General features: G+C 32.3%; 11 protein-coding genes, 1 non-coding gene and 1 pseudogene across 18 annotated transcripts in view; 5 read left to right on the forward strand and 8 right to left on the reverse strand.

Annotated features, from left to right (window-relative positions):
- Positions 1-1,052, reverse strand: part of LOC125834446 (low affinity inorganic phosphate transporter 4-like) — a 1,718-nt gene extending 666 nt beyond the window's left edge. The window contains 2 exon segments of the mRNA XM_049513602.1: positions 1-1,028; positions 1,030-1,052. The exon segment at positions 1-1,028 is cut by the window's left edge and continues 666 nt beyond it. Of these exon segments, the coding sequence (XP_049369559.1) occupies positions 1-1,028; positions 1,030-1,052 (1,051 nt within the window).
- Positions 1,053-2,850: 1,798 nt separating this feature from the next.
- LOC125834447 (low affinity inorganic phosphate transporter 5) lies at positions 2,851-4,440 on the reverse strand. The gene has a single exon (XM_049513603.1). It carries the CDS (start codon positions 4,438-4,440, stop codon positions 2,851-2,853), a length of 1,590 nt encoding a protein of 529 aa, XP_049369560.1.
- An 18,172-nt stretch (positions 4,441-22,612) lies between these two features.
- Positions 22,613-25,951, forward strand: LOC125834448 (cytochrome P450 CYP72A219-like). 2 transcript variants are annotated; one of them, XM_049513604.1, is made up of 5 exons: positions 22,613-22,932; positions 23,730-23,947; positions 24,611-24,855; positions 24,962-25,349; positions 25,417-25,951. In XM_049513604.1, the coding sequence occupies exons 1-5, from the start codon at positions 22,656-22,658 to the stop codon at positions 25,840-25,842; spliced, it is 1,554 nt and encodes a 517-aa protein (XP_049369561.1). In that variant the 5' UTR covers positions 22,613-22,655; the 3' UTR covers positions 25,843-25,951. The 2 variants fall into 2 exon arrangements, with proteins under 2 accessions (XP_049369561.1, XP_049369562.1); XM_049513605.1 differs by lacking the exon at positions 23,730-23,947 and having other exon boundaries at positions 22,819-22,932.
- Positions 25,952-27,710: 1,759 nt separating this feature from the next.
- Positions 27,711-33,659, forward strand: LOC125834359 (dihydrofolate synthetase). Of its 4 annotated transcripts, none has more exons than XM_049513513.1 (11): positions 27,711-28,039; positions 28,180-28,277; positions 28,398-28,548; positions 28,801-28,863; positions 29,082-29,243; positions 29,572-29,763; positions 29,875-29,974; positions 30,870-31,001; positions 31,163-31,294; positions 32,650-33,000; positions 33,595-33,659. In XM_049513513.1, exons 1-10 carry the CDS (start codon positions 27,764-27,766, stop codon positions 32,988-32,990), a joined length of 1,647 nt encoding a protein of 548 aa, XP_049369470.1. In that variant the 5' UTR covers positions 27,711-27,763; the 3' UTR covers positions 32,991-33,000; positions 33,595-33,659. The 4 variants fall into 4 exon arrangements, with proteins under 4 accessions (XP_049369470.1, XP_049369468.1, XP_049369469.1 ...); XM_049513511.1 differs by having other exon boundaries at positions 33,411-33,645; XM_049513512.1 differs by lacking the exon at positions 33,595-33,659 and adding an exon at positions 33,297-33,368.
- A 2,429-nt stretch (positions 33,660-36,088) lies between these two features.
- On the forward strand, positions 36,089-42,286 carry LOC125834328 (polypyrimidine tract-binding protein homolog 2-like). Of its 3 annotated transcripts, XM_049513479.1 has the most exons (11): positions 36,089-36,272; positions 37,044-37,291; positions 37,388-37,597; positions 39,147-39,209; positions 39,306-39,379; positions 39,997-40,089; positions 40,336-40,393; positions 40,896-41,000; positions 41,100-41,181; positions 41,533-41,645; positions 41,804-42,286. In XM_049513479.1, the coding sequence occupies exons 2-11, from the start codon at positions 37,106-37,108 to the stop codon at positions 42,176-42,178; spliced, it is 1,359 nt and encodes a 452-aa protein (XP_049369436.1). In that variant the 5' UTR covers positions 36,089-36,272; positions 37,044-37,105; the 3' UTR covers positions 42,179-42,286. The 3 variants fall into 3 exon arrangements, with proteins under 3 accessions (XP_049369436.1, XP_049369437.1, XP_049369438.1); XM_049513480.1 differs by lacking the exons at positions 36,089-36,272; positions 37,044-37,291 and adding an exon at positions 37,745-37,805 and having other exon boundaries at positions 37,452-37,597; XM_049513481.1 differs by lacking the exons at positions 36,089-36,272; positions 37,044-37,291 and adding an exon at positions 37,748-37,805 and having other exon boundaries at positions 37,454-37,597.
- A 2,213-nt stretch (positions 42,287-44,499) lies between these two features.
- On the forward strand, positions 44,500-49,174 carry LOC125834329 (cyclic nucleotide-gated ion channel 1-like). Its single transcript, XM_049513482.1, has 7 exons — positions 44,500-44,610; positions 45,021-45,573; positions 45,806-46,018; positions 46,336-46,619; positions 47,433-47,544; positions 47,850-48,086; positions 48,286-49,174. Exons 1-7 carry the CDS (start codon positions 44,582-44,584, stop codon positions 48,982-48,984), a joined length of 2,127 nt encoding a protein of 708 aa, XP_049369439.1. The 5' UTR covers positions 44,500-44,581; the 3' UTR covers positions 48,985-49,174.
- Positions 49,175-49,660: 486 nt separating this feature from the next.
- Positions 49,661-55,542, reverse strand: LOC125834324 (plastidial pyruvate kinase 4, chloroplastic). The gene is made up of 5 exons (XM_049513474.1): positions 55,312-55,542; positions 54,577-54,684; positions 53,917-54,344; positions 51,786-53,432; positions 49,661-50,049 (listed from the first exon to the last, which is right to left on the reverse strand). The coding sequence occupies exons 2-5, from the start codon at positions 54,634-54,636 to the stop codon at positions 49,914-49,916; spliced, it is 2,271 nt and encodes a 756-aa protein (XP_049369431.1). The 5' UTR covers positions 54,637-54,684; positions 55,312-55,542; the 3' UTR covers positions 49,661-49,913.
- A 486-nt stretch (positions 55,543-56,028) lies between these two features.
- Positions 56,029-58,010, reverse strand: LOC125834330 (protein phosphatase 2C 51-like). The gene is made up of 3 exons (XM_049513483.1): positions 57,091-58,010; positions 56,669-56,774; positions 56,029-56,519 (listed from the first exon to the last, which is right to left on the reverse strand). Exons 1-3 carry the CDS (start codon positions 57,952-57,954, stop codon positions 56,359-56,361), a joined length of 1,131 nt encoding a protein of 376 aa, XP_049369440.1. The 5' UTR covers positions 57,955-58,010; the 3' UTR covers positions 56,029-56,358.
- A 2,898-nt stretch (positions 58,011-60,908) lies between these two features.
- On the reverse strand, positions 60,909-66,198 carry LOC125834410 (protein BOBBER 1-like; annotated as a pseudogene).
- A 27,733-nt stretch (positions 66,199-93,931) lies between these two features.
- Positions 93,932-94,091, reverse strand: LOC125834458 (U1 spliceosomal RNA). The gene has a single exon (XR_007443356.1). It is a non-coding gene; the product is annotated as a U1 spliceosomal RNA (small nuclear RNA).
- A 9,883-nt stretch (positions 94,092-103,974) lies between these two features.
- On the forward strand, positions 103,975-108,221 carry LOC125834320 (probable pectinesterase/pectinesterase inhibitor 34). Its single transcript, XM_049513471.1, has 3 exons — positions 103,975-105,040; positions 105,342-105,478; positions 107,284-108,221. The coding sequence occupies exons 1-3, from the start codon at positions 104,088-104,090 to the stop codon at positions 107,979-107,981; spliced, it is 1,788 nt and encodes a 595-aa protein (XP_049369428.1). The 5' UTR covers positions 103,975-104,087; the 3' UTR covers positions 107,982-108,221.
- Positions 108,222-109,278: 1,057 nt separating this feature from the next.
- LOC125834323 (calcineurin B-like protein 4) lies at positions 109,279-111,624 on the reverse strand. Its single transcript, XM_049513473.1, has 8 exons — positions 111,536-111,624; positions 110,864-110,946; positions 110,658-110,717; positions 110,334-110,442; positions 110,136-110,188; positions 109,881-109,961; positions 109,670-109,782; positions 109,279-109,497 (listed from the first exon to the last, which is right to left on the reverse strand). The coding sequence occupies exons 1-8, from the start codon at positions 111,615-111,617 to the stop codon at positions 109,434-109,436; spliced, it is 645 nt and encodes a 214-aa protein (XP_049369430.1). The 5' UTR covers positions 111,618-111,624; the 3' UTR covers positions 109,279-109,433.
- A 3,477-nt stretch (positions 111,625-115,101) lies between these two features.
- Positions 115,102-120,474, reverse strand: LOC125834321 (E3 ubiquitin-protein ligase SINAT3-like). The gene is made up of 3 exons (XM_049513472.1): positions 120,035-120,474; positions 116,397-116,783; positions 115,102-115,586 (listed from the first exon to the last, which is right to left on the reverse strand). Exons 1-3 carry the CDS (start codon positions 120,239-120,241, stop codon positions 115,224-115,226), a joined length of 957 nt encoding a protein of 318 aa, XP_049369429.1. The 5' UTR covers positions 120,242-120,474; the 3' UTR covers positions 115,102-115,223.
- Positions 120,475-121,896: the final 1,422 nt, after the last annotated feature.

Raw genomic sequence — 121,896 nt, forward strand, 5'->3', positions numbered from 1 at the left:
CCCTCAAGGCGGATATCGTGTTAGGTTTCTTAGTGAGTCCCATGACTGGAAATATGTCCTTTTGTGTGAGGTTTTGGCTGTAGAAAGCTATGTCTAACAAGAACCAAGTACTCATTGTACCAATCAAATGAAGCCCGTGGCGTTGGAAGAACTCATTGGAGAGTAAAGAATACTCATTAGCTGCTTTAAATTGAGCCAATTTATCACCTTCTGCTTGAATTTCAATATCAAGTACCTTCCCCATGTTAATCGCGGCTTGTTTAGCATTTCCTTCAATAATCGCAGTGTAACGCCCTGTTTCAGGCATCTTCATTCGCCAATAATAGGTAAGAAGAGCCGGAAGAGCTCCAAGCATCAACACGATCCGCCAAACATAATCAGCCTCGGGCTCTGTGGACAAAATTTCATCCACATCAAATGGCTTCCCTTCATACTTCATCAAGAACAATTTTGAAATGATCATCGAAACGAGCCCTGCAAAAATGATCCCAACTCCTTGCATAGCAAAAACAGCAGCAATGAACGCCCCACGAGTTGCCTTGTTAGCGTATTCAGACATGATCGTAGCAGAAAGAGGATAATCACCTCCAATTCCAAATCCAAGCCAGAATCTGAAGAAACAGAGTGTCCCTATTACACCTTTCGCGCTATACCCAAAGGACAACCCCGAGCAAATTGCACAAAGGACCATGAGAATTAATGTAAGTCCATAGACTTTCTTTCGACCAAGTTTATCTCCGAGCCAACCAAAAACAAGCTGGCCTGATAGAGTACCAACTAGAGCAACTCCAATCACCCAATTGTTCGTGACATGAGGCAATTTGCCAGGGGCATGGGTAGTTGGGTCGTAGTAGTACAAACGGCCTAAAAGTTTCGAGATAGTAGTGATACAGAACAGATCATATGCATCAGTGAAAAATCCCATTCCAGCAATGATAACAGCGGTGACATGGTACCATTGGGTACGCGCTGTGTCAAGTGCATTGAGCACTACAAGATTGTCTGAGGCCATGTTATTTTATTTTCTCTGAGATTGGTTGATGTCTGATCATCTCTAAATTGCTCAATGTATATATACATATATAGAGAGAGATAGTTATGTGATTAGTTAATTGGTGTCTACGCCTAGTTTCTGTATCTAGAACAAGAAATTCCCTGATAACTATTGGAGAATATCCTTCTTCTTTCTTTGCTTAAATCAATAATATGCCTCCAACTCAAAGCCGTCACAAGAAATTGAAACAACAATGTGATTGTGATGCTTATGCTTTACAATAGATTATGCATCTTTGGCAATCACTTTGAGATACAGGATGTGCCAATAGTTGTTAAACGACCACTTTTAGGCAAAGTTGTCAACATGATAAGTCAGTATAGAATGTTGACAATGTAAAAGAGGCGGAAATGAGATCTCTTGCTCTCTTACAATTTGAATAGAAGAAAATAGTCTTTTCAGATCTCTTGTGTGTAAAACGGAAGTCTCTTATGTGTAAAAATAAAAAGGACATAATTTTTTTTAAATTCCTTTGTATTACTACTTGGGAAAGAAATCTAGACACCATCATTAAACCATTCATTGATCGCTGTCGGTATTGATCAAATGAATTTGTTAAGAGAAATTGCCTGCATGGTTTTAATCCAAACAAAAGTGGGAACAATTAATGGTAATTCCGATTTTCAGCATAGAAATTGCAACTTTGTTCTTGTAGGTATGAATTATGTATATTCCAAGCTATTATCTTTGGCTTAAGCTTTTGAAATATATTCTTCTTATAAAAGATGCTTCTCAAAAAATAACGATTTGTACGTAGAAAAAATTCAATACACAAGATGCTTAAGAATAGACAATTGATGGCAAAAATTTGAAACAGAAAACTCAGGACATGATAAAGTATTATGCAGATAAAAGCAGGACATGAGAAATGGAGTTTCAGGTTGGTGGTTGGATTTCATGAAGCTCCAATTTGTTTTCAAGTATAGTCCCATTATTTTTTGAGTAGATATTTCAACTTTATCATGCCCTAGTCCTTCTTCACTCACACGATATTACTGAATCGCGCTCTCGCCCATTGTCCAATGTTCCCCAATCTTTACTTAGATAGGGCTTTTATTGGTCTTATGCCTTTCTTATCAACTTATGTAAGTTAGAAGCATACAAAGGGATAATATCAAAATTGTCAGAAATCAAGCTGTATAAGTATTTTGCTTATCCTAGAGCATCGAGAAAATCCTCCTTATTCTCTCTCTATCACTTATCCTTTCTTCTCATTCATTCTTTTTCCTTCTCTTCTTTATTGCTGCAGATTTCTTCTTCGCGATCTGATTAGCCTGTGTAATTTGTTACCAGGAACTTGGGAACACCTTCTAAATATTGTTACCTATGCTTTTAGGCCCATGACTACCAAATCAAATTAGCCAATATCTAAAGGTTTTGTATTGTCTTTTAAATTTTTAAGTCGATCGAAGGTTAAACTCATTCATACACAAGAAATGTAGTCTTTTTAATATGTATAGGCCATTCTCGAACAAAAGACCAACAAGATCTACCTATAACCATCCATCCATCTTTTCACAAAATGTAAATACATTTTAACCCATATATCACTTTTCATTTCATAGGCAAAAGGAAATAAAACACTTTGGGAAGGAGTAGGACAGGAGATAAGACATTACAAAATTAATCCTCCACCAACTACTACGCGGAATGGTGAAGGGAAACTATTATACGAATTCCCTTGCTTCGTGAAGCCCTTATTCTGGAGGTGACATCTCGCTTATTAGCAATACTTTTCCTATATATGCATCTATGTATAGTACTGCTGGAACTTGCCAATATTATATGTCCTGATTTCAATCCCATCCATCGTCCTGGCGGCCAGAGTCAGTCTTATTTCTCTTCATCTGTGTCTCGTTCTGCTTCTCATCCTCCCCTGAAATTTCCTCTAGTGACCTGCCTTTTGTCTCCGTCACTAAGAAGGTACAGCAAAATCCAAGCATATTTGTGAATGCCAAAAACAACATGGCTTTCTTGATTTTATGAGTATTTCCGTCTTGTGTGTATTGCTGCACCCCAAATGCACTAACCATTGCCCCTGCCTTTCCAGACGCGGCACTCAGGGCATGGCAAGTGGATCTCACCCTTGTAGGGAATAGCTCCGCGGGGAGCACGAATGTGGTTGAATTGGGGCCAAAGTTGGCAAAGAAGAAAGTTAAACCATAAAGAGCTGCAAATGTCCATTTATGTTCTTTAGTCTTTAGGTAATCGTATTTGACTCCAATAATCGCCATGAAAATAGACATCATGAAGAACCCCATCAATTGTATCTTAAACCTGCCGATTTTCTCGATGAAGAATACTGTGAACCAGTAACCAGGGAATGTACCTAGCAAGGCAATCACAAACATAGCTCGCGATGTCTCAAACATTTCCCTCAAGGCGGATATCGTGTTAGCTTTGCTAGTGAGTCCCATGACTGGAAATATGTCCTTCTGTGTGAGATTTTGGCTGTAGAAAGCAATGTCCAACAAGAACCAAGTAGTCATTGTACCAAGTAAATGATGTCCATGGCGCATGAAGAACTCATTGGAGAGTAAAGAGTAGTCATTAGCTGCTTTAAATTTAGCCAATTTTTCTCCCTCCGCTTGAATTTCAATATCAAGTACCTTCCCCATATCAATCGCCGCCTGTTTAGCATTTCCTTCAATAATGGCAGTGTAACGCCCTGTTTCAGGCATCTTCATTCGCCAATAATAGGTAAGAAGAGCCGGAAGAGCTCCAAGCATCAACACGATCCGCCAAACATAATCTGCCTCAGGTTCCGTGGAGAAAACTTCATCAGTAGTAAACGCTTTACCCCCAAAATTCATAAGGAAAACTTTAGACACAATCATTGAAACAAGCCCGGCAAATATGATCCCAACTCCTTGCATAGCGAAAACAGCAGCAATAAACGCTCCACGTGTTCTCTTATTCGCGTACTCAGACATGATTGTAGCAGAAAGAGGATAATCTCCTCCAATTCCAAATCCAAGCCAGAACCTGAAGAAACAGAGTGTTCCTATTACAACTTTTCGACTATACCCAAAGGATAACCCCGAGCAAAGTGCACAAATGACCATGAGAATCAATGTAAGTCCATAAACTTTCTTTCGACCAAGTTTATCCCCGAGCCATCCAAACACAAGTTGACCAGTCAGAGTACCAACAAGTGCAACTCCGGTCACCCAATTGTTAACACTATGAGGCAATTTGCCCGGGGCATGGGTAGCCGGGTCGTAGTAGTACAAACGGCCTAAAAGTTTAGAGACTGTCGTGATGCAGAAGAGATCGTATGCATCAGTAAAAAATCCCATTCCGGCAATGACAACAGCTGTCACATGGTACCATTGGGTTCGTGCTGTGTCAAGTGCATTCAGTACTGTAAGACTATCTGAAGCCATGTTTAATTTTATTTTACTGCAATTTAATTAAGCTGTGATTTGATGGAATTATTTTGGTGTGTGTGTTACTTGATTATAGATATATGAAGAGAGTTTCCGTTGTTAACTAAATGACGTTTATACCTAAGTTTCTGTGGTTGGAACAAGAAATTGAAGTATAATTACCTGCAGAATATCCTTCTTCTTTGCTTAAATCAAGCATATGCTTTAATCAACCATAATATTGGGAGCTGAATTACTGTTTCACTTTCAATTTACTTAGACTAGTGTTTTGATAAAATGGACAAGTAAAAAAAGAAAATTCCATCTTTATTATAAGGGTCAAGTAAAAAATGACATGGAACGTGTACTAGTTTAAACATATTAAGCAAATTTTAATGACAAATATAAATTTTGGATCAAAACTACTAGTTTAGTTTTGTCGAACCAATAAAACATGACAAGTGGTCGAGAACAATTACTATGATAATGTTTGTTTTAATATAGGCATAATACATAAATATGTTTTTTTAACTTGGTCTTATTTCACATCTATGTCCACAAATTTCAAGTATGCACAATTTGACACTTAAACTTGCATAAAGTTGAACATATAGACACACACATTCTATATGGCATCCTACATGACAATTTATGTCCTACGTGGTGTTCTACATGTATTATGTCACATAAGACTCATGTCTACTTGTTCAACTTTATACAAGTGTCTACTTATGCACATCCCAAGTTGAAGGACATAAATATAAGAGATAAGTGTCAAAAACACACCTAAACTATCCCATTTTTTTTTAGTTTCATACCTAAACTATTGAAGTGTGAATTTCATATCTAAACTATCACTTTTTAGTTTGAGAAACACACCTCAGTATTGTGTGTAATACACTCTCTCTTTTATTTGAAAAAATCTTGACACATGACATTCCACATGGATAAAATATTACACCTTGACAAAAAATTAAATAATTAACTATTAATATTAATTAAAAATTAAAGGTTAAAGTATTATCATCCATAAAAAAAATATTTAAAAAATAAATAAATTATTTTTCTTACCCCACTCCACTCCACCACCTCCTCCACGTACCCCCCCCCCCACCCCCGACAATCCCCCATCCTTTTTTTAAAAATTTCTTATATAAAATACTTTTAAAATATTCATAGTTCACCCTCCCCCCACCCTCTCCCAAAAAAACCACCCACTCATCCCCCTCCCCCCTCCCCCCCAAAAAAATATTGATATTATTTTATTTTTAAAAAATAAAAATTCTACCCCATCCTATTTAACCCTCTACTCCTAATTTTTATATTTTTTTTACATTTTTTTCATTTTGTGTTAGCTAGATATGTACGTACACATATTTTTAGAAAAAAAATATTCTACTAGTGTATCGAATATAACATAAATAAGTAAAAAAATAAAAAATGTCTTGCGGCAGTAAGTAAAAAATATTTTCGATATGTATACATCTAACACAAAATGAAAAAAAAAAATTGAAGCGGAGGGTTAGGTGGGGTGGGTAGAATTGTTTTTTTAAAAAAAAGTAATATCTAAATTAGTATTTGGAGGGGAGGGGGGGGGGGGGGGGAGATGAAGTAAAAAAAAAAAAAAATCTTTTATAAAAGAAATTTAAACAAAAAAAAACTTTAAAAAATGGCTCAGCGGTGAGAGGAAGTGATGGAGTGGGGTAAGAAAAATATTTTACATTTTATTTTATAAAAGAAATATTATTTTTTTGGATAATAATTTTATTATTTTTTTATTTTAACTAATACTAATAATTTATTTAATTTTTGTCAAGGTTGAATGTTTTGTCCATGTGGAGTGTGATGTGACATTTTTAAAAAATAAAAGGGAGAGTGTATAACACACACTATGATGAGAGTGGTAAAAAAGAGAGGTGTGTTTCTCAAACTAAAAAGTGATAGTTTAGGTATGAAACTCACACTCTCAATAGTTTAGGTATGAAACTCAAAAAAATGGTATAATTTAGGTGTATTTTTGAAATTTATCTCTAAATATAAAATGAGACTAAGTTAAAAAATACATTATATATTATGCCTTTAATATATTGTGTTTTAGTGGTTAGTTCCTTTTTAAATATATAAAGAATTTCAGTACTCATTTTTTGTCCGATTATTGTTGCATATTAATGTATTTACTGAAAATCCACCAACTTAAAATTGTAAATCCATCCATACTTGAAGTATAACATAAACTTCAAACATATTTTTTTTTCTTTAATAACTTTTTTATCAAATCAAACATATTACAATATTTTCGGTGATCACTATGAGAGACAGCTAGAATGACTAACCTGCTTGATCCTGACTAATGATCACTATTAAAAAAAGCTGTCAACTTTCGTATGAATATTTGTTTTGGACAAGGTAGCACCACGTAATGGAGGACGCATTTTTCGTAATTATATACTCCTATTGGTCCAAGTGTATGTACTGTACTGCCTTTAAATCCTAGATCTATCATATTACATTAATAATGATTTAGGCAGTTCTAAAGGGAGTTAGTTTTTGTTGTTTATGCTCATCCCTCCGCAATTTGTCCTTATCTATAAGGACCTCATTAAAGTCTTCTCCAGAATAATTTTGGCAAATCCTACAGACTCTCTATTATTATAAATAATGTTAGCATAGATAGTAGAAAAAGGCATGAGTTGGGAAAAGTATTTACCTTGATCATGACATGAAGCTTCTGAGGTGTAACAAATTTCAGAGAGTCCTATTTCCAGATGATAACAATGCCACTTGAAAGCCCTTCTGCTGCAGAGTGAATTTGAGCGTCAAAACCCAAGTTTGTGCATCTTGACTAGGGCTTGGCATTGTCTTCTGAATAAGTTGTTGTTTGCCCCTCTAGTATTCCAGGTTATGAAGTTAATTGGACTCTCATGTATCATTAAATTCTCTGATTTTCCCTTTCATTTCTCCATCTGTGTTAGGTTCATTAAATCCTTTAAGGGGTTCAGAGCTATTCCTAGCAGTAGGCTGATTTCTCATATTCAGACTGATCCTGCTCACTACAGCTTCTCTAGATTTTCTCTTAGAATTCTTTTGTGACTAGCTTTTCCACTCTTCTAACTCTTTGTTGCTTTACCTTAATGTGTCTAGAACTAAAAGAGTTACCTCTCATAGGTTTCCTGCCTTATTAGTAACCATGGCATAAACTCGGGGGTAACAATTGTAGGCAATGGCAGAGTCAAGATTTTCAATAAGGAGTTTAAAATTTGAAAAAATAGACACACGAAGTAGTCGAAGGGAGTTCGACATCTACTATATATACCTAAAAAATTATTTTAACCCCCTAATTATAAGGTGGCTCCGCCACTTGTTGTAGGGTCTTGAAGAGGTTCCGATAAGAAAGATATATATCGATGGACCTACGACATGAGAGAGCTTAGCACTTGGCTGGACATTCGTGTCAAGTCGCCATATAGGTGAGCTTAGAGCAGTGTTCGCATCTAGAGTTGTTGGCTAAACCCCAAGGTGGGTAAGTTCATCCATTCTCTTATGAATTGTGCTAGGAAGTGTGGATTTTCAATTATGATCGACATTGGTTGTGTCCCTAAGTCAAAGTATTCTCCATGGAAGGCCAATTCTAGCCATGACTCTGGAATGTGGTCCTCCGAGAGAGGTGTTGTGACAAAGAACATTGGTGTTGGAAGTAGGGGATGCTGCTTTCCATTTATGTGAGTGTTTTCTTGGGGGTATTCTTAATTGGCAGTGTAGTTAATTGATGCAACGACCATTTTCACATCTTCCCAAGGTGGCTTAGTGATGATTATTCTCCGTATCGGAAAAAGGGGTTTTACAATTTTAGATGTGGCGGTTCGTTTCTCCACAAAGAGAGTTGTAGAGTCGTGGTTGAGTTCACCTAAAGGTGCTTTGACTCAAAAGACTCACTTCATTGAACGAGAATTGAAGTTCCTTTTGCTTTGGATTTTGGTGCAGTAATCTTCAGCGCGTGTTTCCAGAGTTTCGTCACTTTAATTTTGAGAAACCATGATGTGATATTCTTTTTCCCATGGTTTGATTATAACTGAGTTTTTTATGGGGAGATAAATTTTCTCTTCTCTTCCTCAGTGAGGTTGATTTCATTTTCTATTTCGTTATCCTTCTTTGTCTCTGTCTCTGTCTCTATTTCTTCCATTCGAAATGAGTAGATGTTTATTTCTAGTTGTTTATCCATTAGGAGTTCAATGAAGAAATGTTTGTATGGCAGATCCTCCTTCATTCTTGTTCTTTCATTAGGCCATTCTGATGTGGATGTAGGTGGTGATACTTGTGACGGGGTAAAGAGTCATGGTCAGATTTCTAAGATAAGTTTTTCCTAGAGAGAGAATTTCCCTATTTTTTATTTTTATTACATTTGGTATTTAGTGGATACGTTTTATTTTTATGAAAGAAGCTTTTAACAAGGGAAATTTCTGTTGTTGGTATATATATGCTAGGTGGTAATATTCCAGTGCTTGAAAATTAATATTATAGATGGTACGAGGATATATACCTACTGATGTTTTGGTTTTTATAAAGCTTAGTGTTTCTAATTTTCCAGATATTCCAAAGAATGATTGGTGCGAGCATAGATATTTTGTAAAGTTGTTAGAAAGTCTATTAGGCATAGTTAGTTAGTTTGCAGAGTTAGTTAGTTCTCTAACTATAAAATGTACTCTACAGTTCAGTTTGTGAATAAGATTGATTTTCCTCTCTTCTCTCTCAAGCCTACTCTTGCATGATTCTCAAGCTTATGAGTTCTTCCATGGCTGCTAACATGGTATCAGAGCATCCACTATCGATCTGAAGCAGTTTCTGTCTCAACTCAAAGTAGCAAGCTCGTGGGAAGTTATTTCATCTAAGTCAGATCTGAATCGTAAAACATGGCAATCGAGGAAGAGCAAATCAACACAAACGGAGTGAATGTTCAGCAGACAATTCACGCCATTCCTACACTAGATCACAATCACCCATTGTTTCTGCAGCCAACTGACACTCCAGGTAGTTATCTCATCTCACTTCAGTTAACTGGATCTGACAACTATGTTTTATGGAGTTAGTCTATGAGAATTGGTCTGCTAGGTAAAAGCAAGTTGGGGTTTGTAGATGGTAGATTTCCTAAGTGTCAATTTCCAGCAATGTATCACGATCAGTGGGAGAAAGTGAATGTTGTAGTCCTGTCCTGGATCATGAATTCAGTTAGACCTGGGCTTCTAAGTAGTATAGTATATGCATCAAATGCTAGCAAAGTATGGGAGGATCTAAAGGAAAGATTCAACAAAGTGAATGGATCTAGAGTCCTATTTCTGCATAGAGAGATTCATACTCTCACTCAAGGAACAGTGACAATTGCAGATTACTTCTCTAAATTGAGGGATCTCTGGGATGAGTTTGATGCCATCATGCCTTGCCCAGGTTGTCCTTGTCCAGAATCTCAAAGTTATTTGCAACATTTCGAATACCAGAGGTTACTCTAGTTCTTAATGGGACTGAATGAGTCATATTCTCAATCCAAGAGTCAAATTATGATGATGAGCCCAACTCCAAGTGTTAATAAGGCCTACTCAATGTTAATTGATCAGGAGAGCCAGAGAACATTAGTCAATTTTACTCAAGGGATGCACATTGGTGATACACATGATGGAACTGCTCTGTTAAGTCACACTAAACCTAGTCACAATGATGTTACTGCATTGTTTGGCAACAATAGGGTTACTAATCATATGAGTGGTATTGGCGGTTTACCTCATGGTGCTAGTAGTAGCAGCAACTATAGAGGAAAAAAGCCCCAGGTCTTATGTGAAGTTTGTGGTTTCAAAGGACACACAAAGGATACCTGTTACAGGATTGTTGGATATCCTGCAGATTGGAAAGGGAGAAAGAAGGAAGTACCAGCAAACTATCAGTCCAACCATGCAGGTAATATTCCCTTTGCCAATCATACTAGTGTTCTGCTTGCAAGCACAGGGGCAAGCAGTCAACATAACTACTGGCCTCAATAGATTGGTCATCAACTACCTCTGCAGCAATTTCCCACTGAAGGCTACTCACCAAATCTCCAAATGCAGTCTCACAACTCCAGAGTTCTTCCTCAGATGCAGCAGTTTGACCTTCAGCAAAGTAGAGGAGATTCTCAACTCATGCATCATATCAGGCCTTACTTCACTCTTGAGCAGTACCAACAGGTTATTCAAATGCTGATTAAGAGTCCTGCTGATGGCTCATCTACCAGTACTACCACAGCATGTAACCTGATATCCCTAATGTCCAATTACATGAGTCAAAATTGGATAATTGATACGGGTGCATCCAACCATATGACATCAGACATAACCACATTGAAAAACTATCAGGCTGTTTCAACCTCTACTAGTAGTCAAGTGCAGTTACCAACTGGAAATATTGTGTCAGTTTCTCATACAGGGAAAACCACTGTGTTTAAGGATCAGGATATTACAAATGTGTTGTTCATACCTGAATTTAAATACAACCTTCTATCAGTATCCCAACTCACAAAAGAATTACAGTGCTCAGCAACATTTTTTCCTTATTTTTGTATATTTCAGGACCTCTCCACTGGACAGGTGAAGGGGATTGGTAGAGAACACCAAGGTCTATATGTGCTACATGGAGGATCAGGTCTACAAACTTGTTCATCTCCCTCTTATCCAGCCAGTCACACAGTCACCTCAGTTTCTACTAATAATGCTCATCTTTGGCATCTTAGATTGGGTCATGCTCCCTTAGAAGTGTTAACCAAGCTTGGTGGTCTTCCTCACCTCCCTCAGTCTACTCAGTCCTCTCATTGCTCTGTGTGCCCAATAGCCAAACAAGCAAAATTACCTTTTCATGTTAGTACTAGTAGGTCTTAATTTGCTTTCCAATTACTTCATTGTGATGTATGGGGTCCCTATAGAGTTCCCACGTATGATGATAAGCGATACTTTGTTACCTTAGTCGATGACTATTCTAGATTTACTTGGTTGTACTTGTTGCATTCTAAATCTGATACTGTTATAGCCCTGAAAGCCTTTATTAATACAGTTAGAATGTTTTCTCTTCTACTATTAAGACTCTTCGAACTGATAATGGTTGTGAGTTTCTAAGTACTTGTTTTCAAGATATTTTAAAGGCCTTTGGCATCCAACATCAAACCACATGTGTCTACACTCCCCAGCAAAGTGGAGTGGTTGAAAGGAGGCACAGAACCATACTTGGTATGGCCAGATCTCTCAGATTCTAATCCGAAATGCCCTTGAAGTTTTGGGGAGAATGTGCTATGTCTGCAGTCTATCTCCTGAATAGGCTTCCCTCTAGAGTTATTGGCTATAATATGAATTGCTATATTTGCAACCTCCTACTGTGACTCATCTCAGGGTATTTGGTTGTCTGTGCTATGCCACATGTCCTAAGGAAAATGACAAGTTTGCATCTAGAGCCATACCAGCTGTTTTCATGGGGTATTCCCACTCACAGAAAGGCTACAAATTATATGCACTCACCAACAAGTCTTTCTTTGTGAGCAGGCATGTTGTGTTCAAGGAAGACCTCTTCCCTTTCAAACATATGAAGGGTTCTATATCTCCTATTTTTCCAGTACTTGACTTGTTGTCTCCTGACTCTCATTTGAGCTGTGACAGTGCTCCTGGAGGGACTGACTCCCATTTGAGTTGTGACAGTGCTCTCTGTCATGATAATCAGGTTGTGGTTGATCAAACACAACATGTTGCTCCATCTCCAGTTGTGGTTCCTGAACCTAGGAGGTCGGCTAGACATCACAATCCTCCAGGATGGTTGCAAGACTTTGTGTCTAGTTCTAAAGCCAAAGCCTCTTCTTGCCTCTATCCCATTCACTTATATGTCAATTATTCAACTGTGAACCCAACTCATGTACAAGTCCTGACGTCTATTGATACTCATCATAAACCTCAGTCATTCAAGGAGGCTTCTCTTGATCATAGGTGGGTGGATGCTATGAAATTAGAAATTGCTGCACTTGAGGATAATCATACTTGGAGTATAGTGGATCTACCTCCTAATAAGTCTCATATTAATTGTAAATGGATCTACAAAGTCAAATACCAAGCTAATGGTGAGGTGGAGCGGCTCAAGGCTAGATTAGTGGTAAAAGGGTTCAGCCAAAAAGAGGGCATAGACTACTCTGAAACTTTTGCTCCAGTTGCTAAAATGGTGTCTGTGAGGACTGTGATTGCTCTGGCTGCTTCCAAACAGTGGTTCATCTACCAGATGGATGTTCATAATCCTTTCCTCAACGGTGATCTTGTGAAAGAGGTGTACATGAAACTTTCTGATGGGTTTGCTAGACAGGGGGGCTCTCCTAAAGTCTGCAAACTCCACAAGTCACTCTATGGTCTTAAACAGGCCCCTAGAAAATGGAACAAAAAACTGACTGAGGCTCTAGAAGATTTGGGGTTCATACAAAGCCATTTTGACTACTCATTATTCACTAAGAAGGAAGGGGAACACATTACAGTAGTTCTAGTGTATGTTGTTGATCTGTTGGTCACAGGAAGTTGTCCAACACTGATAAATCATACAAGAGCTGAGTTGCAAACCAAGTTCAAGATGAAAGATCTTGGTGAACTAAAGTTCTTTCTAGGCATAGAATTTGCCAGATCAAAGTGTGGGATAGTAACGTCACAAAGAAAGTATGCTCTAGAGCTAGTTGCAGAATCTGGCCTGAGTGGCTCTAAACCAGCACGAACACCTTTAGAGTTGAATCTGAAGCTCACCTCTGAAGAATATGACAAATGAATAAAGAGGGAATACAATGACACTGTACTCAAGGATCCTGGTCCATATCAGAGGTTAGTAGGCAGGTTATTATATCTAACCATGACTAGACCTGACTTGGCCTTTGCAGTTCAGGTTCTAAGTCAGTATATGCATAGTCCAAAGGTCTCACATATGTCAGTTGCCCTGAGAGTTGTAAGGTACATAAAAGGGACACCTGGTCTAGGATTGTATATGCCAGTAGAATCCACAAACAATATGACTTGCTACTGTGACTCAGAGTTACCTTGTGAAGCTTGGAGGAGCATTGGTTTCATGGAAATCAAAAAAACAAGACACGGTATCTAGAAGTTCAGCTGAAGCCGAATTCAGAAGCATGGCATCTGCAACTGCTGAGATTATTTGGTTAACTGGTTTACTAAAGGAGCTGGGAGTTGAAGTACAAGTTTCTGTGCAACTAATGTGTGACAGTAAATCAGCCATTCAAATAGCTGTGAATCCTATTTTCCATGAAAGGACCAAGCACATAGACATAAATTGTCATTTTGTGAGGGAAAGAGTACTGCAGGGCCTGATCAGAACTTATCATGTATCTACCAATGATCAACTAGCTGATATACTAACTAAAGGCCTAGGAAGAGCTCAACATGAGTACTTACTTAGTTTACTTGGTGTAAAAGACTTGTTTGGCCCATCAGCTTGAGGAGGGATGTTGAATATGAGAACCATACCAAGCTGATGGGTAATTGTGTCTTTACTCAATTAAGATATTTTGTAAAGTTGTTAGAAAGTCTGTTAGGCATAGTTAGTTAGTTTGCAGAGTTAGCTAGTTTTCTAACAGTTCAGTTTGTGAATAAGATTGATTTTCCTCTCTTCTCTCTCAAGCCTACTCTTGCATGATTCTCAAGCTTATGAGTTCTTCCATGGCTGCTAACAGGCACCTTGTGGTGGTTGTTTAGGGTACTATATTTTGTGGAGGTACACAACTGGTGCATGTTCTCGTGAAAATCTGAGTTGTTGATTGATATGTTGAATTTTTTCCATATGAATTGTGCATTAGAACAAATTGAAAAAATATGTTTAGTGTCCAGCTCTTCGACATTTGGACAGGAGCGACAATTCTTAGAAGTGATAATATTCCTATAATATAATGCCGAGGAGGTCGGGATCTTATTTGAGAGAATATATAGTCCACAAGAAGAATTTTAGTTTGTTTACTCATTTAATCTTCTAAACCTAATTATGATTGAAGTTTGTGGTTGTGATGTTAGTATTAGTTAGGAATATTTCATAGGCGCTTCTCGTGCTAAAATTTCCATCACTATTTTGTTCCACTAGAAAGTATCATCGTTTGTGTTAGTTGATTGTTGAGTGTAAGTATTTATAATACGATTTCTTATATTTTCAGGGATTTCGAAAGAAATTTGTGAGAAATCCCATGTATTATTTTTTAGTAAATGATTTACTCGGAGATTTCAATCTTATTTATTTATAGGTCCTTGTATGGCTTGTCGAAGGGTGCAGGCTCCTTCGATCCATTTATCCTCCCAAATCGATATTTTATTCCCATTTCCTATATTCCAAGAAACTCCTTCCCGGAAAAGTTGAGACATTTTAGCAATGCTTTCTCAAATATAGGAGTCGTATGGATAGCAGTGAATTTTGGATGTTAGGTTATATTTTGTTGAAAGTACTTTATTCCATAGTTGACCCTTTTTTGTAAGAAACCTCCAATTTAAACTTGTCAAAAGGGCGAAATTTTTTCCGTTAGATTTTTGAAGTCCTAGCCCCCCTTTATCAGTAGGGGTAGTCACCAAAGTCTTCTTCTTTTCTAGCGATGAACCCCACAAGAAGTTTCTTTGAATATGATCTATATGATTAAGGGTTGATTGCGGAAGGAGATTACATTGCATTACGTACGTAGGAATGGTGGAAAGAACCGATTTAATTAAGGTAGTTCTACCTGCTATGTTTAAGAAAAAACGCTTAATTTATTATTCATATGGTCTATAATATATTGGTAGTCGGAACTTTTAGGGTGGCGGTTTGTGATCGGAAACCCTAATACTTTCCTATCTTATTTGTTTGGCGAATATTCACAAAGGGAGGATAGTTCATCTCTTTCCTTGACATTTACATTTGAGGAAAAGTATAAAGTAGATTTTTGAAAATTATTTTTTTCCCTGATTGTAAAGAGAGGATATTGAAGATGTGAATGATCGTGGAGGCGTTAGTAATATCCGCCTTTGCCATAAGGATAATGTCATCTGTGAATAAGATCTGCAAGATGGTTGGGCCTATTTTATCAATTTTTAGAGGTTGCCAAAGGCGCTCCTGAGTGGCGTAACTAATAAGTCTAGAAAGGAAAATATATGGTGATAAAGGGTCTCCCTGCCTAATACCCCTAGTCGGAAGGAAGTAGTTTGTAGGTCTCCCGTTTACTAGTATAAAGATGGAAGATGTGGATATGCAAGACATAATAATGTCAATAATGTTATTTGAAAAATTCAAGATCATTAAAGATTGCTTTATGAACGACCATTCTAGTCTATCAAATGCTTTTTCAAGGTCGATTTTTAAAAGCATTTTACCAAATTTGCCTTTAGTTTTTTTAGAAGAGTGAATGGCTTCTTGGACAATTATAGCGTTATCCACCGAACGTCTTCTAGGAATAAAGCTACACTGGTGGGGGCTTATGATATTATCTAGATTAGGTCAGATTCTATTAACTATGATTTTTGTGATAGTTTTGTATATAGTGTTGCAAAGACTAATAGGTCTATAGTGATTAATTTGTTCTGAATTTTTTATTTTTGGAATAAGGCATATAAAAGTTTTTTTAAGTTCACTGGGAACACAGTGTGTTCGAAAAATTTCCATGCACGTATTAACCACATATTCTTTCGTTTCCTCCCAATATTTTTGAAAGAATAGAGGGTGCAGTCCATTTGGACCAGGAGATTTAAGAGGTTTGAAAGAAAAGATAGTGTTTTTAATTTCGTCTTTTTCGAGGGGTCTCCCTATTAACCTTATTTTCTATAGATAGAGCGTTTCTGCATGTAGTAGGGGTAGACCAATAGCTCCTATCCAATTCTGTGGTGTAAATATTTTTGAAGTATTGGGTTATAGTATTGTTGATGATGTTTGGATCATACGTCCAATTTCCTACCACATCATTTAGTCCTAGGATATTATTTTTCCTTCTTCTATTAGTTGTCGAAACGTGGAAAAATTTAGTATTCACATCCCCTTCATTTAGTCATAAGACTTTAGATTTAATTTTCCATAAGTCTTCTTCTCTTTTTAGGATCTCATTGTAATCGTTTATCAGCATGTTTTCCAGCTCCATGTGGTGGTGATTTTTTTGTGTGCTATCCATATTTTGTAGCCCATTAATTCTATTTAGGATAGATTTATTTTGATGGAAGATATTACCAAAGATTTGTTTATTCCACACTTTTAAAGTTGTAGTGAATCTTTCTAGGGCATTGTTATAATTTTCATTATTTTTCCGGTTGCTACTAACTAAGCAGTGGCGGACCTAGGTTTTTCACGAAGTGGGTTCAAGTTATAAAAAATAAAACTAAAATGTGGCAACAGGGATTCAAACTCGGGTTGGCTGGGAAAATTGAACCCTTTTCACCACTCAGCCAAGGGTCACACTTGTGTTAGTGGGGTCAAAAATTAATATATATATATATATATATATATATATATATATATATATACGGTGTTATTTTTCAACGAAGTGGGTTGTATGAACCCACTTGACCCACTGTAGGTCCGCCCCTGTAATCCGGATGCCTGAGCCACATGGTATTAATTTACGTAAACATTTTATAAAAATAAGTATGTACCTTCTGGGCTAATATTGCAACGAGCTTTTGAGAAAACATAATGCGTAAACATCAGTATATTATATTTACTTCCTTTACTATAATCTCTATATTAAAATTTTAGTATAATTAAATCAAACAAAATAACTGAAGGCCATATGATAATAAGGATCGTTTGAGCATGATTTTAAGTTGGTCATATTTTTAGGTGATGTTATTTAGATTTCTTATTTTGTATACTTTCTTATAAATGTGTAAACTTAGTAATTTATAAAAAACTATCAATTTTTTTAAAAAAATATTATACAATTTTATCAAAAAAGAAAATTATAATTTGTCCATCTATTTTATTTGTCCATGTTTCCCTTCCCAGTTCGCACTAATAAAATGATAAATTTTCTATGTTACCCTTTTTGAATATGATATATTTAATATTCTAAAAAAAATTATAGTTAATAATAAGAATAAATTAAGAACCTAATGATAATTATTTACTGATTTTTCAAACTATACAAATAAAAATGAATGGAGAAAATAATACATAAACAAAGCATCTAAATATCTTTAAACTCCAAATTAATAAATCATATATCTGCTACTTTTAGAAAAAAATAAACTTTAAATTATTTTTTATACAAAAATTTTATAAATAAACATTAGTTTAAAATCAAATCTCGAATTTATATATTAATATAGTCCGGTCATGTCAAAATTAAGTAGGGCCCACAGCGGACAATGAAGTATAGACGTAGAAGAAAAAACAAAGCTGCAATATATATATATATATATATATATTATTTTTATTTATTTATTTATTACTGTGTAAGAAGAGCGAATAAGCACACTCTTCTCTGTCAACACGTGTGCTTACGTGAAAATACACTCAATTTAAGGGTTATTTTTGTCATTCTATGCTTTATTTTACATAAGTGTTGAGTACCTCAATACTACGAAATCAGTTAATAGCCTCCACGTGGGCCGGACGATGAAGGTACTTGCGTAAATAAATCAAAATAGAGGGTTGCTTTATGGTATTTCGTACTTTTCAAACTTGAAAAATGATTGTACTTGTCTGCTTCATAAATGTACTTCCTTTTTGTTGGACACAAAAACCATTTGCTTTTTTTCCTCTTTTACGGCTTTAATTGTGTGGGCCATATTATTACTTTTGTACTCCATTTCATTTTTCCTTGCATTGTTCTTATATTTTATTATTTCAAATTTCTATCCTCCAGGGATCTTCGAATATTATTTATTAATTAATTAAGAGTAGAATAAGATAGAAAATGACTTCAAATTTGAGAGAAAAAATTAAAAATAAAGGTTATAATTAAGAAAGGATCATAATTAACGTTAGGAAAAAAAGAAAAAGAAAGGCATTAAGAAGAAAAAAAAAGACTGCCGAAACTATGAATTGGATTGTATCATTTCCTATGTATTCTGTTTCTTTTTTTAGTTTATTTAATGTTTTTGAATAAAATTCATCTATAAAAAAACTATGATTAAATGCATACAAATATATTAATAACGACTAAATTTTCAAAAAGTATACTTCACAAACTTGTACTTTGTATATAGTATTACATAACAAAGTAAATAAAAGATCTGATTAAAATTTATAGATATTATATTTTACAAATTTATTAATATTATGTTTTAGTATATCATATAACAAAGAAATTATAAATAAAAATATTTTTATTTATTATTCTCACATAATTTTATGAATGAATTTATTTTTAATATCGTATAAATTTTATTTTGTAAATTCATTGATGTTTGTAATTTGTATAAAATTGCAAGGAATGATGTAGTAGTACCTTCTATAGGTAAAAGAAAAAAGGTTATTCTATTTTATTTTATTTTATTGGTAATTTTATCTTCGTTCTTTTTATTTTTGTAACTTATGTTTTTCTTATTTGATACCTACATTAAAGTTTGTAATATATTTTTTAAATAATTCACATTTATCGATTAACTCAAATATATACTGTCTAAAGGTTATTTTATTTTCATAAAAAGATAATATAATAAATTTAAATATTTTTTTACGACCGCGCGAAGCGCGGCCACTAGTTATATAATAAGACCAACGAAATCACTTCATGCATGTTGATGTGCTGACTGCTGCCTTCTTATAAGTTGATTAAACTCCTTTTTATAATACCGTGGACATTGAAATTTTACGGACTCTACGAGACGTGTTTAATTCGAATTGAGACTCTAGAAGATGTGTTCAGTTTCAATTAGAATTCTTGGAGGCTACTCAACCGTAAACCCTATATAAAGGGTACTAAATTCCCTTAAAAGGCATCTCAAAATATCCCATAAACTCTTGAGTATTTTTAAAGGGGAAAATTGTATATAATAACAAACTATTAATTCAAATTAAATGTTATAAATATACTTTGATTTAATTGTACCCTATAGCAAACTATTGCTATTTTTGCCACTCTCTTTGGTGGAATCTCGCTCGCCACTCTCGTTTGGTGGCAGTCTCGCTCGTCTCTCTCGCCTTTATACAAACACAAATGTATAAAATGTGTTTGTGTTTGTATAAAGCGAGAGAAAATTGTATATATACATATATTTTCGTTCCCCTCTCTCCCCTCCTCCAGATCTCGCTCGCCACTCTCCCAAATCTCGCTCGCCACCCTCGCTTCTCTCACTTATACAAACAGAAACGAAATGTATAAATTGTGATTCTGTTTGTATAAAGCGAGAGAAAATTGTATATACACATGCAAATACATATATCTTCGTCATATACACTTATAATTATACAATACCAATATTTCCCTGCCCAATTTTCTTTTGCCTTTCTCTCTTTCTCGTTTTATACATACACAAATTATACAATTGATCTTTTGTATACAACTGCTTTCTTTTGTATATGTATAACGAATTATACAACTGTTTTCTTTGTATATGTATAACGAATTATACAACTATTTTTTTGTATATGTATAGCGAATTATACATATATATGTTTGCTATGGAGCGCAATTATGCAAACTTTGCTATAACATACAAATATGAATTTTGTGTTTGCTATATGTGAAAGTTGCTCTTTTTAAAGATCAAGATCTCGAATATTCCACAAAAGTCATGGAATATTCATATAGAGGTTAAATCTAAATCATCCTAGTTCGAGAAATACGCCACTAACGGCCCTCGAATCATGGATAAATCTTAGAAGAGTAGAATCAAGGGAGGAACAGAATTGTACCCGCATATCTTGATTAATAAAATCATGTTTTTTTAGATTTTATTTGTGTGGTTTATTTATTTTCCATATGTTTAAAATTTGTTGCAAACAAATACAACACTTAATTTATTTCAAACTTTTTTAGTTTTTAAATTCATGTCAAGTTAAAATAGACTAAACAAATTGAAACAAAGAAAATAATCTTTATGATTGATCTTTTATTAGAAAACTAGATACAAGAGCATGTATCAACACGAATCCAAAATATATTACTATCTCAATTTATGTGGCTTAGATAGATTTAGATAACGAATCAAAGTTTTTATTTGACTTAAATTTTTATATGCCTTTTTAAAAAAAAATATTTTTAGTTGTTAATTATCACTCTCTCTGTCCATCTTTACTTGTTTATTATATTATTTTGAAATGTCCAAGTCCAACAATATTACTTGTCTAGTTTATAACACCATGAATAATTTATCATGTTGTTCTATTTTATCCTTGCTATTAAATATCACTCTCTCTGTCCAACAATAGTTGTCCACTATATTATTTTGAAATATTCAACAATACTTGTTTCCTTTATAAAATCAATGAATGATTTTACAGTAAGTTCCTAATTTATCCTTATCACTAATTATAATCATTTTTCTATTACATTTTCAAGACGTTGTATTAATTATATTCAAATGGTGATATAGTAAAATTACATTCTATTTATAGTTTCTTAAGAAATGTCAAAGTCAATAGTGGACAAGTATTATTGAATAGAAGAAAATATTCATTTTTAATGTTTATATGAGTAATACTTAATAAGGGTGATTTAGTAAAATACATTTATTATCTACTGTTTCTTGATCAATATACCAAGTCAATAGTGAACAACTATTATTGAATAAAAGGGTATGATTTATAATATTTTTCATGTAATTTCTTTACAATAATATTTTCAAGCAATCTCTTAATAGTTAAATTATTGAAATTTTCTTTTTAATAATTAAAATGACAAAGCTACCTTTTCAATGCAATTTTCTAATTCCAAAAAACACATGTATAATAAAATTAAGGGAAATATCGTTTTTAATTGTATGCTTCTAGACTCTACTAGTTGCTTCTACTTTTTTTTTTATATTTTTTATAATATAATAAAATATAATCACATCCACTCATGTATATTATTTTAAATTTTCCTGCTATAATTGGCCCACATGCGTAGTGCTTACTCAAACAGAAAACTTCAATAATTTTCCTTTGCTCCACGTTGATAATGATTTAGTGCCACATAATATTTATTACTTAGTTTTTAAAATATTTTATTACTACTTAGTTTTTAAAAAAAATGTGTCAAATTTAAGTAATTCATATTATGGGACGGAAGGAATATATGATTTTAAGTGTATATAAGAAGCTAGAGTAATATTTTTTACTCAGAAAATTGTCCACCATGAATAATTTATCATGTTGTATTTTATCCTTGCTATTAAATATCATTCTCTCTGTTCAATAATAGTTGTCCATTATACTATTTTGAAATATCCAACAATACTTGTTTCCTTTATAAAATCAATAAATGATTTTACAGTAAATTCCTAATTTATCCTTATCATTAATTATAATCATTTTTCTATTACATTTTCAAGACATTGTATTAATTATATTCAAATGGTGTTATAGTAAAATTACATTCTATTTATAGTTTCTTAAGAAATGTCAAAGTCAATAGTGGACAAGTATTATTAAATAGAAGAAAATATTCATTTTTTAATGTTTAGATGAGTTATACTTAATAAGGGCGATTTAGTAAAATACATTTATTATCTACTGTTTCTTGATCAATATACCAAGTCAATAGTGAACAACTATTATTGAATAAAAGGGTATGATTTATAATATTTTTCATGTAATTTCTTTACAATAATATTTTTAAGCAATCTCTTAATAGTTAAATTATTGAAATTTTCTTTTTTATAATTAAAATGACAAAGCTACCTTTTCAATGCAATTTTCTAATTCCAAAAAACACATGTATAATAAAATTAAGGGAAATATCGTTTTTAATTGTATGCTTCTAGACTCTACTAGTTGCTTCTACTTTTTTTTTTATATTTTTTATAATATAATAAAATATAATCACATCCACTCATGTATATTATTTTAAATTTTCCTGCTATAATTGTCCCACTTGCTTTAGTGCTTACTCAAACAGAAAACTTTAATAATTTTCCTTTGCTCCTCGTTGATAATGATTTAGAGCCACATAATATTTATTACTTAGTTTTTAAAATATTTTATTACTACTTAGTTTTTTTTTTTAAATGTGTCAAATTTAAGTAATTCATATTATGGGACGGAAGGAATATATGTTTTTAAGTGTATATAAGAAGCTAGAGTAATATGTTTTACTCAGAAAAATGGAGACAATTCAAATGATAGTAACAATATGTTGTTGTGCCATAGCAATTACTCTGTTATGGAAAGTACTGAATTGGGTTTGGTTCAATCCAAAGAAGTTGGAGAATTTGTTGAGGAAACAAGGGCTAAAAGGGAATTCATACAGACTATTATATGGGGACATGAAAGATGTTACTAGAATGATTAAGGAAGCTAATTCAAAGCCTATGAATATGTCTGATCATGATTTAGCACCAAGAATGATGCCTTTCTTTCTTGAAACCATCAACAAATATGGTATGTTTTCAACTAACTTGTTATAGTAGGTTTAAATTTACTAAATTTTGTATTGTGTGATAGTGTATATAACTTAAATTCATTAACACGATCAGAGTCAGAAATTGAAGTTTATGAGTTTTGAATATGACATGACATAAATTCATGGCTTTTTTATAAGTTATTGAGTAACTGGTAAAGTTGATGTCATGTGAGCAAAGTCGTGGAAACAACCTCTTGTAGAAATATAGTTTAAGGTTGTTTACAATATACCTTGATGATGTTGCACCAAGAATGGTGCTATTCTTTGTTGTAATCATAAAGAAAAAAAGAATTTTTGATCATTTATTCAATAAATACATGTAAATCTTCTGTCATACTTTTATTGATAATCTGGTGAAAATAATACTAACTAGTTTTTCATATAAGTAGTAGATTAAATTCACTAATTTGTTATCCATTCACAAATCTCTCATTCATTTCCACAGACGAAGATAGGATTTGAAGTTTATGTTTTTTGAACTTGAAATTGAACCCTTAGTTTTCTTTAGTTATGAGGTTTGCAATTAAAAATATTTGTACATATTTAATGAACTTGCTAATACAAATAAGCAGTTTAGCTAGAAGCTCCTTGGTGTATGTAGTTTGTTTCAACTTTCTTCGAATTCGATGAAATTGTAATGTGCCTGTTCTCGTGAATTGTTTTTTTTTAATCTAAAGATCACTCTGTTCATTTTGTTCTCTTCGATCGGTTTAAATGTTTTATTTTGAAATTAGTACTAGTAGTAATTAATCATGAGACATATTTATGGTTGCAGGGAAAAAATGTTTTACATGGATGGGTCCAAAACCACAAGTATTGATCATGGACCCTGAGCTTATAAAGGAAGTACTCTCGAAAATTTATTTGTATCAAAAGCCTCATGGAAATCCATTAGGCAGCTTATTTGTAAAAGGATTAGTAAGCTATGAGAAAGACAAATGGGCCAAAAATAGAAAAATCATCAATCCCGCGTTCCATCTAGAGAAGTTAAAGGTATGTCATTCAACTGGTCAACCAGAAACTATTACGTTGGGCAATTCTTACTCTATGGATGGATAAAATGTGTGCTCTTGCTTCTATCTCCTTTGATTTATCGTTTAATCTAAACTTTAATGTCATATGACTATTTCGAGTAATATATATGTGCTACCTGATTTGAAAGTAGACAAGCATAGTAGTGGTTCTATAGGGACGGCAATGTTGTAGATTTTTCTTCCACCAATTGATAATATGCTCGCTCTTGCTTATCTGGCTAATAATGTTCCGGTTAAACATCTCTTTCCGCTTTATGTTTTCAATTTGATCTTGCACATATGACTATTTTGAGTGATTTCTGCTGTTAAGACAATTGGAGAATCATTTTATGGTTCAAAAAAGTCGAATCTTGTCTGGATCACCATTTGTCAGGACTATATTTGCGTAAGTTCCTTGGCTTGTACTAAATGTTGCTCTTTATGCATTCAGAGAGGACTATGCTCGATGGGTGGAAGATTATTAGATGTATTTACGGTCAAATGGATCTGTTTATTCCTGACCTTATTTGTTATATGAACGATCGTTCTTTTGATTTAACCAGCAACTTGTACTAGATGGTGATGGCAATTCCTAATTCTGTTCAAATTGACATTAGTCGTCGTTCACCATTTTCTCAAACAGCATATGCTTCCAGCTTTTTACTTGAGCTGTAATGAGATGCTGAGCAAATGGGAAGACGTTGTTCCAGTTGAAGGCTCTCATGAGATAGATGTATGGCCTCACCTGCAACAATTGACTAGTGATGTGATCTCTCGGACAGCTTTTGGTAGTAGTTATGAAGAAGGTAGAAAGATTTTTGAACTTCAAAATGAACAAGTTCCGCATTTTATCGAAGCTATGCGCTCAGTTTATATCCCAGGATGGAGGTAGCTTAATTCCCCTAAGAATGTAGCTGTAGTCAGTCCTCTATTACAAACTACACTAATTGATTTTTGTGAATGTATTTTTGTTTTGTGTTGTGTTACATAAAAGATTTTTGCCAACAAAGAGGAACAGAAGAATGAAGGAAATAAAGAAGGATGTTCAGTCCTTAATTAGAGGTATTATTGATAAAAGATTGAAGGCAATGGAAGCTGGGGACGTCGATAATGTGGATCTATTAGGCATATTGCTGGAATCAAATTTTAAGGAAATTGAACAGCAGGACGGAAACAAGGACTTTGGAATGAGCATCGATGAAATCATTGAAGAATGCAAGCTGTTCTATTTTGCTGGTGCAGAAACTACATCAGTGTGGCTCCTATGGACTCTGGTGCTTTTAAGCAGGTATCAAGACTGGCAGGCACGGGCCAGAGAAGAAGTCTTGCAAGTGTTTGGGAGTCGAAAACCAGATTTTGATGGATTAAATCGTCTAAAAGTTGTAAGTATTCTAGTTTTTTGGTTCATTTTCTGTGTCATGCTTGATATAACGAGCATGCATGTTACAGGTAACGATGATCTTGTACGAATCATTAAGGCTATATTCCCCGGTAACAACACTTACCCGACTAGCTATTGAAGACATTACGCTAGGAGAAGTATCTCTACCAGCTGGTGTGCTAGTCTCATTGCCAATAAGCATATTGCATCATGATAAAGAGATATGGGGTGAAGATGCAAACAAGTTCAATCCAGAGAGATTTAGAGAAGGAATATCAAGTGCAACAAAGGGTCAAGTTGCATATTTTCCATTTAGTTGGGGTCCAAGAATATGCATTGGACAAAATTTTGCCATGTTGGAAGCAAAGATGGCTCTGTCTATGATCCTACAAACCTTTTCTTTCGAATTGTCGACATCTTACACACATGCTCCTCAATACTCAGTAACCGTTCAGCCTCAGTATGGTGCTCCTCTTATTTTCCACAAACTATAATTTGATAGACTTTGTTCACATTACGTTCACGGGTGAAGTTACAATATTAAATACAGGTTCTAAAACAATTTCTCTACCGCATAAAAATAGCGGCTAGTGTGTACTCCCCACACTCCCTTAACCCGTATATTGGGTATGTTGTTGTTGTTGTGCTCATATATAAATAAATATTTTAATTACAGACCAATAACTCAAATGAGATATGGATTCAATGACAAGTTCATAATTCATAAACTTTAAATCTTGAATCGTAAATATTTTAATTGCAGACTCAATAACTAAAATGAGCTATGAATTTAATGACAAGTTCAAAATTCATAAACTTCAAATCCTGAATTGAAAACTAGGATTTGAAAACTATTCTTTTATGCATTTTTATGCATCATTCAAATAAAACAAGGAACCTATAACGAATATGTCTAAATTGAAGAATGGCAAACAAACACCGTTTTCATTGAAAACTTTTTTTTTATGCATCGTCCAACATGGATACTCTTTAACCAAAAACAAATGTTTATAAAAAATTCTCAAATTCTTTTTAACTTTTTTTTTAAAAAAATAAAAAATCAACTTAACTCGTTTTTTTTTGTGCCGGTCACCTTTTTTTTGGTAATTCAAAATTCGATCAATTTTTTTTTTATAACAATTTATTTTTAAGCCAAATTTATTAGACGGAAAAGGCTTAAAATATCCTTGAAGTATTGGAAATGGTACAAAACTACCCCTCATCCACCCATTAGCTCAAAAATACCCTTGTCATCCACCTATTGGCTCCAAAATACCCTTGTCAAATTTGACCACTTTTTAACGAATATTCATTTAAATTATTTAATTGTTTTTTAAAATACATAGCGCTCAACCACTGATTATTTTAATTAATTAATAAGTATAATTTATAAACCCTCTCATTACTAATTAAACTTGTCCCAATTAATACACTCGCCCCAAATTATAATTGCCCACCAATTAAACATAGCCCTTTCACCCTTCATTCCCAATACCTGTATAGAAACATTGCTTAATTACTCAATTATGTGTCTCTTCTCTGTATATTTTTAGCTATATTAGATTTGACTTATATTTCTGTTCATTTCCCTCATCAAAGTAATGCTGACTAGGTTGTTAGAACAAAAAATTAAGTCAAATCTCTTGTCTTGTATTTCAAACTCTTAATCGATCATTTGTCACAAAACTGCAGACTCCATCAACATGTAATGTTGTAAAACAAGAAAAAATGCTGATTGTCATTTCCTACGTCCATTCAATACTAATTCAAAGTGCTACATTTTCGGCATACATGGAAACATTACTATAACTCAAATGTTACAATGCGATATAAGAAGGCAATTTCTTTATGCAGCATTGACCTCAATCAGTCCACAACAAAGAAATCAATAATTAACAGGTGTTGGGAACGAAGGGCAGAGAATTTTGTTTAATAGGTGGGCAATTATGATTTGGGGCGAGTGTATTAATTGGGACTAGTTTAATTAGTAATGAGGGGGTTTATAAATTATACTTATTAATTAATTAAAATAATTAGTGGTTGAGCGATACGTATTTTAAAAATATAATTAAATAATTTAAATTAATATTAGTTAAAAAAGTGGTCAAATTTGGACCCAAAGGTGGATGACAAGGGTATTTTGGAGCCAATAGGTGGATGACAAGGGTATTTTGGAGCCAATAGGTGGATAGTTTTGTACCATTTTTAATACTTCGAAGATATTTTAGGTCATTTTCCGTTTATTAGATGGGTGATATTTGAATGAGCAAAAATGCACATGTTCCAATATATAAAAGGGACAATTTTAGCTAAAAACTCAACCAAACACACCCTTGTTTTCTGAAAGTTGTGGCAAGAACAGAAATGGCCGATTGAGAAGCAATGGTTTCTGCTCTGTAGTGTGAGGAACAAAAAATGAAAAACCTTAGCATTCTCTGTCGATTCACTCGTTCAATTCAGAGAAATATGCTCTGCTCAGTTGCTGGACTTGTCCACAATACCCGTCATGCCTTCTCCACTTTACGAGAGGATCCAGAATTAGACGAAATGATGGAGTTTTTGGACAGTCTCAAGAACTTCGAGAAGTCAGGGGTTCCCAAAGGCGCAGGAACAGATTCCGAAGATGGTTTTGATTTAGGAAGAATGAGACGATTGATGGGACTAATGGGTAATCCCCAATCTAGGTTTAAGGTCAGATTTCCTTTCTCCATTTTACTATATTTAGTTCAATTTGTAGTTTCTTGCATCACATTGTATTAACTTATCTAGGATTTTAGTGGGATTGATTGAGTTGTAGTGTACTCTTTGGTTCTAAAGTGAAATTATTGTAGACTGTTCATATTGCTGGAACAAAAGGAAAAGGATCAACAGCTGCATTCCTCTCAAGTATACTGCGGGCAGAAGGCTATTCTGTTGGTTGCTACACAAGGTATTGTCAAAGATGTTTTATTAGTAACAGTGTTAACTATTAAGTACTTATTTATAGCTGGGCACTTTGTGTACAATAGATGTAGTTTGTATGACTAGTTGATTTGCTGCATATGAGCAGTCCACATATACAGACTATCAGGGAGCGCATAACCTTGGGAAAATGGGGTGAGCCAGTATCAGCCAAGGCATTGAATCATCATTTCAATACAAGGAGGGAGGTTATTGAAAGGGCAGTGAAACTTGAGAATGGATGTCTCAGTCATTTTGAGGTTCTTTTCCCTTTCTTTTAGCTAGCAATACATAACTGATTGAAAGATGGTTTGTGATTAGTCATCACTCATCAGTGAAAACTCCTTGATGCTTTCCTCCCCTGGAATTATCTTTAACAGTCTCCATTTCTGGCTTTGATTTCCATAGTTCCAAGAATGTGCTTTCTCCAAAGTACTCTTTAGTTCTCATTTTTGGTCTGCTTCTGTATATGGTCTTGTCTAATTTGCTTCTTCTTTTCCTTAAAATGTCAGGTTTTTACTGCTATTGCGTTCAGCCTATTTGCTGAAGAAAATACTGAAATTGCAGTTGTGGAGGTTAAACACATTAACTTGACTCTTTTCTCTACAATAGCTATACTTTTTTCCCCACTTCCTTTGTTCTTTCCACCATAGTTGGTGTTTAAATAATAATCTTTAGACTATATTAGATATTTGGTCTTCCTTCTTCTTTTTCTTTTCCTTTTCCTCCAAGATCAAAATTTTCTTTCCACTTGTGCTTACATTAACATTTTATATTTTCTCCTACCGTATAGGCTGGATTGGGTGGAGCACGAGATGCCACTAATGTTATTTCGGGTCCTGATCTTGCTATATCAATCATAACCACTGTTGGCGAGGAACATCTGGATGCACTTGGGGGCTCTTTGGAAAGTATAGCGGTGGCAAAATCAGGAATAGTTAAAAATGGGCGTCCAGTTAGGTGGTCTTTCCTTCACCTATCCATTGGATATATTCAAAGATGAATATTTCTTCTTGAAATTGTATTTGATCTGATGTTTTCTGTTTAGGGTTTTCTAGACATAAGTGATTTCACACATTGGGCAAACAGCTCATGCCCTACATTGGTTGTATTTATTTTTTACTAGTCTGCTGGTTCTAACCTCAAACTTTGATGAGATGGTAAAGATGATTAACGTCTTAATGTTGTCTGTGTAGTATGTTATGTTAAAAATTATTATTAATAATTTTATTTGCTGTTGGATCAACTATGCTTGACTTGCTTCAAATGATTCAATATTTCAGCTAGTTATAGGAGGTCCATTCGTTCCATCTATTGAGTACATTCTTCGTAGGAAAGCATCTTCTATGTCTTCACCAGTGGTATCAGCATCTGATCTGGGAAATAGAAGCGCTTTGAAAGGCTTCTGTGAAGTGACTGGCATACCACGCCAATTATGTGACATAGTGCTTCAGATTGAGAAGGACTATGATCTGGTATAAACTGATCTTCATTTGTGGTTCATAAATGACACATTGGACTTTTTGAAACTTGTTCAATTTCTAACAATATAACAAGCTATTAATTGCTTTTCATAAATAGTGCAGTCTATTGAACTTCTAGGTGTGAAATTACGCATGCTTGGAGCTCACCAACTTCAGAACGCTGTAACTGCTACATGTGCAGCATTATGCCTTAATAAGCAAGGTAAGGACTCAAATTTTTCCTTTGTTCTTACTTCAAAAATAGTTCTTGCAAGTTAATAAATCTTCGACTATGATGGGAATTGAAATCGTATAACCTTGTTTTCTGGTCATTAGAAACATTAACAGAGTTGGTTAGGTGCTCAGTTAATATATGCTATGGATTGGCTTTCTAAAGTCACTTCCTGAAACCTGTATCTGTGTGCCTACTCACAAGGAAAAGTAGATACAGCTTTGTTGTCAGTTTAGTTATGATGTTTCTCTAACAGTACGGATTAGCTGATGCATTATGGGGATTATATAGTCTTGTATTATTCTTTTTGATAGGTATTCAACCTTGTATTCTGATATGCGCTACAGATTTGACATACTTTTACGGGGTTCAGGACACTAAAACTGCATAAATCATTGGGCTTACAGCTTGCTCTGTGAAATGGAACCCTCATCTCAAAGCTTTTCCCTTTTTATATTGTTGATTTGAAGGATTTATCTTGGCAAATCTCGTGTACTCTGTTACATTAATGGCAGTCAGGTTAAGCTTTACCTTTAATCCCATAACATGCTAGAGTTATTCAAGGGGCATTTAGCTACCAGCACATGCTTGACCCCATTAATTTGGTATTTCCTCGTTTCAGTTGTGGGTTAACCTTTAATTGGGATGATATCTCCTGATTGACAATAGTAGTTTTGGAAAAGGATAGACATGGAGTTAATCTTAAAGCTTCATAAGAAGCAGATTGTAATGTCTTCTAATAATGGATATAAGTTATTTTAACTACAAAGTTTACATTGACAATGTGAGGTACTTGATTGAATTATTTTGATACTTTGCTTGTATAATATGATCAACTATCAGCTTTCTTTCTTAACTTCATTCTTGTAATGGGTCTAAATACCAGGATGGAGTTTGTCCAGTGGAGCTATTCGTACTGGTCTGGAGAGTGCATTTTTGCAAGGCAGAACCCAAATATTGTCTTCAGAAGAAGCTAATTTACTTGGAGTATCAGGAGCAACTATACTACTTGATGGAGGTTGAATCTTGATGTTCTTATTGTTAGTCATGCACTTGTGCATGCGTCTATATATGTGTTACATAGCCATGGATAATAAAGTGTTTTACATCTGTTTTCAAGAGTTGTAATTGTCAGTCTATTTGGAGGTGGATAGTATGATAACAAATAAACATTTTCAGCACATACGAAGGAATCTGCCAGGGCTTTGGAAAACACATTGCAGATGACATTTCCGAAGGCAAAAATGGTTCTTGTGGTTGCTATGGCGAATGACAAGGATCATCTAGGTTTTGCAAGAGAGTTAATTTCAGGTTTGACCAATTTTGGATTTCTTTGTCACGTATCCATATCCTTTTTTAGTTGACGAGTTCTTAGATCATTTACACATTTAATTTTTCAATTATTGCTTAGCTGTAACCTGAAGATTGTGGAATAGTTTTGTTGTCAATTTGACCCTCTTTGCGTGTTTGCTACTGTTACTTTGCAACTAAATACTTGTCCTAAAACTTTTACTCTTTGGAGGCTTAATCAAAACTTGAAACTATAGAGAAGTACACTAGAGAGCAATGTCTTAGGACAAATAGAAGTAAGACATTATACATTGCAAGTTTAAACCCTATAAGAAGAATGAAGGTGAAGTATGATTAGACAGAATTGTGATGCCTAATAAATACAATATGGACATCTGGACTTCGTCTTTAAGTAGAATGGCATGATAGATGAATGCAAAACATAGAGTTTAAAAATAATGACTTAAACAGAGGAGTCTTACGAGAATGATATGTGATAAACAGATACTTGAAACTATTATGAGACAACGATGTTATATGGCTATGAATGGTTGGGTCTCCAAACCTAATGTATCCACAAGATATATGTTTATGGAATGCAGATGTTAAAAGTTATATTTGCCTTCATTCAAGACGAGTCAAGACTGAAGAAGATTAGAAATGGTAACATCCGATATAGGGTTCAAATGGATCATGTAGAGGATTTTAAGAGTGGGTTACCTGAGATGGTTTTGTTATGTCCCACATAGACCTCATATGCAGTCTTCCTGTGTGACGATATGATAATTGGAGGTGCTAAAAAGGGATGGGGTCAGTTAAAATTTGGATGTATGAAATGAATGAGTCCCGTGACTGCGAGAATGTTTACAATGAATATCGGGCCGTTAAACCTAAATATCCATAAGATGAATGTCATTAAAATGTGGATATTAAAGATGAATGTGTGGTCATAAAGATTGAACAGTATTAGAAATGATGATGTATGATAAAGGGTTCAAGTGGCAGACACAAGAATATATGAGAGAAGTTTGTCTGAGATGATTTTGTTATGTCCTACATAGACTTCAGTACAATAGGTAACAACCACCCAGATGATTTTGTTATGTGCTACGTAGACTTACAAGTCCATATTGAGACATAGAGAGTACTAAAAGTAGCAAACTTTTCCAAATATGTAACGTTGTTCACTCTCTTCTGGCCATTTCCATGTTTTTAGCTACTTATACAAACAAGGTGAGTTCTAAATGAAATGTGAATCATCAGCTTTCTATCATTAGAGTGTTTGTCTCTAACATTATACTTGCATTTCACATGTTTTTTGGTATTTGATTGTTGTATTATAAATGACTCCACTAAGACAATCATTCTTTTGGCAGTTGGGGATTTGGATGCTGTATTTTCTACAGAAGTTGACATCGCTGGTGCTAAATCAAGAATGGCTTCAGCATCTTTGTTGAAATGTTCTTGGGTCAATGCTTCGAGAGAGATGAATATGAAGGTTCTTGACCTCAAAGTTGCAGAAAGTGAGGATCAATCACTTCAAGCTGCAGGGATAGTGAAATCTCAAAGTATTTTACTTGCGGAGGGATCATTATTGGCTTGTATAAGGGCTGGTGTTAAGATCCTTAATGAAAGAGCTGGAGAACAACCTGGAATTTTAGTAGTCACGGGTTCTTTGCATATTGTTTCCGCTGTTTTAGGCTACTTGCACAGCTGACTCCTATTTGGTAAGAGAACTTCCATTTTGGGTACTATTCTGAAAACATTTGATATATAATTACTTATTAAAGGGGAATGGATTTATCAACTAATTGTCAATTGTCAAATGAGCTAGGGTCGAGATTATATGCATTTTCTGTATCAATTCTACTCTATTAAGGTCTTTTTATTGTTGAATTACTTGTAAACAGAATGATCATTTCTCCTTCTGTCATTCACACGGATATCTTCCGGCCTTATGATTGCTATAGCATTGCTTGTTCTCTCTATACACAATACTAAAAGATGTATTTTGTTAGTGAAGAATTTTCCAGTTTACATGATTGCTACTATAAAATGGCATTATCTTGATATATTGTCAGCTAGTTCTACAGACTATTTATGCTAATATGGCACTATATGTTTAAGGTCTTGCCAGAGCCATTTGATGAGTTGAGTTCTAAAATGAACTTAGGAGGTTCAGAGTCCTGAAATTGTTGTGCAAAAGTTGAATAGCTGAACTGTGGATGACTGGATGATTCCTTGGCTCTCACTTTGGTCCTATGAATGTAAAATTTTTTACGATAATGACACGTGGTTTTTGAATATGTATCTCCTTGCAGCCCAGTTGTTGATGCCAATTTAACTCATTACATGGATCTCTCTGGCTTCTGGAGCAGGAAGGAAAACGTACTTCTCTTCCCACACTCTTACAAGGTATTAGCAAACTTTATGCAATTGAGGATCAGTGGAACAGGTTTTCCATACTGTTTTGGGGGACATGCATTTACCTTGGGACAAAATCGGAGCTAACCTGCAGAAGTCTAAAGCTAACGTCAATTTAGCCCTACCTAAATTTCATAGCTAATAAGCTCTCAGTTCAAATTCATCAGCTACATTAGCATGCATTCCTAGCAACTATTTACTACGGCCATTCCTACTAGTATCAAACAAAGTTTATTTAGTGCCAACGCTGTAAGTTGAAGAAAAGTTTGTTGTGTAAAGCTTCCCATATGGGTAGTCTTGCTTGGATGGTTGTTACCAGTTGTATGTAAAATGTTTGTTTTGATTGTAACTTAAATCTTATTGTATTGTTAAATTCATTATTATGTGATGACGAAAAGTTCATTATAATTGATTTGGTGTGATGGCTTCTTCTTTTTTAATCATTTTGTTTTGTTTTTTGGAGTATTATTTAATAATTCTATTTATTGTTTATTCTATTTTGTTTAAAAAAATTGTACCTTGTATCCTACTTTTTTTTTGTAATATCCCTTGATGTGTGACATTATTTAACAATGGAAAGTAATAAAATTTATTCAAATATATTGTATTAATCAAAACAATGTGGTATGTAGGGGTGTTCACGGGTCGGTTTGGATCGGTTATTGGTCAAAATCAAAATTAAATCAATTTAATCGGTTTTAAAATTATCAAAATCCAATCAAATCAAATATAATATACATTTATCGATTTCGGTTTGGTTTGGTTCGGTTATTCGGCTATTAACCATACACAAAAATAAAAGAAAAAGTTCTTTCAAAATGTGAAAAAAGTGACAACAATCCATTCAAAACAAAAAAAATAGTTAAAATGACTGAAATTATTGAACTTTCTATCACTGAATTTATTATGATTAAACCTTTAAAAGCTTAGAAGGAAGAGACATTGACATTTTCAATCCCACAGAGAATTGTCATTGACACTCTTATACATGAAATCAATAAAATAAATATTTTCACCTTGGACATTTTTGCTTTCAATAAGTAAATTATAAAGAAATTATAATGAAAACATATATGAGATCTTTAAAATTGTTTATAAAAATAATATATTAAGTATGTATATTAATAAAATATTTGTATATAATTCATCGGTTTGGTTCGGTTATTTTTTTGATTTTTTTTTAATAAAGCCATAACCAAACCAAATACTATCGATTTTCAAAAATCTAAAACCAAACCAAATCAAACCCAAATAAAATCAATTTTATTTTATCGGTTTGGTTCAATTTTTCAATTTGAATCGGTTTTTATCCAAACCATGAACACCCCTAGCAGTATGATAAAATATGATATGACATCAAGGCAACAACCATTTAAACAAGTTGTTAGGGATTGCAGTGCAAGTTAAAATAAAAAAGAGTACGGTTATACATTTTTTTATAATAATAGTTAAGATGTTAAATGGGGGATTAAATTGAAATTGGAGAAATTAAAATGAGCTGAATTAGAAATTGAGTTGGCCATGAACTGCTCAAATTTATTTTGGGCTAAAATCAGGATTTGGGAGCTTGATTTTTTAAATCAACCTTTGGTTATAAAATCTGCACAAATTTTTAGTTTCAACTTCAAATCATGATTTCAAACAAAAAATTTAGAAAATAGGATTTATAATTCTAAATTTGTTTTTAAGATATAAAACATAATCCATAGTTTATTTTATATATAAAAAAAAAACCATAATTTAAATTTTGAAAGAAAAAAAAAACTCATAATCGACGTGAAGAGATCGATTGTACCATGTGGAGGGATTTTATCATAAAATAGTTAGTTACTACTATTGTTAATTTATTGAACTAATAAATATTTGTAAAATTGTGTATTTGAAAGTTTGAAAAATATTTATTTATGAAACATGAAGATATGTGATTTATTAATTCGACGTCATAATGTATTTTAATACTTTGTATATGATTTTTAAAAAAAAATTACTTAAGAATTGGAAAAGTTTTAATAATTTCCACAAATTCTGAAGTTTTTATGTTTCTAAGAAAATACAACTTTAAAAATTCAAATTACATATTCAAACAAAATCTAAAATTTAAATCAATCTTATTCCAAATTACTCATGTCAGTACGCAATACTCCCTCTAGTCCTACTTAAGCGAATTGTTTGAATTTTTTCATAGTCCAAATTAAGTAAATTAAGATAATTATTGATATCTTTTAGGAAACTAGATTGAAAATAATAGTAAGTCATAATTTTCTTTCAAAAGGGTGTGATACCGAACAATTCACTAGCTTATTTTTTCAAAAAAAAAAGTAGTGGAGATTATTTTTTCAAAAGAAAAGTAGTGGCATTTTATGATAAATACATATGTTGCTCCAGGTATATATTTGTGTGTTTTCCAGCCTCGCCCCTTGGCTTTGTTTCTACCTCATCCGGTATGTTTTGATTCCTTAATTCCAGCGTTTTCAAGATCTATTGAACTTTGTTTACACCGCCCCGTTGCCCTTTCGTCTCCGTGATACCTGAACAAAATCCTCTGCTGTTCTCGTCTCGTCTCGTCTCCCCCTTGGTACGCCTAACTGAAATATCCCTCATTTTTTTTTGTTCCTTTGCCCTAAATTCATATTCTTTATCTGTTTCTGAACGACAGTGCTTTTGATTTATAACTATTTTTTCCCCTGCAACGATAATTCCTGACCCCTTTTTTTCATTTTCTTTCTTTGTTCTATCTGTTGGCTGGGTTTTGGCTTGAGGGGTTGTACGCTATTTAGTTTTTTACCGCTCTAAGACATTTACGTGCATCGACCAGCCCAACTTTGTGGACAGTTGATGATAAAGTTTGTGTCTTTTTCCTGACTCTGTTATTTTTGTATTGGTGAAATGCTGCTTAATCTGTATTGCTTTTTCTGTTTGCAATTCTCATCGGGGTATTTGTTTACTACTTTCTTGGGTGTGGAGAGGAACTGCCAAGTATGGTGCTATGATTATAACATTGAATGATTACTTTCTTACACTAGGAAGAGGATAAGAAGTGTATGTTTTGTTCCTTGTTCTTTTTAGTTGTTTTCCCTCTGTATACAGTTAGAAAAGAACACAAGGGATTAGTAATTTCTGGTGGCATGAGAAAAACTGAAGAAGGACAAGATAGTATATGGAAGTAGTTGAACTTACTCTAAATTTAGTTTGTTCGCTGTAGAATCACAGCGGGTTCATAAACATGCTTTATCTTTTGATTGATGTACTTATACCTTTTAGCTAGGTGCTGTTTTTGAGTGATGAGGTGTGAAATTGCATATTGTAAATATCTTGTTTATGTGCGAATATGGTCTTACTTTTGAAGGAGCGTTACTTGCTGGGCTTTATCTGTGTTGATTTTGTTGGAGCTTGGATTTGTGTTTTGGAATGTCATCTGTATCTAGCCAGCCTCAATTCAGATACACGCAGCCTCCCTCTAAGGTTCTTCATTTAAGAAACTTGCCATGGGAGTGCACAGAAGAGGAACTGATTGAATTGGGGAAGCCATTTGGTAAAGTTGTCAATACCAAGTGTAATGTTGGAGCAAATAGAAATCAAGCATTTATAGAGTTTGTAAGTGTAACTTCCTTCATTTTCAAATCTCTGTTTGTTTCTAGTGAAACTACACTTATTCTTGATGTTCTTATCCTCTATTATTAATTATCGTAGGCAGAATTGAATCAAGCTATTGCAATGATATCGTACTATGCGTCTTCCTCAGAACCGGCTCAGGTACGAGGGAAAACCGTCTACCTACAGTATTCTAACAGGCAAGAGATAGTGAACAACAAAACTACTGCTGATGTAGCTGGAAATGTATTATTGGTAACTATTGAGGGAAATGACGCACGCCTCGTCAGTATTGATGTCTTACACTTGGTAAGTAATTATACTTCCCCACATATTCATTTGGTGGAGTGCCCATGCCGCCCACCTTCGTAGAAAGGCTTCTGTGTAGTTTTAGTATTAGGTTATAGTATGTCTTGTTTTGTTGAGTGCTCTTTGACATGAATATGAATGGATCAGCAGGCCAATGTCAAGGATATATCTGCAATGGCAGCTTATTGCATCGGGAGAAAGAGCTCATGTGTGTTTGTTTCCTTTCTCCTTTGCTTAACACTGGCTCTTTCTCACCCCTTTTTCTTAATAATGTCTTGACTTCCCTTGAAGTGTCAGATGTTTCATTTTTTTTTTTTTTGAAAATTGACATCCTCTCATTGGAATGTGCATAATGGATGCTCCTCATCTTATTGTCCGAGGCAAAATTGTTATTTGTGCATATGACATTTGTTAATGGATGCAGCATTTCAGTCTTCTGTTGTAGTGTCATTTTCTCTCTTATTTTAAAACAACTCAACTTTTAGTGTGGAGCAACACTTTATAAGAGAACCTCAATGCTCTGTCCTTCGTCAATTAGTTGCATAAACCCTCTTTCTCTGTTACTTATTCGTGTTGATGTTTTCCTAATATTATAATTAATAGCTTATTAGGTACTTTAAATGTGTCTCGTCCCTTACTGTTGCTGAAGGCCCCACCAATGATGATCGTCAGTTGACTAGGTTGCATTTATTCTCACTAAGTCAAACCATAGGCTTTCTTAACTGGATACTATATCCGGTACCTGTGTTGGTTGGAGGTAGTAGGTACCATGTGGAATTAGTTGAGGTGGGTGCAACCTGCCCGGACACTGCAGTAACAAAGAAAAGATACTAAATCAACTTTGTTGCTAGTGAAATATTGATGAATGTTCTGTAAATTTGAATGGCTGATGTAAATATGTTTATTTGATCATACAATACTGCGGTGTTCTGGTAGCTTTAGGTTGCATCAGATGGAGTAAATGAGAGGAGCGATATTCTTTTCTAGCCTTTTCAAACAATAGTTTTTGTATTTAAGATTTTCTTTAGGTCAACTGATAGGCCTCATCCCTGGAAAGGAGATTCTTCGCTGTATATTTGTAAGAGAGAAGATAATATATATGATAATCATTCAAGCGGAGGCAAAAAGTACTAGGGGATTTCTTCCCATCTGCCTAAGTCTTGGTGGACCGAGTTACCCGATACTTTTGTTGGTGGGAGGTAGCAGGTACCCGATGGAATAGTCGGTGCGCGCAAGTTGATCCGAAAACCCTTATTAATATATATATATATATATATATATATAGACAACAACAACATGTCCAGTGTAATCCCACAAGTGGGGTTTGGGGAGGGTTGGTTGTACGCAAACCTTACCCCTACCGTTTGGGTGTATATATATAGTCGATAATCATTTGAAACTATGGTTTTCCTCTTATCTTGAAGACTTGAACTTCTTTATTCAAAAAAACAATGATTGAAATTGCATCATAACATTTAAGATGTTTTCAGATTTGTATCTTGATTTTACCTTCAATTGTTTTTTTCTACTTATAATCCAATTTTTTCAGGTGTTCTCAGCTTTTGGATTTGTCCATAAGATTACGACATTTGAGAAAACTGCTGGATTCCAGGTCAGTATGTTACTGAAGTTGGATTTGGTTTTGTTATGTTACTGACCATTGATTCAGCTGATAAGTCCCCACCACTCTCCCTTGGAACTTTTTCAGGCTCTAGTGCAATTTTCTGATGCAGAAACTGCCACTTCTGCAAAGGATGCCCTTGATGGAAGAAGCATTCCCAGGTGATTGTGGATTTATATTTCAGATTGGGGAGTAGCCCAACTGTTATGGATCATTAACTGTAGATGTGGTGCACATACATTGGGGCTCGACATCTTTGAAGAACTTTTTTAAGAATCTACCAAAGGGGTACACGCATGTTCCTTGAACATTCCATAGCTCATTATATATTCACATTTAATGCTCCTTAGGTTCGTTGTAATTCTAGCAATGTGGCCTGTTTACTGCTAAAATGTGCAGTTTAAATGTTGCTACTGAACTTATTCATAAGTTACAACCGGTGATCTTGCAACTTCTAGTTTAAGGAATATTTGCTGATCCCAGTTTAAAGGTGCTTGTCCGGAAAAGACTTTTTCTTAGACTTGCTATTAGATAGCTATTCCGATGCGCATATGCCCAAACACTTTTTTTTTTTGAGACAAGGGTAACGTTATATTCACACCAAATAATTCATTATCCAAAAAATGATGAATTGGAAACTTACATCCCACAAAGATGTGTTGTAAAGCTAAAAAAATACTGCTATGTCTTTATACCCATCATCAGTTGTTCAATTTAGTCCTACTTAGTGTGTGACAGAGTAGCCATTGACCTATATTATCATTCTCTTCTGTGTTAGGTATTTGATTCCAGAACTGGGACCTTGCTCCTTCAAAATAACATATTCTGCACATACTGATCTGAGTGTGAAGTTTCAGAGTCATCGTAGCAGGTAGAAATGATCTCTCTCTCTCCCTCACACACACACACACACAGAGAACATCCTCCCCTCTTCCCCCCTCTTTCTGCTAAACAGACATTCATGATGATGGCTTATTTCACTATTGGAAAACTGGTCGTACATTTGCATCTTTATATCCTTCATCACTCATACTCATTTTATTTCCTATTCTTTTAGGGTCTAATGACTACTTTTCTCATCTCTTTAATCATCATTTTACATATGGTTTTGATTTAGGGACTACACCAATCCTCTCCTTCCTGTTGCTCCCTCAGCCATTGATGCAAATGGTCAGGTAATCAATTAGACACAACTCTTTGCGTGTGGTCATTAGTTGCATGGAACTATGGAAGGATGTGTTAGGATTCTGTTTTCTGTCTTCCAATTTCCTTGTTTGTATATTCTTGATTTTTTTTTCTTTTTGACTAGTCAAAAAGCTTCATTAAGTAAGAAGGAATCAGTTATAAGCATGCGACTCAACCATCTTCATCTATCAACTTCACCTATCTCTATCTATCAAGCAATATATACTCTCTACACAAAAAATACAAGTGTTACAAAAGAGATAATGCCTTGCATATCGTATTTTGCATTTTGGGGGCTACATTATGATAATGCATCTTCATGGATATTATGATTTAACTGGTAGAGTATAGCAGTTTGTATGCTGATCTTTTGTATGATTGGTACACTTTAATGTTTCTGTGCTTAGGGTACATTTGTAGTTGATTGGTTGATATTGTGATGAAATGCTGGTTTCTTTCCTTTCTTTGAAATTTATTTCATTCATGTTTCAGATCAGTGTGGGTTTAGATGGGAAGAAGCTGGAGCCTGAGAGTAATGTTCTTCTAGCTTCCATTGAGAACATGCAATATGCTGTAACCTTGGATGTCCTACACACGGTACCCCGCTTCAGTTGCAAGATAAATTTCTGTACATTCTGTTGTGACCTTAATCCCGAGTTATTCATTGCTTTATCTGTTTTAATGCATGGGGTTCAGGTTTTTTCAGCTTTCGGCCCTGTGCTAAAGATTGCAATGTTTGATAAGAATGGTGGGGTTCAGGCTCTAATACAATATCCAGGTGAGATGAAAATTTCCTTCTTTTTTTCAAAAGTGTGTTTTTCCGCTGAAAAGTCATTAGTTGCTTGTTTTGTTGTTGGTTCAAAAGTATTTCTAGCAAAGAGGCCAAGGATGGTTCTCAGCTTTATTTCATATAGAATTCAGCAATGAAGTTTTGTCCTTTGTTTTAGGTATAGATATATTGACTGAAGAAGCTTTAGTGATTATTGTACTTGTATCTGACCTTAACTGTGGATTGTTACCTTCCTAACAATTAGTCCCCCTTGTACTGGTTTTGCATTACTGGAACTGATCCAGTTACTCAGTATTAGGAGTGCTTGTATGTTAAGCAATAAATGTGATGTGTTTGCAGATGTGCAGACAGCAGTTGTTGCAAAGGAAGCTTTAGAAGGACATTCCATATATGAAGGAGGATTTTGTAAGCTTCATATCTCCTACTCTCGCCACACTGATCTCAGTATAAAGGTAAAAAGGGTCATAGAGAGATTTATTTGCTAGAGATCGTAGGAGTAGTTTATAGGAGCCACTGCAGAGTTTAGCGTCATCCATCGCTTCACTTAATGTTTTTCCCCTATTTGGAAAGAGTAGTCCACTAAATTGCATGCTTCCTGGTCTAATATCAGGTGAATAATGATCGCAGCAGAGATTATACAATCCCGAATGTCCCTATGATGAATGCCCAACCCCCTATGATGAACTCTCAACCCTCAGTCATGGGGCAGCAACCACCTTCTGTAGGAGGTCCAGATGTTCATCCATACAATGGGCCTACACAATATGCCCCAGCCCCTCAAGGTTTTGGTGCACCTCAGCATTCAGCAGCAGGCTGGAACTCACCTGTTGGTTCTACACCTCCACAAATGCCGATGCAGATGCACAATCACCATTATTCTATGCCAGCAAGTGGACCTCCTCAAATGGGTCATGGGAGGATGCCAATGCATGGACAGAACGGCCTACCACATTCCGGTGGAATGCCTCCTTATCATCCACAATAGCACTAGTGGGAACCCCAAGTTTGTAGACCAGGATTACATTTTGTTGCAGCAAGATCTAAGCCAAGATGTGCACTAATATTTTGGTCCAGACTGCATATCTTAGTTCTTTGTTTTCTGTTTCATTTCTTATTCCCTTCTCTTTGGGTGTCTTCATTGACCTATAGGACCAATCATACTTCATTGCTTCTTGATTGGTGCCATATATGAATTATACTATATTGTCATAGCGTTTTATAGTGGCGTGCTTTGAGATATACATACTGCAGGCTTGACTGATTGAAAGAACTGTTACGTTTAATTTTCTGCTGGTGAATGTAAGACAACAAAGTATATTATATTTTCCCAGACACAACTGCTCATGTGGAAGTTGCAACCACAAAAATAGGGAAAATATTTAACAGATCAATAAAATCTTAAAAACTTTGAAAATAAACTATTTTATTGTTGTAGCCAGTTTGATGTTTAATTTTTTTCTTATGTTTGTACCGATTCTCTGATACTACTGTTTATGGTTTTGTGTTGTCTAATTCGATATTATATTTGGCATGAACAAGCATTAATTAACAGCTGTCCCTAAAGAAAGGGTCATCTTCGGGAAAATTGTGTCTTTAATCACAACTAATTAGTAGTATTAATTCTGCCTCAAAGTCCTAGTTAGTTGACAAAATAAATGGAGAATAGTGCATAAAACTAGATATTGTCAAACTGAGGAATCATGAGGATGAGGTGCATCAGACATGTTGTGAACAATAAAATAGTTTACCCAACTAACTACCTTGACTATGCTACAAATAGGATCAATACACAATTTAACTCAACCAATGTCTTTACAACAACTACATTTATTTATGATAATAATAATAAACACCCACACACGTCGGTGACGTTCTGGTTTGGCTCACGGGGGAGCAAAACAAACTTACTGTGGAAGTCAAACAGTCAGGTCAAACGCTTTGATTTTGTTAACTTGTACAAATTGCCTTTGCTTATTGAAAAGCAATTCTATTCGTTAAAATGAAACCCACTGCTGCTGTCTTTAACACCTTGTTTGGAGGGTTGTTATATATTTGTATTACTAGTTTAAATACTGATACAATTTATCATTTCAAATTTGGAGTTGAATAGAAAGAGAGAAGAAGATATTAGGAAGAATCGAAGCAAGCGCCGCCGTGCTGTATGATTTTGTGAGACAGCTGACAGTCACCGGCCGGTTTGAAAAAGCACCAAACAGTGGGTCCCGGTAAAGCTAATAAGTAGGACCCACAAAGACTCTGTTGTGGATCTTCCACTTCCCACAAAGGAAATCTGGGTGGGCACAAGTAATAAATGATCAAATCACAGTTGAAAAAACACCTTAAATCCTCTTCTTCTCTAAACTTAGTGGATTCATAATACCACTTTTTTTTTGCTTTCATGAGTTCCAACTCTGATCTCTTCATTCCCAATACACATATATATTGTCTTTTTGTCAGGTGAACTGAACATTACCATTCCATAAGCGATTTTTTCTGCTTTCGGATCGTTGTTCGACAAAATTAGTGATCTAAAGTCAAATCTTCCCGACTTGTTTTTTCGAAGCATAGTCCGGAGGTTAGGTAAGTTTATATTTGAACTTTCTAAATTTAACATATACAAAATGTTCATATAGTCGACTCTAATTGATTTCGGATTGTGGCATAGTTCCAACATTATATTCTAACAATGCATCAGTTCGAATAAATTCTCATTTTCATATTTATCTTCCTGCAAAAAATTTATGATTACAACTATTGTTTGATGTTACAACTTTGAGAATTCAATAATTAGCAAGTGCTTCATGTTTGATGTTTTAGAATTTTGTAGCTGATCAAGGTGTTGCATCGTTTACCTTCTTTTTTTTTTGTCGTTGAAGTAAGTACCCTGATGTGGAAATTTGCTGGTTGCCAAATTTTGTCTATGTCTCCAATACACTTTGTTGATTATTCTAGAGCATTCAATGCCTTTGACCTCAAATTCATTTTTAGGTTCCAACTATTTTTTCTATATATAAGTCATGTTTGTCGGTATATTTTTAATTACTTATCGACTCCTTTCATGAAAAGAACAAGTTGGTCTGTTATACTCTTGTGACAAGGTTTTACACATTTTAAGCATCTTTGACTTTGTTGAAAATATTCAACTCCTGTCTGTTAAGCTGTCTTAAAAGGAAATTTTTTGTGGCTGTTTGTTTGGTGTAACTGTAGTTATACTTGGAGAGAATCAAGATATCGAGTACTTATCTGATAAGCTATACTAAAATTTCAGGGAATGGTATTTGCTCTTGGCTGAGCTACTCAAGACAGTTTTCACCGAAAAACTTGTTGCCTAGAATGATTTTGGAAGTTGATCTTCTGTATTGAGCACATTGATGCATTGGCTCAAGTTATGAATCACCGACAAGAGGAGTTTTCGAGGTCAGTTTTCTGAGAACCTCGGGAAGTTCCATTTCTTTTTTCAATCTAGGTTACACCTTTAAGTAGTTTCTGTTTGAAATTGAGGTGTAAATAAAACAAACTAAGAGATTAAAGAGAATCATGAGTGGAAAGTAAACTAATTCTGGACCTGGGAAAGAATTGAAAGCCTGGATGGCTTTTTCTATTTGAAATTGGAAGAGAAGAGAAAATTAAAAGGAAAGTTCAAGCACATTCATGTTTGGTTACTTTATTGGGTAACTTTGATATTTATGAAAATGATTAACCAAGTAAATCTGAATATGGACTATTCACTTTTTCGAGTATAGGTGTAGATGTTGTATAACTGTGCACCAATTTGCTGACATAATGCCAACTTGTTTTTTCTAATACTTAAATTGGTCGCCTTGCAGATTTCAGGGTTGGAAATCAGAGAAAAATTCTGAAGGAAATTTTCATGCTAAGGATGGAGTGCACCGAAGTAAAGCTGTAATAGCTTCCAACGAATTACATAAAGGCTTGGAACCTGGTAAATGGAGGGCCAAAAGCATAATTCAAGCCGTAAAATCCAGTTTAAGTGGTTTTGTGGAAGAAAGCTTGGGATCCAACAAGAACATACTTGATCCTCAAGGACCTTTTCTTCAAAAGTGGAACAAAATATTTGTATTATCGTGTGTAATTGCAATCTCCTTGGATCCTTTGTTCCTTTACATTCCATTGATTGATAATGACAACAAATGCCTGGGGTTAGACAGAACATTGGAGGTTACAGCTAGTGTTTTGCGTTCTTTTACTGATATATTTTACTTTCTTCATATTGCCCTTCAATTTCGAACTGGTTTCATTGCTCCTTCTTCACGTGTATTTGGAAGAGGCGTTTTAGTTGAAGATGCTTGGGAGATAGCAAAGAGATACTTGTCCACGTACTTCTTGATTGATATTCTTGCAGTTCTACCACTACCACAGGTGCAACTTACTTCCCTCAAAATGTTTCTTTGGTTTGATTGAATAAAGTTTTATTCCATTGCAATAACACATGGTTGGTAGATCTTGTGAGAAGATTATTCTTGTTCAATCATGGATATTAGATTTACATGATATGGAGCATTCTTGCTTTGCATGTTGGTTTTTACCTACCTCCTATGTAAATAGAAGTGTATGTTCAGTGGTTTACTCTTATCCTTCTATGTATTTTCAGGTTGTAATTTTAATTATTATCCCTAAGTTGCGGGGTGCAACATCTTTGAATACCAAGAATTTGCTGAAGTCTGTTGTCTTTTTCCAATATATTCCGAGGGTCCTTCGAGTTTATCCTTTATATAAGGAAGTCACAAGAACATCTGGCATACTCACTGAAACAGCATGGGCTGGAGCTGCTTTCAATCTCTTCCTTTATATGCTTGCCAGCCATGTAAGTTTGCAACAAGCTTGAGTTACAATTCTGATGGATATGCTATATGATCTGTTGTTCACTTTTGTGCTACTCGAAGTTACCTATGGATGATGATTCTATTTGAAAGGCGTCATTTAAAAAAATTTCATGTGTGTACCAATTGGTATCCTAGAAATAAAATTTGTATATTTTCAGCCATATTAAAGTTTTTCCTGGCATACAAGCTTATGCTATACCAGCAGATTTCACTAGTATGTTGAAATAGTACATCATTCTCTATTCTATAATTTTGTGGACTCATTAGACTGAGAATTGACTGACTTCCTGCTCTTCAGGTACTTGGAGCCTTTTGGTATCTGTTTTCTATAGAACGTGAAACTACTTGCTGGAAACAAGCTTGTGCAAATTCCTCTGCCTGTCGTCATGCCTCGTTGTATTGTGATGATGATCATACAGGATTTAAAACATTGCTGAATATTTCCTGCCCTATAGAGACACCAAACACAACGCTCTTTGATTTTGGGATGTTCCTTGACGCTCTCCAATCAGATGTTGTGGGATCAATGAATTTTCCACAGAAGTTCTTTTATTGTTTCTGGTGGGGTTTACAAAACTTAAGGTATGCATGCACTCTGTGCTTGCTTTTTTTTTTTTTGCCATATTCAAAAGAATGTTTATTAGATCTTTATAAAAAGTGTCATTCTGTTTAACCACATTTGCATGTATATGTAGTGGTCATTAACCATCTTTTTAAAGATCAAGAAGGAATAGAAAGAAACTCAATTTTAGAATAGTCTGTGGCTTACATATGGTATGCGTAGCTTGATCATATTAGACTTACCGATGCTGGAACACTGGGTTTTTATTAGTTTATAATGTCTGAAATTTGTGACCATCTCATCTAATTGCTCAAACAGTTTGCAAGAGTATATTGTTATCTATCAATTTAGCTTTGCAATGCGTCATGTCAAGTGTAGCCTATAATTCATTGTGTTTTTTGGAGTTAGCACGTGAAAGAATTTAGGTTCACAATGTCCATTGATATTTTTGGTTCGGTTTTCCTGCTTGAATCTAATTTTTAAGCTTAGGAAACTGATGAATTCTTTCCTCGCAAAGAAATTGGGTTAAAAAAAGGAATTAGGCCAAATCAACAAATAATTTTATAGAAATGTTTACAACATTAAACAAATAAGAGCACCAAAAACTCTTATTCCAACATAGACAGACAAAAAATACTAGGTGATTTCTTCTCATCTAGCCCAGCATGTAATCTGTTTTGGTGGGAGGTAGCAAGTACCTTGTAGTCTGTAGATAGTCGAGGCATGCACCTGTGAACTCCTGTTAGAATTCTGAGTTGTGTCTTAAAAAGTTCAGTTTCATTTGAGTTTTCTGTCTAGTTTTTCTAATCTAACTTTGATCCTTTATGTTGCAGTTCCCTTGGTCAAAACCTCCAAACAAGTACCTACGTATGGGAAATTTGCTTTGCAGTTTTCATTTCCATCTCCGGCCTGGTGCTATTTGCCTTTCTCATTGGAAATATGCAGGTAGCATTGTGGCTTTCCTTTTTATGTTCACTGTTCTGGAAATTCTTAAATGGCATTTGACACACTTGACAATACACGAACGAGCCATGAAAATAAAAGCTTTCAAAGATTCTATCAAGAAAATAGAACTTGTATTGCAGAGTTCTCATTTTGGTGTATGACACCTTCTTTTTCTGTGATGTTGCAACCTCTTTAATTTAGTCTACTTGAAATATCAATTTATTTGCTGTAAAAAAAAAAATGGTATGTCTTATGTGAGTAAAACAATCCCAGGCTCTAATCAGCTGAATACTTGTTTGTGATAGACATGTTTGCAGTCCTCAACAATGAGACTAGAGGAGATGAGGGTGAAAAGGCGAGATGCAGAACAGTGGATGTCACATCGGCTACTCCCTGAGAACCTCAGAGAGCGAATTAGGCGCTATGAGCAATACAAGTGGCAGGAAACAAGGGGTGTTGAGGAAGAGAATCTGATTCACAACCTTCCTAAAGACCTCAGAAGAGATATAAAGCGCCATCTTTGTTTAGCTTTACTGATGAGAGTGAGTTTTTTCACTGTTGCTCTTTGACTGTGTTTCATCCTTATTTCGCGAATACAGATGTGTTTTATCCATCTCTAATGGTTGGCATCATAACTAAGATGAACCTTTTGCTTTATATACAAGTGAGATTTTCCGAGAGTAATATAGTAAAAGATCTCTTTATCAATTCCTGATATTGATTATGCATGAATATTTTCAGGTGCCAATGTTTGAAAAAATGGACGAACAACTCTTGGATGCACTATGTGACCGACTCAAGCCAGTGCTCTACACCGAGGACAGCTACATTGTTCGTGAAGGTGACCCAGTTAATGAGATGCTGTTTGTAATGAGGGGCAAACTACAGTCTGTAACCACTAATGGAGGGAGGACAGGTTTTTTCAACTCCGAGTATCTAAAAGCTGGTGATTTTTGTGGAGAGGAGCTTCTTACTTGGGCTCTTGACCCTCATTCATCAACTAACTTACCTATCTCAACCCGAACTGCACAAGCACTCTCAGAAGTTGAAGCATTTGCTTTAGTGGCTGATGATTTGAAGTTTGTGGCCTCTCAGTTTCGAAGACTTCACAGTAAGCAGCTCCGCCATACTTTCAGGTTTTACTCAGGTCATTGGAGAACTTGGGCAGCTTGCTTTTTACAAGCAGCATGGCGCAATTATTGCAGGAAGAAGGTAGAAGAATCTCTTCGTGTAGAAGAAAGCAGGTTGCAAGATGCATTAGCAAAGGAAGGTTCCAGTTCACCAAGTTTTGGTGCTACCATCTATGCATCAAGATTTGCTGCTAATGCACTTCGCGCTCTGCGACGCAATAAAGCAAATAAAGCAAGAGTGCCAGACAGGATAACACCCCTTCTGCTTCAGAAACCAACAGAGCCAGATTTTACTGCTGAAGATAAATAGCTGCCATTAGTCAATGTAATGTGTGATCAATGATTGAGTTGCATTTTTGGCCATGTTTGTTGTGTATAATACACTTATAGGAAATTTCTTCAAGCCTAAAGGCTTGTTGGAATAAAAGCAATGGTATTTGTACAAAAGAAATGATGCTTCTACCCTTTTACCAAATTATTATAGAATCCACAACAATGACTACACCGCAATATCAACCAATTGAGATCAAACCACACAACCTCAAGATTCATTTGGACCTATTTTATTCTGGTGCATGTCTCCATGTATTATTCACTGTTGTAAGATTTCCGTAACATTGATTAATTTCACGTTGATTGTTATCATCCACTTACTGCAATCCCCCTCCTTTATCATCCATTGTGACTGTGCTAGGTGCGGAGTTACACTTGATTTCAGCCCAATGATTCCCGTCCTCGGGCTTCAACTGGGTTACCAATGCTACGACTTGGAATAAGCCATTTAACTTAAGCCTCAGATCATCAGAGTGCACAAGATTTATAAACTCTTTATTGGACATTACTATGGATTTGTCTCTTCATAAATGAGCAACAGGTTGTGGTTGTTTGTCTTGGACAACGGCGATGTTAAGCCAGCTTTCATGCACCTAGACTATTTCACTAGGTATCAAGTAACTCATATGGTAGCCCATCAAAATTAAGGCTGATGGAAGAAATCACCTAGAGTTTTATTCTCTGCTAAAAAATGAGAACCATGGTCTAATATTGCTCTTCTACTGTTAAAACAATACAATTGTGAAATACTAATTGTTTGGTTTCACTGAATATTGATGTATGTACATAGCAGAAGAAACGGTCATGGTGAAGCAGAAGATGTACAAGAGTAAGGAGAACATATCACCATGAAGATGTACAAAAGTAGGGAGAACATATAAGCAGCTCCTCATACGGTCGAACCAACTAAAAGTCGTGGCTGGATAAAGCAAGAGGCTTAAATTCTGCATGTGACTTCGTGGAGTGATTGCTCAATATTCTGTGTAAGAAAGAGACAGCTTCCACAATGCATTTACCCTTGTTCAACATGATACAACTTGTCCTGCAATAAGAAAACAGATTAAACATAGTCGTGCTGTTGAAGAACATTCTCAGGTCAAAGGTCGAGTTTCTACTACAGTTCTAATACGAGTTTAAAACAGCAAGTTTTTGAGATGGTTTGGAAGGGTAGGCGGGAAAGAATAGTTTGAGGATAAATGGTTAGACAAGGGCTTTATTTCTTTGCCAACACTGGATGAAGTTCATCTTTTTAGAAGATAATTTAATGATTGGGAGGTGGATGAAATCAGTGAATTATTTAATTATTGAAGCCCATTAAACTGGATGATAACAACAAGAATAGGATGATTTGGTTAGCTGATAAAAGTGGTGTACTCTCTGAGAGAAGTTGTTACATGAGGTTACAGAAGCAAGCTGGAAACTGGGAGGTTGATTGGCCATGGAAAATAAAGCCCCTCCAAAGGTTTCTTGTTTTAGGTGGGTGACTGCCAAGAGTGCTTGTTTAACACAAGACACCATACAGAGGAGGGGTACTTCAATGTATAGCAGATGCTTTTTATGTGAGAAAGCAGGAAACACCACTAATCATCTACTGATGTATTGTGATTCAACCTGGCAGGGTTGGACATAATTTCTGTGTGTTTTTGGTGTGCAGTGGGTGATGCCAAAGGATGTTAAGAGCGTCATGCCAAGTCGGCAGGGAGAGAGAATTCAGAACCAGTTGAAGCAGATATGGAGGACTGTCCCTTAGTGCATCATGTGGAATATTTGGCTGGAAAGAAATAAGAGATGTTTTGAAGAGAAGAAACAACATCGGTACTGGAATCTAATTGCATCTGCCGTCTGTTTTGTGGTGCAGGAAACACAGTAGAGAGAATATGGAACATCTTTTTGAGCTTTGAATTCCATGATGCAATGCAGTCATTGTAATACTTTTTTTGTACTCTTCTGCAGTACCTTCTTGGTACTAGCTTTTAGTGAAACTATCTTTACCTTATAAAAAATACCACTCTTTGACTGATTTGAAGGAAAGATATCTTTCTTGATTGCATATGAGCTAGTAAGTCCTACTCAACACCAGTCCCATATCTCATGCCACAAACTAAAAGGGGCAGTCCTTCCAAGTACCAGTTTAAGAAACGAATACCAAGTTCAACAGAAATGGAAGAGTTACTCTTACAAAGTTGGGCATGATACCTCCATAATTATTTCCATCGTCCAATTAATTTGACTTTTAATTGTCAAATTATTCATGGTTCCTCAAATGAAGAAGGGGCACCTTGTTACATCATCTAGTTCTCTTTGTACTTGGTTTTCTTTAGAGCTTTATCCATTATTGACAAATGACAAGTATAATGATATATCCATGCATTAACAAGTTTCTACACCTCAAAACTAGTTAAACTTATGCATATGTGCTGAGAGAATTTCAGTTTTTTGAGAAATAACTGATCCAGAAAAAGAGTATTCAAGTGTTTGATTTGATAACTTATGTCACGTTTTAATGTTAGAAGTTGCAACACATTTTAATGTAAGTATATTTAGCATTTGGTTCAAACAAATTAATGAATAATATATTCCTCACTAATAGTTTTTAACCTTGTTCTTACTCAGGGAAGTGCAACAAAATATCACAAAAATAAAGAAGCAGCCAGACTATAACCTCCTCTACCCCCTACTCAATTCCTAAAACCTCAAAAGGAAAGATAGGAATCAAAATACCCCCACCCACCCACACAGATATAGACACAAACGCATACTGGCAACGAGATTACTGACCTCATTCCTTCTGCCACATCAGTAAGCTCAGCTCTAGTAGGCACTCCAGATCTGACGAGTGACTCCAGGACCTGTGTTGCCCAAATGACAGGAACATGAGCAGCTGTGCAGACAGAGATTATCTCCTTCTGTATATATGCCATGTTTTCCCATCCACACTCTACAGCAAGATCTCCTCTGGCAATCATAATGCCCAAAGGATTTGGCATTTTCATTGCCTCCAGTAGTAGGAGCGGCAATTTCTCAAATCCTTCTTTTGTCTCGATCTTTATAGAAATCCCCAAGTCCCTTCTTTTCCGCTTCTCAAGTTCTTGGCGCAACAGTAGAATGTCACGGACATCTCGGACAAATGATACACCCACAATGTCTGCATGGTTGGCCACAAAGTCAAGATCTATAAGGTCCTTTGAAGTGAGACCTTCATACCGAATATTGCTCCGCGGAATATTTATGGACTTCTCTGATCCAAGTTTACTACCCCTGGGACCTGCATGGGTGATTGACACAAGAATTTCCGAAGTGCTAGTTGCTTTAATAATACCCCATATCTTCCCATCATCAAAAGCAATAGGTTCCCCAGGCTTCACTGAATCAAAAACATATTCAGATGAGCAGGCTATCCTGTGCGCAACAGTGGAAGAAGTCAAATTGTTTTCTTCATTTTGACCATCTCGTGATATACTCAGCAAGTCATCAACCCTTAATTTGATAAATTGCTTGAGAGGAGGAATATTTACTACATGTCCAGCCGATAATTTCCTTCTCTTGTCCTTGATAAACAATTTTGCACCTGACTTGACATAAGCAGCCTTACTGCACTCAGCCATATATCCGACGCCTGAGAAAATAGGATACCTGCTTATGATCTTAAGTGTCCTTTGTTTTCCACGAGCATCAAATAATGTCACAACATCATCAACCTTGAGCTTACTAAGAAGTTCTTCACCGTCCACATGTAGAATAGCATCAGGGGATACATGGGCTGGTGGAGAACCAGCTCCTGGGCTTGAGAGCCAAACTAGGGCAGGAAATATCACTTTCCCATAAGCATTCTTCTTGGGAGATATTTTCAACACACATGGACCAGCCTGCAGTTTTCCAGTTCGAAGCTTGGGCCCAGCTAAGTCCATGAGAATTCGACAAGGCTTTTCAAGAATTTGAGAGGTTCTTTTCACCCTTCTGATTATCTCACTCCAAATTTCAGGGCTTCCATGAGCACAATTGATACGAACAATGGTAGTTCCAGCATTTAGAAGATCTTTCATTAATGTTTCACTTTCTATAGCTTCTTCACCCACTGTTACCATGATATGGGTGTTTCTCTTCTCTGGCAATCTGCCCAATAACAGGTCCGCAGTATGGGATGCCCTCCTCCTTAGTGTATTAATAGAAAATTCTCCCTTCATTTGTTTGTCCAGACTTTTTGTTGAAGAGATTCCTTCACTATAAGAGATAGTATGACTAGAAGAATCATATTTTACGTTATCTAACAGCCGGATGCCTGCAGAAAGACTTGCTAGAACATGTTGATTTATTGTGTCTAAATTCAGTAAACAAATGGAAGAAAGTTCTTCTTTAAGCTGCTCTATGTTGAGGCTTTTCAAGGCCAAATAATGAATCAGGTTTGTCGCACTGACCAAGTAATTTCTGTCATTCATGGAACCATAAGTTAGTTGCAGGAAAAATGATCAAGCAGGGAGAAAATAGCAATAGAGTTGCTGATGGAAAAGCTGAATATATAGTAGGTACTTTAATCACATTATGCATAATGCTTCAAGTTTATTTTAGAACACTCAAGATACAATAAATGAAAGTACCTAAAGAAACCAAACAACCTCAATGACAAAAAGGAAAAGACAAGATTGATTTTTCGTACTATACTGGTTAAATTTTCCATGCTGGCAATGTTCTCACAATAACCCTCCCATTAGTTCTTTTAAACACATCCGTTCTACATGTTCCAATTTAAATTGTTATTTCTTGTCTTAAACTTTATCTGCTGGTATTTCTCCTTTGGCAGTCTCAGAGATGAAAAAATAGTGAGGATAAACAGGACTTTATCATCTTGCAATATAAATGTACATACATTTTATCACCTTCACTGAAAAGGAAAATATTAAAGAAAACATACTTGTGAGACATTTTAAGTTTGGAAGCATTCCATTGTTCCATTGCCAGTACATGCAAATGAACTGCCATCAGCTTAGCAAGCAGGCCATCTTCTTTACCATTGATCTCATAACTTCTAAGAATACCTTCACCACATGGCAACAAGGAAAAAGCTGTTCCCATCTCTGGTGCACAAGAACTCCCATCTTCTTTCTGACCAACGATGACCGGATAATCAATATAGTAATCTGAGCCTTCTTTTTCAGCATCATCCTTTTCATTTGGAATAGCAAAGACAATGTTCTTTCTGGCAAGGTTTCCATTATTACTGGCTATAAATTGGACAATATGTTCCCTAAAGCCAGGAATTTTGAAAAAAGGTTGTGGAATTGAGTACTTCCTGGACAGGTTGGAAGATCTAACAACCAAGAATGAAGCAATTTGAAAGCCCTGCAGAAAGGAATGCTCAGCAATGTTACAAAAGAGTGAAACTAGGATATAGCAACAAAAAATTAGGGACTGTGAAAAGCATAGCCTCAAAGATGCCAAAGGAGAGTGATAACCTTTAGCTAGCAGAGGTTAGCACAAGGTACGTAAACTCCAACACGAGTTCATTTTCTGATACTTACTTGAACTAAACATTGTGCTATATGAGTATCCTTGTCAAAAGAGGATTACTTACATTATTTGACAGTGCAGATTGATTGGTGAATATGGCAACAGAAGCTACACCACCCAACATCTAGAGACAGACGTTGATAAAGTTCACAGGCAGAGGACAATTGAAAATCTGCAGAGTACAAGCAAAGCACTTTAGATTTGAAGTCTCGCAGACATGTTTAACAATTGTTTTTTCTATAGAGGAACCAGCAAATAATACAATATCTAAGCTTTAATTCTCCATATGAATACAAATGATTTGAAGCCATCTATTTATACACACAAATTGTACAAGTAAACACAAATAGAAACTCTCCTTGATAACACCAAATCATTTTTGTGACCATTTTCAATTAGAACTCCTTTTCTATTTAGGTGTTTTCATTTGAAATCTTCTATGCTTAGCCAATCAGCTGCTATAGATGCATTCTATATAAAGGATAACAACACCAACTTGAAACTCTATTTGATTCGATTGAAGTCTTAACACATAAGTCCGAGGAACCAAAACACTATACCCTAACTTGCTCTAGTTCAATAGAGCATGCTAGCATAATCTTGAGTCCATTTTTTCCAACAAAGTACAGAATTCTGAGAAATCACTACTGTTTCTACCTATTATAGTACCAATTTCGTACACAGATTAACACATGCTAAGAAGAAGAAGAAAAGAAAAAAAACATTTTGTGATTCAAATGAATTTTTTGTATAGAACTCGAAAAAGAGAAAATGGTATAGAAAGATGGAGAGAAATTACCTGGGAAGGGATTGGCTATTACTGGAAAAATGAATGGGAAAGTAAGGAGAGAAAAGGGTAATAAGGAGTGTGGAGGGCGCGTGCCAGATTCAGTGTAGGGGATGAAGATTCTTCAGCCCTATCATTTCCTATACGGCATCAACATGTGCCACAAATTGTTAGGTGGAATTAGATTGTAGCAATTGTAATTTAAGTAATTTGCAAACCTAATGTATCAAAAAAAAAAACTAATGGAAAAGCCTCAAATATATCACCAAATTTTGAAAAAAGAGTGAGCTCATTATTTCACAAAAGTGTTCATTTATGCCATTATATTTTAACAAAAAATATATCCAATTTTGACATACCACTTTGTATATGTGTCCAACTATGATAGGAGCATATCACTAATTAAATTAAGAAAAATACAAAATTCATCTAATTTTAATTATTATTTTTTAAAAAGACCCAAAATAAACCTACATCCCTTTTATCCCAAAACCAACCATTATCTTCTTCTCTAAGACCCACATTTGAGTGAGGGGTGGACATGCATCCATTAACTTCGAAAAAAATTATGTGTACAATTAAATAAGGATCATATAATTAATTGAGACACGAAAAAAACTGAGTTGGTGCATTGGTCCAACACTTTTCAATGTGCTTCTTTGCAAGCAAGTGTTTGCTTCTGTTCACGGACAAGAAATTAAAAGACGGAATATATATATAGAAGGAGAATTCAAGGGTAAGTACGACATGAAATTGATAGACTTTAGGACTTCAAGTCCAGGTACAATATTATACAAAGTACAAACAATCCATAATGGACACAAAGCAAGAAACTTATAAAGAGAAAAAAAAAATGAACTGTCAAAGTAGTGAACTATAAATACTATTTCCATCTCTGGTGCCTAAAGATTTCTTCAACTCAACTATAATTATGCTTATGTTATCTGTACTGCCCCGTGAAATCGCTAATTTTTCAAGTAAGGATGTTGCCTTTGCTGCAACATTTTCTTTCATGACCTTATTTTGAGAATGCTCACTTCCATTTTTGCACCTTCTAATCTAACCATTTAAGCATCTTTTTGTAAAATCACAAGCAACGTCATTGGGAATAACATCCCACAGACCATCACTGGCAAGTATTAAGAACTCATCTCCATCACTTTTTTTGCTCACTGTGACTTCTGGCTCTGGTATTACATACGGTTTTAGGTAGTTATCCCCTACATTAACTCTTTTGGCAAATTGAATATTCAAGAATACAGAAATTCTATATGTAAGCTTACGTCTTCGTTTTTGGTGTGTCCTAGACAAAAATCAGGATACATGATCATTCAATTTTGATTTGATACGAAACATAATCTGGATGTACCTATGGATCTTGAAGTAGCCAGTACTCCTAACACTCGATGTCCATTCCAATTGATGACCTTCCCGCCTGACTTCTCAATTTTCTCCAGTTCATCAGGTCTGTCCGGCTGTGTACAAGAACGTCAATTTACAAAATTAACAACCAAATAAAGAATTACTCCATTCATTTCATATAAATGCACCTATCAGGTTTTAGTTGCTCTCTTCAATTCAATTTGTTTATATTACTTTTATTTTTAATTCGCTAAAGAAGAATGTTTCTCAACACTTGTGTAGTAACTCTTTAATTCTAACTTTCCAGGTAATGTGTTGAAGTCCACAAAATCAAAGGACATTTTTGAAGTAAATTTCCAAATTACTCGTATTAGATACCTAAGTTGTTACAAGAGTTTTAAAAAGCAAGATTCCAAATTTTTGAAATACCTTATGATCATTAGACAAGGCTAATGCAACTCCATTTCGTGAAAGCACAACTCTAGAATCCCCACAATTGGCAACTATTACCTCTTCCTTCCCCACAACTGCCACGATTGTTGTTGATCCAATTGTCGCCACTTCCGCCCCATTAATCATGTTCACCTCTTCATCCATCTTATAAAAACTCGTCGTCATCACTTTCACCCAATTTATTTCTTCTAATTTCCTATCTTCTTCAAGAATTACTTCTGTCAGTAACTTGTGCAAAGAGTCACGACAGGCATGAGCTACACATGACCCTCCATGTCCATCATAAACACCGAAAAAATCATAATTCGTCAATAAATCCAGCTTCACTAACAGAGCATCCTCCATTTCTCTTCTTCCACTGATCAAAGAGATAGATCCATGTGAATATCTTGTAATGGATCGTAAATCCTTTGTTTCCTTGCTCACATCATCGACATTACTGGATGTTTTGGTCAAAACGACACTGTTTTCTGAATGTTGCTGATGATGATGAGAAGTTGTCGTACTCATGGTGAATAACTGAGACATTACAACCTCCTTTTTCTCTCTGTATTCTTCTCCATTTCTGGTTTCTTCATCATCATCATTCGTTACTCCAATATTCTGATTTCGTTTCTTTTTGTAGCATTTGTAGTTGGTTACGGCAACATTGGCGTTAGTGCTAGAGATGTCATGCATTAATGTCCTGCACAGTAGCTTCAATTGCTGACTACCATTAAGACGAGAGCACTTTTGCTGTTTCGCATTGAGATTAAAATCTTCCATTGCACCTGATTCCGACAATGTGGTTTGCCGGAAAACAGTTTCTGGCGAGGCACCATAAAATTTATCATTAGTCATTGTTTGAAGGCTAAGAATATGACAAACACATTGCAACCAGTAGGTGATTGATGGGAGAATATATAGCACCTTATTTGTAGGGTTGTTCTGTGTTAATTTAAATATTATATTTGTTTTTACTAAAGATGTATCTATTATGTTTAAATTCATTGATAGGTAATATCAAAAAGTCTCATTTTGTATAATAATCAATTGTGTGATCCTATTGTTTTATTTTTACTTATTATGTAATAATTCTATATTATTCTTTACTTGTAGTAGCTCTATTACATACTCAAATTTTTTTCGCAAATTTATCATTCAAATTATTAATATGTAACAATATGTAATACTTCTTCTGTCTCAATTTATATGACTTACTTTTCTTTTTAATCCGTCTAAAAAAGAATGACATATTTTTATATTAAATAACAATTTAACTTTAAAATGTGAAATAATTTATAGTCATACAAATTTCTACCATTCATTTTAGACCACAAATTTTATAAATCTTCCTTATTTTCTTAAAATTTGTGTCGAATCAAACTATCTCATATAAAATAGGACAAAAAAAGTAATGAAGAATAATATAATTCATTTAAGTATCTTATTTATTAAAATAACAGAAAAGGGTCAAAAATACCCTTGAACTATTTGAAAAGGTCTAAAAATACCCCTCATCCATCTATTGGGCTAAAAAATTTCTTATTGGATAAATTAAATCTCAACCCATTTAATTTTCTCATACCCACCCATTGTAGTGAACATGACCCAAACCCAATTAGAAGACCCATTAAAAAATAAAATACATTATATGAAACAAAATCAGTTGCTGAAGAGAGAACATTAAATAAAACTTGCCATTTTCCACATCAGGCGTAGACAGATATACTTGGGAACACTCGAGGCTACCATCAGCATCAAAGAAAACTAACAAATTGAGAAATAGTAACAGAGCAAATTCTACAAATTATGCAAACCCAAATTCTCATGAATTAACAAAAGCTGATAGATTTCATAGATGATTGATTAGCCATCCACATTACACAAGATTTGTACAAGTAAGGAAGCTAATAACTAAAAGGAAATATTTTTACACCTATCATCAATCCCCAATACAGTAAAATTAAACATAAACTCTAAAGTTGATCAAATTCTTCAAGAGCTAGTGAATTTGGTAACAACCTTTGTGCCTAAACTCTAAAGTTGATCTCTAGTGGAATGTTTTTCACTTGTTTCTTCTAAATATTTTGAACTGATTTTACTTTAAAATTTTCGACGCCATTTTATGCTCATGTAATATTTAATTAATATTTTGAAGTTCTAATGGAGCCAAATTCCCAAATAATCATTTTTAATCAATTGATTGAATATTATCTTGAAAATTTTGAATAAGAAAAGAGGGAAGAAGAAAGAAGCTTGGGGTTAGGGGAGAAAGATTCAATCAATTTATTTTTTAATGGGTCTTCTAATTGGGTTTGGGTCAGGTTCACTACAATGGGGGTGGGTAGGAGAAAATTAAATGGGTTGAGATTTAATTTATTCAATAAGAAAATGACATGTAATAAATAATAATAATTATTATTATTTTTTAAAAAGTGATTGTTAGTTTTAAGGGTAGAGATGGACCAAAAAGATGGATGGAGGGGTTTTTTTTAATCCAATAGATGAATGAGGGATATTTTTAAACCTTTTCAAATAAATTAAGGATATTTTTGACCATTTTCCGTTAAAATAATACAATACAAATAAGAATCAAATCGATGGTCCACAAATGGGAAGAAAGAATGAAAGAGCATGTGAAAGTTGAAAAAACAGGGGAATGGGGGTGGGTGGTGGGACAGACCTTAAACGAATTAATTTCATACACGTGTACGGTGGCGATGGAGTAGGAGATAAAAGGTGGCAAAAAGATGTTGGATTAATTGATACGATTTTTTGGAAAGTAAGAGGACCACTGTATACGTGTCGTTAAATTGAGTGGAGAGTATGCAACTTTCTTTTGTGGGAACCATACTATGGATTTGTCAGAATCAAAGGATGGAAATTTTATAAGACACGTGTTTGTTAGCAACTGATTTTCTTAAAATTGGACTTGTTTTTACGTGTCGATTTGCAATTAAATAATGTTATATGTTCCGTAAATCTCACTCTACTTTTTTATTTATTTATACTATAAATGTGATATGTTTGTCTTAACATATTTATTGAAGTAGAAATAACTTCATCTCGAAGGCCACTCTATCTAACGAACGTTTTTTACCATATAAATAAAATTTGTTGAAAAATAATTTGGAATTTCTTGTATATTTAATAAACTTCTCAACACAAATACATAGTCTAGGCCCCTATCACAGCAGCTCTGCCCATGAAGGAATAACATAAAGATGGGCTTGTTTCTGTCAAGTGTCACAAACATGCACTAAATAAGTGACTGGAAAGGTTTGACGATATGTGATAATGACCTTTCAAGACAAATATCAAATGAAAGAAAATACTACGTACTAATAAGTTAATGTTAAATCTCACATTGCCAAACCAAAAAAACAACCAACTGCAGCCACACTGCTTTGCTCTGTTAAGTGTGGACTGATCAACTGCTAAAATATGGACAGAACCACACAGAATTGTATGTATAGAAATATCTAACAGAAATTCAGATACAAGACACCACATTCCAATAACAACGTAGGGAAAACTCAACATGAACTACAAAAGAGAATAAAAGTTCAACAAGAACAGAGAAGAGGATGAGGATCATGGATTAGAATATGAACATGTTCAGATTACTAACTGTTTAGATTAATTACTCCAATAACAGTACATAAGTATCTTCCTTAGTCTACACAAAAGTCACTATACAATATAGGTTTCTTTTATGCACAAAAACATCTTGAATCCCAGCCGAAGTAAAGAAGAGATGCCAAAATATGGTCTAGCTAAAATATTTTCGCTTATAAAAAACACCACGTGAATCAAGATTTCTTCGCCCTAGAGAAGTCCATCCATGGATACTGCAAAAGATCATGAACAAGATCAGTTAATATGAATACTCTTCGAGGGAGGGGGCAGGAGAGAAAAACACATTATCATAAAGTACCTTTTCCATAATAAACTTTAGCATCTCCTGGTTTTGCATTTCGTCTAGTGTTGGAAGACCCATTGCTTCATGTCATTGATCAAACCGTAGAAGTATTATCCATCACACATTTAGAAGGCATCAATATCCATAAATACAACAAGAAATTCAGTTCTTGTGATCATGAATTTTCACCAAAAGAAGAACTAGTAAACAAGTAAATCAAACATCACTAGATTTGTCCCTTCTACAAAATGAAGATAACAACAATACCACTCCCAAGGTAAAAGCATGTTCAAGTCCAGTAATTAAGTATGGCTAATGGCCGCAGATGAAGCTGGTTGACACAACTTAGCATCATCAACAATAGCTATAGGAGAAGTAAACCTCCTATGCAAACAATCACCCATCATAACAACAAGGAGACAGTTCATTTATTTAAACACCATAGCATTCAGGGCTCCCAGATTATGCTATAATCCAATTGAGAGATAGGAAAAAATAGAACCTCTAAGACCTGAAGAACAAAATTCTACTAATTGTATGGAACTATTAATGTCGGTCAGCACTGTGGCCCTTTAGAGTTTAGTTTCTTTCTTGTGCCATACAAAAGATTCTACTAAAAAAATTGTATAACCAAGTATCTATGTTTTTCTATAAAGCACCTTCAATACTTACCTTTCATAACTAACCTCAAATCCAGATGTACATTTTGATTTCATAATTGTGAACCGAAATATACTAGAAGAATTTTAGGCTCAAAAGTAGCTTCCTAAACTCCAAATCTGAAGTTTTTTCTCATAAACACATTTCTATGCTAAGTTTCTACAAACTAAATCAGAAGTACTTTTTTGGGCATTTACCAAGCATGTCAAGTAAATGTGTCAAGAAGGGATCCATTTTCTCAAATGCAAAAGGAAATTTTGGGGGATACTACTAGAGCACAGAGTAATGGTAAATTTGTACTAATGTGGATAACAAATGACTCATAAGATATAGGATAAGCATAAATTATGCAGTACCTACCATGGCAGTGATGCTAGAAACTTCCATATGAATACCATAATTGAGGGTTTACTTGGCATAGATATGTAAAAATGAAGTGACAACAGAATTTCGACATAAAAAGGTGTTACCATAGCAGAACAATTCCAACTAACAATAAAACCATACCATAATAGTTTCAACACTAGATTGAATCTCCGGGTCCAATTCTGATAGCCTGGTAATTTCAGGTTCAACTTTCTCGATATCGAGTTCAGGTTCACCTTTAACTACCCATTTCCACCAGTTCATCTTGTCTATCTTAGTAAGGAGTACAGAGATGGATTTCTGATCCTCTGCAAAGATGTTGGCAATAGTTAGTTAGTGATCTTGTGTTCTCAAAGTAAAGCTGCATTATTCTCACACAGATTATAGTAAGATCAACTAGCAAACTATTGGATTAATAGGTACATGCCCATACTCTGAAACTATGTACCACAGTGAAAATCAACTGCGGGGTGCTAATAACAGCAGATGTAAATAGAAAAAAAAATTCAAACAACTATGCATCAATACATGACAGCAACTTACCTAAGGTCCAGAAACAAGCCTCAACTTTGACAGGTCGATAGAGTTCTCCCTGCCACAACAAAGAGGATGAATGTTAATATACAGGCTCAGAAGAAAATCATACAAATCTTACACATTTTGAAATGGAAAAACAGCAAATGATATCTCTGAATGACTAGAAACAGGAGAACACACTAACATCAATTATTGGAGGATGACCCTTTAGTCCGACTGTAAGATGGTTCATTTTTATATCATAAACAATAAACCGTGATTTTGTTCCCTGAGGTACAGGAATGTTGAGATTAAGCTCCTATAATAATTGACCCCAAGAGTAGTTGTCCAGATCAAGGCCATTCCCTATGTTGGGAGATGTGTACATATCAGCAGAAAGAGCAATAAGCTACTGGAGATGCAAAACAAACAAGGTTGTTGGGCAACACCAATTAACATATAAAGTTGGAATATGATAAGAACAAAGAATAACCAAGTGTAATATGGAGTTTGGAATTTCAAGAAAATACACAACGAATAATGCTATAGCAGAGAATTGGAGTTAAAGGACCTTCTGCAAAAAAATATAAACAGTATACCACAAGCGTACACACCTACACAGCTTAGAAAAAGGAATACTAGTTCAAACTAAATACAGTCAATCTTCTGATGACATAAAAGGTAAGAAGACCAAGTCCTGCGACAAATAAAGGAGACAACTAAAGAAACCCACAACATCGACCCTCCCTCAGCAGATTGGCACAATGCAAATGAAAACCACATAAGTCCTTTGCTATCAAATTCTTATTCCCAGAGAGCAAGAGTAGGGCTTCAATTATGTGCTAATGATCTGAAACCACTTAGCCATTAACTTTCACTAAAATGTTGTGCAAATATAACTCTAAAGATCAAGAATGAAGCTTCAACTGGGCTATTTGATACACTTATTTGTTTTCAGAACATTAGGCTCTAAACACACTTGATAAGTGCAAACATTTGAAACGACCTAGCCATCAACTATCATTGCTTTACAAATCGAACTCAAATAAACTTTACTTATGACTAATAACCATAAAAATATATATCAGATGATATTCAAGATCAAAATTCAAATCAATAATTATTATATCTTTTTCCCTAAGTGGTAATCTCGAAACCCATGGGTTCAAGTGAGTGGAATTGAAGCACAAGTTAGGACAATCAGTATGTAACCATTGTGTTAACTCATTTCCCAAAATTTCTACCTGAAAGCTACACGCTTCTAACTAAATACTCCTCTAAAACACCAGGGGGGGAAAAGTAAAACACATATGAGACATTTTGTTTTAAAAAAAATACCTAAAAGCCCCTTCTTGTTCTCTTCAATGGCCTCAGTAGTGTTAATGGCCTCCTTAACATCCTGTACGAATTGATCCCAAGATTAGTTATCCAGATCAAGGCCATTGCCTATGTTGGGAGTTGTGTACATATCAGCAGAAAAAGCAATAAGCTACTGGTGATGCAAAACAAACAAGGTTGTTGGGCAACACCAATTAACATTTAAAGTTGGAATATGATGAGAACAAAGAATAACCAAGTGTAATATGGAGTTTGGAATTTCAAGAAAATACACAACGAATAATGTTATAGCAGAGAATTGGAGTTAAATGACCTTCTGCAAAAAAAATATAAACAGTATACCACAAGCGTACACACCTACACAACTTAGAAAAAGGAATACTAGTTCAAACTGAATACAGTCAACCTTCTGATGACATAAGAGGTAAGAAGACCAAGTCCTGCGACAAATAAAGGAGACAACAAAAGAAACCCACAACATCGACCCTCCCTTAGCAGATTGGCACAATGCAAATGAAAACCACATAAGTCCTCTGCTATCAAATTCCTATTCCCAGAGAGCAAGAGTAGGGCTTCAATCATGGGCTAATGGATATTCTTTTTTTTTCTTTGATCAAACTATTGTATGTTCTTTTTAAAAGAAAATTAGAATCAAAACATACTTGATAAATGATAACATCTGAAAACACTTAACCATTAACTTTCACTAAAATGTTGTAAAAATATAACTCTAAAGATCAAGAATGAAGCTTCCAATGGGCTATTTGATACACTTATTTGTTTTCAGAATATTAGGCTCTAAACACACTTGAAAAGTGCAAACATTTGAAACCACTTAGCCATCAACTATAATTTCTTTACAAATCTAACTCAAATAAACTTTACTTATGGCTAATAACCATAAAAATATATATCAGATGATATTCAAGATCAAGATTCAAACCAATAATTATTATATCTTTTCCCTGAGTGATAATCTCAAAACCTAAGGGTTCAAGGAAATGGAATTGAAGCACAACTTAGGACAATCAGTATGTAACCATTGTGTTAACTCATTTCCCAGAATTCCAACAGGAAAGCTACACGCTTCTAACTAAATAATCCTCTAAACACCAGGGGGAAAAAGTAAAACACAGATGAGACACTTTGTTTAATAAAAGAATCCTAGAAGCCCCTTCTTATTCTCTTCAATGGCCTCAGTAGTGTTATTGGCCTCCTTAACCTCCTGTACGGATTGACCATAAGAGTAGTTGTCTAGATCAAGGCCATTGCGTATGTTGGGAGTTGTGTACATATCAGCAAAAAGAGCAATAAGCTACCGGTGATGCAAAATAAATAAGGTTGTTTGGTAACACCAATTAACATATAAAGTTGGAATATGATGAGCACAAAGAATAACCAAATGTAATATGGAGTTTGGAATTTTAAGAAATACACAACGAATAATGCTATAGCAGAGAATTGGTGTTAAAGGACCCCTTCTGCGAAAAATACAAACAGTATGCCACAAGCATACACACCTACACAGCTTAGAAAAAGGAATACTACTTCAAACTGAATACAGTCAACCTTATGATGACATAAAAGGTAAGAAGACTAAGTCCACCGACAAATAAAGGAGACAACAAAAGAAAGCCACAATTGTACGTTCTTTTTATCAGAAAATTAGAATCAAAACATACTTGATAAATGATAATATCTGAAAACACTTAGCCATTTACTTTCACTAAAATGTTGTAAAAATATAACTCTAAAGATCAAGAATGAAGCTTCAAATGGGCTATTTGATACACTTTTTTGTTTTCAGAACATTAGGCTCTAAACACACTTGAAAAGTGCAAACATTTGCAACCACTTAGCCATCAACTATCATTTCTTTACAAATCTAACTCAAATAAACTTTTCTTATGGCTAATAACCATAAAAATATATATCAGATGATATTCAAGATCAAGATTCAAACCAATAATTATTAGTATATCTTTTCCCTGAGTGGTAATCTCGAAACCCAAGGGTTCAAGGGAGTGGAATTGAAGCACAAGTTAGAACAATCAATATGTAACCATTGTGTCCATTCCTCTCAACTCATTTCCCAGAATTCCTACTGGGAAGAAAAGTAAAAATACGGATGAGTCATTTTGTTAAAGAAAAATACCCTTCTTGTCCTCATCAATGGCCTCAGTAGCGTTAATGGCCTCTTTAACCTCCTTTACCTTCGTCTCGTTAGAAGGCTTTGGTGATACATGTGACGATGACGGTAGTTTGTCATCTTGCTCATTGTATTCGGAAATGATCACCATTGATAAATTCAAGATTCAGTTCAGAGTTTTAGGGTTTTGGCGGTGAAATTTTGAATTATGTAGAATTGAGGCTGATTATTTATATGTATAGAAGGAAATGAAAAGTGGGGAGCCAAATGTAACAACAGGCAGCCTCTAGAATATTCCAGAAGATAGATCTTGTGGGATGAGTTCAAAATGCAATATAAAATGGGTAAAACACAAACCATAATGTTATTGGTGGAATACACTCGTCTCTCCTTCTCTGTATATGTATTTCACAATATATTTGAGTTTCACAATTTTATTTATATATGTGTATTCCGTATCAATTTCTTCTACAAATCACCTTGGTCAATTCATCTGGCAAATAAAAATAGACTAAAAGTTGATACATGGTGCAACCCCATTGCAACTGCTCCAAACCAAATGAATGACTTCTATAGTAGAGCGTATCTGCATAAATCCGAACTAATTCTTCAAAACAGACACACCTCTCTTCCATGATTTAGACTAACTTAGGCATCAATTTTGATTGTTGTAACGTCTCCCTTCCTTTCCCTCACTCTTCTCCTATGCTCCTATAGTTTGGAATATTGAACGAGTTTTCGCTATTAATGTCAACAAAAAGAGATAATGACAACGATAGACTAGGTTTTATTTATTAGCATGATTTATCAATTTAGGCAAATTAGAGCCACATACCTCCAAAAGAAAACAAAACCTAAAAATCCCCATATGGAGCAAACTCTAGCAATCGTGAATTGCGAGAATGAAAGAGCAAAAGAAAAAGTATATGGGGATAAAATTAGGGCAAGTTACATATTTGGCCGATTTGACAAATTAATTACATTGTCAACAAAAATATACACTATTTTGTATTAAGAGTTTATATTTTATTCATATCATACAATACTATATAAAAAAATATATACATTTATTGCCAATTATTTTGATGGCGGATATACAATGTTGTTGTCCCTTAAAATTAAGTAGTCGCGGCACTTTGGACCCTCTGCTTATATTGCCAAAAGTTAGGACTATACATCTAAACTTGAAGAAAAATTCCTTCATATCTTAACATTTATCATATTTATATGATACACTTTTAACATCACTTTTGAAAGGTCAATTGCATTACCACTTTTGAAATTCAAAATCCGAAAGGTGTTTAAATCAATTCGGTGTTTGTGTAATAGCGTGGAAACATCTTCGGGAAGCAAAAATAAAAATTTTGATATATGTTTTCTTGTATATCAATGTATATTGTCTCTGTATATCGGTGTATTTGATGTATATTTTTGTATACTCGTGATATATGTATTTTGTGTATGTAATATTCACACATGATATACCTGATTGTGTTGATGTTTTTCAATTCCATTTAAAATCTGAAATTCCAAATTAGCTCAAATCATATCTGATTTTCCTCATATTTACTAGTGTATAATTTTGTCTAGGTATTTTCCACGGATTCCAACCACATTCACTCAAAAAAAAAAAAAAAACCTGTTGAAAAAAGTAAATTAGAGTTTAGTTGTGATTTCAAATTTTGAGTTTTTATAAGGTTTTGTCAGTGATGAACTAAGCAAATTTTGTGATAGTTGTGGAGAAATAAATTATCGAAAAATGTGGCAAAAATCGAGCTTCCGGATGACCTGTTTTTTTTCCGATGAAAAAGGAAATTGAGGGATTGATGGAGAAAGAGATTTAGGGTGGAATTGAGGAAAAGTGTTGAGAAAGAGGAAGATGAAATCATAAGAGTTATTTGTTGTCAAATTATTTGGGTTATAGGTGCCAATACTAATTGTTGGCTTATTACTACTTATTAGAAGTGAGAGTTGAGGTGTATCAACACTGTACTATTAAATTGTACAAAAGGGATCATGAATTGTACTATATATGTTTGGCCTACTTTATTGTTGAATCAACATGTGGATTGCATGTGTTTCAATATTTTAGATACAAATAATTCCCTACAATTTTCAATGTCTTCACTATTCCAATTGTCTCTTTTTTTTATTTTACTCCTATTTAGAAATGAGAGTTTGGGAGGACCAACATTGCACTAAAGAGTTGGACTAAAAGCTATAGAAATTGTACATTGAGGCCCACCAAAAAGATGAACTATTCTTTTTTTCTACTTTCCATTCTCCCCTTTTACTCTCTTTAGTTTATCTTTCATCTTAAATTTTCCATACATCTTTAAAATATTTTGAATTATTAATTATTATGAATTATAATGTTTTGATTTTTACGTAGTTTACAAATATATAAATTTCATTTTTAAAAAATTGAAGATATCATACGCAAATTTATGGTCAAACTTAAACTATTTGATTCTTGAGAAATAAAAAGTGTCACATCAAATGGAACAGACGAAGGATAACTCTCAATTAAATTTATTTCACTTTTTAGTTTCCATTTTTAACATAATTTTTGAAGTTGGATTTGTAGGAATTCTATAGTAGACCCATTTAAATTTGACTTTTTTGTTTTAAATTAGAGAACTTGGCCGCACTTCGCACGATCATTAAAATTAAATATTTTTGATTAATTTTATATTTACTCTGTTGTTTAATCGTAATATTATTATTTGTTTTAATAATATGAAGATTGTGAAAAAAATAAAGCTTCACAAATTTTACATCTATTAAATGAGGAAGAATATATTTTTTATCAAATAAGTTAAAATATATTTGCTAATAACAAATTCTTCCATTGCATGAAGTTGATCCTTTAATATATAATATATATTCCGGTGTACCATTCTCCTTAAATGTCTAAGAAATATCTCATAATGTCAAATAACATTGTAATACTCCCTCTGTCCCTAATTACTTGTCCACTTTTAAATTGACACATTTATTAAGAAATCAATTAATGACAAAGTGAGTTTATCATTTTACCCTTATTAATTATGAAGTAGATGAAAAGTTCTGCAATTTTCAAAGTAATTAGTCATTTAATTGAGGGTATAATAGGTAAAAAAAATGTTCAATCTTGATTTGTCAAAATGGACAAGTAATTAGAGACAACTATAAAAGGAAAAGTGAACAAGTAATTAGGGACAGAGGGAGTACTAAACAAATGCATCAGCAAATGAAATTTATATTAAAAATATATTGAATGATGACGTAATGATACCTTAATAGAATTTCCTATCCATTTAAAAAAAAAAAATTCACCCTTTCAATTTCGTTATATCTTCTTATTTAGTAGAAGAATCATCATTTATTATATTCTACTCCACCTTAATTGTACCATCAGAGTTTTAAGAATAAACATTAAATTTTAAATCGAAATAAAAAATCATTGAAAAATGACAGAAAAAATAATAATAGTATATGAAAATTAAAATAAGGTGCAAGAAAAGCCTTTTCACGATAATTTTTTAAAATATATTGATAACAATTAAAATGAAGCTGTTATTTTATCTTTAAAATTAAGTTTGATTGAATTGAATTAGTACAATGAGAAAAAATATTAAACTAATAACTTTTTAATGTTATTAAATGCATTTTCTTTTTAATTGAGTAGTAGATTAAAAGTTCCGAATTAGGATATTAAAATAATATCTTACTCTCTCCTTAATTATTATGGTATTGCAAACATTTATTTTCCTTAAATGGTGATTCATTTTTCATTTACAGTTATATCCAATTAATTTCTAATGTATTGAATGTGGTTATGGGATATTGAAATAATATCTTTATCTTTCCTTAATCATAATAAAATTATAATTTAACATTTATTTTCTGAAATGATAAAAAAAATTTAATTCCTAGAACATATTGTTTACTATATTGAATGTAATTATAATAAAACATATTGTATTTAGTATGACAAAAGAACTCAAAAATTGGAGAAATTAGATAAATAGTAATCTTAGCTTCTAAGAAATGTCACATCATCATTTACATATCCAACTTTATATATATAAAAGAGTTAAAAAAGAAAAAATAAGTGATTTAAGAAAATTATTTAAATAACATTAGTGATTAGATGAAGATTAAGAAAAAACGTCAAATAAATTAGTAGTATTGATGATGATAAAAGTTAAATAAATCATTTTTTCTATTATTTAAATTTTTAACATAAAATTTCCAATCTTTTAAAATTAAAAATTAAAAAAAAAATCGAGGCAATAATTATTTTAAAGAAAAATATAACCAAAATTGTCAGAAAAAATTGATAAAAATAAATAAGTATCTATTACTAAGAATGGTGTCACTACATTTTCTATTTTAACTTTATTGTTACATATGGATAGAAACTTTTAGAAGAAGAAATGATTCAAAAATTTAAAAATAATGATTCCTTAAATGGTGATTCATGTTCCATTTACAGCTTTTCAATTAATTTTTAATGTATTATATATGGTTATGGATATTGGAATAATAATTTTAGCGTTCCTTAATCATAATAAATTATATTTTAACCGTTGTTTTTGTGAAATGATAATTTTCTTTTCATTCGTACAACATATTCATTAATATATTAAATGTAATTATAATAAAACATGCTGTATTTAGTATGACAAAAGAGTTCAAAATTTAAAAAAAAATAAAAATAATAATCCTAACTTCTAAGAAATGTCACAAATATATATATATATATATATATATATATATATATATATATATATATATCTAAGAAAATGATATAAATTACATTAATGATGAAATGAAGATTAAGAAAAGAAGTAAAATAAATTAATAATAATATTGATGATGATAGGAGTTAAATAAATCATTTTTTATTTTTTGTAAATTTTCAATATAAATTTTTCAGTCTTTTAAAATTAGAAAATGCTAAAAAAAAAAAACTAAAACTAAAAATCGAGGCAACAATTATTTTAAGGAAAAAATAACAAAAAATGTCAGAAACATTGATAAGAATAAATAAGTATCTATTGCTAAGAAGGTGTCATCCCACATTTTCTATTTTAGCTTTATTATTACATATAGATAGAAACTTTAAGATGAAGAATGATCAAAAAAATTTTAAAATAACAAATCAATTATGTAAAAATACATGTGTAATTCTTATAAAGTTATAATAACTAATTTCTTCAAATGAATAATTAAATGAAAGAAAAAAAAGTAATTAAGAAAATAATATAAATAACACTAATTATGAGATTAATAGCATTGATGAAGAAAGGAACTAAATATGATCATCTTTTTAAATTCTTTTTTAAGAAAATATATATAAACTTTAATTAAAGATAAATAAGAAAAAAAAACTTTAAAGATACAAAAAATCAAGACAAAATAAAAGAAGAAAGAAATTAGAAGAATAATGAGGTTGAAAGAAATAATATCTAATTTTCTCTCTTTTCAAATCACAAAATAAATTTTTGCTTGTTCTCCTCCTAATTTGATACGAATTCCATAAATAGAATGATTTTTTCTCCAAATAATTTTTCTTACCCTTTGAAACACTAATCAGCCTTCTTATAAATTTGTCAACCACAATGAATTTTCTCTCCTTGTAGGAGGAATAAACATTTTTTCAAAAAGTCTTTTATTTTGAAAAGAACTTTTTGTTACATAATCTCTTTCTTTACATCAATGTCTTCACAAGAATCATGAGATATTCTCTCTTTCTCTTTTGTTAAAAAAGTCACATGACCTAGAAATTTGATGGACATCTTAGCGATAGAAGTTGATACCATATATTGATCATCATCATCGTCAGAAGAAGAAGAGCCAAAGTGAAGAAATTTGTTCTTATTTGTTACAAATGGTCAACTATTTTTTTTTATTTTATAGGCTAAATAATTATAAACAGTTATGAAAAATGAATAGTTTTTATCTTTTCATCTTCCATTTTCATTTACTTAAATCTATATTAGTGTATTGGATGTTATAAAGGGCATAATTAATCGGGTATGATATAAATACTTTTTAAAAAAAAAATACAAATAAGAAATACAAAACAAAGATAAAATGTCAAAAAAGGAGAAAAAAGATGAATAGAAATACTGGTCATAGAGAGATGCCACATCAGATTGTCTATATTCAGCTTTATATATACATATATAGGTTCATGCCCTTAGATGTTATTTTATTACTTTAGCTGGCATCGACATTTTTGTAAATCTAATATCTACTTTGAAACATTTTATAATGTGGCATAGGCTGACAATTGGGATCATAAATTTAAAAATAATAAAATTTAATTTAATATAATACTAATATCAATATCATAAAGATATATATATATATATATCATTTAAAAAATATATAAAAAGTATTATAAATTGTAATAATTAACCGCTTTATTTTTTTTAAATCATATAACTAATTTGATTTACACTCCAAAATTCATAGGTGTCACATAATTTAGACATTAATTCTTCATTACTCAATATATGTAATTATATCAATGACATATAAATTGAAATAAAAAAATTACATATTTTATTTGAAAATCACATAATAGTACTATAAGGTATAATAATTAACAACTTAACATATTTTAAAATTTTAGTTGACTCTCCAAATTCCATATGTCTCATGTAATTGAGACTGAGAAAAACATATATTGGTTTAAAATTAATAAAAATATTATAAATTATAATAATTAACAACTTAAAATTTATAAAAAAAATCCTCTAAAAAAATTTAGTTGGCTCTCCAAATTCAATCGGTATTACAATAATTAAAACATAGAAATTAACATAGATTGGACTCCTGCTAACATTTATGTTTCCTTTTTTAAATTTTTTTCTTTTATACTTTATATAAATAAATTTTTTATGTAAAAAGTATTATAAATTATAATAATTAATAGCTTAAAATATTTGAAAACATATAAAAAGTTTTTGTTAACTTTCAAAATTTCATCTATACTACATAAATTGGGAGAAATATAAATATATGTATATTTATCTTGCTCACGTATCTGGTATCCTATATACACGTATCTAATGTTAGATACATGTATTTAGTGTGATTTACATGTATCTGGGATATATAGATAAATCTCGCTTGCCTCCCAACCATTTTTGCTCGCTTCTCTTCCTATTTCAGCTTATGAGGTTGCAAAGAACATGTATCTAGATGCATTTGACTTGAAATTTGAAATGAAATTATTAATTAGTCAGATAATATGCTAGTATTCCAAATCATAGGGAGAATTAATAAATATGACTGAAATGTTTGCGTAATTAGGTAGCTTTCATATCTTTTAAGTTATATAAGGTGTCAAATTCTCTTCACTGAATTAACACTATTGCTTGCAGTCACTAAGTGAAAGCCCACAAGGCCCATCCAATATATAGCTCATGCAAATCTCTAATGATGTTTGCATTTAGATGGAACAAATTCTTCTAGTTCTCAGTTTGCATGAATAATTAGATAATTAACCTAAATAATTGCTCACCCAGTCACTTAAATTAAAAATAGCCAATATATATCTGTGTAAAGATCCTTTCATGCAATAACTTAGGCAGGATATTTTTTTTATTTTTTTTTGCTAGAGATGTCACATTTTAAAATTAGAACAAATAAATGAAATACTACAAAACCATACTTAAAAAGAACACAATATAAACAAAACAAAAAAAAAACTCACGTATATAACTAAACTCTTCCCAATTAGTTTAATTTTTTTGAAAAAAATATTCAATAATCTCATTAAAAATAAATTAAACACTTCTTTTTTCGATATCAGACATCAAACGATTATTTAAAAACTTATCATTATTTTAATTCCGTAAATAAATCTTAATCAATTTCATTAGGGAGAAAATAAGATGAGAGGAAGAAAAATATAATTATTCAATTTCATTAGTGGTGTCATTTTATTCAATTTGACCATTTATTTCTTCCATACAATTATATATGCATATTTAATAAAAGTTTATTGATAAAATATTAATGTCAGATGACATCGCTTGATCTAAGGTAAATCCATATTTGCTTTCATTAAACAACGCAAGAGGGCGGGGCGGGGCGGGGCGGGGCGGGGCGGTGCACATGTAGGTGCGAGGCGGGTTAAAACAAAATTTTCTAAGCTCAAAGTGGGTGCGGAGCGAGGGTGGGTTGAACGAAACCCGGACCATTTATCATTATAGTTTCTCATTTCTATGTCTATCTCAAGTCTCGGCAAAATTAATGGCCTATTTGATTTGCATTGTTTCTAACAGATTTATAGTCAGTAGTAATAACAATGTTGTTCAAAAATTATTAATATTGAATAATCATTAATTATCACTAATTTCTATTTATCAATTATTTATAATACTAGGTAATGTTGCCCGTGCTATGCACGGGCACGGGCCCAATAATATAAATGGTATGTTTTGGGGATAATAACGGAGATTTTGAAGCGATTGTTTGCGTGGATAAAGGAATAAGTTTTTTTATCACAAACTTGTACTTTATTTGACGCTATTCAAGGCACAATAAGAATATCCACATACTAAATTTTTGAAATATTTTATGTTGTCAATTATCATGATTTATAGTATTTTTACGATAGATTCACTTAAAGAATAAGTGGAATTTTTTGTATTTTTTTTCAAAACATATTTTATGTTGTCAATTATCATGATTTATAATATTTTTACGCATTTTTTAAATATAAAAAACCAAAAAAAAAATAAGACAAATAAATTAAAATGGACCCAATATATGTTATTTTTGTTGTCTCAATTTATGTCACACAAATAAAATTTGGAGAGTCATCCAAATTTAAATTTTTTTTTAAAAAATGTTTTAAGTTATTAATTATTGTGATTTATAATATTTTGATGTAACTTTCAAATAACCAACATTACTGGTCACTTTGTCCTAATTTATGTGATATGGATAAAAATACAAAATTAACCCTTTTAAAATGTCTTTCAGATATTTTAAGTTGTTAATTATTATTATTTATAATACTTTTTTGGTAATTTTAAAATGATATGTGTTATTTTTTCTGTCCTAATATATGTGAGCCTGAAAGAATTCTGAGAGTGAACCTATTTTATTATATAGCTTTTAAATATTTTAAATTGGTAATTATTCTAATTTTTAATGCTTTTTAAGTCATTTGTAAATGATATACGTTGCTTCCTTTGTCCCATTTTATATAGTATAAATAAAATTCTCGAAACCAACTAAACTTTTAGTATATTTTTAAAAATATTTGAAATTATTAATTATTGCGATTTATAATATTAAAAAAATAGAAAATGTACAAAACTTATATCAGCTTAAAAAAATGACCACGATAATTCGAAGCCTACAGAAAGCAATATGGTTGTACGTAATTTTTAAATACTTAATATATATTACTCCGCTTGTCTCATTGTATGTAGCATAGATAAAATTTCAAGAGTCAATCAAATGTTGTTAATTGTTAAGATTTATAATACATTTTACGTAGTTTTCAATAATTTCACATTAAACAATACATATTACTACTTTTATCTCATTTTATGTGAAATTGCTAGATTAATTTTATGAATCAGTCAATTTATTTTTTTCTGGTTTTTTAATAAATATTTTAAGTTGTCAATTATCACGATTTATTGTATTTTATACATAATTTTTAACGATAGATTAATTTCAAGAATCAATCAAATTTTTTTCTATGTATTACTTTTGAAATATTTTATGTTGTCAATTATCATGATTTATAGTATTTTTACGATAGATAAACTTCAAGAATCAGTGGAATTTTTTGTATCTTTTTCAAAACATATTTTATGCTGTCAATTATCATGATTTATAGTATTTTTACGCAATTTGTAAATATAAAAAAAAAACTAAAAAAATAAGACAAATAAATTAAAATGGATCCAATATATGTTATTTTTGTTGTCTCAATTTATGTGACACAAATGAAATTTGGAGAGTCATTGAATTTTATATATTATACTTGGGCATAAACTCTCTTACGCACAGGCGCAATAACTATTATTTTTTGTCCTAATGTATGTGACACAAATAAAAGATAGATTTTTAAATATTTTAAGTTGTTAATAATGTAATTTATAATATTTTTACATAATTTGTAAATACTTAATATATATTACTCCGCTTGTCTCTAAGGGTGGCAAACGGACCGGCTTTTGTCCGGTCCGGTCCGGTAAGACCGGTACCGGTTGAACCGGTAAGGAACCGGTCTTATAGGTACCGGAACCGGTACCGAAACGGAACCCGGATTTTTATCCGGTTGATCCGGTTCAACAGTCAATTTGATTTTTTATTTTTTTTAAATGTGAACGTTAAGGAGCCGTTGGGCTGGGGCCCAAAACGGCTCCAAACAGCCCCCCCACCCCTCTCTACCCCTTAACACTATAAATATATCATATTTTTTCATTTAAATCACAAATTCACAAACTATTTCATTAATATCTTATAAAATCTCTTAATTTTCAATCTTTCATAAATTCATAATTATTATTTTGTGATATTGACTTGGAGTTCGAATTTCGGAGATTTATTTGAAGTAAATCGGAAGCTTCAATTGACATCTCTCAATTCCGGCTTTGGTTATACGTCTACTTTTACGTAGACGTTCGGTACATTCGTTCCAACTTTAATTTTTTATTTGTTTATTAATTAAGTTATTTTATTTTTTTGTTATATTATCTTTGCTTGTTTTTTATAATATTAATTATTTTAAACTTGAACATGAATTTTGAAAAATATAGTGGTAAAAGACCAATGTCGGAAAGAAAAAATAATAGGGGAGGAGGAAGTAGTTCTAATTCTAAAAATTTGCCACCTCCTAGATTTAGAATTAATACTAATGATTATACTCATGTTGATGAAACTTCTTTTACACGAGACTCACGACCTATTGAATTTAATTCCGAAAATGAAGTAGATCATGAAACTTTAAATAGATGTTTTACTAATTTTGAGGAAGAATTAGATGAGGAAGTAGAAATAAATGAGGAAGATGATGAGACCCCTACCCCTACTAGTCCGGCTACCGAATTATCGGAACAAGATGAAGTCCCCTCTTTACCTACTTTTTCAAAGACCGTTGTACGTGTTAAAAGATCTTTAGTATGGAAATTTTTGGTACAAAATGAGGAAAAAACTACTGTTACTTGCACGAAATGTAAATTGATCATGAAACATGTAACTACGGGTACACAAGGGGGAACGGGACGACTAAGAACACATTTGAGAAAATGTAATAAATAATTTGCTCGCCTAGATGATATAGAAAGGGCTAATAGAAATGGAATACCTCAACCTGAAAATTCTATGGGAGCTGGAGGTTCTAATATGGTTCAAAGTGTATTAAATATGACTAACCCGGCTAGCCGAAGCACACACCGCACATATAGTAAAGAAAAAGATCGTAGAGAATTAGCTAAAATGGTTGTTGTTTGTGGTTTACCTTTTTCATTTCCTTCACATCCTGGTTTTATTCAGTATATTCGGGAATTGTATAACCCAGATTATGAAGGTATTCCAAGAAGTACAATTAAAAGTGATCTTTTTAAATATCAAAAAGAATATTGTCATTTTCTTCGTTGTTTATTTGTTTATTATGATGGTAGATTATCTATTACTTCTGATATGGGACGTAGTCCTAATGGTAATGATTATTTTACAATTACTGTCCATTGGATTGACCATGAATGGAACATGCAAAAACGAATATTAGGATATAAATATGTTGAAGAAACTAAAACCGGTGCTTATATAGCAACAAAAATAGGACTTGTTTTACAATTTTATGAAATATGTGATAAAATAATGAGTGTCACTTTAGATAATGCTTCTAATAATTTGAAAGCAATTGATTATTTAATTTGTCCAATTGATAATGATTCTTTTCATATTAAGTGTGCCGCACATGTGTATAATTTGATAGTAAAAGATGGTATTTCTCAATTTGGAATTTCTTGTGAAAAAATTAGACTTGCTTGTAATTGGATTTTTAAAGCTAAAATAAAAGCTAGAATTACAGAATTTAAAAATTGTTGTAAAGAATGTGGACTTGAATATAGAAAAGTTTCAAAAGAAGTATGCACTAGATGGAATTCTTTATTTGAAATGCTTCAAGTTGCTTATATTTATCAAGAGCCGGTACAATTAGTTTTTAATGCTCATAATGCGGACCCGAATTTGAGAATTGGCTATGAAGATTGGAAAAATACAAAAGAACTTATTGAATTTTTAAGTGTTTTTTATAAAGCAACAAGTGCTGCTTCTGGTCAATATTATCCAACTATTTCTTCTGTTTTAGTAAATATTTGTGTTATTTCATCTGAATTTGCAAAATATAAAGGAAAAGATCTATTTGAAAATTCCCTTGCTTTTATGATTGAAAAATTCAAAAAATATTTTTTCCCTATTCCTCAAATCTATTTGACTGCTACTACTTTCAACCCAAATTACAAATTAAAAGGTGTTGAAAGAATGGTTGAAAAGATTTATGCAAATTTCGAAATTAGAGATGATGAAACTCCTAGTGTTGAAGATTGTAAAAGTAGTATATATATAAAAGCTAGAGAGTTATATAATACATATAAATCTATGGAAAAAAATATTCCAATAGTTGAACCTCCATCTTGTAAACCTAGAAGCGATGATACGGATGATTGGATGGATGATTATCTTGAGCTTGAATCATCTACTAATAATGATTTTGATTTATATTTCAATCAGGCACGGGAAAAGATTAGGCATGAAGAAGGACAACTTCAAGCTCCAATATTAGTATGGTGGAAGAATCGTGAAAATCAATTTTCCGACCCTTGCTAGGATTGTTCAAGATGTGCTAGCGATTCAAGCATCATCGGTCGCTTCGGAGCAAGCCTTTAGTGCGGCGAGATTTATGATTGGAGATCATCGATATTCATTAGCAAATGATAGTTTGGAAATATCGGTGTTGTTTCGAGATTGGGTCAATGCCGAAAGAAGAAATACCGAACTACCACAATTAAATAGCCAAATAGAAGACGAAATAGATGAAATATTTGGTGATAATAGTGATGATGGTATGGAAGCAATGGAAGAAGAATGACAAATATAAGTTCCAAAAAATGTTTCTTTTGAAATGATACAAAAGTTACGAAAAGATTTTAAAAAGAGTTTCAATTGTTAGTACAATAATTAATATTCAATACCTAGATTATATACTCTTTGTCTCTTTCTAATATTTGTATTGTACAATTTATTTATTTGAATAAATATACGGCTATTCGCCTTGATTTTCTTTTAAAATAGTCTCTTATATTTAATCCAAGTCATTTTAGAAATTTAATTTTCAACTATTTTAATATTAGTTTAAAGTTTAAACTTTAATATAAAATTGAATTTTAAGATTTAAACTTTAAATTCAATATAAACTTTAAACTTTAAACTTTAAATTCAATATAAAGTTATAAACTTTAAAATTTAAAGTCAATTTTAAACTTTAATGCTTAAAGTTTAAACTTAAATGCTTAAAGTTTAAACTTAAATTCAATTGAAACTTTAAAGTAACTTTAAAGTTTAAAGTTTTAAATTGAAGTTTTTTAATAATATAATTTTATTAATTAATAATATAATATTATATAATAATTAAAGTTAATAAAAAAAATAAAAAATTACCGGTACAAAATGATCCGGTAAGAACCGGTTCCGGTCCGGTCCAAACCGGTTCCAATCCGGTAACTAAGCGACCGGACGGAACCTTTGGAAAATTCCGGTAAAACCGGTTTCGGTAAGACCCGGTTCCGGTAACGAAATCCGGTAACGAGGACCGGTTCCGATACCGGTTCTGGTAAAACCGGTCCTGTTGATCCGGTCATGTCCGTTTGCCAGCCTTACTTGTCTCAATGTATGTAACATAGATAAAATTTCAAGAGTGAAGCAAATGTTGTTAATTGTTAAGATTTACAATACATTTTACGTAGTTTTCAATAATTTCACATTAAATAATACATATTACTACTTTTATCTCATTTTATGTGACATTGATAGATTAATTTTAAGAATCAGTCAATTTTTTTTTGTGTTTTTTTAATAAATATTTTAAGTTGTCAATTATCACGATTTATTGTATTTTATACATAAATTTTAACGATAGATTAATTTCAAGAATCAATCGAAATTTTTTATATGTATTTTTTTAAAAAATATTTTATGTTGTCAATTATCATGATTTATAGTATTTTTACGATAGATTAACTTCAAGAATCAGTGCAATTTTTTGTATCTTTTTCAAAACATATTTTATGTTGTCAATTATCATGATTTGTAGAATTTTTACGCAATTTTTAAATATAAAAAAAATTAAGACAAATAAATTAAAATGGACGCAATATATGTTATTTTTGTTGTCTCAATTTATGTGAGACAAATGAAATTTGAAGAGTCCTCCAAATTTGCATTTTAAAAAAAAATGTTTTAAGCTATTAATTATTGTGATTTATAATATTTTTATGTAACTTTCAAATAACCTACATTGCTGGTCACTTTGTCCTAATTTATGTGATATGGATAAAATTATAAAATTAACCCTTTTAAAATGTCTTTCAGATGTTTTAAGTTGTTAATTATTATTATTTATAATACATTTTTGGTAATTTTAAAATGATATATGTTATTTTTTATGTCCCAATATATGTGACCCGGATAGAATTTTGAGAGTCAACCTATTTTATTATATATCTTTTAAATATTAAATATTTTAAGTCATTTATAAATTATTTATTAGATTATATTATATATACATATATATTATTTATTTCTACTATATAATAAAAGGGAGTTTATGTATATATTATATTATATATTATATTATATAAACTCCATTTTATTATATAGTAGAAAAATAAATATATATTATATTATTATATAGAATGTCCCATCATTAACTCCCTCTTATATAATAGTAGAATAATGTGTGGATGATAGGTTGCCACGTAGGTAGAGCAAAATATCTAGAATGTCCCCATTAGTATAAGCTGATGGTTCTAGAGCTATAAACCTAGTGGTAAAATTACTTTTATACCCCTGGTCGTCCTGGTTGGCTTCACTCTTCTATATAATAATAATATAAGAAATACAATCCGACTTTAGGCAAGAAAACTGAAAAAATAACATTTTACTTAAATTTACAAAAATAGAAATGCAAAAAATACGTTTAAAATTTTTGCAAGTTAAGCTCAAGCTGTCGCACACCCGCTTGTCCAGCCCCATTACTATCCCTAGCTTTCAGGAGAAATGATTTTCATGAAATTGTGTTATTTAGAATAGTATATATTTTTTTGAAAAATAAGTGGTTTTTACTTATTTTATGTTGTTTAGTTCGTAATTAAGAAGAAAATATTATCTTAAAAACATTTAGATATAATTTGGACATTTAAAATTAAATCTTGTCCGAATGCTCTTTTTTATTCTTGTGCTTGAAGAGCACTTATTAGTTCTTCAATAAAGATGATGGTAGAGAGATCTTTAGACTATTTCAAAGATGAAATTTTAGACTTATATCTCTCTGGAATTGTCACACAAATTTCTACTATTCTGTCATTTTTTAAATCATCGTCAAACAATCTAATTTTGTTAACAATTAAAGAAATCTTGCCAGAACACTTAACAATAGTTTCATCACCTTGTATTCTAAAAGATTCAAAATTCCTTTTCAAATTCAAAATTCTTTTGTTGTCTTGCAAGCAATGATTTTAGATGAGATCGAAGCCGCGGCTGAATTTTGAATTACAGTTTTGGTTTTGAATTTTTTTTCATTCAAATGAGATTTAATCTGAGCAAGAATAGGATTTTCCTAAAAGAGGTTGTAAGGATATATCTTCCATCACAATTTCCCACATATCATGGGATCCAAGATATGTATTCATTTTTACAGACCAAATAATTAAAAAGAAAATATTATTTCAAGAGCATTATAATAGAACTTGAACAAATACTATAGCACTGGACCCAAATCTCCATCCTTTAAACGGATTAGTATGAGATTTTCATTGTTTAGAGATAAAATTTATCTGTCCCTAATTAGAAAACTAAAAAAAAGTTGTTGTCATTAGCATTAATAGGTCAAAAGAAATGTAATGCAGCATTATGTTTGGTCCCTTAAGTCTCAATCATCCCATGTATATTGCACATGGATTATGAATGGGATTATTATAAGACATAGACTAATTGATAGCAAAGTATATATAGTGGTACTAGCTAGCTACTATGTTGTTGTTGTAGACATGCACTTATCTTCGTGTCTATGATACCAACAGGAGCTAAAACTAAAACCCAATTTGAGAATGTCATTTTCTTTAATAATGATATAATTTAATTAATGTCACATGCAAGTGGCCTATTTCATACTTTATAAACAAAAAAAAGAGAAAAAATAATTCCAAATGATCTTTGTCTAGTCGGTCCCTTTTATGTTGAGGCTGTAAAATTAGGTGGCACATCTATATATTAGTATACTTAGATGTCATCAGTGTTAGCACGGATCTAATAATTTATGTTATAATAAATTTTCTTTGTTGTACTTTATGTGATTTATTTCTTTTAAAGTATTTAAAAAGAGATATTTCTTTTAAGATTTAGAAATTAGTAAGATAATTTTTGTGACGATTTATAGTTATATAAAGATTATAATATATTTAATTAAATTGACAATTTCAAAAGCTTGACCATCACACAAATATTATAACTTATTTAATATTAAGAATTTCGTGCTTAAATACATGAATTAACATCAATGAAGAATAGTCGCTAATTAGTCGGCAAAAATGGATGACAGCCCTAACCTATTTCTCAAGTGGATCTAATATAGCAAACGACTCGTATTTTCCTTTTATTTTGTCTAAACAAAGAATGCTCCCTTTTAAATACAAAAATAATTTTTTTTATAAGTATATAAACTATAAAAAAATCTTCTTAAATTGAGAAAGCACATTAAAGTAATTAATAATTATAATTACTTCAAAATAGGAATATTGTAGAGTAAATTTTAGGTTTAACAAACATAAAAATCATATTTGTATGCTATAGCTATAGTTTGTATGCTATAACTATTAATATGTATATTTCGGTATACATATATAAAAAAAAAAAATTGTATAATCTATTTCGGTATACATATACAAAAGAATCAATTGTATAATTTGTGTTTGTATAAAGCGAGGAAGAGAGAAAGACAAAAGAAAACTGGGCAGAGAAAGATCTGCATTTGTATAATTATAAGTGTATAGGACGAAAATATATGTATTTGTATATATAATTTTCTCTCGCTTTATACAAACACAAATGTATAAAATACATTTGTGTTTGTATAAAAGTGAGAGAGGCAAGAAAGCCAGCGAGAAACGAGAGTGGCGAGCGAGAATTTCAGGGAAAGAGGCGAATAGCAACAGTTTGCTACGAGTTACAATTAAATCAAATTGTGGTTATATCATTTAATTTGAATTAATAGTTTGATATTTTATACAATTTTTCTAATATTGTAATTGTATTATATTTTTTATCACCAAATGATTGGCTAAGTACAAAATTGCTGAATTGAGTGTACCAAAGCAAATAAAAGATTGCCAACTAAAGGAAGTGTAAAGTCGAGCCCACAGGTCAGAGAAAGATAATTTTACAATTTAAAACGTATATGAAGAATTATGAAAGTGGACCCACAAGTTCTCAAGCCTCTCTTTTATATATAATTTTTTTCACTCGATATTTGATATTTGAAGCATATATTGAAGTCCCAACTAAATTTGAATCTCGTATAGTAGGGGTCATTCGGGCATGGCGCTCCCAAATCCAACGTGATTTTTTCTATATTTAGAATTTGAATTCGAGACCTTTAATTAAGGATAAAACAGTCCACCACTACACCACAACTCATGTTACTCAGAGTCATTCACATTTAGTTGGGGTCATGAAATTTTTTTGTGGGTTCCATTTATATTTGTACCTTTTTCGTTTATTTTTATTAGATCACTTTGAATTTCACACATCTTTTAAATTAATGATTAATACGAGTATTTTATCATAATGTTCATACTAATTGATATATAATTTTAGATCTCAAAAAATAGTTTAGTGAATAAGTGATTAATGTTGAGGGTAAAACTTGAAGAAGAAAAAAAGATTTTCTATTGATATGCTAAAAATAAGTAAAAGTAAAAAAATAAATTATATAGTGAATACATAAAAATGAACAAAGAGAGTATTTGACATCTACTATTGCTTTTCCCCGTCCGAGAATCTCCATCTGCTCTAAGTGGGCGCGAGCTAGAATCCTTATGTCAGCTTGGTTGTTCAAAAGACTGTCTCTTTACCCTTTGCATGTTCATCTTTTCGAAAGCCCAGACCATTCTTCTGGATCTACATTAATCTTATTTCAGGTGCAAAACCTTTTCAATGATGACCTCTTTTTTTTATTTCTCCCCCGAAATTTTATCGAAAAAGTCAAAGGATAAAGAAAATTTGTTGTAGCAACTAGTGTTCTTTTTATTGACATGGAAAAGATAAAAATTAAAAAAATGAGCTTGTGTGGTTATTCATTTTTTTTCACCTCTAAGTTGTCGGTTTGACTATATAAAAATGCAATTCACCTTTTTCCTTGAATAAATTCATTTTAGGGATAAGGTATAAATATCCCTAAACTAAATTATGACTGAACTACCACTCACCCATTGTAAATTAACTAAGATCATATTATCCATCCCAACTCAATTTTTCTATATTTTAGCCTCCTTTTGTACTGACGTGACACTTTCAATCAAGTTAATCGATACTTATATAATAATGATTAAATTACAGTTTTACCCTTAGATATATCAAGTCGTAAGACCTTAGGATCTAAAAGATTGTGCTACATATATTTTCACTTGTGTAGTTAGGACATGTGATATGAAATAGTGGGATGAAATCACCGTTTGAATATGCGATTTCACTCTGATTTCATCTCATGATTTCATATCATGAGATGAAATTTCATATTCTCCAAAAATCATGATTTGAGATTTTTCAAATATAAAAATTGACACACAAGTCTATATTTTGTAAAACTAACCTCATATCTATATCTACTAACCATTTATTTCATATGTAAATAAAATTTATAATTCATATTATTACTTTTTAAATCATTTACATCTCATGTAATGATTATTTCTCACTAATATAGAATTTATTATTACTTCAAATCAATTTCTACTTTACCATTTATATTCACCAAATTCATTATTTTTATCAAATTTATTTACCAATCAAATTGCTCAAAGTAACAATGTTCGTCTTCTTAGTCATATGAATGAGAAATGAAGTTCAACGTGAGAAAATTGTCCGTACTATGTGGGAGGACTATATTAAAGATTAGTACACCACAACTTATATATGTTTAATTTTTTTTATTGAATTAAAACTTGATCAATTAATATTGTATATTTTTAAGAATATCTTTGTGATAGTGTATTATGGAATTTTATAAACTTTTGTTTATTTAGTAAGATTGTATAAAGAATTGGAACAATTTTAATAGTTTTACAACTTATGAAGTATTTATGTTGTTTTTTTTAGAAAACATACAACATAAAAAGTCCAAATTGCATGCATGTCCAAACAAAACTTCAACTTCATTTGATGATTTCATCTCATTATTTCAAATCGCATGATCAAACGAGTCATTATCTTATATTTAGCTTTGCATTCTCTGTTTCTATTCTTTTTAGCCTTTGAATGGACTGCATTTGGCATAAGTTTACTGCATGGACCGCTATTATAGAAATACAAGATGTGCGCATTTGTTTGAGCCTTGTGTGGACTGTGGAGCCAATACCAAATTGCAAAAGACATTTTTCTTCGATAACATATTTGATAAAAATGAATTTGAACTTTGTACCCACATAATGGTTAAATTGATAATCGAATCATTAACAATCTATAATTGATAATCGATATTTTAACGATTTTATAATAGTGCGATATATTTATAAATCGATGACCAACAAGTCAAAACGATAACATTCAAAATCGATTTGAACCACTCGATAAGCTGGAATGGCATTAATGATGGTATTTATTAATGAGCGTTTTGTGCACGGCAGCAAATCGTCGTTTGTGATTGACATGTTGCTCTTTCAAAGATTCTCAAATACGTACTATATATCATTCTCAGTTAACAAAAGGAAAGAGGAAATATTACTACTTATGATATGTTGGTCACCCAAATCGTCTACCCTTTTATTGTATGGGAGACTACCATTCTCATCACCAAAGAGTAGAGACCCAAATCGCGGGGCCACGACATAAAAATAACCTCACATTTATATTTACTGTCCATTTGATAGATATTTTAATTGAATCGCTGAGAAAAAATAGTTGTAATGTTTTTACATGAGAAAATTATGAAATCTTTCAGTATTTCATCAATGAAAAATTGTTTTTCAATATGCGTTTTCCTACATGAGCTGATTTGATGAAAAATTAAATGAGTGGCAAAATCATATTTTATAACATAAATTTTTCATTGATTCTTGGAGGGAAAATCACTTGTTTCTATTAGTGGATAACATCTATACATAATAGCATGAGTGGAGCTACAGTGTTTGTCAGAGTGTCCAACTGGACATTCTTCGTTGAAAAATTATACTATATAGGTCAAATTTTACTTGATATTAGTATATATAGTATTTTAAACACCCTTAAAATCAATGGAGACATGTAGCAAAGTGGTGATGGTATGCTCAAAACTTACATGGTGCCTAAGTTCAAATCCCTATAGATAGGAGAAATAGAAAGAAAATTTATGTTTTCTTACTTGTGTTGTTCTACGTGAGCTGATTTGATAAAAAATAAATGACAAAAATCATATTTTACTATATAAATTTTTCATTGATTTGAAATGGAGAAAACATTTTTTTTCTATTAATGGATAACGTCTTAACATAATAGAAGAAGTAGAAAGAAAAAAGGAAAATAAATACATAAACAAACACTTAAATTTAACCTCACACTTCAATTTTAAGAGTGCACATTTAAACATCTTAATCTAGTCTTATAAACTAACAATTAAACATTCCAGCTTGTCCCCAAAATGTCTGGTGGACACATGATACTAACTTTACACATAAATTTTGGAGGTATTTTGATGATCCTTTTGTAAGTTGGAGTGTTCAATTGACACACTGAAAACAAGTTGAGATACCTAGATATAATATATATCATGATGCTAATATTGAGTACCTATTATATATTAACGAGAAAAAAGTCTGAAATATATCCGAACTTTGACCGAAATTGCTGTAACAATATCAAACTTTGGAAATGACCTTTTACCCCTTGTATTATTTAATAGTGTATTTTAAAGGTTATAATGTGTCCACATGAACGTCATAAATATTGCATCATTATAAATAGTAATGTGTCAACGTAGACACATATATACTTTTAAAATACACTATTAAATAGTGCAAGGGGTAAAAGGTCCTCTATAAAGTTTGATATCGTAACAACAATTTCGGCCAAAGTTTAAATATTTTTCAGACCATTTTCCCTATATTAATTAGTAAAGTAATAGGAACCAAACCTACCCTTACCGTGTGGATAACTCTTATTAACACCATTATACTATAAAAAAAAACTTTAGCGAAGTCGTCCGAGTGCACTAGTCATGATCAATTTGTTGAATATTGGACTTTTTCCTGTATGGTTGTACTGAAGAACAAAACATAAGCAAAATAAATTAATGAAAATGATATGGCACATGCATTAACGATGCGACGTTTCCCAATTATAGGCCCAAGAGTGAGTTTCAAGAGACTTTTTTTTGTGCATCTGTTTTATATTGGAACAAAACATTCACTTTTATTTACTTTTTTAACTTTGGATATGTTGTATTTGTTAGCAAATCATTCAAGGAAGGAAAAGAATCTTCAATGGTAAAAACAGCATCAGTAGTTGCAAAATACATTGGATGAGCATGAAATAGAAAATGACAAAAAAAAAAAGTAGTCACAGACAAAGTAGAATAATAGACATAATAGCGCGTCGTTTTGTTACTTTTCAACTATGAATAGTCTCTCCTCCATAGCCTTTTCCTTCTTTTTTGATTTTTGACACTATCTTCTTTTTTTAGCTTTTGGGAGGCTGTCCTCTCTCTTTTGCTGTGTGTTTGGATGGATATAACTGACATAATATGTGTCCTAATTCCTACGTGGCATGACACAAATCAGTTCGAGTATATTTCATGCAAATACTGATTATATAAAATATGTGTATCTATTTGTTTAATTTTATATAAGTTTAAGTATTTATTTATGTATACTCAAAGTTGGAGAATATAATAACAATTGAATCTAAGCTTTTTTTAAAAAAAACACACACATTTACGTATGTATTATGTTTATATTTTATTTAAATTATGCGTTATGTACATACACAAAAACAATTAAATACATAAATAATAAAATCATATTGGTTCTGAATTCACCTACTTAAATCCTAATTTCGTCTATAGCAAATGATGTGCGTCAGAGGTGAACCACGTTATAACAAGCGCGTTCAATTAATTCCGCTTCGTCAAAAAAATTTAATAATACAAATATTGAATTACCATTGAATTTAAATAGTTTTTCAAATTTCTCATTTGATGTTTAACTTACATTAGACCCTAATTGATCGATCAAATTTGGGCCATGTAAAACTCTATTAGAAAGAAAAAATGTTTGATATTAAAAATATAATTATATACAAAACTCGAATCCAAAATCTCTAATTGGTGAATTTGAACCGATTCCGCTTGACGCGGTCAAAATGGGTTGATCTCATAAGTAAAATAGGCAATAGCTGAGTTGGATCAAGGACCGCTTCATTTATAGCGATTGCGACTCTATTTTTTGACTTTACACCATAACCACATAACGTTTGTTCATATAAAAGCTAGACAATTTAGGATAAATAAAATAATTATTTTTAATTATTAGATACGATATTACTGAATTCTGGTTTATTAAATACATAATTTTAAGGGAAAATGCATAAGTACCTATGCCCGAAATCTCAGAGACACACCTAACCTTTACTAAGGTCCTATTACCCCCCTGAACTTAATTTATATATAATATTCTACCCCTTTTCGGCCTACGTGTCACTATCTTTGAAAAAATTGTCAACATGCTCTGGCCCACAAGATAGTGCCACGTAGGCCAAAAAAGGATAGAATATTACATATAAAATAAGTTCGGGGGGGGGGGGGGTAATAGGACCTTAGTAAAGGTTAGATGTGTCTCTGAGATTTCGGGCATAGGCTGGAGGGGTACTTATGCATTTTACCTAATTTTAAATAAAAAGGTAGGAAGGCCGACGATTAGAGTAGATGGTTTGTCGATTTCATTCTTTTTGTATATATCTTACAATTTAGCTATCATATTTTTCTGCTTTAAATTTTTTTTTCTTTCGAATTAAGGGTCAGTCATTAATACTTTTCTAATTGCCCCACAAACTTTGAAGTAAATTATGTGTACATCATACCATATTTATAAGACTATATTGATTATGTTAATATTATTTTAAATTTAAAAATATGTTACATTATTTTTAAGAATGAATTAATAAAAAGTATTATTATTCCCTTTTGGAAGGGAGAAAAAGTAAAATTTTCCCAAAATACTGTTTTTTTGCTAATGATAACATATTTTAGATTAAGTAACAATTTCCTAGAGCAATATGCGACATTAGAGTAAGACGAGAAGCTTTTTGAATATCACATGCCTTTGTTTCATATTTTAGAAAAAGAAAGTTTAACATACTTTTTTTACTTTTTAAAATAGGTTAATTTTATTTTTCGCTATATTTTTTGTTTAAAAATATTCTAATGGTTACATTTTTTGCTCGAAAATGGCGCCCTCCAACTATCAAAACAACTCAAAAATAACGCTTTTACTAAATGGTTACTTTAAAAAAAATTGATTAATTTTGCCTTAAGCTATTCTTAGTAGGACAGTTTGTCCTTATTCTTTTAAACTGATCTATTTTGAAGAGTTCAAAGAATTATAATATAATAATACTTGATGCATGTATAAATAGCAAAATCACTTGCCATGAAGTACTTCTTCCGTTTACATTCACTTATACACTTTAGCATATTCATGAAAATAATATTTTTTTATACGTTGTTTTTAACATCAATTATTCATTCCTAATTATATAATGCATGTGAATATGATATTTGTATAATTATGGTAATTTGTGATATCATTAAGATTATAAATCAATTAATATAAATATTATAATAAAATATATATTCTATTTATTTTTTTATTTTTAAAATTATAATTTTTATTGTAGACACAAAGTGAACATAGATATCAAATAGTTACCTTCGTGCAAGGGTCCATTCGGGGTGGCGCTCCCAACATGATTTTTTTCATACTCAGGGCTCGAATTCGAAACCTTTGGTTAAGGGTGAAATAGTCTCACCACTGCACCATAACTCATGTTGGTCAGTATTCCCGATTATTAATTGTTATGGTTTGCATATATTGAAGATATATATATATATATATATATATATATATTCTTTATTATTATTTTGTTCTGATTTGCATATATTGAAGATATATATATTCTTTATTATTATAATAATATAGCACTAACATTGAGTTTGTGTCGATCAACGTTTAATTTTTATATATATTCCTTTATCCACATCATCCCAAAGGATCAATAATTAGTTCTTTACTTTTTGGGTGTGAGTTGAAGTTTGAACCACTAATACTTATAGAAAAGTAGAGATGTCTAACCAATTGGACCACTTCCTGTCCAATGTTTCCAACTCTTTTTTATTAGTACTTCTTTTTACGATTGCTTTTCAAATCGATCGATACCTACTGAGTGTGTGCGGGTGAGGCGCTAAATTTCTACACTATATATTCAAAAAAATAAATTGGAGTGTTATGTTTAGGATTTAAACTTCAAATAAATACTTTAGCAATTTTTAATCTTAATTATCATTCGAAATTCAACTATTCATATATACTCAAAATATTTACAATTTTTCGACGAAAAAGATTCTCTCTTTAGCTCTCCATCATTGCTCACCTAATTTGAATTAAATGTAAGTAGTTACACGAAAGAGTGTAAACTGTTTTCTATCAAAAAGTTTTTAGATTTTAAAGCTCGACTTGAAACTTCAATTTTAAAGTAGATTTAGCGTACATAAATAGTTTTTTCTTAGAAATATCTACATTAATTTGAAAAAGTAGATAAATAAATAAATAAAATTACTACAATAACAACCAATGTCATTTTTTTAAGAGCAACTTTCACATATAACAAACACAAAAATCATATTTGTATGATATAGCTATAGTTTGCATAATTGCGCTCCATAGCAAACATAAATATGTATATTTCGCTATTCATATACAAAAGAAAGCAGTTGTATGTAATCTATTTCTGTTTCGGTATACATATACAAAAGATCAATTGTTTAATTTGTGTTTGTATAAAGCAAGAAAGAGAGAAAAACAAAAGAAAACTGGGCAGATAAATATTTGTATTGTATAATTATAAGTGTATAGGACAAAAATATATGTATGTGCATGTGTATATGCAATTTTCTCGCGCTTTATACAAACAGAAACACAATTTATACATTTATGTTTGTATAAGCGAGAGAGGTGAGGGAGAGACTAGCGAGAGAGATCTGGGAGAGTGGCAAGCGAGATCTAGGAGAGGGGAGAGAGGGAATGAAAATATATGTGTATATATATAGTTTTCTCTCGCTTTATACAAACACACACGCATTTTATACATTTGCATTTGTATAAAAAGCGAGAGAGGCGAGGGAGAGAACAAGAGTGGCGAGAATCACCAGGAGAGAGGCGAAATAGCAACAGTTTGCTATGTGATACAATTAAATCAAACTATGTTTATAACATTTAATTTGAATTAATAGTTTGTTATTATATACCATTTTCCCTTTTTTTAATATATGAACTCAATATATTTGTTTTGCGCACTTATTATCTATATATATAGCTATCTATTAGTAAAAAAAAAATCGACGAAGCAATATCCCGTAATACTACTTAGAACAAGGTATATCCGTTTCGAGAAAAAAGTAGCAGAGTCCCAACTATTTTACACAAACTCTTGGTGGTTAGCTGTTCCTAACAACTAGTATGTAAATAGGTGGCTATCAGAATGCCCCACAGCCACAGGCCAAAGCAGACCCCATTTTCACCCCACCATTACACTTGGTGTTGGGTGATGCAAAATCATATAAAGGCAGTTCGTCACCTTCCAGACCCACTCAAATAATTACAGTTAAGGAAAAATGACATAAATATGTATTTTATTTTATCATAATTTAAAAAAAAATTTATTATTAAAATTTTTTTTTACAAAAATCTCCTCGCCATATATCCCTATTTGCTCTTGCAGGAACAGAGCTAGGTGAGGGTTAATGGGTTCGGTCAAATTCTAGTTTTTCTATAGATTCTGTATTTGTATACATATATATTTATTTAATTTTCTAGTACGTACTAGAAAATTAAATAGATATATATATGTATATTAACTTGCTCAATGGTAAGAAAGAAGTTGTGGAAATGCTTTCCAAACTAGTGTTGTGGGTTTGAATCGTACTTTCAACAAAAGGTTCTTTCTTTTTTAAAAAAAAATAATAATAATAAGGGAACATGCTTTGCAATATTTTCCTTTACTATCTTAAAATTTAAAACTCTCAAACTCCTAATATTGGATCCGTCTCTACGACCTCTCGTATATATCCCTCTCCTCTCGAATACTTCCCTCTCCTCTCGTATACATCCCTCCCATTAGATAATGTTTCATTCGCAATCCGTGAGCTATGTATCCTTGGGTTTTCTGATGTATCCGAGTTCCTATAAAGTTAAGAGATTTTTATAATTTGGGAAAGAATATGGATAAAATGTAATTAGCTCTTAACACTATGAGATTTATGTGTATATATATATATATATATATCAACAAGGATTGTGGTGGAGTGATAAGTAGTCATTCATATTTAACCAGAGGTCACGAGTTTGAGTCCCCCTGGTACAGAGTCATCTTTGTTAGGGAGTACTTTACCTCCAATGTAGGACTTCTTGGCATGAATCCAAATTTAATCGGGTTCCAATGTGGGTACCGAACACTGGTAGAAAACCAAAAAAAAAGAAGGAAAAGGTCCATATATATGCCAATTTAATTTCTATTTTTTATTTTTTATTAAATATAGAAGAAAATGAAATTTGCGTTAGAAACGTTACTTCACTAGTTGTTCCATCATGGGCATGCCAAGTCTTATTCCACTTTATGCCTTTTTATCTTCTTTTTTAACGTTCCATTTAAAAATAATTTCCAATATATAACGATGATGATGAAAATGATAATAATAACAAGAATGGTATTATTAATAATAAAATGATAATGACAAAGCATTTAAAGTTAAGACCTACCATTGGCTATCAAATTATACATATCCAGACATATATATCTTAGCTGTGTGCAAAAAATTCACTGCAAGAATATCATTTTCTCACTTGTCTGGACTCTGGACTATATGTCATGCTGACAATTAAGTGATACCTAATATAACTGTGCTAGATGATATATAGCTGCATTATAAAGAACACAAAAGGGAAATGTACATTAATTTAAAAAGAATATACTCAGTATAATTTCATAAGTGGGGTCTAGAGAGGACGATTTATCGTAAGTATACAATTTGATTACTATCTTATAAAGGTGGAGAGACTATTTTCGATAGATCATCGGCTCAAATAAACATATTAAAAATAAAACAAAATATATAAAGTAAATAATCACGAACACAGACTTTCACAACAACAAAGTATGACATAGGATCAACCACTTGGGCCGACCTTAGGCAGGCACTCCTCCAAAGTGCAGTGGAGGTCACCAACCTAGACCATGGGTCTTATTAATCGCACATTGACCCGTCCAAGTCTATCATACTCATCTCTCAATTATGTATAGAACAATTTTAAAGAATTAAAATGGAAAGAATTATTTCATATCATCAACATTACAATTAGAGCTTGAAATGTAGGGCACACACCATTTTCCAGTTAGTAACTAACGTAGACATGCACTTAATAGATCTATAATCAAATATCAATTAGCTAATAATTGAATATTATCCAAAATACTTGAAAAGTCAGCGATAATAAACTGATTGAGCAACTAACAACCAAAGCATGTGGTTAGCGTCCCCCACCACTGGTTTATCACTTGACCAATTTAGTTAATTGATTTATAATTTATTAGGCTCAACATTATTTATTGTTAACACCCTAGCTTATATTAGGGCTATATTCGTTCATTTAATCCCACGATTTGCTCTTTGAATGAACTAATATTAATTTTTTTGTTTTTAACGATTGAATTTATGCTTAGTGGGACATAAGTCGACGTGACGCTTGACATAATTTGTGAAAATGTATATAAACTTGCCCTGTGACAAAATTATTTATCTTGAGGGACAAAAATTAAAGACCCACACAAAATAGGAGAAAAGTGCAAATGACCCTAAGCCATGCCAAGGGTCTATCAATTTCAAAAAAAATTTTATAGTCGGACACATCAACTGTCACCTAAAATTGACATCATTTTTTACTTAGATTGACACTTTAATTAAGACTTGTATCATTTAATAAAGATTACTATACCATTTTGATTATTTTTTTTACAATCGACAAAACAAATTAGAGATGGGTAATAGAGAAGCTGCTGACGTGGTAATAGAGAAGCTGCTGACGTGGAAAAGCAACGAATTAACATATTAAATGTGGCATTTTGAGTTTTAGAAAAATGAAAAAATCCAAAATATATTTAATAAAAACTTATTTATGAAGAAACAGCATTGGAGTGGTATCAACTTGTTAGGAGGACCTAAACACAATTTTTCTTTTGGAAAAAACTTTTAAGTTTATTAACTATTATTTAATTTGATATTTATTCTTATACTTATTAGAATGCAAGGTAGTTAAATATACTCCATTATGATAATCACTCTATTTTGGTCAATTAAAAATATAGCCTTTTATTATTATTTTATTGGTGGGTTTTTTAAAAGTAAACCTTTTTTTTAAAAAATAAATCTATTTCTCACCATTTTACTCTCTAGATGACTAGAATCCACAATTTTAGAACTGAAACACAATTTGCGTTGATGAATATTCACCAAGTCTAGCTTTGTTTCTCCTTTTAGGCTTCAACGATTCACTTAATTAATAGAGCATTAATTATAAGTTTGAGAAAAGACACTTCGTTTATCAAATTTAAAACGTCATTAAAACAAATTCACTTTTGAAAAGGGACTACTAGACTAGAGCTAACACGTTTCTTTTTTTTTAACTCAATTTTCACTTTTTTACTGTTAAGCTATACCTAATTAAGAAATTGAAAAAGGTTCCGTCTTTAAAGTATTTGAAAATGAGCAAATTAAATTTATCCTTCATATAATTAATTAGCTCACATATATTTTTTTCGTTCAATAGTTGATTTAAATATAATCTTAATTTAACAAGATCCCCAATTTAACATAATTAGTTGATTAATAAGAGGAAAAAAGTCAAGTATATTCTTAAGGTATGCAAAATTAAGCAAATATGTTCTTCATTTCGTATGGAGATCGATGAGATACACAAGAATATTTCATAAGTTGAGAATATCTCATGAAATTAACTATTTCTTACTTTTTATATTAAATAATAATCCCTCTATTTTAATACATTTCATGAGATTATTATCTCTTATCCTACCAATCAAACATGAAATAAATATAAAATAATAAATAATTTTATCTTTTATTCTAAAATTATTACTATATTTTATCCCGCATACTAAATGAGCCCTACGGACATGTCTGGACCTCTTACGCTAAGAAATTAATATTGCTCCCCAACTGTTTAGCCTGTTCCGTTGAGAAAACTTAAAAGGATAACACAATATATATAAATTGTCTTTATCCAAGGAAAGAAATCTATGGAGTAGGGTGGGCATGGTATAATATTAATATTGAAATTGAAATATTTTATATCGCAATATGAGTATTATGATATTATAGGTATGGTATTTAATATTTTTTTTATATTTATAAACTAAATATTTAAATTATATAAATTTTCAATAATATTGTTTAAACTTTACATTTTTGATTATTCTATCGTGATTGAAATGTTCTTTTGTGAAATTATTTAACAAATTAAAGATAATTATTCGTCTAATATGATTGAATCGTTTTAGAAAAAAGTAAAGTTATAATTCTTTATTATATGAATATATATAAACTGAAGTCAAGCAAATTATGATTACTAAATAATCATATCATAAAATAACAAAATCACAATTTAAAGTATCAAACTATATATATCAAACTAATTAGATATGATAATAATATAATATTTTTAGATATTGAAAATCAAAGTTATCCTATCGAATTTTAAAATATTGTACAGTACCGAGTACATATGCACAACCCTATTACAAAGAGCTAATGGGTCATTTTGCGTTGGTCTTTCAAAGAAAAAAACTGTAGTAACAAGTATTTTTGTGGGATATGAATTTAAATTTTTGTATTATAATATTTGACAAATTATATCTTACCTTTTAATTCTTCTTTATGTCTGGCTAGATGTAAGATCAATTGATAAAAAATAAAATTATAAATCAACACTTTTCTGCATAGTTGCAGAGCTCCTTACCTACATAAGTATATGATTTACTTGGGTCACTTTGAAAACAATATTCATTCGGTTTAATTTATTTATTTCACTTTTTTTTTAATTTGTATTAAAAATAATTTTTAAAATTTTAACTTTCTATGTGCCATATTTAAGTCTAAAAATAAATATATCTTTAAATTAAAATCACAAACTTCAAAAATAATAATATATATCTCAGATATACATGTTCATAAGTCAACTATAATTGAGTGTAATGTTGGAGGAAAAAATACTCTTTGGAAAACATTTTCCTCGTGTCAAACCGACGCACCCAAATGAAAATTTCATGGAACGTAGTTTTAACTTAAAGGCAAAACTACAAAATTATCAAATTACACAAGAATTTCTATCTATAATTATATATTGTCTTATTAATTAATAATTTTTATATCAAATTTTAAGTTAAATACATCTAAATATATGTATTTTTATTATCAGATAAACTGAAATAAGAAGATATACGAGCAATAGAAGAAAAAGAATCTAGTGAAATAGTCTATGTATCATAGATCCATATGAATCACATTAGATACATGTATCTTGGATACCATATACATTCCTGTCTTGAAATACAGATACATAGGGAGGCGAGCGAGATAAGAAATAGGTGAGCGAAAAAGTCAAATACATATAAATACAATATATCTAAAACAAATTACACCTATCAACGAGTTTTTCTCAGGACTCTAAACCTTTAGGCATGCAAAGCTAGCTGCCTCCAATTCACATGAAACCTTTTTCTCTTTTCTTTCTATCTTTAGTTGGCTGTAATTTAAAGAATTAAATGATGATAGCATCTTTTTTGCCAAAAAGAAATAATGGGCTTATAAATTGTTTAAACTACATCAGTAGATCACAAAGATAGGTGCTTCAACATTAATTTTCTCTTCTTCTTTTTTTTTTTTTTTCAATAAAAGAAAGGCAGAATTTGCATTAAAAAGTTAAGTAGCGTTTTAATATTTAAGAAATTAATATTGCTCCCCAACTTTTTAATGAAAAAGTTAGTTTGGTGTTTCATCCTGTACCATTGAGAAAACTTAAAAAGGATAACACCATAAATTGTCTGCCTCCAACTCATATCGAACCTTTTTCTCTTTTCTTTCCATATTTAGTTAGTTTTTATTGAGAGAAGTATTAAAAATACTTGTGATTTTGATGAAAATTATTAATTTTGTTTTTGAATTTTTTAACCGCCTTAATAATATTTTTCTACTTAATTAATTAAACTTAAATACACTTCTGATTTGTCACATGACATATCAAGTGGTCTTAAACTTTTAGAAGAATGTATTATTCTTAAGTTAATAAAAAAAGATGAGAGAAGTGTTGAAAATACACCTGAACTTAGCGAGAATAATTAATTTCATCTGCGACTATTGACAACCTTAAAAATACTTCTGAATTATAGGAAAAAGTCTAAAAATACCCTTCATCCACCTATTTTGCTAAATTCACTCACATTTTTTACTCACTTATACTCTTAAAACTAACAACACCGTCTTTATTTCATTTTTAATATTATTTATTACTTGTCATTTTTTCTATTTGGAAAATAAAAATATTTAATGAATATCCACAAGTATATATATAACAACGATCAATATAAAAAATGACAAGTAATTATAAATAATATTTTAAAAATAAAATAAAGATGAAGTTGTTAGTTTCGTCTCTAAAGCTGTCGAGAATTATTGATTTCATTCTCGAACTATTGATCGTAATAAAAATACACACCTACTTGACTAATTGAAATTTAAATACTCCACTCATGTCATATAATGTATCTATGCTTATGTCACATTAGTAAAAAAAATTCACACGTGCACATACGTGAATAACACATTTGTATATATGACATGAAAAGGAAAATTTTAAGTCCTTTAATCATTTTGATATTTTTAAAACTCTTAATAATTGAGGGATACAACAATAATTTACGCAAAATTCATAAATATTATAAATACTTTTTTTCTCTTAAATAGTGGTAGCATCTTTTTTTCTAAAAGAAGTAATGCACTTTTTAATGTCTCCACGAAGACAGACGCTTCAAGATCAATGTCTCTCTTTTCATAAAAGAAAGGCAGAATTTGCATTCAAAAGTTAGCTAGCGGTTATACGATAGATTTAAGTTTTTTTTTTTTTTAAAATAAAATTATATTTGGAAGAAATTTTACCTTTACTTGTAAAATTATTTTTATAAAATCAAGTAAAATTTAAGTTATAACTCTAAAATTTATGATGAAACGGGAGCTTGTATCTTAAAATTGATGAATACGTATTTTTTTAAATTTTTTCACACGGTATTTGATATCCACATTAGACCCCGACTAAATCTGAATTCGCGTTGGAAAGTCACATTGTGGGGTAAAATGCTCTCTATTAAAGACAACTTCATACTCAGAGGAAGTCGAACTCAGACCTCTAGAATGAAGAGTACTTATTACTATACCACAACTCTCGTTAGTATGAGTACGTTGTTGAATAAATGAGTAATATACTCTTTGGAGATTACTTTAATTAAAAAATTGAATACTAATTGGTAGGTACCAAAATGAGTAAAACTTGTATTACCAAATAATTAATATGAAGAGATATTTTAAAGATGACATTTTTTTCTATGAGAGGAGTTCAAAGCAATAATTGTAATAATATGTCATACATGAAGACATTAATCGACAAGTTGATAAAGACGTAGGATAAATTAGAGTCATCCAATTATTAAAGCAGGCATAATACTAATACAATTCACACCATTCAAATATAAGCTTAGAGTTTAATTTCTATATATTTATGATTACTAAACAAAGTTTATTACCCAAAAATAAAAATATACGATAAGTAGCCTCTCATTGTCGATTAAACAATTTTCACTGTATATTTAAATCAGGAAATATATGCACCGATTTATTTATTTTGCTTAACAACTATTACAATAATGTAGTGGACAAAAGTGTTAAAAATTGTCAAAAGAACATTCTAGCACTCCTTTGAGGTGGGACATTGTGTTTTATCTTAGTGTCAATACAATCAAACTTTGTGGTAGAATAATCCCAAAAGGGTGATTTTTTTTATTTTTTATTTTAGAAAAATTACGTAATATAAACATATGATAGGTATTTATGATATATAATTATAATTTAAAATAATTACGATAGGTAGCATCAGACGAGATTTTATTGTAAATTTCTCTCCCTCTGGCCTCTCTCACACCTCCAAGATTCAGTTGTATCAAATATGTATTTTTTAAAATTTAAATATAGATACAAAACAAATACAAACGTACCTGGTAAGTGGTAACATATAAATACAAATACACAAGGCGATAAATTAATACAAATATAATTTATCACGAAATACACAATAAATACAATATGTATTCAACCTCTTTCTCTGTTCCAAATTTCGCTCACCTCTCTCCTTTATTTCCCAATCTCGATTGCCTATTTTGTTTATACAATTGTATTTATTGATTCAAAATATGTATCCCTGATATAACCTGACACAACAAATATAAATGTATTCAACCTTTGATCTCTCGTCTCTCTCAAATCTAGCTCGTCCCGATCCCATAAAACGATGATTATGAAAGGTACGCCAAAAATAAAGAAAACTGATTGGATGCATGCTATCTTCGGTCATGAATGTATTATGGGCGTATTTACAGCATACCAATTTTCCATAAGCAGAGCAACTTAATTAGCATTTTTAATGGGAATTTCACACAAATTTTATATTGTTAAGAGCTAATTACATTATATCTCTATTGTTTTTTAAATTATAAAAAAATCCTTAAATTTGGTAGAATTCGAATACATCTCAAAACGTTCCGATACATCTCATCCCGATTTTTGATATATCGCTCAACTTTTCGATATATCGCGTCTCGGTTTTGGATACATCACTCAATGTCCTGATACATCGTGTACGTACTGAGACATTGCATAAAGTGATGTATCCAAGAATAGAAAAAAATAAAAATTTTGTAATTTTTTCAAATGATAGAAAATTTTAAAGAATATTGGTTTTAGGTAATTTTTCCTCTTTTTAAAGCATGAATGTGTAGTAATTTCAAATATAACGTTCAAATAGTCGGTAACCGATTGGTTAGCTCAACTCAACATTTTTTTCTTTCTTTGCTGCTACGGTAATTTTTTCTGTTAGCATATCCTAATTCAACTAATTAGTTGCATTGTTGCAGGGTTCCTTACCTACATAAGTATATGATTTACTTGTGTAACTTTGAGAATAACATTTATATCTTTTTCAATTTATTTATTTTTATTTTTAATCTGTTTTTAAAAAAATGGTTTTTTGGCAACTTCTTAGTGCTAATTTTCTATGTGATATGTTTAAGATCAAGAATAAATATTCTGGTACAAGCTTAAAAAATCTTTCATTGCTTTCTTAAACTTCTTGTCAAATCAAAACTAGATAAACAAATCGTAATTGGGGGTAAGAGGGTGGGTGGGTTATGATTATATTTGGTGCTTAAATTAAATCAATAAATAAAACATATATCTTAGATATACACATTCTTTGGTCGGGAGGGGTAAAACAAATAATTTTAGATTTTTTTTTAATTTAGTAAAATATAAGTAAGTTAATGAAAATAGTAAATATACATTTATTGTATGAGTAAATATCTCAAAAGGTCATTCAACTATGAGTATTTATGTTATAAAGTCATTCAACTTTGTTTTGTATCAATAAAGTCATTCAATTTAAGGTTTTTCTCTTATAAAATCACTCAACTTAAACTTTGTTCTAATAAAATCACTCAACCAACTTTTTCATTAAAAAGATACTAACATGATAAAATATACTAATTTTTGTGTCATATTTAAAATTAAGATCACTGCACACTAAGAAATTTGCATGAATTTAATTATATCAAAATTAAGTCTAAATTTAATTAAAATCACTGCCGATAGATGTATCTGGCTGGATAAAGTGTGGTCTATTTAATTAATCTTTTGTAAAAAAGAAATCAAGTTCCTGTACACAACCACATACTTTTAATTATAATCGATCTTTGATTGAATGTCAATTTATTAAACACCAAAAATAAAAAAATGTAAATCGATTTTTGATTGAAGGTCGATTTATTAAACATCAAAAATTAAAAAATGTAAATCGATCTTTGGAGGTTAATTTATTATTTTTTTCAGAAAAAATAATAAATTTGAGAAGAATATTGCAAACCTATAAAGTTCCAGATTTATAATTTCGACGGTTATGAAATTGTTGATGGATTGGGTTTAAGATATGAGTTTTCTTTAATTTTGTTTTATCTGTGGGGTCCATGTCAACATGGCATAAAAATTAATTTATTTTGTCATGTCATATATTTTTTTAATGATAAATTTGGTTGAGTGATTTTATAAAAGAAAATCTTAAAATTGAGTGATTTTATTGATACAAAAGAAAATTGAGTGACGTTACAAAATAATTCTCGATAATTGAGTGACCTTTAAAGATATTTACTCTTTATTATATATATATATTTTTTTAATGAGGATTATATCTGCTCAAAAGCGCGAAATTGAGGAATATATACATCTCTTTTCCTATTTTAAATCATATATAGACATTTTTCTTTCTATTGCTTGACCACAACCTGACGTATCTATCTATAATAAAAATATTATAGTAATATTTAATTTATGCTCTAAATTATTGATGATATGTCCTTACTATCTCTTCGAAAAAAACAAATTAAGCCATGTTCAGGGACATTCTAATACTTGCTTCACCAAATTCCCTTAACTTCATTTGATCACACTTCTTAATCAAATCATAAACGTCATTACCAAAATTTAAATGAAGTAATCCAAAAGTTGGTTGTCCCTCACTAGTCATGCACTCAACACCATTTCTTGCTTCAAAATCAATACTAGGTACTAACAAATTAATAAATTAAAGCATTTACCAGTATTAGGTAGTACCACTTGTTGTACCATTTAATATTCTGCAAACTAAATTGATGAATGAATACAACAAAAAGAAGTCAATATATATATAGATTTGATCTTTTCCCAAGTCTACCACTATCCTCCATGGAGGACAGCTAATAATCTCCTCTTGATATTGACCTCACACCAAACCTTACCCTTACTCACAACGTTGCCACTTCCATATACCTAGGGGTGGCACTTGGAAAGAGATCTTTTCTTACTCCAACCCACACTTTACGTTCCCTAGATTCAACTGAACTCATTATTTTATAATACACTACACTTATTATTTGAATTTACTAGTAAAGATCATGACCTTGCTTTTGTCATATCTCCACAAATACAAATAGAATTCATAAACTTTAAGGAGTTGCCCTGAATTTTCTAATTTTTTTATATGCTGCACTTCAAAAAAAATACATTTGATCACAAAATGTGGAATTTAACTAGAAACTGAATTTCAGAATTTTCAAAAATTTAAAAAATAACTTTCACTTTTTCACTTCAAATTACTCAAAAGAAAATCAAAACAACTCCAATTTGTCTTTACAGCAAAACACAATTTCAATTTTCAAATAGAAAGAAGTATTAAAAATACCTCTGAACTTGACATGAATTATTAATTTCAACTCCGAACTATTGGCAATCTTAAAAATATTTCTCTACTTGACTAACTCAACTTAAATATACTCTCGATCTTCCACATGGCATGACAAGTGGTCTCAAACTCCTGTAGGAATGTGAGACTTATAATAAAAAACTGAGAGAAGTATTGAAAATACTCCTAAGCTTGATGAGAATTTAGGGGTGTATTTCACTCATGTAGTAAACTCAAGTGTGTTTAAGATCAGTCAGTCAGATATAGAAATATTTTTAAGATTGTCAATAATTCGAGAATGAAAATAATAATTCATACAAAATTTAGAAATTATTTTCAATACTTCTCACTTATCAAATCTTATTTTTCAATTTAAAAACGAAAACTATTTCTTTTTCCAAATTTCACAATAAAACATCGCCAAAACCCGTCTAAATTCTTAACCACTCCTGCCCTTGCATAGTTCCACCGGCTAATATATATGCATGATTTTCCTCAGTCTATCCAACACTCAAGTTTTATAACTCTACTTTCTTCTTTAATTTTATTACTCACAACAAAAAAAAAAACAGTATTCTTGCCTCCCCCGAGGCTCCATTTGCTCATTCTACTTATTGTCGGCAACTGCATTTTTCTCTTCCTACTGTATTCCAAAATTTAAAACCCAAAAATGGACTACGCCAGGCTTGGAAAACCCAAGCCTAAAGATCTCTCACGCCGAGAAATACTGCCAAAATTTGAAGAGAATGCGCCCAATCAAAGGTCCAAACTCAAAATTGTACTCATTTTCTCTAGCATTCTTATAATTGCTTCTGCAATTTCTGCAGCAGTTGTGGTAACTGTGCGGAGTACTACTAAAACGGGTGCCACAGTGCGTCATATAAAGCCCAGTCAGGCAATTTCACGAACATGTAGTCGAACTCGCTTTCCAACGCTCTGTTTAAACTCTTTACATGAATTCCCCGGTGCACTCACCGCTTCCGACGCCGAACTCGTCCACATTTCCGTCAATGCGACGCTTCAGCGTTTTGGCAGGGCGTTTTACATGGCGTCCGATATTAACAGCCTTGTCATGGATAAGCGTACAAGGTCCGCTTATGAGAGTTGCCTTGAGCTGTTAGAAGATTCTGTTTACCTTCTATCCCGATCCTTAACCTCCGTTGCTCCCAGCGCCGGAAAATCACCACCGGGAAACAATAACGACGTGCAGACGTGGCTGAGCGCTGCGCTCACCAACCAGGACACGTGTACGGAAGGTTTCGCTGATGTTAGCGGGAACGTGAAGGATCAGATGGCGACAAATTTGAAGGATTTGTCTCAATTGGTGAGCAATTGCTTAGCCATTTTCGCTGCCGTGAACGGAAACGATGATTTCGCCGGAGTTCCGATTCACAACCGTCGGCGGAGATTAATGGGTACTGTTGCGTCGGCGAAAAATGAGAATTTCCCGAAATGGCTGTCACGGAAGGATCGAAAGTTACTGGAAGCGCCAGTTTCGACAATTCAAGCAGATATGATCGTTTCAAAAGACGGTAACGGAACGTTCAAGACAATTGCAGAGGCAATTAAGAAGCTCCCTGATTACAGTTCTCGCAGAATAATAATTTACGTCAAGGCAGGAAGGTAAAAATAATAAAAAAATACTCTATTATTTTTGCTTTTTCACTACTAATTAAGAGTACTTTTTCCTTGTCCTTGTTTACATCCCACGTGATAGACTCAGTATTCAGTAGTTAATTATAGCATTGATCTTCTCATTTCTTTGTCGTCCTCATCATGATATTATTTCTAGTAGGCTTGAAAGCATTATCAAATTTTCTTGATAAAGTATTGTTCGCATATTTTATTTTCAATTCTGAGATTGTGTGTTCGAGTGATCAAAGGAATACAAATTAAAATTTCTATTTGCGCATGTAAATAACAGGTATGAAGAAGATATCCTGAAAGTAGGGAGGAAAAAGACGAACGTAATGTTCATAGGTGACGGTAAAGGCCAGACGATGATATCAGGTGGCAAAAGTGTATCACAGAATCTGACGACATTCCATACCGCGTCTTTCGGTATATTTACTCACTTTGACTACATTTTTTTTAAAAAATAGTGATATTTTAGTCGTCAACTTGTACATACCTACCTTGATTATTACATGTCCATTCAAATAGTTTAAAATCAAGCATCAGCGTCACATTGCTAGGCTGGTGTTTTGCTTTGGCTCCATTTATATGGTTTCCCTCTTGACTTGCCTCTTATTACTCCTATTTATGTATCGTGATGTGTGGTGGAAAATTGAAACAGTGGGCATGGGGCGGCCCTCTTCATTTTGGCAATTTTAGTACTAGCATATCAGCAGCAGTAATAGAAATTAGAAAATGCACATGGCCTTGTCAGTGAATTCTTAGCTACTTTGTAATTAAGTCTCAGTCGTCATTTGTATGCTACATACCCTCCAAATATCTTAGTCTAATACTTACTATTTTTATTTTGGTGTATGAGAAAATAAATGTATGTTGGAATGAAATTGCTAGGAATAAATATGAATTCAAATGACCAATCCCATTATCCCAATTATCAAAACATAAGTTAGATAGAATGTTTAAAAATGTGGAAGCACTAAATTGAGGTGTTTTACCTATTTTGGGAAGCATGGACAGTAACATTAGTCCAGGGGATATAAAGGACGTTAGCCCCCACAATTTTGTTTCTTCATAAAAGAGAAATGAGTCTGATATATTCCTCAATTTTGTTATTTTGAGCTGATATATATTCATGATGTTATACAAATGACTCATACATACCCTTTTTCTCTAACGAAAGTGAAAAAATTAATTTTAATTTAATTTTTTAATTATTTTTTAAAAATATATATATAATTTATATGGGTATATTTATCCTGTATTTCTTTTGACTTTTTTTCTTATTGATGACCAGTTTTTTTTTTTTCAAGTACAAAAATTAAATTACAATATAGCCACAAAAAATCAGTTTTAAATTTTTTTCTTTACATTAATTTATAAAAGAAAAAAATAAAATAGGAATAAGCAACTCAAATAATGATAATCAAAGAAGTTAAAAAATAATTTATGTATAAAAAAGATTAAATATACCTTAAACTTTGCTAGATGGATCATATATACTCCTACGTGAAATTTTATAAATTAAAAGTCAAAAATATAAATTTAAAACTATTTTTTTTCACTTCCGTTAAATGAAAGGCATATGTGAGCTCATTTTGTAATAGCGGGGTATATTTGAGTTATTTGTATAACAATAAGAGTATATATGAGCCACTTTCATAACGATGATTTATCAGCTTCAAATGATAAAGTTGAAGGATATATCCGACCTTTTTCCCTAATAAAAAATATGAAAAAATTGTATATGAGAATCTAATAGAAATCACAAATAGTTGATCCTTATCCATGACATGATTGGCTTTTTAAAAATCTATAATCTGAAGACAAGTAGTACTAGGGATAGCGATATGACCAGTAATTTGGTAGGCTCATTATATTTTAAAGAAATAATCACATGTTGGGAGGTGAGGTAATTAATATTCATGCCCCTCCTAACTGTTAATGTCCTTTTGACTCACTTTCTCTAACCACTTGAGTAGATTTATTACTCCGTGCGTCCCGTGGGTCATTTTTTCGCTTTTGAGATTAATTTTTAAAATTAAATTAAATTAGATCATTTCAATATTTTGAAATAAAGTTTAAATATTTAATAATTATGTAAAAAATATTATAAGTTTCAATTTTTAAAATATTGATCAAAGTTTACATAATTTGAATTGTGAAAAAGTACTCTGTTATCATCTCTGTAACATTGGATCATGGCCTCACAGTACAACTTTGTTGATGTGCAGCGGCAACTGGAGCTGGATTCATTGCAAGAGACATTACATTTCAGAACTGGGCTGGACCAGGCAAGCATCAAGCGGTAGCTCTTCGTATTGGTGCTGATCATGCTGTGATCTATCGATGCAACATCATCGGATACCAAGACACTCTGTACGTGCACTCCCAGCGCCAATTCTATCGCGAGTGTGATATCTATGGGACAGTTGATTTCATCTTCGGTAATGCAGCAGTGGTCATCCAAAACTGCAGCATTTATGCTCGAAAGCCAATGGATTTTCAAAAGAACACCATCACAGCTCAAAACAGGAAAGATCCCAATCAAAACACTGGAATTTCAATCCATGCTTGCAAAATCATAGCCACATCTGACCTCCAGGCATCTAAAGGGAGCTTCCCCACGTATCTAGGCCGACCATGGAAGCTGTACTCACGAACTGTTGTCATGTTATCTTACTTGGGTGATCACATACACCCGCATGGTTGGTTAGAGTGGAATGCTACTTTTGCTCTTGATACATTGTATTATGGTGAGTATATGAACTATGGACCGGGAGCAGCCGTGGGGCAACGGGTAAAATGGCCGGGATATCGTGTGATCAATTCCACGGATGAGGCCAGCAAGTACACTGTAGCGCAGTTCATTTTTGGATCATCGTGGTTGCCTTCAACTGGGGTGGCATTCTTGGCAGGTTTGAGTACCTGAATAAGTAAATGAACATATTTTCAAGATGGAATTTTATGTTTTGTGCAGTAATATATGATGAATAACATGGCATGTCCCATTAATAGTATTTCCATAATTAGGTGAATTTGCTCCATTATTGGTGATCTGACCGAAGAAACATTCCAGATTACAGCTTTCATTGTTTATTAAGTGCATGTAATTTGTTTTTCTTTTTTTGTTATTATTAGATCATATATATACTAGATTACAGCTTTCATTTTTATTATTTTTTGCAAGTTGCGCATTTGTCTGTTCAACTGAAAATAATTTACATTCTCAAACCAAATCTACAATATTATGTAGAAAAAATATATACATTTTATGTGTTTTATATGTTATATGTATTTACCAGCTTTTACGTATATAAAATGTAAGAATCTCATTTTTTTAATATCAAAATGGACTACATTCGATAAAAGTGATGCGCTAAAAATTACTAATTGGAAAACCCGATGGACTCCGTTAATGTCTTACTAAAAACAAATGAGAAGTAAAATATGATTATTGAGGAAGTCCTGCATTTGGTTGGAGGTACGAGGGATAATTAATCTTGAAACAACTTATTTCCAACCAAATGACCCCTAGTCTCATCCATAAGAACTTATGCCCAGTAAGTCTGCATTTCAAATAGTACATGTACTAGCTAGGTGTAGTGAACTTTTTTCTATTTTTGCCTTAAGATAATTGCTCAAGTTCATATAAGCAAACAACCCGTCGACTTAAACACCTAACACCTGCCTCATCCCTTTTAGCAGAAAAAGTTGGAAGTCATTTGTCCCGTGTGATCCATTTTCTTAAATCTGTATACAGATGCTTTTCACAAGTTCATTTCTCTCGTTTGTACATAGCCATACTATATGCTTTGCCGGTTAAATTTATGTTAGGTGCCAAAGGTTTTTTTAGCACGATGGAAGTTACGATGCACAACTCTTACTATAGATATATAATGTTTTAGAAGGCACTTGCCCAGTATTCACCCGAGACAAGGCACTCAAAATGTCTTGAGATCTTAGGAGGGGCTTGTCTCGCGATGCTTACACCTCAGGCGTGCAGGTGTGTGCACAATGCCTAATGCATGAGGTGCATCCAACAGTTTTCGCACACTCATGGGTTATATATAATAGCCTTGCAGACACTCGAAACTTCTTAACCAACTCTTTGCTCCTCAAAAACACTATGAATAATGCTAACCGAATGGAGACAGCACAGAAGCCATGATTTCCCCTTAAATACTAACCTTTTTCTTATATTGGATAGCTCTGCCTTTTGGAACTCAATATTGTTTGGTGAATCTCCAATAATCAATATAAAACCTGATATTCTTCTGATTATTGAACTCCTTTGCACTGTATTGAATTGGATCATCCAAACACCAGCGTGGAAGAGGCTATTTAACATGACCTTCAAAGATTTGTATTTACACGCACAAGTCTACATTTCTGAATCATCAACCTCAGAGCTTACCACAAAGCTGGGGAATGCTAAAGTTATATCCCTGAATAAAGCAAGGCCACCATATCAGTACTATCAGGTAATAGCAATTTATGTTTCTTTTTTCGACTATCCAAATAGCTTATAGTCATTTCAAGAGGAACGAGAAAAAGTAAAAGAATGTCTTCGAGATAATCACACGATGCCTATCTGAGTTTCATTGATGCCACACTTACATCAGATAGGGAAGTGTCATATTCTTTAGAAGAGACGGATTCTTTGAAACAAATTCCTTCCACTCTTCTGAATCTATCCTCCCATCACCCTTTGTGTCTGCATCGCTAAACGTCTGGCACACAAGATATAAATAGAGTGTGAATAAACAGCAAAGGACAACATAGTGAAAATTGGCGCGAAAGGTAGTTTAAACTTTTAATTAGTCTTCACCTCATCTACAATAATCTCAACTACGTCATCTGAAAGAACCAATTCTGATTCATGCAGCAGCGCCAGTACCATCTCTTTCAACTGCAAATTATATACATGCAGCAGAGAGATTATTACCTTTAGCTAACATGCTTTTGCTAGTCAAAGTAATATCACCAATGATTGAAAGCTAAAGACTGGGAGTGTTTATATTGGGCCCTAACAATGATTGTCAAGATGAGGAGAGCATAATGCATATATAGTTGCGATACCAACCTCTTCTCTCTCGATATAACCAGTGTGCCTTAGATCATATAATCTGAATGCAACTGCAAAGATATTAAGCTAGAGACATCAATGTCAACGAATAGGCATACATAATGTGTTTCATTACAATACTGAAAGTGAGAAATCAGAACTAAGTGAAAGGCACCATTGTCAATTGTATAAAAGCTAAGAAAGTTCATTTCCTACATGACATTTTATCAGCTACTGGTGCATTAGGGTGGAAGATACCCAGTGATCGGACAAAGTCCCCAAACTCAATCACTCCATTGCGCTTAATATCAAAAAGATCAAATATCTGCATAATAAGAAACTCAGTGAAGAGATATCCACAACTTCAGATGAACACAAAACAGGGAAATTGACAAAAGAAGCAATAAAATTATCCAATCAAATGGAAGAGAAGCAGTAGACTTCCAGCATAAGAGTTGATGCGTCAAAACTGTTTAATCAACAATGCACAGGATTCATCTACAGAGACCATTTCAATGAAAAATTGGCCGAGAAACATACCCTATCTGCAAACAGATTTTTCATTTTTTGGTTCCTGAAGAGTGCTAGCTGAAACTCTTCCTGATGACGGCATTGCAAGAATTAGAATAGGTAGCCATAACACATTATAGACTTATCGACTAGCTAAGTACTATATCAATTATACATTTAAAAATCCTAAACATGGAAAGATCGTGTATTTCTCTTTGCAAGCAGTAGATATATACCTTATGAATGAGCCCATCATCAATAATGCAGCTGCTTATTCTTTTGAACAACTCATATAATGCTTCGACTTCACTCACTGTAACTGCAACATTTTTTAACACAGTTCCTAAATGATTAGCAATTGTAGTAAGAGGTTACTGATAATCAAACCTAATACATGTTTCTATCTATTTTTTACATCCATGCTTGTAAACTTAGTGATGGACGCAATAAAATTGCTAGTAAATCAACCAAATTGACAAACCAGATCATACCTCTCGTTCTCAGAAGACATCATATTATGGTTTTCATAGTAACAAGATTTGTGGTTTTTTTCCTTAACCATTGTCATTGAAGTCTCATGGATGAAATGCTATCATAAGTCTTTTGATTATAAAATTAAATGCACTTTCTAAGATCTGGAGGCCTGTGGGATGTGATCCTTATCCTGAGCTCTAGTGTTTTTTTTTCCCTCTCTAACACCTTAAAGTGAGTGATTCTTTTTAACTATCTGATAAAGGAGGGCAGGATTTGCATAGGCATAAAATAATCTATATTGGCAAAAGATACATACTATTTCCGATTGAATACCAACTGCTTCTCTTAAGGCCATATAATTCGCAAAAGTTGACAGCTAGGAAACCAGTACATTAACTTGAATGACAAAACATGACTAAGATTCTCATACTCACAAGGTGTCTCAGCAGCAAGCACAGTGGGCTCCTCATATCCGGGTGTGTAATGGAGTGTTGTTTTTGAGTGAAAGCAGCCCATCAGAACATAATAAGATTGTTTTAGAAATAATATAGACTTCACCTGCCACAATTAAGATTATTAGGTCACTAACACTCTTAAGATAAATAGTGTGAGTTAGAAGCAGCAGCCTAACGATCTGCCTCGTTTAGTCTTAACAATTCAGATATGCGTGATCATCACACAGAATTAAAGATGAGCAAACTTACTTCATCAACGACATTTCACATTTTTTACTCAATGGATAAGGCATCAATTCTTGCTTACACTTACTAAGCAGATAATTATGATGTAGGCTAATACCATACGTTATACGTCTAATTATTAATCAACTTCAAATTCAGGGGATAATACAGAGAGATAGAGACCACTTGTCAAACTATAGAAGCGGAAGCCATACATATAGCAAAATTTCTATAAAAGTACAAAACCATGAGAGCATAAGAATTAAGAAAAGAGGGGAAAAAATAATCACTTTGTTACCTACAGAGAAAGAGTATTGAGTCTAAAAGCAGAAGCAAATGAAACTAAGAAGAACAAAACACCCAAATTTTTCAATCCTAGGGCTTAGTTTTAAAGTTTTGGCTTTAAATTTTGAGAAATCATTTCAAATTATTGCTTTAGTTTTGGAGAACATTTCAAATAATTTTCAATATTTGTGCGAGTATATATACACAATTTTTGAATCAATTTGACACTCAAGTAGGACAGTCAATTAATTGAGTAAATACAAATTTGATTTGTTAAGTAAAAGTCAGCGTGTTATCGGAGTTGCTAGTTGCAACTTGCAACACACCAAATATTAATACTACTACTTTTTTTTTGTCAAAAGTTGATGAGCTTTCAATGACTTCGCTTTCACCCCCAAAAAGATAATGACATATGAAACATCCAAAGTTTTGTTGACAAGAAAATTGCTGATCGCTATGGGTCGGTTATAACAATTTATAAATCACATAAAATAAATATATTAATATTTCGAATTTAATATTTGATTACATGTTTAATTAATTCAGTGCGATTAAATATGTGTTTTCCATTATAACGTAATCATTACAATTTAAATTGAAAAACGACATGTTTTAATAATTTGTTTTTATTTTTTCAAATATTGTACGTTGAATTTTTTTTCTTGATATAAATTTTATGAAAAGGTTTGTAATGGACCATGAAAATAATTAATTCTCTTAAAATATACCCCTTCATCTGCTAGGGATGTTTGATTAGATATGAAAATGGTGAAACTTAAACATGTGATATATCTTTGACATAAAAATCATATTATTAATAGTAAAACAAAAAATATAAATATATAAACAGATGTTATTCTTTTAGTCTCACGGAGTTGCTTGATAATCTTTGCCAAATATAATGAGTGTTAGATTATTTTCTTTGTGAAATTAAAAAAAAAATTGTTTTAATGTATCTAATTACAATTCTCACTATCAGTATGATTCCCCTTCATCAATCACATATTCCAAGAAAGAAAAAAAAATGTTTTTAAATTTTTTTGTAATGAACAATAATTCATAGATATTTATTTATATAATTACAACCCATTAATAATAAACGAAAGGTTAACGTTAAATTTTTCTAATGAAAAAAAAAATATCTATACTTAGTTTATAAGACATACAAAAGAAATACATATTATAATATTTTTAGCTATAAATTGGATTTGAGGAATTGAAATAATTAATTAAAAAGAAGAAATACATCACTTTTGGCTGCATTGCATATATCGTCTCGTAGATGGCACTTGTAATCCTCATCCTTCCAACTCGTTTTCAGATAGGGATTGTGAAATACTATACTCCTATTTATTTATTCTATATAATATAACTAATAAATAAATGTAACATACTTACTTTATCTATTTTTTTTCAGTTTTAAAAAATGAAGAAATAATTTATTATTTTATATAATTATTTTCAATTCATTAATTTTGCATTGAGTAAGATGACTTATAATAATTAAGAGTAATATAATAAAATTATTATTTCATTTGTTACTTTTAAATGTTGGATAAAATAATATAACATTGCCATGTTTTCTTCGAATCGATTTGACTTTTTCTTTTCCATAAAATATGCGTACTACTTACCAAAAATGTGGTCACGTCTCTAATTAAAAATTAAAAAGCAGGTAATAAAATAGTACCTTTGGTCGAACAAATACATGAAATTTTATTATTTATTTTCTTCCTTACCCAATTTACTTAAATGTTGGATAAATCCAGAAACCTGATCTCACGTAGAGCTGTCAATATGGACTGACCCATCCCATCCGGGTTAACCCATACAGGCTTTGCAATTTGACAGGCCAGGCCGGGCTAACCCATTTTTTATGTGGGCCAAAAAATGATCAGCCCAGCCCACAAGTGTGTGTGCTACGGGCTTTGCCGGGCCAGCCCTCTTTTCTTAAAAATATATTTTTTATAATTTTTTTAATTAAATTATAATTTAAAAATATTATCATCAATATCGACAAGACAATATTACATGGGGTTAGTGTTATTACTTGTTAATCAAATACACAAATAAAATTATCTACAGAATATTTATTAAGTTTGATTTCAAGCAAAAACATAAATAGCTAATAGAAAAACCTAATTATTTTCCAATAATCATAGTAAAACACAAAAACTATGATAATATTCCAGAGGCTATGACCTATGTAGTGATTCCCCAGAAATTTTAGAATTTTTTTATTTTATGTAGTACATATTTTATAAACATAATTTGTATTTAAATTGTAATATTTCAAACTTTAAACAGATTTTGAGTGTAGACTCCTATTATTTTTAATACTCTATTTTATTTTATTTTTTAATTAATTTTTATTTGGCCCACGGACCGGCCCTATCCATATTTCTCAAGCCCCACAAATCGACAGACTTATTTAGGCCGGGCAAAAAATCTCTTTTCCTAAATAGGCTCAAAAAATCGTAGTCCAACCCTATCAAATCACGAGTTAGGCCAGGCCAGCCCAACGGGCCTAGCCCATATTGACAGCTCTAATCTCACGTATGGGGTACGCCAAGTATTATATTTGCTCGTTGACATTTTTCATTATTTTACGATTGTCAACAACTGGAAACTTTATATAAGTTGACGTGTGTGTTGAAAACAAGTTATGATAAAGTCTTTATTGAAATTTGTAGCAAAACAATTAGTTTGAAAAGGATGGAACTTTTCAAAAATCTTAAGTTTTTAATTTATCCACTTCACAATTAATAGAGATAAAATGGTAAATTCATTATATCAATCATATTATTGCTTAGTCTATAATGAAAGTTTTAACAATTTATGGATTGGTTATAGCATTAGAACAGAAGGAATACAACTCAGGTGTAGAGTGTCACCTTGACGTGGTGAAAATCATCTTTAACCATCATGGTTTCAGGAAGAGAGCAATAAACACAACAGCAAGATGGTTATTAACAATTGATAGAACTAAAATAAGGTATATGTAACATCCTAGTACATGCATGGTCAGAGCACAAGTTCTTCTTAGATACAAACATAGTGCTGTCTTACACACCAACTACATGCACATTACATCCAACAAAAAAATAGGGTAAGAAAATATAAAATTAAATCACCCAAAAAAAAAAAAAAAAACAAACTAGCTACATAGATTTGGTATGCACACACCACCATCTGGATTTTGTTGTTCCTTCCATATCCTTCCAGTAACTCGAAGTTTCAGTTCTTTCCGGTCACCACCAGAAAAGAAAAGTGCCATGTTACGCTGGATTATAAGACCATCATGACTGTCCCTGACCTTGCGATGACTATCTCGGATACTTCTTGGGGTACCCTCCCATATGAGTTTTCTACCATTTCCTCCTACCTCTAGACTGTAGCTGTAATTACGTGCATCCGTTTCATCACCCATGAATCGTAAAAATGCCATATAAACAGGGGCCACACCAAGCTGGAAGGCCTCGAAATGGAGACAGAAATATTGCCCAAAACAATGGAAGACCTGAGAAAGGAGCAAGAAAAGTCTGTCGGTTAAAACACACTACTTCGATGAAGTTGCTGTGAGAATATACTTGGAGGGGGGAGGAGAGCACGGTGCACACATACATACATTATACAGAAGGCATGCTAGGCAAAACTCAACCCAAAGCATGACTCAGAAACTTGTCCCAGCATATCTCATATTAGAATCGTTCAAAGCAAAATGTTCTAGGCATCTTTTGACATGATAAGAGGCATTCTTGTTTATAATTTGAAAACAGAAGCTTTTCCAAAACAGATTGAAAATGACAAGACAGAATACAATGGCCATAAGGTGAATTTTTCATTCTTCATAATCACAATAAACACTGTACATAATTGGATCAAAACAGTTTAACCTTTCAATAGACTGATTTCTATTATTCTCAAATGGATGCCATCAAAAGTATTGATTTATTAAAAAAGTAGCAAGATTGACCTACTAAGAAAAAGAGATAAGAATAGAGGACGTGTTTTTTTTCTAATAAGGAGGAATCCAGGACGTGTATTAGGACAAAACAAATGGAAAAAGAGAGAACATTTGAACTATGAAATAAAAGCAGGTATTTCAAAAACATAATAGACGACATAGGATATTTTGGCATCCAACTGTTCCCTTGTCAATAATTCATCCATATACTTGTTGCAAGTTCATTTTATAGGCTATAGCACTGGGGTGGTTAGTGTGAACTTAAACAGCAACCACATTAATCATTAGATAGCAACAAACAAAAAAATTACTTGATGCTAGCTATCATTTTATTCCAATAATATAAGAAGATGCTGGAGTTACCGTCAACATCCATGTTGCATTTTCTACTTCACGAGGATTAGACTTCACATAACGATGGTTGAACGTGCATCCCGTGTGCATATCCACTTTGTGGTCATCTCTTAAATGCGTAACCAAATAAGGGATGTCCCCAGTCACTGAGCACTCTGACCCAGCATATGGGCAACTGTACGGTCTAAAATTGCACAATGTTTCATGCTTAAGTTTGCTGTAATATGGGAATATTTCTGGGCACCCCAAAGAAAAATATTTGCAAGGCAGTTCAAGAGACTCTGCAACCTTCTCTAACGCTAAGCACCTTATATCACCAAGCTCTTGTCTGCATGTCGGACATCTATTGTGCACCCTTGTTTTGCAGGTAGAACAAAGTGTGTGCCCATTGTGACACTGCAAAAACAAACAAATTTTCAACTGACTACTTTAAGCCCATTTAGATGGAGTTAAAATGCAAAGACTAAATGAACAATATGAACTTTGATATGAATTAAAGTTTATACATATCAAAGTTTATCAGTTGAACTAGCCAGTTTCACACCAAAGTCTTTTAAACACATCTACAACGAGTTCATGCATCAAGGAAAACCATACGGAAGACATGCATAGATGAGTGAAAACTTGGCAAAAGGAGAAAGCAAATATCAATATTCATCCCTCAGTAGTTATACAACACCGCCTTCTCTTGGCACATACACCTCCTGTCTATCTGATGTAGCTCTAAGTGGCAATATTCTAAGCCTTCATAAGGCAATCATATAAATATCAAAGAGAAAAGGTAGCACTTAGTATTAGGAGAATAGACAGCTCTCAAATTTAGGCACAGAGAATATTTCAGGCATGAGAAGATCCATTATTATTATTATTTTGCTTTTTCTTTTTGTATTTGGAAGGCCAACCATCTGGTTTTTACAAAAGAATAAATTTGCTAGTATTATGTAAAACGCCATGTTCCAAAACAACCACTAGCACATACATAAGATTGATTCATTCAGAATTGATGATATGAAATCGTGCTCATCCATTTGATTGTAATGTGCGGTGAAGAATAATGCAGTCAAAAGGAGTTACCTGAATTATATCCCTGAGAATGTATCAAATTGACTTAAGTGCTACACACTAAAATGAAAAGAAAAGGAACTGTCCATTTTCTGTTAAAAAGTTCCTAGCTTCTAACGGCATAAGGCATTATCCATTTTTCTCCTTTTTGATAAAAAGGTATTAACCAATTCTAAAGAGGACATATTGGATAATTTACCAAATAAGAAATGTCTACGACTCCCTCTGTTCACTTTTACTTGTCTACTATAGTCTATACTAAAAATTATTTTTTACTTTTACTTGTCAACTTTAGCATATCAAGAGAAAGACAATCTTTTTTTCCTGATTTACCCTTAACATTAACTACTAATTTTCCAAATCCTTTTTCAAGATACTATAGTAAAATATGCACTCCATTTATTATTATCTAAAAAGAAGTGCAAAATTCATTGTGGACAAGTAAAAGTGAATGGAGGGGTATCTGATTAAATAATCTCTAGTGGCATCGACTATTTCCTGGAAGGCCATATTGGATTATCTACCCTCACTCAGGGACAAGTCCTACACCTTGTCCAGCAATGTACGACCACTAAGTAACTTCAATCATTTTTACAAGATTTTAATCTTTACATATGCATCAAGGATTTTCAAAAATGTTTGTTTTGCCTCCTTCCTATGCTTTTTTTCTTCTTTTGGATAAATGCAGTGTCTAGGCCAATTAGCACACACCTCGACTAATTCTACAGAGTACCTTCTACCTTCCTACAAACACAGGTACCAGTAACTCTGTTTACCAAGGCCAGGACATATAGGAAGACCTAGTCTTCTTGCCTCCTCTAGGGTTGGAACCTAAGACCTAACCCACTTCATTGACCGGCCACACTCTTGGGTGCTCTCCTGCTTCAGGATTCACTTCATAGCCTTTAAAAGGCTGGATTAAAGTGGGACAAAAATCAGCCCGTCTTCTGTGATAAAACTTTAACTTGGGACTAAACTTTAGATTAGTAATCCCTCCAATGTAGGATTACTATCCAAAGGTGAGGAAAATTTCTTATAATTTTTGCACTTGTCTCGAGGCCAAAATTTAATCGAATGTTATTTCAAAAGGCTGGACAAAATCAGGATACGTTGTTATTAATTCAGAATACTAGTAATTATGGGACATCAACTTACAAGCCAATGAATAGTATCCCTCACTATAGTGCTATCTTTCAGATATCCTCCTTTCATCCAAATGACCACACTATTTTTATACTGACTATCCTAGTCAGTATGCAGACACTATCGAATTTGGCTACACCTATTTAATCTACTCCAAAAACTACAGGCAGCCCAAGCTAAATCAACAACAAAAAGAACTCCAAAATAAGTTTCAAGAACAGGACTCAGTAAGTAATCTACAAAACCAAATTCTAGACCGGTGTTAAATTTTCTTTCTATGCTCAACTTGTTCAACATACCTTCATGGAGAGGTCCTTTTAAATAACCTTACCTTCTTCCTTGATATATAATAAGGTATTTATGATAGTATCATATAATCGGATTCCAAATGAAGGACCATTCAAGATCAAGACACTGCCCAATGAAGTAGTTTAATCCACTCACTGGTCCTACATAAGTCCTTCCATGACCTGAAGTAGGAAAGCTCATAGAATGTTAAGTGCATCTCCCCATAGTGCTGCTATATTAAGTCTCATTACCTAGAGCCAATATTGTATTTTGGGTTACTAAATTCATCTCCTCATAAAGATTTGAACCACAGGCTGAAACATAAGAGGACGATCTGTGAATTCCACAAGCACCAAATTGTTCTTCTATTTGTCAAGTTTTAAGGCAACCAATCACGAAACTCTCAGAATCAGCTTCTGTTATTCACTAAAACAGTATACAATGTATTCAATAAAAAAAACACAACATTATCTGCAGTCATCTTCAACAACTTTTCCGCCTTCTGCAATTGGTTAAAAAGTCAACAGCAGATGATTCCATTAGCCTTGCTACACCATAATCATATTATAATGCTTCAGTCTGTATTTAAAACTTTCCCAGAACCTCCTCAAGAGAGCCAAAACAAGCCCATGTAAGTCCCAAAGCAGCCAGCTTTGAAGTGATTAAGTCATAAGAGCAAAAATCAACCAACTCAATCCAATTCTTTTTCATCATTAACCACCTACATGATAGCAAATTAATAGATTTTTCACAAATGAAGTTCGCATTCTAACAACAAGAGACCAACCTTTAACATACTCTACCAGTGGCATCCAATTCTTCAATAGTGTTGGAAACCAGTCTTACCCTGACAAAATCGGACGAGCCTATAAACGGAGAACTAGAATTCAATGTCATACGACGTTCCTTGTAATCTCCAAATTAACTAGTCCTTTCGAATTAAGTTAACACCCAACACAATAAAATTACACAAAAGACTTCATTTTTCTCCTCAAAGCACCAAAAGCCCTCTAACACAAGAACCAAAAAGATAACAACTACACCAATACTCAACAATCTTCTAATCAAACAAAACAAAAGCAATCCATCAAATCAATCAAAAACCCAATAAAAATTTCAAAAAAAAAGTAAAGAGAACAAACAAACAAACAAACCTGGTGAATTGGTGGGTACATAGAATTTGTACAAACAGGGCATTCAAGCAATTCATGTACACTAGTAGGCACATTTCCAGCATGAAGAATGTTGTTAGGCTTTCCTAAAGGGTATTGATGAGATACAACAGAAGATTGGATCTCTTCATCTTCAACACCATCCATTAATGATACACACTCAATGCTATCCATTTCCATTTCTTCCATTCAAAAATCTGAACCCCACACTTTCAAGATTCAAACTTTCTCTCCAAATAACTTACAAATCATTCAAAAAAAAACAAATTTTCTTCTTAATCTGGGTTGAAATTAGAAGAATTTGAAAGGAATTTGGAGAAAAATAAAAGAAGGGTTCGGATCAAGAATCAAAAAGAAACGAACCCCTTTTTTGCCAGGCGAGGATCTTCCTTTTTCTTCTTTGTATTTTTTTCTCTCTCTGCGCTACCAAGGTTGTCTGAGGAGAAGAGAGAGAGGTTTAAGGATCGCCGTCAAATTCCCCACATAACTGTACATGATCTTCATCGTACGGCCAATTTTTTTTGTAAATATAAAATTCCTAGTGGAACTGCCTCTTGTGATGGATGTAATAATTGGCCAGCCTATTTGATGTGATTTTTTTGTTACATGACACGTGGAATTTCAAGGTAAAATCATACTCCTCTGCTCCAATTTATGTGACTTACTTTTTTTTTTAGTCAGTTCAAAAAAGAATGACACATTTCTATATTAAGTAACAATTTAACTATAAATTGTCTATTTTACTCTTAATGAAATGATTTACCGCCACACAAATTTCTATCAATCATTTTGGACCACAAGTTTTAAAAGTCTTCCTTTCTTTCTTAAACTATGTGCCGAGTCAAATTACCTCACATAAAATGGGACGGAAGGAGTATTAATTTGACTTATTAGAGTGTTTGACCGAGCAGTTTGAAAATACTACTAATATTTGAATTACTTCGTGAAAAAAAAATTGGACAATATTATCGAACAGTGTTATAAAAGACTCTGTTGGGACTCGTCTCGGGGATCGTCATGGGGCGGGCTCTAGCAAAATGCCCAGAGACTTAGGTGTGATGCTTAATTTTGTAAGACTTATGCACTAAGTGTCCGACTGTACGCCCTAAGCATGCCCAACGCTTGGGGCTCGCCTTATATAGATCTTACACAAATTATGTGTTAGAAACTTTAGTTAACATTGTTGACCCTCGTAATTCATGAATAAATAAATGATACTTAATGATTTTTTAATCTATAGAGATAATAAGATCGAAAGTAACTCAAATAACAAGTTGTAGTATCACACCTTTACTATTTGGTAACACTGTGAAGATGATGATTTAGTACGTTTTTAAAAATACATAGAGAAATTTTACTTTTCCACTTATCATTGGTCTTCATGGTTTTGTCATATGTCTCAAAATTATCATATTTTATTTAGCTATTTGAAAGTAATTTTATTTTTATTCAGAAAAATGCACAAGTACCCCTCAACTATACGCAAAATCCCAGCGACACCTTAACTATACATGAGTCTTATTACCCCTGAATTATTTTTAAGTGTAATAAACACACCCTTAACACAACCTAAAACCTATATAGCCACTCACATGATGGGAGGTGTTTTACACTCGCCTCCAAGTCATGATTATGTCAGCGCTACGTCAATAAATAATTAGATCTATAATTTTTTTAATAAAATTTCATGTCATTTGATTCATTCTTCTTCATTATCAACACCCACTCCATAACCACTAAACCCACTTATTTTAACCATTAAAACTCATAGCAATCACCATGAAAATTATAACCCACCATCAAATTTATCCCTTCACTATCACCGGATTCAATATCTACTATCA

This window comes from Solanum verrucosum, unplaced genomic scaffold (assembly GCF_900185275.1).
Source record: "Solanum verrucosum unplaced genomic scaffold, falcon-dt-bn FXZP01000279.1, whole genome shotgun sequence".
Taxonomy (NCBI): domain Eukaryota; kingdom Viridiplantae; phylum Streptophyta; class Magnoliopsida; order Solanales; family Solanaceae; genus Solanum; species Solanum verrucosum.

Excerpts from the sequence above, each read along its gene's own strand:
- LOC125834447 (XM_049513603.1), bottom strand. The coding sequence starts at position 4,440 with ATGGCTTCAGATAGTCTTACAGTACTGAATGCACTTGACACAGCACGA.
- LOC125834448 (XM_049513604.1), top strand. The coding sequence starts at position 22,656 with ATGGAGACAATTCAAATGATAGTAACAATATGTTGTTGTGCCATAGCA. Across the intron at positions 22,933-23,729 it reads TGAAACCATCAACAAATATG|GGAAAAAATGTTTTACATGG; the intron begins GTATGTTTTCAA and ends TTATGGTTGCAG. Across the intron at positions 23,948-24,610 it reads TCCATCTAGAGAAGTTAAAG|CATATGCTTCCAGCTTTTTA; the intron begins GTATGTCATTCA and ends TTTCTCAAACAG.
- LOC125834359 (XM_049513513.1), top strand. The coding sequence starts at position 27,764 with ATGAAAAACCTTAGCATTCTCTGTCGATTCACTCGTTCAATTCAGAGA. Across the intron at positions 28,040-28,179 it reads ATCCCCAATCTAGGTTTAAG|ACTGTTCATATTGCTGGAAC; the intron begins GTCAGATTTCCT and ends AAATTATTGTAG. Across the intron at positions 28,278-28,397 it reads TCTGTTGGTTGCTACACAAG|TCCACATATACAGACTATCA; the intron begins GTATTGTCAAAG and ends GCATATGAGCAG.
- LOC125834328 (XM_049513479.1), top strand. The coding sequence starts at position 37,106 with ATGTCATCTGTATCTAGCCAGCCTCAATTCAGATACACGCAGCCTCCC. Across the intron at positions 39,210-39,305 it reads AGAAAACTGCTGGATTCCAG|GCTCTAGTGCAATTTTCTGA; the intron begins GTCAGTATGTTA and ends GAACTTTTTCAG. Across the intron at positions 39,380-39,996 it reads GATGGAAGAAGCATTCCCAG|GTATTTGATTCCAGAACTGG; the intron begins GTGATTGTGGAT and ends CTTCTGTGTTAG.
- LOC125834329 (XM_049513482.1), top strand. The coding sequence starts at position 44,582 with ATGAATCACCGACAAGAGGAGTTTTCGAG. Across the intron at positions 46,019-46,335 it reads TTTATATGCTTGCCAGCCAT|GTACTTGGAGCCTTTTGGTA; the intron begins GTAAGTTTGCAA and ends CCTGCTCTTCAG. Across the intron at positions 48,087-48,285 it reads GTTTAGCTTTACTGATGAGA|GTGCCAATGTTTGAAAAAAT; the intron begins GTGAGTTTTTTC and ends GAATATTTTCAG.
- LOC125834324 (XM_049513474.1), bottom strand. The coding sequence starts at position 54,636 with ATGTTGGGTGGTGTAGCTTCTGTTGCCATATTCACCAATCAATCTGCA. Across the intron at positions 54,345-54,576 it reads AATCTGCACTGTCAAATAAT|GGCTTTCAAATTGCTTCATT; the intron begins GTAAGTAATCCT and ends TCCTTTCTGCAG. Across the intron at positions 50,050-51,785 it reads GATGTGGCAGAAGGAATGAG|GACAAGTTGTATCATGTTGA; the intron begins GTCAGTAATCTC and ends TTCTTATTGCAG.
- LOC125834330 (XM_049513483.1), bottom strand. The coding sequence starts at position 57,954 with ATGACTAATGATAAATTTTATGGTGCCTCGCCAGAAACTGTTTTCCGG. Across the intron at positions 56,775-57,090 it reads CCTTGTCTAATGATCATAAG|CCGGACAGACCTGATGAACT; the intron begins GTATTTCAAAAA and ends TCTTGTACACAG. Across the intron at positions 56,520-56,668 it reads GGCTACTTCAAGATCCATAG|GGGATAACTACCTAAAACCG; the intron begins GTACATCCAGAT and ends GAGTTAATGTAG.
- LOC125834320 (XM_049513471.1), top strand. The coding sequence starts at position 104,088 with ATGGACTACGCCAGGCTTGGAAAACCCAAGCCTAAAGATCTCTCACGC. Across the intron at positions 105,041-105,341 it reads ATTTACGTCAAGGCAGGAAG|GTATGAAGAAGATATCCTGA; the intron begins GTAAAAATAATA and ends TGTAAATAACAG. Across the intron at positions 105,479-107,283 it reads ATTCCATACCGCGTCTTTCG|CGGCAACTGGAGCTGGATTC; the intron begins GTATATTTACTC and ends GTTGATGTGCAG.
- LOC125834323 (XM_049513473.1), bottom strand. The coding sequence starts at position 111,617 with ATGGGCTGCTTTCACTCAAAAACAACACTCCATTACACACCCGGATAT. Across the intron at positions 110,947-111,535 it reads GCTTGCTGCTGAGACACCTT|TTACAGTGAGTGAAGTCGAA; the intron begins GTGAGTATGAGA and ends AAAATGTTGCAG. Across the intron at positions 109,962-110,135 it reads GTTATATCGAGAGAGAAGAG|TTGAAAGAGATGGTACTGGC; the intron begins GTTGGTATCGCA and ends TATAATTTGCAG.
- LOC125834321 (XM_049513472.1), bottom strand. The coding sequence starts at position 120,241 with ATGGAAGAAATGGAAATGGATAGCATTGAGTGTGTATCATTAATGGAT. Across the intron at positions 116,784-120,034 it reads TGTACCCACCAATTCACCAG|TGTCACAATGGGCACACACT; the intron begins GTTTGTTTGTTT and ends TTGTTTTTGCAG. Across the intron at positions 115,587-116,396 it reads ATGCAACATGGATGTTGACG|GTCTTCCATTGTTTTGGGCA; the intron begins GTAACTCCAGCA and ends CTCCTTTCTCAG.